Raw genomic sequence first — 125846 nt, 5'->3', positions numbered from 1 at the left:
GAGGATGTGTTTCTGTTAATCAACATTCTGTTGCCCACATTATTTCAGCAAAAATGTAATGACGGATAAATGTTGCATTTGGAGCCTATATGGAGGTGGACTGAGTACCAGCAAGCCTTGTGGTCTTGTGGGGTTTTCCCTGACATTTAATATTTTGACCCCGGTTCGATAACCCTCTCAGACGTTCTCTGAAATATTTATCCACTCTGTACTTTTCAGCCGTCACACAACAAAATATAACCACTCTGTAATCCCAAGAATCTCATATATTTAAGAGAAAAATTGTTTTACATGACCCTTTTATACTGTTATTGTTTCTAAAGTAACAATCCAGCCACGGAGTGATTGGAGTGATTGTTTTCATTATAGGTACAGTGTAGCTATTAGCTAGGCATCTACAGTAAACATTGTACAAGAGTACACTTCAATTCCGTTACTGAATGTTCTGTCCATGTTATTTCAGCAAAAATGTAATGGCTGAGATAAAAGTTGCATTCCTGCTGTTTAAATAGTGTAATGGTTAAAGAACACTGTCTGTTACATAGAGAACCAACCAGAGACAAAACATTCATGGGCTGGCTGAACTGGGCTTGCCTGCTTCCTATTCTGATTTAATATGCATGTTATATTTTTATGTTTGCCGTCACAACTCTGAGTCTAAACTATAAGGACAACTGACGTCAGCAGGAGTCAGAACTAAGAGAGCTTTTGATGTTCAAATAGAGTCATTGGGTTCTCATTCCGACCACTGACCAATGTGTACAACACTACCAGTTCCATCAAACTGTTCATCAGGTGCAATCCGGTTTCAGAAAAAAATATCAAAATTACTTTCATATCACCCCAGAACTATTTAGCAAATACAGACATCTGTACTGTGTGTCATTTTAGTGTTTAGGGGAGGGTACATTTCTGTACATTTCACCTCAGCTATATTATTTTCTTCCAGTGATGGATCTCCATATAAAAACATGCATTTTTTACATTGTTTTATTTCTCTTTTTGAATGGAATTCACATGTAAATTAAAATAATGTACATGAATATAAACAATATACAGGTGCTGGTCATAAAATTAGAATATCATCAAAAAATTTATTTATTTCAGTAATTCCATTCAAAAAGTGAAACTTGTATAATGTATACATTCATTCCACACAGACGGATATATTTCAAGTGTTTATTTCTTTTAATTTTGATGATTATAACAGACAACTAATGAAAAACCCAATATCAGTATCTCAGATAATTAGAATATTGTGAAAAGGTTCAATATTAAAGACACCTGGTGCCACACTCTAATCAGCTAACTAACCCAAAACACCTGCAAAGGCCTTTAAATAGTGTCTCAGTGTAGTTCTGTAGGCAACACAATCATGGGGAAGACTGCTGACTTGACAGCTATCCAAAAGATAACCATTGACACCTTGCACAAGGAGGGCAAGACACAAAAGGTCATAGTCAAAGAGGCTGGCTGTTCACAGAGCTCTGCGTCCAAGCACATTAATAGTGAAGGGAAGGAAAAGATGTGATAGAAAAAAGTGTACAAGTAATAGGGATAACCACACCCTGGAAAGGATTGTAAAACAAAACCCATTCAAAAACATGGGGGAGATTCACAAAGAGTGGACAGCAGCTGGAGTCAGTGCTTCAAGAACCACCACGCACAGACATATGCAAGACATGGGTTTCAGCTGTCGCATTCCTTGTGTCAAGCTACTCTTGAACAAGACACAGCGTCAGAAGCGTCTCACCTGGGCTAAAGACAAAAAGGACTGGACTGCTGCTGAGTTATGTTCTCTGATGAAAGTACATTTTGCTTTTCTTTTGGAAATCAAGGTCCCAGAGTCTGGAGGAAGAGAGGAGAGGCACAGAATCCATGTTGCTTGAAGTCCAGTGTAAAGGTTCCAGAGTAAGGGATGGTTTGGGGTGCCATGTCATCTGCTGGTGTTGGTCCACTGTGTTTTCTGAGGTCCAAGGTCAACGCAGCCGTCTACCAGGAAGTTTTAGAGCACTTAATGCGTCCTGCTGTTGTCCTACTTTATGGAGATGCAGATTTCATTTTCCAACAGGACTTGGCACCTGCACACGTGCCAAAGCTACCAGTATCTGGTTTAAGGACCATGGTTTCCCTGTTCTTAATTGGCCAGCAAACTCACCTGACCTTAACTCTATAGAAAATCTATGGGGTATTGTGAAGAGGAAGATGCGAAACGCCAGACCCAACAATGCAGAAGAGCTGACGGCCACTATCAGAGCAACCTGGGCTTTCATAACACCTGAGCAGTGCCACAGACTGATCGACTCCATGCCACGCCGCATTGCTGCAGTAATTCAGGCAAAAGGAGCCCCAACTAAGTATTGAGTGCTGTACATGCTCATACTTTTCATGTTCATACTTTTCAGTTGGCCAACATTTCTAAAAAATTACTGAAATAAATCAACTTTTTGATGATATTCTAATTTTATGACCAGCACCTGTACAGCTCTGGAAAAAATTAAGAGCACCTGTACAGCTCTGCAAAATTATCAGTTTCTCTGGTTTTTAATATTCATAGGTATGTGTTTGAGTTAAATGAACAGTTTTATTTTATAAACTACTGACAACATTACTCCCAAATTCCAAATAGAAATAGTCATTTAGAGTATTTATTCTGGTCAAAATAACCAAAACAATATGCAGTTTTCAGACCTCAAATGATACAAAGAAAACAAATTCATATTCATTTTTCCACAACAAAATACTAATGTTTTAACTTAGGAAGAGTTCACAAATCAATATTCGGTGGAATAACCCAGATTTTTTATCACAGCTTTCATGTGGCTTGGCATGCTCACCACCAGTCTGTCACATTGCTGTTGGGTGACTTTATGCCACTCCTGGCACAAAAATTCAAGTAGCTCGGCTTTGTTTGATGGCTTGTGACCATCCATCTTCCTCTTGATCAAATTCCAGAGGTTTTCAATGGGGTTCAGGTCTGGAGATTGGGCTGGCCATGACAGGGTCTTGATTTGGTTGTCCTTTGGTTGTCCTCCATCCAGAGTTGGGGAACATTGTCAGAGCAGAAGGAAGCAGGTGTTCTTCCAGGATAACCTTGTACTTGGCTTGATTCATGTGTCCTTCACAAAGACAAATCTGCCCGATTCCAGCCTTGCTGAAGCATCCCCAGATCATCACTGATCCGCCACCAAATTTCCCAGTGGGTGTGAGACACTGTGGCTTGTAGGCCTCTCCAGGTCTCCGTCTAACCATTAGACCATCAGGTGTTGGGCAAAGCTGAACATTTGACCTCTCAGAGAAGATGACCTTACTCCATTCCTCTACGGTCCAATCCTTATGGTCTTTTGCAAACTTCATCCTTTGGTTCTCATTGATGAAGGGCTTTTTTCTAGCTTTGCACGACTTCAGCCCTGCCCCTAGGAGCCAGTTTTGAACCGTCCTCGCCATGCTTCACCCTAGCTGCTGTTTGCCTGTCACAACAGGTGGTGTAGTGATGTGTTGCGAGAGCAAGGAACCAGATGCAGGCAGGGGTAGTCGGTGTGGATTCTTTAATATATAAGAAATAAACAAACACCGAGCACAAAACACACAAAAGCAAAGGGCTGACTAAAGCAGCAAAAACGACAATAAGAAATGGTACAAGTACTTACAATAACGGCAACACACACGACATCCAAACATGACAAGAACAATGAGCCACAATGTGGGGAGCAGAGGGGAAACATACATACACATACAAATTAGCTAGATTGGGACCTGGTGTGGAAGATTGGAAACATGTGACAGTCCGGGATGTGTTCGTGAGAATATGGGAACTTGTGAAAATATGGCACGGTGGCGCTGCTGCTCACCGCACCATGACATTGCCATTCTTTTTGTAGGTCACTTGATGTCATCTTACAGTTGTTGAGTGACATTCGAATAGGTTGACGTCATCTCGGTCAGTGGACAGTCCTTTAAGCCCTCTGCCAGTCTGTAGGTTTGTTGTCCCCACTAAATATCTGTCCCTGTGTTTTCACTGAGCAGGAACACCCTTGGGTCCGAACTGTTCATTACATAAATATCTCAAAAACAGATTCAGCAAAAAATGGGATTTCAGTTGTGCAAAGTCACATTCATGTTGGTGTACAGGTGTGTGGGGTTCGGGGTCACCTAGGTGTGGGGACAAGGGGTGTTGGATTGGGGGCAATGGCGGATACAGGACTGCTGAAAGGTCGTCTGGTACCACCACTGCTTTGCAGACAGGAGGTTCGTCTGCTATCACTGCTTCGTAGGAAGGTAAGATGTCCTCATGGTCCTGTGGGTTAAACTGCAATGCAGACAACACAGGTTCATGTCAGTCCCTAGTTAAAAGGTGTGGCCTTTAGTTTCCTTTACCTTTCAAAGGTGTGGCCTGTAGTAACTGATCCCTTTAAAAGGCGTGGCCTATAGTCACTGATCCCTTTTAAAAGGCATAGTCTACACTCACTGATACCTTTAAAAGGTGTGTGCTATATTCACTGATACTTTTGTGTGCACTTTTCGTTTCCTATTTAGTTAAAACGTGATCACTAGGCTGTTAAACACCCACACATTTTAACGTTTGTCTGACGTTTTTGTGCTTTATGGATAGAGACTGGTAAGAAATAAAAAGTCAGTTTTTCTGAAAGAGCAGTGGGCCGGATTCTGTCCCATGCTGCAGCTGTACATGCTCACCAAAGGTAGTGGTTCAGACCGCCAGACCACATTTGCCCATAAAAGAAAATACTTTTTTCCCAGTTTTGCAAGGCTGAGGATAATGTACTTTGATAGTTTGAGGTTAACCTGTCCGTGGAGTACTGTCCTACCAGAGTGTATGGTGGCAAATAGTTGATGGGGTCCACCGAGCAATATGGAGGTAGTTCTATATTGGGCGGCCTGTAGACAGTGGTGGGTAACGGTGGGAAGGCACTCGATGGCCCAGAAGGAGCTCTACGGTGGGGCCTTGAATCCTGTCTTGGTCCTCTCCTATCTTCTTCAGGCACAGGGATGACATAGATAGGGGAGTCATCTGAGCCGTCCTCACGGGTACATGGCCACTTGCTATGGCAACAAAGCAGATACAGCGCTATGGCCAGTAAAGGCGTGAAGATGAACCTGGAAATGCAGTTTGAGGAAACATAAATGATTTAGTCATGATTTATGGGCCAGCCACAACATTGCAATAAAGTGTGATGGTGGCTACGGATTATTATAGAGATTGACATGGATTATTACTTAATTTAGCTTTTTGTACATACTTGTTGAGCCAATCCCTGTGCCCTGTATAACTGTCCTTATTCTCCCTTCCCAATTATGTGACATATAATTTTTATCAATAGCCTTGTCTTATAACAATCCCTCATTTTAGGTTTGAGATTTAAGATTGGGCTACGTCTTCCTCCAAAGCATCTGTGCCAAGCCTCTCTAAGTCTGTCCACACTGCTTGTCCAACTAGGAAGTCACATGGGAAAACCAGTGCGAAGGCAGGCTCACTCATCAAAATAACTCAGAATTAGCAGGAATCGCCAGGATGTTGAAACCAGTTCATTCCTGCTGACAGATGCTAACCCCACCTGAGAGATGCTGGCGCATGGGGCCTCCCAGCCTTTTGTCAGCTAGCTACTCTATATTTTGTTATAATTATCAATAGTTTTAGGTTAAACTGTTTTAATACTTGGATATATATATTTTTAACCTAATCTTACTGCTCCCAATTAGATGTGACGTGTGCACAGAAGACAAATGTTTAATGGTTGACTGGCAGATCAATGATGGTATGCAAGAAATGGCAAGACTTACTTTAACGAACCAAGTAACACACTCTCATTGTCCATGACAGTCTGCTGGCCTGATGGCTATCTCTATGTAGAGACTACAAAAAAAAACATCCTTACAGAGAGCTCCTTGCGCAAAAGAGAAATTTAAATTCAGTAACATCATTATTAACTTCCAAACACCATGTGAACCATAAGTGCAAGTCAATCAGTCATGGTTAATCCCCATTCAATGCCAGTTATAATCCATCTCAACCTCTTTTTGTGACCAGTTGAGCTCTACTTACACAGCAATCTCAGAAATCATTTCATTTTCTAGGGGCGCCAGATAACTTAACATGTAGGTAAGAATCCCAACAGTCATTCTTATGTCTGAGTTGCCTTCACGAGCCAAACCCAGCAGACTGACAAGTAATCAGTGTGATGTGATATCTTAGACAACTGAAAAACCCATTTGTTACGGTGAGTCTGTTTTCTACAGATAAGAAGTGGATTATGAACTTGTACCCTTTCCTCCACACAAAGCCTTCATAGAACTTGGTAATATTACTAATCCTATGTTTAAAGAGGTGTTAAAAACATATTTCATGTAGTGTAGACAGGAAGAGTTTTATGGCATCCCCTCTATCAATGTACAGTAAGTTAGAGGTGAACACAAACCACACTAATCCTTATCATATTTCATACCTTGCAGAAGTTTTTTTGTTGTTGTTGAATTGATTGTCAAATTTTCAATACCTTGTTTTACTTTATTAATATATACATAATATACATTTTTCTGAACTCATCCCATCTGCAACTTCAAATCATTGCTGTTACTGAATGGTTATTCCAGTTAAGATAATTTAGGTAGTGTCATATCTAAATTTTACTCCTGAATAGATATTTGAAATGTTGAATATTCCCACTCTAATTCAAATGGATTCCAATAGGAGGTACACAACTTCTATCCCAGCATCACGTGACTTGCAGGCCTGAAAACTTCAATTTGCTCAAACACCAATGCCCTTTGGGAAATATGCTAATTAAGCTTTATTAGAAAATCATTTAACATTGAAAAGTGTGGACTCAAGTAGAAATTACATCAATTGAATTTCCAGTGGCTTTTAAAAATGTGTACACAGTGCCGTACACTGGATATATAGTCTACACACCCCTGATGTAAAAGAATGAGACAAAGATAAATCATGTAAGAACTTTTTCCACCTTTAATGTGACCTATAACGTGAACAATTCTATTGAAAAACAAACTGAAATCTTTGAGGGGGAAAAATAAAAAATAAAAAACACAATAACTTGGTTGCATAAGTGTGCACACCCTTAAATTAATACTTTGTTGAAGCACCTTCTTCTGGTGAAGCCATGCTTTTGTAGATTTGGATGAGTGCTTTGGGTTGTTGTCGTGCTGAAAGGTAAACTTCCTCTTCATCTTTCTAACAGACGCATGAAGGTTTTGTGCCAAAACTGCTTGGTATTTGGAACTGTTCATTATTCCCTCCACACTGACTAAGGCCCTGGTTCCAGCTGAAGAAATACAGCCCACTTGATGATGACTGTCTTCACGGTGTTCCATGGTATAACTAATGCTTTGGAAATAATTTTGTACCCTTCTCCTGACTGATATCTTTCAGCGAGATCCCTCTGATGCTTTGGACAATGGTTTTTGCTCTGAGATGCAACTAAGAAAATGTCAGGAAAATCCCACTAGAACAGCTACCCTTTATTTGTGATTAATCAATCACTTTAAATGATGGCAGGTGTGTAATGAATGTGATTGGTTAATTCTGAACACAGCAACATCCCCAGTTATAAGAGGGTGTGCACACTTACACAACCAGATTATTGTAAGGCTTTTATTTTTCATTTTTCCCCCTCGAAGATTTCAGTTTTTTTTTCAATTGAATTGTTCACATTATTGGTCACATTATTAAACGTGGAAAAAGTTCTGACATAATTTATCTTCGTCTCATTCTTTTACATTACAAAAACCTGGCATTTTAACATACTTTTTATATCCATTGTACATGCATAACTAAATTATGCTTTTAATATTCATAAACATTTTTTAAATAAACAATCAATACATCCCACCAAGACCTGTAAATGAACAGTAACATGTACATATGTCGACATGTGAGTTGATTTGGTAATTTGCCACAGGAAATACGCAAATGTAAGCACTTTTACAATCTCACTGACCTGTTCAAAGACCCATTTACTGTCAAATATTATCAGTGACGCACACTTTATCACACCACTCAGAACACTACTCCTAAGTCCTAAATGGCTAATTATTCCAGATTTAGTGCATTATATAGGGAATAGTGTGCTATTTGGAACACAAAGTATATCAGCCAATGGCTTTGAGGCACTGGGCAAGGTAACAAAAGATTTGCCTGACTGATGTTCAAAATATCAAACGGCGACTGAAGTAGATGTATTGCTAATAAAGATGCTGTAAAAGTGATGTGAAATAGAAGACACCATGACAAGGAGGAAATTAGGAATAACAACAGCTAGGATTCCACGTTACGGCACGCAGCCTAGGAATGTAGCCTGGGACATGTTGGGACAAGTTGGAATGAGTGAGACCCACAGCTGCTTTATATCTGAAGGAATGTGAACTTTTGGAGAGGACTTAGTCCCAGATCAGTTGTTAAATATAGAGTACCTATACAATACCTGAATAACTGTTTAACTGAATAATGTGTGAGGGCCCTAACATGACACCAGCTTCTGGTGGACATACATTTGCAAAACGCAACAATACGCACTATATAAAAAAATGGTTTAATGCAGAATTCTGTCAACAATCTACTTAAACATGGAAATCAATTCATTTTTGTTTCAACATCTTCATAAACACTTGTGAGCAGACCATTTCTATCGATAACAATATATCCAGTCCAATGTACATTGCATTTCTATCACAGGCCCCAGTTAAAGGATTCACCCTTGACATACACAGAAGAAGATATATCGGGCAGACATTTACCAATGTCATTCATGGAAGTGGAGGAGGCGGGGGTGGTGGGGGCACCTTAGTGGAGGCACCAGGGAGAGGTGGAGGAGGAGGGGGGGGAGGGGGAGCATTACCTGTTGTACCAGGTGGAGGTGGAGGAGGAGAGGGGAACCTATTTGAAGGGCTGGTAGGAGGAGGTGGAGGAGTAGGTGGTTCATCACCCATTGAAAAGGGTGGAGGTGGGAAGCTGTTTGAAGTACTGGGGGGAGGTGGAGGAGGACAAACACTATTCATTGAGCCAGGTGGAGGAGGAGGTGGAGGAGGTGGAGGAGGTGGAGCAGCCCCCATTGAGCCAGGTGGAGGAGGAGGTGGAGGAGGTGGAGCAGCCCCCATTGAGCCAGGTGGAGGAGGAGGCGGAGGGGGAGGGAGAACATTAGGGGATGTATGGTTGGGGGGAAGAGGAGGGGGGGGCGGGAGGTTGTTAGACATGGCCATGGAAGGTGAAGGAGGAGGAAGATCAGAGTCCATGGAGTCAGGTGGAGGAAGACTGGAATCAAACATGGATGAAGGACGGGGTGCTGGGACATCTTGGGTGAGGTTCGGGAAGGTGGGCACTAACGGTACAGCCACATTAAAGCCAAGATTTGACCTAGGTAGAATGAGAAGATTCAGCTGAATTCATATGTAGTACATTGATAGCAATGTTTCTACCCACTTCAGAATCCCCTTCTCTTTGAAACAGTTTAAGCCATGTGGTTCTCATATGTAGACATTACTTGTAAAGTTGTAATTAGGGCAATGGGTAGATTTACATTACTTGTAACTGAGGCTTCACTAGATTTAGATCACTTGTAATTGGGGCATAAATACATTTACATTTCTTGAAATTAGGACATTAGTAGTTTACATTACTTTTAATAAGGGAATTAGTAGATTTACATGAAATTAGGGGCATTAGTAGATTTACATTACTTGAAAATAGTGTGTTAATAGGTTTCATAATGAAAGGATGTTAACTGATCCTACCACTCTAGCCAACCAGTGCGTACCTATAGAGATCACTTTTGACATTGGTGAAAGTGGGTTCCCCGGGCTGCTCCACAGGGCCATTGCTTCCTGTAATCTGTGTGGTCTCTGAAGTCCCTGGTCTTGTCCCAGACTGCTTCTTATTGAATACAAGAAATTAAGAAAAACCAAAAAAACATATTTTTTAGGTGACCTTTCGTGCAATTTTGCCAGGGTTGAAAAAGATCAAATGTTGCAGTTTAAAGCAATTTTGTGGCAATTCTATGCATGCCATGTGGGGGAAAGAAATTGTTGGAGTTTCTAAACTGAATATTAGTGAGGCTGAAACTATAATAAACATTTGGTCAAGGCTTACAGGTCATTAATTCAAATACGTATGTTTAGACAGCTGGACACTAGTCTAACTGGACAAGATGGCCTTATGTTGGAAAGGTAGGATTTAATTACAGACAAATAAAAATGCTGATGAGATCGACTCGGTTTCAATCCCATAGGAATTATATATAATCCCATAGGCCAAAATACCGTGGCAATGTAGCACCTTCTTGCTTAATTATCTATGGACACTGTTTTGCTTCTTAACGTGCAGCTGGCATTTTCAAGTCATTAGCATATTCTTAAATATCTAAAATATGCATTTAATGGAACACATCTGTATGTAAGAGAAACATGGAAGGAAAGTCTGCCGCCTGTATACTTACATTAAAGTTGTGTCCCACCGTGTCCAGTTCGGTGAAGGATAGGGTTCTTCTGATGTAGCGGCCTTCCGGCTCCCGCCCGGCTTTGGGAGGGCACATCAATTTGGCGCAGGCCAACTTCCTAACTGTGGTGAGAACTCCGATCTCTCTGCGGGCCACTTTCTCCTGATGCATAGCCACAGCCTGGGAGACAGCAGAGTTATTTCAACACTGGTTCTGAGCACCAAATGGAAGCATAATATTCACTGAGATAATGCACTATGAATAGAATAGGGGACACAAAGTAGTGCATTGCAAGCCAATATATTTCTCTGCACTTCCTCTATTTAACAAAAGCCCCTTGCTGTGTAGTAACCTAATAAACTAAGTTGCCAAACAATACAATAATGCTCTCTCTGCTCTCTTTTGTTCCTCCACACAAACAACATCCTCTTTGGTAAACATAAAATCATATTATATGATGCATTTTATTGGTATGCAATTGACACTGAGCAGTAGGCCTCTACTGTACTACTTGAACAACGTTTCTCTTCCGGAATGGTACAGTACAGAATAGTATAGAATACATATTGGACTACAGTGATTCTACATGTCCCGAAGAAGTGGTTTCTTACCAGAGAGAGGAGGTTGATAGAGTTCTCCATGTATTTCAGCTGTTTGGCCTGGTTGTCTAACAGCCTTAGGACCGAACTGGCTAGGCTGTTGATCTGGTAGGTCACACTGGCTAAAGCCTGAGTGGTCAATGCCTTGGTCTCCTCCAAAGCCTTCCTCGTGTCCCCATCCTATATCGTGTTTCAAGCATACTTACTAGATAAGATAATTGGAATATCAAAAGTTGTTTAACAAACACTTTTTGAGTCACTTACAATAACATAATAAGAGGGTATGTCTTGCCATTTCATTTGTTAGGCCTACCCCGAAAAGCAGATGAACTTTAACTTAAAATAAAAATAAAATTGTTTACAACTAAACCAAGACTTTCTACCGTAAGACAGAGAAAGAAGAGAATAAGATCACCAAGCACCTAGAAGTTTCACAAGCAAACAAAATGTATTAAATAAACATATAAATAGAATAATATTTTGTCAAGGAGTAAATTATGTTATTAACTGTCTAAAATTCTTACCTGTACTAAGCCTAGATAATTGTTTTCACAGTAGTCGGCTACTTTGTGAAGGTTGGCGTAGTTGTCAATCAGCGCTTTTCTCGCAGTTGGAGCCTCTTGTAATATTTGTGAAACAAGTTCTGAACACTCCTGTTGTTCCGTCATTTTGGACTTAGTTTGTTCCGGGAAGAATGTGCAGACGTGTAGTACAAAAGTAGTCTGGTTTGTTCTTTTCAATAGTCGGTAAAGAAGATGAAGAAACGGTGCGGCCACTGAGCGACCCAGCCTAACTAGACTTCAGGTGAAGTGACAGGCGAGGCGTGTTGTTACAAGGAGTTGTTGCTGAATGCGGAATAACCGCAGGGTATGGGTTTTGACTCGTCTCCAGCTAGGGTGCCTAACCTACAGTATTCGTTTAGGTTGTATTAAACCAATGTGCATATTATTTAGAACGCGGTACCATCGTTAATTTAGGTAGCCAAGCTATACCACAGTCACATTTTCAAACTGTGAAATCTTAAATTATTGCAGCCCAATGTTTTATGTTTGTAACCAAACATTGTTTCGATAATTATCTTAGTTGTTGCTTAGGTATTCTTTTTAAATGATTGTTCTAACCTAGTCTTAGTTTAACCGATATAGACCTAATGAAAGAAAGGTAGTTACATGGACAGGATAAATCTGTAGCATACTACTGAGCCCCTACCCGACGGCAGTCACTAGAGGGCAGCCTGAGTGCATTTTCTAAAGTGCAAAAGTACATACGCACAGTTATTTTGAGCTTGTATATGAACTTGAGTGTTTTTTTTTTTACTTGTCAGTCTCTCTGTCTGCGCTATGTGAATCACGGTACTAAATGTAGCATAAGGACTCCATATTATGTTAAATCTACACACAGTTGCCAAGTTCTCATGTACACCACCCCGTTTATGACAACCCTACAGAATGGCTGTGGTAGCCATGTAGAACTCTGACAGGCATCAGGACATCCAGTTATAGTCTTACTCTCCATGAACTGCATGAATCAGTTTGGACCAACAGTCTCAATGTAGTTGGCACCTTATAGAATCAACTCAAGCTGTTCAAGAGGCAAAGTGTTCCGACCCGGTTTTAGATGGGTGTACCTAGTAAGCTAGTGAGTGTATGTTTTTAAATAAAAGCCCTTGTGCATTTGGAAATTGGGTACCCTGTCTGTTTTTCTGCATTAAATAGGTCCTTCCTGCCATGACCTTTTGAAATGCTATTAATCTTCCAGTAAAGATTGCAGATGGCAAACCGGTTATGACCCAAACTGAGTAAATAATTGAAGTGCCGCTAGGTATCATTGTCCCCTGATAATGTCCTGACATGGCAATAATTATCAACAACCCAATAAAAAATACCTGATAATTTGCAGAAAGCTATTTTGAGCATTTATGGTAACTTGCAGTCTTATTAAATTCATAAGAGATAGCGACATAGCTTTTGTTGTTGACAAAATCTTTCAATTTGAATTACCTAAATAAGATAAAGATAAGGCAACTTTTTCCTCTCCAGATAATAAACAACTCCTCCTTTGTCTCTGCATTGAACTTCACCTATTGGATGTTGTAGGGATGTCTACAGAGTAGTACATGAACTGTTGGTGAAGGTCACCTCACCTTTGGAATTTTGTTTGAATGCCACGGTCTCCTAAAAGGGGCTATATGTAAGACTTTCAGTATATTACTACCATAAATATCTGCATTAATGACCAGAAGACATCTGTAGTTAATGTTTTTATTTAATGTTTCAAATCCTTATCCATATTCCCCAATTCCATTTTCTCACCAGTCCGTCTGTCAGGTTGTCTCCTCATACTTGCTTTACACCACCCTGAAGCAGCCTGGACTTGGTAATACTATTCTGGTCTTGCTTGGTCAATAAGGTGGATGAAGGGGACAGAGAAGTAAATATGCTATTAGCCATGGCTTATCACAGGGATTAGGGTTCATATTAATTTAACAACTTAGTATTATCTCCATGTCCCGTTAATATCTAACAAGAGCTATATTTTTATGTCTTTATGTTCATTCTTGCTTACACTGGCCTGCCCTGTTCCAACAATCCTGATGAGTATGAGGCAGGGGTGTAAAAAGTACAAAGTAGAAGTACTCGGCTGTGTTCACCAGTTTTGGGAAGTTCCTAAAGAAGGGCTAAATGACCATGTAAACAGAGTTCATAACTCATCAGTGTCCTTAATTGATAATTTACACTCTTCCTTTTAATTTAATTGATCACTAGTTAGTTTTGAACTCCCTTTACCTGGTTATTTAGATCTTAATTAGATACTTCCCAAAAGTGGTGAACACCGCCGAACCCAGTTGAGTACTTTTACTTTGTACTTTTTACACCTCTGGTATGAGGTCAAAGGTCATATGAAGTGGCATTGATGTAAATGTATTGTATTTGTTGTTTAAGTTATTTGATCATTTATTATTATTATTAGTCAGACAATCACTATTCAATTGTTTCCTTTGCCAAACAGATGGCACTTTAATATTTTGGATTGTGTACATATGGATGTATTGAAATGGACTATAGATTTAATTTCAAACTGAATTATAATATTATAATTTCCTATCTTCTTTCAGTGATAATTGAATTTGGGTTACGTACAGTTATGATATTTTTCCTTTCTGGCAGTCTGTCGAGAAATAAATGTCTGCATTGCTAGATATTGTAAAGTATCTTCCTGTGGATGCATTCATCTGATACATCCTAATAGAATGTTCCCTCAGTCTGACTTTTAATAATATATGTTAGTTCATAGCTGTTTGCTGTTCTGCTCCGTTTAATAAGCCTTGTAATGGACACCCAGACAGTAGCTTGTTACAATATGATAACACTGACTACATTTATAATAACTCACCAGTTGAACCAATCATAATAATTCATATTGTGCCCCATTCAGAGATGAGATAAATGTACTTAGTATAGACTTACGGAAAAAAATTTACTCGTTACGTGTACTCACTTCAATGCTGAATTATGATGACCTTTTTACTCTCAGTATTATATTTTTGAACTGTCCCATTTTTGCCTGTTATTCTCCCCTACCAATTTCTTTATGTCCAATTTGAGAATAAGGCCTTGTTTCATCCCAACAACACCCAGCTGGCAGCGGACAGTCGAAGATCAAGATGTGTGTTTCTGTACACACCTTGCCATGCTGTTCCGCTTTCGTCACATTGCTCACCCAGGAAGTATTCAATGTAAAACGATGCATGTTGGAACCCCCAGGTACAGTCCAAATGTTGATTTAAATGATCTAATAGTCATAATACCAAGCTCACGTTATGCCTGAACAGTCCATACTAATAATAATCTACCATATATAGAGACACCACACTGATCTACCATAGAGACAACACACAGATCTACCATAGAGACAACACACTGATCTACCATAGAGACACCAAACTGATCTACCATAGAGACAACACACAGATCTACCATAGAGACAACACACTGATCTACTATAGAGACAACACACTGATCTACCATAGAGACAACACACTGATCTACTATAGAGACAACACACTGATCTACTATAGAGACAACACACTGATCTACCATAGAGACAACGCACTGATCTACCATAGAGACAACACACTGATCTACTATAGAGACAACACACAGATCTACCATAGAGACACCACACAGATCTACCATAGAGACAACACACTGATCTACCACAGAGACACCACACTGATCTAACACAGAGACCAAACTGATCTACCACAGAGACACCACACTGATCTGCCATAGAGAGACCACACTGATCTACCATAGAAAGTCCACACTGATCTACGACAGAGACACCACACTGATCTACCATAGAGAGACCACACTGATCTACCACAGAGTGACCACACTGATCTACCACAGAGACCACACTGATCTACCATAGAGAGACCACACTGATCTACCATAGAGAGACCACACTGATCTACCATAGAGAGACCACACTGATCTACCATGGAGACAACACACTGATCTACCATGGAGACAACACACTGATCTACCATGGAGACAACACACTGATCTACCATGGAGACAACACACAGATCTACTATAGAGACAACACACTGATCTACTATAGAGACAACACACTGATCTACCACAGAGAGACCACACTGATCTACCACAGAGAGACCACACTGATCTACAATAGAGACAACACACTGATCTACCACAGAGAGACCACACTGATCTACCATAGAGACACCACACTGATCTACTATAGAGACAACACACTGATCTACCATAGAGACACCACACTGATCTACCATAGAGACAACACACTGATCTACTATAGAGACAACACACTGATCTACTATAGAGACAACACACTGATCTACTATAGAGACAACACACTGATCTACCACAGAGAGACCACACTGATCTACCACAGAGAGACCACACTGATCTACCACAGAGAAACCACACTGATCTACTATAGAGACAACACACTGATCTACTATAGAGACAACACACTGATCTACTATAGAGACAACACACTGATCTACCATAGAGACAACACACTGATCTACTATAGAGACAACACACTGATCTACCATAGAGACCAAACTGATCTACCATAGAGACAACACACTGATCTACCATAGAGACAACACACTGATCTACCATAGAGACACCAAACTGATCTACCATAGAGACACCACACTGATCTACCATAGAGACACCACACTGATCTACCATAGAGACAACACACTGATCTACTATAGAGACAACACAGATCTACCATAGAGACACCACACTGATCTACTATAGAGACACCACACTGATCTACCATAGAGACACCACACTGATCTACCATAGAGACACAACACTGATCTACCATAGAGACAACACACTGATCTACCATAGAGACAACACACTGATCTACCATAGAGACAACACACTGATCTACCATAGAGACAACACACTGATCTACTATAGAGACAACACACTGATCTACCATAGAGACAACACACTGATCTACCATAGAGACAACACACTGATCTACCATAGAGACAACACACTGATCTACCATAGAGACAACACACTGATCTACTATAGAGACAACACACTGATCTACTATAGAGACAACACACTGATCTACCATAGAGACACCACACTGATCTACCATAGAGACAACACACTGATCTACCATAGAGACAACACACTGATCTACTATAGAGACAACACACTGATCTACTATAGAGACAACAAACTGATCTACCACATATACATATACTTGTAAACCATTTAGCATATTTGTTGACCAAGCACATGTTTGTAGTAACAGGGATTTACATGTGTTCTTTTCTGATTACATTGAAGAAACACTGGTCCAGAAGACCTTTTCAATGTGATGTTGTGTTTTTGGATTAAAAACTGGGAACCACTAACATAGAGAATCCAGAGAGATGTTGAGGTTTTTCCTCAAGTTTTATGCTTATACTGAACACTTATTATTTTAAAGCTCTCTTTATAGCAGTCATGTTGTGAAAATTTGCATTCTGTAGCAGTAGGGTTTCACATTTGATTTGACACAGTTTAACATTTGATTTAACAAAAATCACAAGGCTGTTTTTTGTTAGAGCTTTATAGAGGCCTGGGGAGGTTGAATGATATCCAGATGTTGTTGAGTAATTCCAGTGAAATGCAACCGATTCAAAATCCTCTTCCAGAATCTGTTACCCATTGTGTACACTCATTATCGAACCTGTAAATAATAATCCATCGAAATTCAGTCATCCACGGAAATCCACTAGTGCTTAACCTTAAATGAGAAGTACATCTCAAAATATTTCCAAACTTTCAACTTTCTCACAATAGAAAGCCTTTATCATGATCCCCATGGAGAAACTAAACTATGGAGAAACAAAACCGTCTCCTCTACTAACAGCATGTTGCAATGCAGTACTGTTTTATAGCCTTGTTTTGGTTACTGGAGCAAAGTGTGGAATTCAATTCAATTCAATACAAAATTGAATTTCAAAATACAAATTATCTAATGTAATGGGAAACATGACTGTATGTATCTGTGCTGATGTTTTGATTGTAGCAGGGGGATGTCACAGCATCTGTACTGAAGTCACGCTTCTATTTTCTGACATATTCTTCCATACCATTGTGGGGACCTTCATTGGATGACCTTTATGTTGATGCCAGAGGATATTGCTTAGGGTTTAAAGAGCAGGGGTTGTACTTCCTCCCCTTTCAGTTCCATACCTGACCTCAATAGTTTTCAGTCATGTGGTTGCCCTGACAGCCTGGCGGGCAAAACCTTGTTCAAACCTGGCGTCCAACACTGCGAATTCTATGGAGCTACTGCACAAGTTGGTCAAATGTTCTGCTTTTACAGTCCAGGGGTGTTTAGATCACCTCACAAAACATGAAAAACAAACTTATACAAACACACTGCAGGTCTTAGGCACTTGTGACCCATATGCAGCACCCGCTCCGTTATTAAATTCGTCAAAAACAGCGACATCCCTGGCGGAGCTGAACTTTGGGGATGTGTACATGTACCTTGTGGAGAATCCGTCCCCTTACACTGCTACCAAAGCGAAAGCGTACAAAAGTGCCCGTATTTTCAATCAGGGTGGGTTAATAATGCAATTGTTAGGGAAGTGAAGGAGAATCAATTCTTAATTGTCAAAGCAAAGTTGAGTGCTAAATTACCGTTGGTTCTATGGGTGGTCAGTGTAACGTAGTGCAGCCAGTATAACACAGAATCTGGTGACCGGTAATAATATAAACGTTTTCCTAAAGTCAGGTAAACCATTCCTACTGTTTGAAAACAGATGAAAACAGATGTGAACTCCCACATGTGAAGTGGTGCTCGCGGCGGTGTGTTTTGGGTCTTATGGTTGTTTCTCTCACATTTCTTGGTCAAATCGTCAGTCTTTTTATCAATCCTGGACCACCACACATAACTCATGTATGACTTTCCTGTTAACCACGCCTAGGTTCCCCCATGCAGTGCCTCTAATGCTGTGGTGCTTTATTTGGAAGCAACAACCACTCTTGATCCACACACTAGTGGTTCTTGGGATGTGGATGATAAATGATCACGTCTGCCTGAAAATCTGGGATAGAGTAACTCCCCATGATTTGGTCGTCCCCTTACGGTAATCTCATACACTTTTGATAGTGTTGGGTTGTTTTGTGTGTCTTTTTGAATCAGTGCATTTGTCACAGGTAGCTGTTTGTGCCGTATGAAACACTTCCAGAAGGTCTATTGATTTTGGTCTCCACTGTTGTCACCAATGGCAGGTGTGTTCCTATCTGTAGCACTGCATTCAATGGTCGCCACACTGTGGACGTTTGCTAAGAATTTGTGGTAATAGTAGCTTAAGTAAGACCGTAACTGCGACACGTTCTGAGGCTGTGGTGCGCTCAGCATGGGTTTAATTTTCTTTTATGACTTGATTTTCTCTTATGACTTTGTCGATCACATGTCCACAGAATCAAATTTTGGCTTTGGAGAACTCTCATTTTTCTTTGTTTGTTCTAAATCCATGCTCACATTATGGCTGAGTAAATAGGACTGGCCTTGTGGAATTTTGGAGTAGCCTTCTCACGTATCTCAGTACTGACCTTCATTCCCTTCAGTGTTCCGATTCCTTTTTCAAAAATGTCCTGCGAGCTGCTGTGCTAGCCTCTTAGCAGAAGTGCTGCGGCTTGATGATGACCCATTCAGTGCTTTCACGGTGTGCCAGTCTGGTTGAATTGTCCTCAACCACTCCTGTCCAGGCAATGCTGGTCTGCCATTTTGTAGCACATACAGGTCCAACTGCTGTGCTTCACCTGCGTGCGTGACATTGACGTTAATTTTTGCCTTAAGGCGAAATCTTTTCCACAGTGTACCTTTTAAGCATTAGTGTTGTCTTCTCAAATGGTATTGTGTAGCAGGGTACTGTGGGACCACCATTGGATGACCTTTATAATGATACCAGATGCTATTCCTTTTGGTATTAAGAGAAGGAATTATATATTTATTTTAGCTTTGACTTTGATGCCACAGGTGCTGTGCTCATATGAATTTGAATAGGTTACCGACATTCTGTTATTGTGTGATATGGCTGGTATTAGCCAATGAAAATCAATAGGAACAATAAAAATTAAACTGATTGGAGGCTGGAGATGAGGAGTGAAATAAACACAGCTACAATATCTCTGGATACACCAATCTCTGCTGTAGCCCTGTGGTATTAGAAGAGAAACATAAATCACCAGTCTTGATGACTGAACCATATACAGTAAAAATGGAACCCCCCCCCCCCCCCCCCACACACACACACACACACACACACATACGTAACACATATACACAGATATATAATCCATATCCAGTAAAACCTATGCCTCTTTTATCTGTGGTGATTGGCTGCTCAGGGCTATTGCGACTTCGCCACACTTCACCGACTTCCATTACAGTTTCTCAATTCAATTATAGTACTGGAGTCTGGAGGAAGGATTGTGTATCGTTGCCTTGCATAAAAGGTGGTACACAGACACTGGGCACACAGCAATGTTGCTGTCAAGCACTTTCATGTCCCTTGGTAAGACCGACCTTAGATTACAATGCTGATGACTCATCAGATTCAGGTTTATAGCACATATTTCTAAAGGTGTCATGGCTCTCTTTTTTTGCTCAGTTTTACGCAACCAATCTTCCATTATCATGAAGGGCATCGGTGGATACACGGTGCAAAGTTCCCTGTTGTATTCTGAATGCGCCAGCAAGCCTGACTTCTTTATCACACCACTCATATCAGGCCAGATGGATGTAGAAGATGGCCCTTAAGAGCAAAGCCCAGTGATTAGGGAGGTCAACTGTTGTATGTCCTCTATCAAAGAGTAACAAGTCAATAACTGTCAGTCAGTAACCAGTTACAAGTCAGCTTCTGCTATCCCACCAAACACGCACCTACTTTGCCCATATAAAAGCAGTCTGAAGACTGTAGTTGTTTACATTAAGAGTGGATGTGACATGGCATCCAATCTAAGTTGAATCTAAATGTATGTTTATATGTATGTATGTTTCTTTTCTTCCTGATATTCTGAATGTAGCACAGTTAAAGGGATGGTTTGTCAAAAAAAAAAAGAATATTTGGGTAAAATCCCCCTGACCTTGTGTTTTGTCATGGTGGCATAAGGGACATAAGCAATAAGGGACAAAGGGGTTGGTATATCTCCAAAATACCAAGGTCAAGAGCAATTGTTAGGCACAATAAATCTTTTTAGGTGCACTGCAGAGTGTCTTTCTACCGCCGCTGGGGTATATTAGCAATATATCACAAACCTCTGAGATGCCTTACTGCTATCATAAACCAGTTAAAAACTAAATTAGAACCTTGTGGTTTCATAACATGGTAGATGGGCTTGTATTACATTGTAAATGACACAAATGAAAACTTAGTTTGAAGTTTTTTAGAGGATGTTTCTGCTAACACTGCAGCTTTTGCTTTAGTGGTCAAAGTTTCAGCTTATGAACTTGACAGTGCTAACTATGCTAATGTTGAGCTGGATCAGAAGTCAAATTATTTAACTTGTAGTGAATTATAACACCATAACCCAAGGTAAAGGGAATTTCGCACTATTTCTTTGACTACCTATCTCTTTTAATTTGTCAATTTATTGTAGAACTTTATTAAAAGTTCATATCCTCTTCTTATCCCACACTCAGTTCATATTTCATACTCAAATTGTGTTGTTGTCCTACACTCATATTTGTGGCAAAAGCATACATGAGAGAAATTGTCAGTTATTATAGGTCATATGTAACATCAATCACGCCTCCATTTTATTTTCACACATTACAAAACACCTTGCAAAACATATGGATCAAATGTGCGGAGAAAAATAGGTGTCCAATAGCCAAGTTCAGTCAGACAGAGTTATCTGAATACTGTTATCTGGAAGCAGAGGAGGCAAAGACTAAGTGTTGAAAAGTACACCATGACTGTCATGTGTTTTTGCGTTGTTTGCATATGAACCTTGGCCTAAGGTCATACACTAAATACCGGGCCATTTGGTACAGGTATTATACCGGGCCAAGTTTAAATAAAGTGGTTGGGTTGTCAGAGGGGTGCACGTTTTCAGGCTTTTCACAGACTTTGATAGTTGTAGGAATAATCAACCAGCAGAAAGGACCTGTTAGAAAGTTCTTAAACCTCAGCCTGGTACGGCCATTAGTCCCTAGCAGCCTTAACACCACTTGATCATATAGTCTTTGACTCTACTAGCTCTTATGGGTCCAGCACTGATCTGCCCTACGACCCAAAACCCGGGTCAGCTACCCGGCTCCTGCCCCGCTAGGCTCAGAGCTACCAGGGGTTTCCGCAGGCCCAGAGCTTTCCAGAGCCTGTGTCCCTTTTGGGTTCAGAGTAATTTTCTTGTTCAAGCCCTGAGTTATCAGCACAAGCCTAGTCCTAAGCCCTGCTCGTCCTGCCGGATAGGACTATGCACACTTGGGCTAAGCCTGATTGCTTGTGCCTTTCAGGGAATTATAAAGCCTATGTAGTCACTATAAAACATATATCTCTTTTTATGGATGAATGCTAATATTTCCCATTAGAAGATGGTGTTCTGTTCCTTTCCTCTTTAACAAACATTCCCCCTAATTCTTTTTAGTCCTGTTAGTTCGGCTGTAGATCCTACCTCGGTTGTTGCACGACTCACACAGAATCACAATTGTTCAGTTGTCATAGAGTCAAGGTCCATCTTGTGGAACTAAATTACTTGTTTGTGCTTATTGTGTGGTGTTGAAGAAAGGGAGAATGAATACTCTGAAAAGAGAAGAATCCCTTTTCTTTGTTCAAGCAAAGTATGAATCAATATGTAACTGGAAGACGAGGGCGTTAACAGACAACTGCTCAAATTTCTTTTTGTTTTCTTTGTCTTTTTATCCCGTTTTTGGTCATTGTTATGCTTGTGAAAAGGAGGGGTTTCTTTTCTTTAAATAGAAGCACTAGATAACAATTTGGTATGAAAGGCCTATTTAGATATTCCCAAAATATTGTTGAGAATTATTTGATTAATGCTGCTTAATGGAAATCCCCTTCCTCCAGTTTGTTTTACTTTGATGAGTCAGACACCTAAGGAAACCCACATATGATAGCATCATCACTTGTTCAAACATTGACTGTCTTCAGGGATAACGGGTGAGATAGAGTGGGAGATAAAAATGGTTTGTCACACTAACAGAAACGCTACAAGCTTGTCATGGTTGTATAGTTTACAGTTTAGTAACTTGTTGCTGATAATGACGAGTTAATCACTGTTTAAGTCACAGCCAGCCACAAACAGTTCTTCCTGGACATTTAGACTATTTGATACAGAAAGTTTAAATGATCTGAAGAAAACATACCTTGTCACCATGTTTAGACAGCGACTGTATAAGAAAGCGAGGTCCATTCTTTATAAAAACAAAAATAATGATTAGCCTGTTTTTCTTGCTAAATTTTTTGATAAACAATTCTTAATTAAGGCCCGGCTTTTGAGGTGTAGATATGTGTCTTCTGAAGCACATGCAATGATGTTCTCATTGACATCACGATTCTTGCTCAATCACGTATACACAGGAATTCTTATGCCCAGCAAGGCTCTTTCTCAGAAACCCAAGATGGGCAGCACAATGTATTTTTTTTTTTTTATCAGAGCCTTTAGTTCAGAATAAAAGGATTCAACCTCTGCATACATAATGGGTAGAGATGAGACCATGACACACATAGTATAAGAAAATGGCCTCTGGGGTGACATAGCTAACAGGGATGAGGGGCAAACTGACAGATTATTATGTCCTATAAATCTCTTAATTATTTGTCCCTTTATGTGTTGTGGTAATTATACCCTCCAGAGATGGGCTCTTTTATTTTTAAAGAACAGGTCAAACTGTTTTTATTCTGATTCTGTAAAGAGGTGTCCATTTTCCCCATGATTTCCCCCAGAGCCAAGGTTTCTGATATGTTGGCTAGCCCCCATTACCTTCAATGTCCGTTGCCGTGCAACAGTGAGTGACAAAGTGTTCAGCTTGCTGTACAACAGCCTGGAGGACAACTACTGTATCTACAATATGGTGTTCAAAACAGAAGAAAAACTGTCTGCCTCTTCACGCTCTCCTCCTTTCTCTCTCTATGACAAGGAACTGACTGTTGCGCTCAGCTTTGATAAACTGCAGAGCAACACTGTCCCCTACTCTTGTATGGTATTGAGCAACTGTGTGTTTATTATTTGTTCCTCCAAGTACCCACACATGTAATTGTCACATATCTTTTCCCTTATATACAGTGCCTGACCAATTCTTTCGTTTTACTGAATAACAAATGGAATTTTGTTATTCAACATTGACATTTTGTTTTGAATGTTATTTAGTTTTTAACGTTACAAAATTATTTACTGTAAGGTTACATTACCACTGACATTACTGTTGGCCTCCATCTGTGAATCATTAAAGTTACTGTCACATTCACTGGATAAAAAATTTGCGATAATACAAACATTTGTTGTTTAGAAAATAAAGGGTATAAAATAGTGTGTATGGATATCAGTTAGCACAATGTTTGCACGATGGTTTATTCAATCATCACAATCTTTTGTTTTATTTCTTCCCTTCTAGTTGCATTAGCTAGTTATTTTTCGCATGAGGTAAGAAATAGGCAAGAAAAATGGTGTTGCCGGTTAGCCTGCCTGGCAATGCCACATGTACCATTATCTCGCGATGTGACACATGGGTATTGAAATAATTTTGGTCTTCCACTCAGTGAGAGTCAGTACAGCCTGCTTTACTACCTCAGTGTCTTCCACTCAGTGAGGGGAACCGCAAGAAACAACTAATGAAGGATTCCAGTACCAATAACACTGCATAAAACTAGTTTGTATTGGAGGGTGGCTAGAAAGTAGCAGATACTCCAAAAATCTATTTGAAAGCATGAGACAGACCTATATCAGATAAGGTATGTCAGAAGAGACCAAGATAGAGTTTTTTTTCCAAAACTCAAAGCGCTATGTGTAGCACAAATCTACCACTGCCCATGCCTCAAAACACAACATCCCTGCAATGAAGTATGGTGGTGACTGCGGCATGCTGTGGGGATGCTTCCCATTAGCAAGGACTGGGATGGTTTTTAAAATGGAACCTGCCTTAGTCTACTAAAAGAACTGAAACTTGGGAGGACATTCAGCAGTACAATGTTACCAAGTACAAGGCCAAAGCAACATTGGAGTGGCTTAAAAACAAAATGGTGAATGTCCTACGGTGGACCAGTCAAAGTCTTCTCAATCCATCTCAATACCATTGAGAAACTGTAGTCAGGAATACTTTTGCAAGGCACTGTATGTAGAACTGTTTTACAGCGTTCATTATATAGATCATGTTGCAATTTGATTTGGTATTTTAAAAACCCTGTAGGTGCTAATGAAAAATATTACAATATGTTCACAATTATAAATATATATAGAGAGAGATTTCACCCTATGCTTCCTGAAGCACCTCCCACAAGTTGGATTGGCTTGATGGGCACTTCTTATGAACCATACTGTCAAGCTGCTCCCACAACAGCTCAATAGGGCTGAGATCCAGTGACTGTGATATCCAAAATGGAGTGATAGCCTCTCTTCTTCAAGATCCCTTTTACCCCGTACAAATCTCCCAATTTACCACTACCCAAGTACACCCAGACCATCACATTTCCTCCATCACGCTTGACAGATGGCGTCAAGCACTCTTCCAATATCTTTTCATTTGGTCTGCGTCTCAAGAATGTTCTTCTTTATGATCTTGTAGTGTAATGTCAAATGTTTGTTGAGGAATAGTGGAAGTGTATGCAATGAAAAGGAGTGTCTGGCCACACCAAGTCTCTATCAGACCCTTGGTGATGTTAATCAGGTGTCCTGCATAACATTTATTTCTCTAAAGGTCTGGAACACCAGGTGTGGGCCATCAGCCCCCACCCTCCTCAGCTCGCCTGGACAACAACGCCCAATCCATTCGGTAATTTTGCATTGGTTAAGTGTCCTTTGTGTTAATTGTTTTTGCCAAGATAAAGTAATGCTAATGATTAGACACTTATGGTATCATTAGTAGATTTGAACACGATTTGTGAAGACGTTAAATATTGCTGGTATGTAACTACACTGCTCAAAGAAAAGGGAGGAAGCAATCATCACAGTATAACACCAAATCAATTAAACTTGAGGGATGTCAATCTGTCTAGCTAGGAAGCTTAAATGATTGTGAATCAGTGTCACTTGTTTTGGTGCAAATGAAAGTGACACCAGGTGCACTGGAGAGGCAAAAGCAAGACAACCCCCAAAAAGGGAATGGTTTTGCAGGTGTTGGCCACAGACAATTGCGCTCTCCTTTTCTTTCCTGACTGATTCTTCTCTAGTTTGGAGTTGTGCTAGTGCCCTTGTCACTACTGGTAGCATGAGGCTGTACCTGCAGCCCATTCAGGTTGCACAGGCAGTCCAGCTCCTCCAGGATGGCACATCCATATGTCCCATCGCAAGGTTTGCTGTGTCTCCCAGTACAGTCTCAAGAGCATGGAGGAGATACCTGGATGCAGGCTATTACAGAAGGAGAGCTGGACATGGCCATAGAAGAGAATCAACCCAGCAGCAGGTATATGCTCTTTTGTGTGAGTAGGAACAAGAGGAGCACTGCCAAAGCCCTACAAAATGACCTCCATCAGACTACTGGTCTGCATGTTTTTGACCAAACTCCATGAGGGTGGCATGAGGGCCCGACGTCCTCTAGTGGGACCTGTGCTCACAGCCCAGTACTGTACAGCTCGATTGGCATTCTCCAGAGAACACCAGAATTGGCAGGTCTGCCATTGGCACCCCGTTCTTTTCACAGATGAGAGCAGATTCACACTGATAACGTGACAGATGTGAAAGAGTCTGGATACACCGTGGTGAACATTATGCTGCCTGCAATATCATCCAGCATGACCGGTTTAATGGTGGGTCACACTACTGAGCAGTGGCGTTGTTAGGCCTGGGCGTCTGGGACTATAGCCCCAGATCTTTTATGAATAACCCCGGATCTCAAATTGACCCAAAAATTATAATAATACAAAAATATCCCCTGATCTATTTGTCTAAAAATCAGATTGCGCATTATGACATGTTGATGTGTAGAACGCTAGCGTGTACATCGACATTTTCCGCATGTACATTCAAAACCCTGTACTTTCTGTCCTGATGGTTAGGTTTTACCAACAATGTCATTGGATTGGCTTCCTGGAATCTCTGGAATCTCCATTGAAGAACTGCAATTTGTGATCTGTTCAATGCAATGTGTGAATGCCTTATTCTTATATACATTTTTACAGTGTGATGCTCACTGGTAAACCCCCCCCCCCCCAAAAAAAAGACACAAAGTCTCTATCATCAGCACAGAGCTCTGTACATGTTAATGACAATGTCAAATTAATGTTTTATTTATAAAAAATGTAGCCCATCTCTTAACTGTTCCCCCCTGATGACTCAGTTGGAGTCATGTCCTTCCTTAATCCATTGGAAGTAGACTCACTAGACTACATTACATGTGGGAGCTGTCCATGGTGTTGTTCATTATATTCAGCTTGAGTCATCCATTCATCTCTGTAGTAAGGATACAGACAAACACACTTGGAATCTGAAACCAGTACCTTGTCAACACCAACTTGCAACATCACGTGTTTCTGACTAAGCTAATACATTTCAAATGAACAAAAAAACTGTTGTATACAGAATTTTACAGGTACATATTTTACATGAGTCAAGTCTCGAAATATGACATGAACAAATGCACTTGATATAATTAGGGATGCCTATCCATTCTTGTGTGAAATTAAAAGTAGCTATCGAGGGCAGGGGGGATCAGTTGGGATTTAACCCACCCTGTCAGCAAACACTTCCACACTCCATCCCCCAGGTGGCAGCGCCAACTGAGGCTAGATGCTCGGCCAAGGCTTGATAATCACATCAGGTGCAGCCAATAATGTAGAGTCTGGGCCAAATATTTCAGAGTGAGCCTTTGTTTGTTTCCTTGTGTCGATTGACACCTTTAGTTCTGCAGTCATTCTTTGTTGTTTTCTTTTTGTCTAAATTGCTTTTGAAACAGAGGTCAAGGAGGTGGCCCTGGATCCATGCTAGGCTGCATGTGTGTCATGACTAGCCACTGTTGAAGCAATTGAGAGAATTTTCCATGTGTTACTAATCGCTGAAAAAACCTATTTAGTAGTGAAAAATGCTTGTTCTCTGCCGCATTCATGTTTTACCTACTGCTACAACAGTGTGATTGTATTGCTCTGAAAATTGAGATGCAGCCCCACCCACCCCCGGGAGAAACCTTCAGTCTCCTGTAGTTCAAAAACTAGCATGGAACCCATGGGTGTAAGTGCTTGTGGGTGTGTTTACACAGCCAGCTCAATTTGCCCCCCCCCCCCCCCACTAATTGGTCATTTGACAAATCAGATCAGCTCTTGGAAAGAGATAATTGGTCCAAAGTAGTGGAAAAATTTAGCAACATTGGGCTGTCTGTGTAATTGTAACCATAGTTTTGCCCCTCTACATCTCCCTTGCTATTCTCTCTCTCTGCATCTCTCTTGTCTGTTTTCCTATTTCTGTCTCCCCTCACTGTATCACCCTCTTTTCTCTCCCATTTTCTTTTGCCCCCACCTCTGGCCCCCTTCCCTCCGCAGCTTAGAATATTGAGAGAGGGTGGAGGAGAGAGCAAGAGTGCGTGGAGTGCATTACAGACTTGGCGCGTACTCTGCGGTTGGTTGTTGAAGTGCCTCCACTTCACTCGCTATGGTGTGTGAAGCCTATTTCTGATCCTGAACTGCGGCGTTTCAAGGCTTTGGGCAAAGGAGCAAGTGCCTGCAACTGCAATCAGTGTTACTGCTCAACAACCAGGAAGCTTTAAAGAAAGCAAGAGGCACACAGATACAGACCCGGTGGGAGAGAGAAAGATTAGGTTGGAAAGAAAGAGGTTAAAGGGAGACTGTTAGTAAGTGGGCAGGCAGGCACTGCTGTGGAAAGGGGGAGGCTGCAGAGAAAGTGTGGGCTGGGTTACACTGCTAGCTACTTAAAAGGAGCCGACGGTGGGGAGTCAAGATTCGAGGAACAGAAGCAGTAAGAGAAGCGAAAGAGTAGAATTGGATGAGACCAACCCAGGGAAGGTGTTACACTGCTCGCCTCTTGTCTGTCTATTCTTAGCCTCCCTTTCCTCCTTTTTTCATACTTTCTTAAAAAAAAATTCTGTCTTTGCTAACCTCTAGCTGAAAAGAATACTCCACGGCCAGAATGGCCAGAATGCTTTTGGCAGCGATGGGGCTGATACTGCCAATATCAGTACTCTGTGAGATTGTCCTGCCACCTGAGTGGATGCCGGGGAACTATTCTTCCACAGAAGAAGGTGCCATAAAGTTTGTTGACGCTTACAATACCTCCGCTGAGCAAGTCACCTACCTAAACCAAGAGGCAAGCTGGACTTACCAGACCAACATTACAACTCACAACTCGGATAAAAAGGTAAGAGGAAAAGTTTGACAGTTATTCAATTTCTTAGTAGGTAGTGTTGCTGGGTAACATTTTATGCATTCTCCCTTTACATATGTGTCCATGAAAGCTTTCTGAATGCTCCATAGCTGTTATAGAAGCTTTATGAATGCAGTAGGAGGTACTGCTGTCTTAGGGAGTTTGTGCCAGGGCTGGACTGGTTCCTTGCGTGACTTTAGCACCCATAAGGATTTGTGTGTTGGGTTTCATGGCTTTACAACCAACACTATTCATCCTCATCCAAAATGATATGCTCAGTTTCTCCCATTTCTGCCAACTCAGCTTGTGGGTTTTTCTAAAAAACAAATATCAAAAGGACCCAAACACATGTGGTTCGAGTGTCTCTGAGTCTTGAATGAAGCCGGAGGGGGCGGCGTGTGTGGAGAATGAGGGTAGTTTTTGATGCCTGATTATTTTCCAAATATTGCATGGGTAGCCTGCAATGGGAAAATGCAATTTCACAGGTGGATGTACTTGACGTTTGATAACACATTTCCTAGCATGAACATTTACGCCGTAGTGCAGTTTAAATGGGACTTTTCAAAATGGAGTAATAAGACATTTTCATGCCACTGCCGCCGGCTTCTCTTTTACTGCTCTTCCCGTCTTACAGTATGCTCGCGGGAGGACATTATCATAAGCAAATAAGCTGGGGATAGGTGTTTGCCATAGTGACAGCATCTAGAAAAAAAGGAAATACTGCGGCACCATCCAGTTGACGGGATCACTAAAATTGCAGAGGTGTGAGAAACTATTCTGCTGCTGTGAGAGAGGCAAACGCCATCAAAAACCCTGAACAAGTAGGCAAAAACACAGCAGGAGTTAAGTGCCTAAGCCTTGGAGGTTTCCTCAGACAGACCGCTGTCTCAACAGGATTCCCTTACACTCGCCCAGCTTGGGATGGAACAACGTCTCCACTATGTTGGCCACAACAGGTGCATCCTCTGCCCAATTCAGCCTGTCTCTCCCAGGTCAACCTATACCAGAAGTTCCCTATTATGTTCAGCCATTGGCCAGTTTTTCCTCAAGTGGACTGTCAAAATCCCGGAGCTTAGTAACAGAGCCGGTGCCGAAAATGGAATGCAATAATTCCAAACACATAGCTTTTGACAACAACAATTTTCAACATTTTTTGCAATGGGGTAGTATCAAATATGTATGTCTCTGTGTGAGAATACTCTGCACTCGGCGGTTGATTGTTTACTAGGTAGCTAATGTTTGCTGGCTAGCAGGCAATTTGACTATGCCAACTCTCTGGAGGTTGATGTAGAGAAAAGCCTGAGTCCAGAGATGACTAACTTATAAGCTACTGTAGCATTGCCCAAGTCTCTTCTCCGTGAAGAGAGGCTAGATATAGTAGCTGAGGCTTGTACTGACCTTTAACCTCTCCTGACAGAGCCCTACTACGAAACAACAGACTGCATAGATGGCAAGCCATCCTGATGACAGCATGCTTCCTGACGCTTACTCTTGATTTCCCCCTTTGAACTGTCCCAACTGTGTCTCTTTATTGAGCATCTATCGACTCACTGTCCTGGCTGTTTTTATTTAAATTCCTTAGAGGTTTCTTTATGCAATGAATGAACCAGTACAAGTGTTGTTTATATATTATTTAGATTTTGCATTTTGCCAAATAATATCACGTGGGATGAATTTGCCCAGTGGTCCATCTACTGAGGAGCCCTGACTGACACAATGCCAGCGTCTTTTCTCAATCCATCAGTAAGCTAAGGACATACGGTGAAAGAAAAGCAAGCTCCGGCCGGACCTGTGGGTTGTTAGTTATGAGCGCTATTGTGTCCTCTACATCAAAGATTGTATCAAAGGGAATCAGGGACTGAGTTCTATAAGACCTGGCAGGCGGAGGAGAACTTGCCTGGTCTCTGACTCTCTCTTCCCCACAGGCCTGACGCTGAATTAGCATGGCTGTTCGCCTTGACTGGATGGGATGTAGAGAGTTAATGCCAACATTCCAATCAAGTTGGCAGGGATTACCACATCACTGGTGTTCCTCTTTATCTCTGTCCTTGTTCTGGACATGAGCTGTGCTGTAGTGGATTAAACTGATGTGGAAAAAAACTGAGGCTAATTGATTTGTCAGATGTTACATAATGTGTGGTAAACAGTTAGGCTAGATGTATTCCACTCTGAATCTATGCATGCACCCCCCCCCCCCCCAAAAAAAACAGAATAATAATACCCCTTACACCCAAACTGTAAAATTTCTAACCCATGAGGCCTTTTCTTTCAAATAGCCCTTTTCCTTCAAATGTTCTTACATTTTCTTTATTTTACCATCCTTGCAGGGAAGTATTTCTTCACAGGTATAGTTACACCTGTACATACACACACTTCCAAACCTTGCAATCTCAGCACATTATCTCAGCATGGTATTTCATCTCTGTGCAAATGAACCCAGGGTGAACAGTGCAATGGATCAAACGGCCAATCAGTCTGGAGGGTTAATATCTATTCAACTCTAAAAAATAAAATGCTCAAAGTGCACCGCTCGTTGTAGGCAACCATCAGTTACTTTGAAATGCTGACAAAATCAACCAACCAAAAAATATGTTCACACCAGCGGCTGTCAAACCACGTCCTTGTATTGCTTTCAAAAAGGCTTCTTCCACTTTCCTAAAGCACGGCTGAATGAAGCATTGAAGTCTCTTCAGAAAACATGAGACATGCTGAAATTGCCACTTGAAATTGACTGCACTTCCAAGTTTTTCAAGAATTTCAATGTGAAGTTAGACTGGAACGTTTGACTGAAAACCTTTTCTCCCCCTTAATTAATCGCTTTACAAATGAACTGTTATATTGAGTATGGACCTTGAGCCCCTCGTATAATGTGAGATGAAACACAAATGCTACGCCATGGATGTTTGTTTCGTAAAGTAGTGGATGATTTCAGGAAGTTGAATGATTAGACAAGGCGTTTTCAGCTTATATTTATCTTAAAGAAAATGGAAGAAGGAAGAGTTAAACGTAATAACCGAATTTGGTGTGGGGCAGTTGACTTGAGGTTAATGAGGGAGAGGTTAGAGTTAATGCCTCAACACTGGTGCCCGTTTTCTGCCCGGTCCACTGTTTATCAGTCTTAAACACATCAGATAAGCTGGGTCTTAACGAAAACATGACAGCAACAGGAGCTAGCGTCCTGTCAACCCTAACAGGATGTCAATGTCCCTCAGTGACTCGACATTGTCTGTTGACGTTTCTGTAGTTAAGATAACCGCTTGATTGGAGGAACTATTGAAATGTCTTCAGCTCCCAGGGCTGTGGAGAATGCACCAGCAATTCCTAGTCGAAAACAAAAAGCAACAAAGGCCACTAGGTCACTAGTAGGTTAACAATGAGTGATGAGTTTTTAATAGTCTAGCGGAAAACTTTCTCTTTTTACCCAAATGGGTTAAATTTACAAAGGAAGGAAAGGCGTTGCTTTGTTCTCCCTAAACATAACTGTATGAAGAAACCCCAAACTACTGTGGCTTGGAGAATATTCATATCACAGCCACATTTAAGTACTACACACACGGGCGACACACTTTTTAATGATCATACGCCCTGTGTCATCTGTAGGCAATTCACTATGCTGTAAAACACCCAGAACTGATAACAAAACCCCTACAGTCTCTGTGTCAAGGTATTTACAGTACTGGTAAATTATTGATTGAATGATTGAAATATAACTGTCAGAAACAGGACGCTGACAAAAACCTGAAGCTAGAACTTGACGATTTGTATCTGCAGCGTGCTTCGGTCGGTTACAGAGTTGACAGGATGACATGTTTGATGTCTTTAGTGGCCTCGCCTTCCTATCCTCCATTTATATTCATTGTCATACAGCCCAATACAATGTCAATAAGACTTTTCTACCCAGTAGTGGCCTTTCATGATGATGTCGAGACATATCTGGGTTCCTATGGTGAGCTTGTGCTGTGAGTTTATGTGCACCATAAACATTCAGTCCCGTAGATCTTTACTTGGGATTAGCGCCATCAGTCTTACAACACAGCAGAAATATGGAATAATACCAAAAACCATTCCGTTGACATATCCAAATTGGATACCCTAGAAATCAATGAAGGGAGAATGTATACAGTTCCTTGAGGAAGTATATTTACCCTAAGTAAAGAATGTGAAGCAAGGGAGGTTGGGCAGCAACAACATTTATCTTATCACGTGTCTGTCTGAAGGTGGAATCTGACGGGCTGAAGCAAGCTTTCACAGAAGCCTGGGGTAAGAAGGCCAAAGTGACCTTTAACCCTGAGCTGCTGGCGACCTTCAACACTACCCTACAAAGGAGAATCCACAAGATCAACATTCTGGGTCCAGCTAACCTTCCTGCAGCAGAAAGAAATGAGGTCAGTCTGATATAGTTAACCTCAAGCCTTTAGTAAGAGCAATGCTGAGCAACATGTGATACTGATGTCATATATATAGAGAGAGGGATGGATTGATAGACAGATTCTCTTTCTATATCTCTCTCATTCATATGTGTATATTTGTTCAATTTGCAGTGGTCTCTTAATTTTAACCCTTCTGTTCCTCACTCAAAACCTAAGAGACCACTGCAAATTGAATGCTTCTGTTTCTCGCTCAAAACTTCCCTTTCCAACTTTTTTGGAAAGGAAAGAAAAAGGTGCAGTGGTCTCTTCATTTTTTCCAGTGCTGTATGTCTCCCTCGCTCTTTCTGTCCCTTCTTCAGGACAATAATTTGGTTTAGTAGTAAACTGAGGGATGGTTCTGAAGTATTGCAACAGCATTCCTGTAACCACATCATAGATCAAATTGTGTTTGACGAAGGCAAAGTATTTTTCTACATTTGTGTCGTTGGGAGTTAAACACATTACCTGTTTCTGATGGGGTAGGAAAGTCAGAATAAACTCATGAGAAAACAATGTTCTTCAAATATAAACATCTTTGGGTCATTTTCCATCTGTAAAATTAAGCACTGTCCAGTGCCATTGGAAGCCATGCATGCCCATGCCATCACACTGCCTCCACCGTGTTTTACAGATGTGGTATACTTCGGAAGAAGAGCCATTCTAAGCTTTCTGTCCAAAGAAGGCTGTTCCATAACTGGGTTGTCTTTTTTAGGCCAGATTTTGCCAAAAAATATCTATCTGTTCTTGAGGCTTATGAATAGGGTTGCACCTTGTGGTGAACTCTGTATTTGCTCTCGATAAGTCTTCTCTTTATGGTAGTCTTTGATAATAAAAGGCCTACCCCTGTAGAGTGTTCTTCACTTGGCTGGATGTTGTGAAGGGGTTTTTCTTTACTATGGAAAGGATCCTACGATCATCCTAAAATTCCTAAACCTTTCTTTCAATTTGGATGTCAATACCCTCAAATTAAAGCTGAGAGACTGCAATTTAAGCCCACATTCATTATTTAACTGTAACTTGAATATATTTGGGTACACAGCCAAATTAAAATATCCGGACCTAAGTCCATAAATGGCTGTAGCAACTAAGTATTCTAGATGATGTTTAACACCTGTTGCAAGGCAGCGTTAGCAACCACTGAACAGGCTCTGAGTAATTGTCTTTTTATCCTCCTTATTTTCCCAGTACAATCGCATCCTTAGTGAAATGTCTTCAATATACTCCACTGCCAAAGTGTGTCCAAAGCCTGAGGAATGCTGGTCTCTCGAGCCAGGTGAGTGTATGTCTGCCTTCTGTAAAAAAATAAATGAGGGAACATTTCGACATGGACCAACAAAGGAAAGAACAAGGAGGGTGGGAGGGAACAAAATGGTCAAGATTGTATTGAATTTGGAAAAGCAACAGGATGTGGACATTTATTTTAGAGGTCTCTGGAGAAAGCAATTCAGTCTTAGCTCTTTAGGAAGGCTGAAAAAACACACTGCAGTGCAGAGCACAGACTTCATCAGTCATTCCCAATTACCTATGTTGCTGCTGTGAACTTTAGCCTGTGCTTTATGAGCTATGCCCCTTCAGATACAAGTGAACTATTGTGAATGCCAAGTCACATTAAAGATGTTTTAGAATTTTGTCCTTGTCGCTTTTGTCCTTGGTAGCCATTCCCTGACGCGAAGCAGCTTAATGAAATCAAACACCAACCAAACCTAAACACTATTACAGACCAGCTATGGTGTATAAAAATGTTTACACCCTCTGTAGCACATTCTGTAGCACATTCAACATCCGAGTTATGGTTTAGCACACTCTGGATTTCAATCTAGATCATGGAAAAGTTAATGTTAATGTGTTTACCCTCCAAATTCCCTTAATTTCTTTTAACCATTAATTGTCCAGGGTAACTATGAAGTGTCGCTCCATCTGTAATGTGCCTGCCCCACTGACGGCAGAGCGTTATGTAACCTAATACGCCTCATTGATTTAGGGAAGTTAAAGCTACCATTGTTGTCTTTTCTTTGGGGTCGTGTGGAAATCTAGCCTGTGCACCGTTTCAGTGGTCTGAAATTTAGTCTGTCTTTAAATTTGCCTCCACAGAGCTGACAGAGATCATGGCCAGCTCACGAAGCTACAAGAGATTGCTTTATGCTTGGGAAGGCTGGCACAATGCATCGGGTGTGCCACTCAAGGGACTGTATCCAAAATTTGTGAAGCTTAGCAACCAAGCCTATGTAGCGGATGGTAAGAATTAGGTGTTGACCTTTGACTTGAGCGTTTGCTGAAACCCTGCAACTCTTTCACCTGGAGTGCAAACATATTTCAAACGTTGGAAGCTATGGCTAGTATGCAATGGAACCTGTGGATGGCGTCAAATGTCAATGTTAATAACTTACGGTCTCGTTCTCTAGGTTTCAATGACACCGGAGCATATTGGCGTTCGTGGTATGAGTCCAGTTCCTTTGAGAATGACCTGGAGGTTATTTACAAACAGGTGCAGCCACTCTACCAGAATCTTCATGCCTTTGTACGTCGTAAGCTCTACAACCACTACGGCCCAAAGTACATAAATCTGAAAGGACCTATCCCTGCTCACCTTCTAGGTGAGTTTACCTATAAATGTAATCCTTAAGCCAAAGCTAATTTCCAGTCACTGACCTACCAACCATTTTGTCAACTTTAGTTCAGTCCACCCCACTTTCTCGTGAGCTTTAGCTTGGACATTGTTTTTTCCTGACAGGACTCTGATCAGAGTCTTACTTGGTGTTAGTGCCAGCAACTGTCTGTAGGAAGAACAGGCTTCAAGGCTTCCTGGTCAAGTCACTTAGTCGAGAAACCTCAGGTGCTAGAACCCATTAGCAGTATTTGCTCTCTGTGAATAGGGAGGCTCAGTCAGCAGAATGATCAAGCCTCTGGCTAATGCTAAGTGTCTGTGCTTTATTTCCTCAGGAAACATGTGGGCGCAAACCTGGAACAACATCTATGACATGATGATCCCCTTCCCCGGAAAACCTAATGTGGATGTGACCAAAGAAATGGAGGCCAATGTAAGCTGGTGAAACTGGAGAATTTTGGTTTTAGATAGGTTTACTTGAATAACACTGGGTGGGAAGGTTAAGAAATGTGAATTAATCCAAAACTCTGCCTAAATAAATTACCAAATGCTTGTCTAGCCAAGCCTAAAATTATTTTAGCATATTACTCATCAACAGTAGCTAATACGGTTGGTCCCAGATTGAAAATCAGTTTGTCCATTGAAGGTCTGTTATTAACGTATGCTTGGTTGTGTATATATTCCTAACATTCAATGATTTCCTTTCTCCTAGAAATGGAACGCCACTCACATGTTCCGTGTGGCTGAGGAGTTCTTCACATCCCTGGGTCTCATCAAAATGCCTGATGAGTTCTGGAATAAGTCTATGCTGGAAAAACCAGACGACCGGGAGGTGGTGTGCCATGCATCTGCCTGGGACTTCTACAACAGAAAGGACTTCAGGTAAGCATGTGGAGACAGGAGGTATTAGAGTATCCCAAAGCTAAGAAGTTCACATGTATTAAAATGTGATGTTTCTTCATATTCAGGATCAAACAGTGTACCACCGTCAACATGCAACAGCTTTTCACGGTGCACCACGAGATGGGCCACATCGAATACTATCTGCAGTATAAGGACCAACCTATTAGCTTCCGCCGTGGCGCTAACCCAGGCTTCCATGAGGCCATTGGTGATGTCATGTCCCTGTCTGTGTCCACGCCTAAACATCTGGCCAGCATCGGCCTTTTGCCCAATGCGACCAATGATCCTGGTATGCAAAAATGTATCTTTGCTTTTATAAAACGTTATGAATGTAAATAGGTAAAAACGATTAGTTGTTTGATTTGTTAGTTATTTAATCACTGTGGTGGTTCTTTTGTGTATTTGTAACCTTTGATTGGCTTTTCGTTTTAGAGAGCGACATCAACTACCTACTGAAGATGGCTCTGGAGAAGATTGCCTTCCTTCCCTTTGGCTATCTTATAGACCAATGGCGATGGAACGTGTTTAGCGGTCACACTCCACCAGAGCGCTACAATGCAGACTGGTGGCACCTCAGGTGCACTGATTAATATTTTTGCACGAGATCCTGCCCAGGGTAGTGGAGCATGTTTATATTGTTGAAAATGTTTCTAAAAACAGTATTTTGTTCACTTCTCAAGGACAAAATACCAGGGTATCTGTCCTCCCACTAAACGTACAGAGGAACACATGGACGCCGGAGCAAAATACCACATTCCAGGAAATACTCCTTACATCAGGTAGGATTGCTTTTAATCCTTTGCACTCATTTCCTCACATGGTGTATCGGTATGGACCAGTATTCCCCACATGCATGGGTAGAAATAAACATTTAAAGAACAGAGCTGTGTTTGTGTAGAATGTATTCCCAGTGTCGAAGCTGCGGTGATTACAACCTGAGTGGAACACATTTTGTTTCACCTTGTCATGCCCTGGGATTTAATCCAGAATATTTCGCTTCAGAAATACTCTCAAAGCAGGCTGGGCTGAACTGACCAGGGTTTGTGCTATCATGAGTTAAAAGGAGAAGTAAATATTGTGGAGCAAACGGCCCTCCGTTTTAACGTATTGGAGAACACTGACATGGGTTTTTTGAAGCTAAGCAAACCTCTTTTCCATTACATTTCAGAGTGCAGATATCTTGATTTTGGGTTTCAGTTGAAGACTGCATACACGTTTATGTCACTTCTGAATCGAAAAGCCAATACCTAGATTCAAGCCAACCAATTAGCTGAAACTGTTATTCCTACAACTGCATTAATGGAAAAAAAGCATGTTTTGATGTCATCAGTTTCATATGAAAGGAGTGCCACTGATTGACAGTCTGCACATACACACAACACAACCACTTGACCACCTATAAAGAAGGCAAACAGTGAGACTAGTTCAACATGATAAACGGTTTAGCTACTGATGTCATCAGATTAATTTTAGATACAGTATAACGTTTACAAGCTAGTTAAAAATGAAGGATGAATATTAGCTAGCAAATGTTAGCATCACTAACTATTGACAGACTTTCCTTGCTAATAACAACATTGCCATCTGTCAGTGCACATTTTATAATATGATGATTGCAATGTTGTTGTTGCGTGACCAGCCTCCTCTCAAAATTCTATATGCAAATATGATCTCTCAATCTACGGCATCTGGGTAGTGACCATGCCACCGAGTAAAGTGCAATTCATGCATAGATAAAAAGATGGATAGATATGGTTTTATGTAGTTGGTAGAGGATTACGCACTCTTCAGGGTTGTGGGTAGATTTCACATGTTGTAAAATAAGGCACTAACTAATTTAAGTTCACCAAACATGTCCATTGCATACAAGTTAAATTTCAACCATGAACACTAGATCTGACTAGCTATGCTAATTGTTGTTCCTGTCTGATTATTCTTTTGTATGAATACATTTTATTTTTACATTTGGTCTTCTGCAGATACTTTGTGAGTTTCATTCTGCAGTTCCAGTTCCACAAGAAGCTGTGTGATGCGGCAGGACACCGTGGGCCCCTGCACACATGTGACATTTATCAGTCCAAAGAGGCAGGAAAGATTTTAGAGTAAGTATTCTCTTATTGGCTGGCCTTTATCACAGCCAAACCAATATAGTGTTACTTTATCAACTTAGAAGACACAAGATTGTCATTTCATCTTAAATGTCCTCAGGAAATTCTTTAGTGTTTCTATGCACCATTTGAGCTATTGTAGTTTGCCTAACCCACAATTGTCCCCAGATTTACTAAACCAATGAACCATAGAATTTTTTTGGTATATTAAGCATGTCACATTTCCCTGTGTGACCCATCTTGACTTTGACAGGACGGTCCTTAAATCAGGAGAATCCAAACCTTGGCAAAATGTGCTCCAGGAAGCCATTGGTACAGACAAGATGAGCGCCAGTGCACTGATGGAATACTTTAAACCAATCATCACATGGCTGGAGGAACAGAATAAAGCCACAAATGAAACCCTGGGCTGGCCTGACTTTAACTGGGTTCCCCCTGTACCAGAAGGCTACCCCGAGGATGTTGGTAAGCCAGTGAAGGGATTTAATCAAAGGAGGATATTTCCATTAAATAGATAGAAACTGGAAAGGAAATTAAACAAACTTTAAATATATAGGACAATTACTATCTTTCATCTGATCTGTTTGCTTATTTGACATAACTGATGAACGGTGTACTATCATTAGTTTTTTTGTATTAGAGAAATGGTAAATGGATTAAAAATAAACTTTCAAGTAACCAAATATAATATTTTACTTCTAAGCTTGTAGAACACATTCAGGAAAATCTGTTAATGTGTTTTAATATTTGAACTTTTGTTCTGTTTGAACGTTCCTAAATGTACCCTGCCTTTTAATGCTACTAATCTTTGTATATTGTCAACTGAATAAGTATTGGCATTTTTCATGAAAATGATCAAATGTTAATGCCAAAATTATAAAACACAAACAAAGTGATTTACTTTCATTTCAACACAATTTTGCAAACAAAACATTTTGAGTGGTATGATGTTATCTGCAAAAATAGGTTTGAAAAGTTTTGGCAGCCCTTAAAGTGAACCTGTAAATTAAAACCAAAGATACTAAATTATTTTTAGTTGGTCTCAGTCTCCAGGAACTATTTTGATGCTTTTTACCTGTTCCGATTTCCCCTCTGTATAAATGAGGTCACACGTAAAATCCCTTTTGCCATCAATCAAGATGAGTAAAACCAAGGTCCTTTCAGCTAAAAAGAGACAGATGGTTGTTGATTTAAAGAATATAAAAAATACATAGTTTAAAATATCGCTAAGGACAGTCAAAGCAATTATCAAAAAGTTTCAGGAGTCCAGAACCATTGTAAATTTGCCAAGCGCAGGATGCGTGTTTGCATATTACCTCCACGCACAGTGAGAAAGATGGTCAAGGAGGCAAAGACAAATCCAAAGATCAGTTCAAGAACTGCATCAAGTCAAAATCAGTGGTTACATGCCTCTATGTCAATAAGCTCTTTGGAAGGGTTGCATTAAATGAGCCCTTACAGAGCCCAACCCACACATTGAAGGGCCTGAGATTTGCCAAGCATTAATGGAAATGCAGGTTGAATCGTGCGTAACTATTTGGCCATGCGCACCTATCGGCATGTTTATTTACATAAGGACACTGCATGCAAGGAAATGCACCTGATACCCACAATAAAATATGATTGTAGATCATAGATGCATTGGGGTTGTTTTGTAACTAATGATCCATGGGCGGTTGTTAATATTGATGGCATTATAAATTCCACTATGTACCAGGATATTTTTAACCTAGTTGCTTTGACCAGAAAACAAATACTACTCAGTAAAATGTTGTTTGAGAAATGATTGTGTTGTAATGAAAGTATATGGCTCCCTCTTATGTTTGAACCCAAAATAAGTAATTTATTTGCATTTACTTTTGATAGATTTTATGAAGTGTGCCAATACTTGAGTTGACTGTACATACTATTTAAATGTGTGGTTTATAAAAGGTTATTGCACTATGCAACAAATGTAGTATTTATTATTCTAATAGCTGTTTTTATTGGTGTTACATTTCTTTGTTGATTGATTTAACTTCATGTTGATATTCTAGACAGCTGTTTTAATCATTCTATAATTTTTGCGATCGGTGGTGGGTATTATTCCCTTGTTGGGATGTATTTAATTTAAACTCCAATTGTTAATTTGTTACAATTGTTCACTTAAATCTGTCAAAATGAAAATCAATAAAAAAGATTCCTGTACCAAATTCGCTTCTCTCTAATCATGCATGGATGCTACTGAAAGATACATTTCAAACAAATTCTGTACCCTCCGAGCTCAGGTTAGAATTGGTCCACAGTGCGGTTGGGATGTGGGCTGTTCCACCTTACCTTTTCCCCACTTTCTCTGCTCAGACAAGGTTACAGATGAGCTGAAGGCTAAGGCATTCCTGGAAGAGTACAATAGAACTGCGGAGGTGGTCTGGAATGCATACACTGAGGCTTCGTGGGCCTACAACACCAATATTAATGAAGAGAACAAGCAGACGATGGTAAGATTTGTTACATTATGAGAATAGAGCGTTTCCCTGTAATGGTGTTTCCCAACGAGGGGTAATAGAACCCCTGGGGGTACTTGGTCTAAACACAGAGAGTACTTGAAGACTCATGAGACCATATGCTTTTAAATATAATGAACTGGGTGCTCCAGAGATACTCAGTGCCCTATATAATGGATAATATGAGTATGTTATACAAAGACAATAGGACAGGCCCGGTGCCAAGAGGGGGCTTAGCCCCCTCAGTAGAATCTTCTGCCCCCCCCCCCCCCTCTATTTTAAGTTTTAAATACTCTATAGAAAAATTGCCAAAAAAATTATTAGCCCCCTCTCCATTATTTTCTGCCCCCTTAGTTGCTTTGTCCTGGCACCGGGCCTGCGATAGGAGTTTACCCAATCTGCTCAAACCTGTTATGAACTCGGTCTAGGAGAAGCTATAGGGCGGGCAAATGTTGGTTCCAGCCCAGAATGAACACACTTGATTTTATTGCATGTCTTGTTGCTGTTCTGTCCCATTTAGTCTCCTGGTCAAATCAGTGGACGTTTGTGACAATGGTTTGCTTTCTTTCCAGCTGAAAAAAAACTTGGAAATGTCTAACCACACACTGACCTATGGAAAGAATGCACGCAAGTACGATACCACAGACTTCCAGGATAATTCCGTGAAGCGTATCCTCAAGAAACTCAGTGACATTGAAAGGGCTGGACTTCCAGACAATGAACTTGTAGAGGTAATAATCGGTTGAGTGATTTGATTTACCCAATGTTTTATCCCCCTAGTAATCCTGATTTACACACAAGAAGTCATTGGTAAAATCACTGCACATGGTACAATGAACCTCAAACCAAATCATTCTTCAGCTCTTTAAGCAGTTGGATAAAACCTGTTGCGTTCTTGGGCTTTGGGTCACTGTTTTTATCTTAGTACAACAATCTGCTGGCTAATATGGAGACCAAATACAGTGTGGCTAATGTGTGCAGAGACAATGGGACCTGCCATCCACTGGACCCAGGTAAGAGCCCACAATGCACATACCAATCCCATGCCTGGTTTAGGGTCCTAAACACTTACCTACTTGATTGTTGTTCCGCATATTGCCAGTTATTCAAAACCGATTTTACTATTACTCCATGTAATTTTGTAAGGTTGTGTTATACGAGATGGGAGACTTGAAATTCCACTTCCTCAGCCGATTGCTACAATACAAACAGGCACATTATGATTATGATTCTTTATAGAAGTGGGTGTCAGAGATGGAGTTTTAATATTGGGCTGGGTCTTGGTTTCAATTCAGTGGGTGTTGGACCTGATAACTTGGTCTTACATCAAAACATAGTTTGTATAGTTTTAACCCGTAGTCTAGATACGCTGATGGGTTTTACATGCTTGGTCTTCTTTTATTATTTATTTTATAGTTTTGATTTCTAGCTCTTTAAGAGTTTAGTTTTTGGTTTGGGATTCCATGGATTGAGTCTTGGTTTGGTTCAGAAAAGTTCAGGTCTTGTTGCTGTTTCAGACCTCCAGAAGATCATGGCTGAGTCAAGAGACTACAGTGAGCTTCTATTTGCCTGGCAGGGCTGGAGAAATGCCTCTGGCAGAGAACTTCGCCAGGACTACAAGAGATATGTGCAACTGGCCAATAAAGCTGCCACACTTAATGGTAAGGTCTTTTTAATTGAATAAACCCATTCATAAGAACATTTCAACAGAACCTAGAATTGAAAGAGGTGATTGGGGAAACCTTGTCATCTTCCACCAACTACTCATGTGCCATTCTGCCACTGAAATCCCCCTCAATCTAATGCAATCTCTCCATAGGACACTCTGACAATGGAGCATTTTGGCGCTCCCTGTATGAGACCCCCACCTTTGAAGAGGATCTTGAGTCTCTCTGGAAGGAGCTTGAACCCCTCTATCTCAATGTACACGCATATGTGCGCAGGTCCCTCTATAAGAAATACGGCGGAAAATACATTAACCTGAAGGGACCAATCCCTGCCCATCTTTTAGGTGAGATTCAGTCGTCAGAATCTATCTTAAAGGTGGGAAGTAGGGGTGCCGTAGGTGCTGCTGCTCCCCGTAGTAGCTTCAGTATCCCATTTGACATCTATCAAAATCTCCCTGCACCCCCTGATCAAAATCTCCCTGCTGCTATGGAATCTGCTTTGGATTCCGGCACCCGGGTCAAAGTTTTATGCATGTCCCCATTACTGGGGGGAAGATGTTGGTTTTCAGATGGGATGTTGAGTGACCGTTCCACTAAATAAGGTTTTCAGTGGATTTATATCAACTAGTTTTAGCTATCCCAGTGGTTGCGAGGCTGCAAAATAGCTAATCCAATTAAAAACGTATCTTACTGAAGGATAAGGCATGGACTTTTTTCCCTTGTCCTTCCAGGTAACATGTGGGCACAGACCTGGTCTGGCATCATGGACTTGGCCATTCCCTACCCCAATGCCACACAGGTTGATGCCACGCCGGCCATGATAGCCAAGGTAAAAATAACAACAAAAAACATAAAACAAATACATTTCAATTTGAAGGACTAGATATTGAGTTCCAACTGACCAAAAGCACCTACTTTGGTATTCATATTTTCCCCACAGGGCTGGAATGCCGTAAGGATGTTCAATGAGTCAGACCACTTCTTCACTTCTCTGGGGTTGCTGCCTATGCCTCCAGAGTTCTGGAGTAAATCCATGCTGGAGAAACCCACGGACGGCCGCAATGTGGTGTGTCATGCCTCCGCCTGGGACTTTTACAACCGCAAAGACTTCAGGTACCCTGGGGGGCTGGAGAGTCTATTACTTCTTTACTACAGCTTTTGTCAACGTTTATGGCATTTAACTTTTTGACTGACATTAGTGTTGAGGGCAAGGCCAAATCGGGTCTTTCCCCCCAATGGTAGTCACTATGTTTTAAATGTCGTTCTGTCTTCAAGCAAAGCATCCCAATTGCTCCAGGGTGCAGTCAGCAATGACGGACACCCTGGAGGTCGGCCCAATTTCAAGTTGTCTTAGGGAGATATCCCATTTTGCGCCATGGGATATCTCAAATTCCGATTTCCAACACAACCCTGTTCCCCATTAAAGATCTGTTTATGTTCTCCATGAAATTGAAATATGACGCCATTTCTTGGTCAACAAAGTGAATACTATGTTTCCTTCTTAGGATCAAACAGTGCACTGTGGTAACTATGGATGATCTTATCACTGTGCACCATGAGATGGGTCACGTGCAGTATTTCCTGCAGTACAAAGATCAGCCCATCTCCTTCCGTGACGGTGCCAACCCCGGCTTCCATGAGGCCATCGGTGATGTGCTGGCCCTGTCCGTTGCCACTCCCAGACATTTAAAGGAGATTGGTTTACTAGATGTGGTGGAAGCCAACAAGGGTGATTTCATTTAAACTATTCAGTTTTTTGGGGGATTTATGAATATGAGGAAATTTAAATAATTCTAAATTCAATATTTATCATTTTGGCCAAGTACATTTCACAGTGACAGTATAGATTCCAATGGAATCAACAGATAATATTTTCAGGACATCTGTGTGGGAAACCTAAACTAACTGCCCTTTTAATGAGCTATACCACTAATATTGAATTGCTTCTCAATAGAGAGTACAATCAATTACCTCATGAGTATTGCTCTGGACAAAATCGCCTTCCTGCCCTTCGGTTACCTGATGGACCAGTGGAGGTGGAAAGTGTTTGATGGGCGCATCTCTGAGTCCGAGTACAACAAGGAATGGTGGAACATGAGGTAAAAGACTACTCCTTCTACTGAATAACACCCATACTCCGTAAGTAAATGAAACGCACAGGAATTCTGTTTTTGTTCTCTCTCTACCCCTTTCCAGAATGAAGTACCAGGGCTTATGTCCACCTGTGGCCCGCACTGAGCAGGACTTTGACCCGGGTGCAAAGTTCCACATTCCTGCCAACGTGCCCTATGTCAGGTTTGACTTCTATCACATTTGTTCAGCTATGGTTGATGACTTTTAGATCAAAGAAAATAATATTAAATCTGTGGTGCTATTAGCAATTGAACATTCATATTAATTTGGTGATATTTAAAAAAAATGTGGTTCCTAAAGTGTAGCTTTAGATGTTATACAGATCTACTAACACTAATCCTGCCCTAACTTTAACGTTAACCTTTATTCTTGTTTATTAAATGTTTGTTTATAGTATTACTATCTATAGATAATTTACAGATAACCTAACCTAATTCAATAATTGTTTGTCATGCGGAAACCTCATGTGATGGTATATATGCTCCTAACAGGTACTTCGTGAGTTTCATCATTCAGTTTCAGTTCCACCAGGCTCTTTGTAAGGCTGCCAACCATAAAGGGCCTCTTCATGAATGCGATATCTACCGCTCTAAAGAGGCAGGGAAACTTCTAGGGTCAGTGCTTTAGACAAGCAAACCTTCAGTAGTATTTGAATACAACTCAATTTCATGCATGTTTGTATCTTTGTTTTTAAGTTGTGGTCAGGGATGTGAAAGTGCTGTTTTTGAACTGCAAAGCTTTATCATCGAAAATGTTTTAGTAAGACTGAAGTGGAATGGACAGTTTTGTAATACTTCAGGACTTACCGTTTCATCCATTTCCTGTGTTTTGCAGTGATGTAATGAAGCTCGGTTTCAGTAAGCCCTGGCCTGAAGCAATGGCCATGATCACTGGAGAGCCCGTCATGTCCGCCAAGCCACTGGTTGAGTACTTCAAACCCCTCACTGATTGGCTGGAGGCAGAGAACAACAAGAATGGCGAGGTCAGAGGTTGGCCTGAGTACGACTGGAAACCGCCAAGTAAGTCTAAAAGCTGACTATAAACTTTGTCTAACTACAATTTAACTTTATTCATTAAAGATAAACATGCACGGAATTCCTTAATTAGTACTTCAGTAGGGGAGCCTGGGGTTGGTAGTCATGTTTGAATAATAAATGTATTTCACTTTCCCATCTTCAAATAAAATATTAATAGAAAGGCCCAGGTCTTGGGTTGCAAAAATAATTTGTCCCAAAACGATGTGCCAGGATAGTTGCAGTTGGCTAGACATTATTTCTGTATCAATTCAAGTTGAAGACGCGACAACCTGACTAAACCTTGTTAGTTTTGTACCAGTGACTAATCCCCCCAACTACTCATCCCCTGCAGGTGTGCTTGAGGACATTGCACATTGTGTTTGCTGAGGTACAGTATTGGTAGTCATGTTGACTGGTCAGCAATCATTTGGTGGGTGAGGCAGAGGTTGTCCAACAGTGCCATACTGCGGTGCTTTAATAAGGACTGCGTGCATGCCTACACTTCACCTACCATCTCCGTAGGCTGTGTGGAGCGGAACCTTGCTGTCTAACACCACACTAACAAGGCTCAGATCTCCTGGTAGAGCTGTGCCGTTTCTAATCTCCAGTAGGTGGTGATGAAGTAGGCATGCTCCATCCTTTCATCTAAGAAGTACATTACAGGGTGCGGACCGGTTCAGTCAGGTGGCAGGAGGGCTGCCATGCATGTCGGTAACTGCATTCAGATGTATCTCACCCGTTACAGACTCAAGTTACAGGGTCTGTTCTGATTTTGGAACAGTAGGCCTACACTCTTATGCATGCCTTTTCCCGAGCATTTTTATAACAAACCCAAGCTGTTGTTTCCATTGGGAGGTTAGTGAATCCCAGTGGGCAGAACCAAGCACAAGCTAGCAAGATCCTTTAGGGCAATATTGTCTTTCTTGGACTTTTCTGTTAGCATTACAATATCAATTTGTCTGCACTCCTAAACTTTTTTTTAAGGATTGTCTTAGGATGAGGTAACATTTTCCATTTGTGACTTGGGCCCAGTTCCATCTCACTCCATAAGCTTCCATGCCCAGCTACTGGGCTTCCTCTCCTCTTCCACTGCCCAGCGACTGGGCTTCTTCTCCTCTTGGGGAGTAGAAATAATCTGAATCTTCAGATAAACACATTCGGTGGGCTGTCTGGTTTATTGCTCATTTGTGCTTTTCCTATGCATTTCTCTGCAGTCGGCAGACGCTGGTGCATAACAGGCTAATGTGTGCTTCTCTTGCACGTGCTGATTCATTTATTTAAACCACCGATAACCCTCCAACTTAGTGTCCACCAGATTTTCTTGTAGAGTTATCATTCAAAAAGGGTTTTTGGTATGTTTATCTAAAGTAATTCCTTTGAATTTGGTGTTTTATTTGTCAGACAGGTTCACTACAATAGAGAGTAGGAAGAGAATATGTTTAAAAAAATACCCAAGATCAATGAAAGAAAGCCAACTGAATAAACACATTGACAGCCCCCCCCCCCCATACATTAGTCACCAAATGGCCAATGTTCTACATTTGAAATAAGCTGTTTCTGCAAAGAAATGTCTGTCAAAGTTGAAGAATAGACGTAAGTGGCCTTTAAGAGACTCCTAGCAAAGAAATCAATCCCTTATGTACTGATGAGTTCCTGCTGAAAGAAGCCGTTTGAGATTAGATAAAGCGGGGACACAACTCGAATGAGAGAAATTCTATAGGTGGCAAGAACAATGAAGCGAGACTGGGATGTGAAAAAGGCAGAAAGAGAACATGATAGAGGGGAAACCTGATAGAGGACCATGATAGAGGGGAACATGGAATGGGGTCCAAACAGGGGGTGCGCAGGAGTCCTCTGTTCTCGGGATACACTGAGCGTATATTGAGGAGGAGGACAAGACTCCTTTTTGAATGATACTTATACCTTTTTTTTTTTTTAACACTTTGTCTCAGTTAGTTCACACGCAATCTTGAAGTAATAGGTTAAGTGAGTATAGATTTTCCCGTTTCTCTTTCCAGGTCCTGGCTCCGTAACACTTCCACTCACCACAGTCCCACATGATACCAGTCCAACAATTCCACCACATGCTGTGGACTTCCTGGGGATGAAACTGGACCATTCAGCGGCGTCTGCGGGCCAGTGGGTCCTTCTGGTCCTGGGCCTGGTGCTCTTAGTGGCCACCATTCTCCTGGGCTACAAGTACAAGAAATCCAAACGGAGAAGTCTGTCCTCATCTGAGGTGGAGCTTAAGTAAGGCCTCCGTTAACTAGCTTTATAGGAAGATCACCACTACCCGGCAACAGTGGTGTCATGATCAGTGTTTGTAATGTGCGCCTGATTTTGATTGGTCTATTCTTTCTGTATGCTTTTACCTTAAGTTGGACATCTTGTATATTTATTGTATACATTTGGAGTCAAAACTTGATTTGACTATGCAAAAGAAACAAAACTAGCAATTTTTGTAATTTATTTGTAATATGAAACACTGAGCCTGGTGAACACATTGTTCGACTGATTGTAAAGTCTTTAATTGTGTATGCATTATTTTTGGAATATTTTTGTCCGTGAATTATTTGCCTTTTTAGAATAAAGAGAGAAATGTCCACTGGCTCTGCTGTCGTTGGCCAATGAGGTTCTGTGTGAGACCACAACCATCAACAACATACTGTGGTCAATTATGCAGTAATGCAGTCATGTTTTCCATCAAATTTGGAGTAGTCATTTAAAAAAAAGTTTAATTGTATACAGTACATTGAAACCTCATGTTATAAAGGTACCGCGCCACACAAAGTGGCGTTTGGGCAGCATACATCCCCCTCTCCGACTGTCTCAGCCAATCCCCCTCCCTCCTGGACCACTGTGTCTGTCAATGGATCCTCTGTGATGACCAACACAGAATACTGGATTAAGAACTCCTCAGCGGAATACCTCCGTCTCGGGTGACGACTACTGAAGTTGTTACCCAACTGTCTGGCTGAATCCCAAATGGCACATAGGCCCCTATTAGTTACACGACGACACCGCACCAAAGAAGTGTGCTGTCGGAAATAGGGATCCCACAATGTCCACTCTGTCTAAATGAAATGCTCTTTGGGCATTAGTTCTGCCGGGTTGACCGGAATGAGAAATTCTCTGCAGCCTACGCCTGCACGCGCTATATAAAGCACATTAATGGGGAAGAAACAACGATGTACATGATTTGGGAGATTCTGTCATTCACACACGTGTAAATACGAGAATATGCATGCATGAAATGAAAAGCATACATCTAAACCTACAACTCATAATCTACACGTTTGTGCCTGCAACCTGCCAACATAACCATCATGTCCACATGGCAGGCGCACACACACCTACAGCATGCATTTAGTTCAGTGTTACGACTCTATGGCAGATTTCCCAAACCTGGGGCCTCCCAGTGGTCCACATTTTAATTCTCCCCTAACAATGTACAGCTGATTATAATAGTCATCATCAAGCTTAATTTGAATCCGCTATATAATGCTAGGGGCAAAAACTGAAGAAGCCTAAAGTGAAGAGGCCAGAGTTTGGGAAAACCCAGTGCTTATATTACAGCTAGAACACCCACAGTGGCTGTAACCTCACAGTGAAATAAGTAATAAGTAACTGAAGAGTTCATATTGTCTGTTGTCCAGAATTCAAATGCTCATCAACCATCCCAACCCACCACCATTTCATTCTGAATTCATAAAAACAAGCAATTACCAGGGTAGTCAAAGAGGTTACAGGATGGAGCCCACAGGGTCATCGACTGTACGTCCTATCATTTCAGACCAGTGCTTTTTCACGCTTTCCTGTAATGAGATTTTTGTCCATTCCTGATGTTTTGCAAATAACAGGGACATTAAACTCTTACCTCGAATCACAAACCCTACAACTGTAATCCTTGTCTAAAGCTCTGTAGGTAAAATCGGCCTGTGTGCAGCGCCCCCACGTCACACTGCTGGACACGCCCCCACGTCACACTGCTGGACACGCCCCCACGTCACACTGCTGGACACGCCCCCACGTCACACTGCTGGACACGCCCCCACGTCACACTGCTGGACACGCCCCCACGTCACACTGCTGGACACGCCCCCACGTCACACTGCTGGACACGGCCCTGAGGTGCACTGCGTGCACTCCGCTCATGTCCTGTGCAAGGGTCAAGGCAGAATCCATCTTTTAAGGCACTCTTGTTGTTCGCTCATAACAAAGTCCCAATGCCGACCGATAGAGATCTGCACAACCGCTGTTGTGGTGACATCATCGCTGAAGCACTGACGCTGTCCACCAAACAAACGCAGACAGATGAGAGAGGAACATGGACGGGTACATCTACAGCCACTGCGGCCTAGATCCAATCCGTAGCCCAGAAGTTCAGCATTATAGGGCAATGGACATTTAACAGTAACAGACGAATCAGTCGACATGCAACATTAACTGTAAATGCGGGAATGTTATGAATATTAACCAGGTTGCAATGCAGATCTTCAACAAATACATGGTAGAGGCGTATTCATCTGATCACAAACAGAAATAAAGACAAACGGTAAGTTTCCTCCACAATCTCATATGCAACAAAAATATACAGTTGCCTCCAGAATTATTGGTACCCTAGGTAAATATGGACAAAAAACATTGTTCGTCAGCTTGATCTTACACTCCAAATATCATATGAATCTAATTAAAACTGTTCAAAGAAAAAAAATACATTATTGGGATCCCTGCATTTTGCACTTTGTGCACCCTCCCATTCCCAAGATAAAAGCTCTTAGCCATCTCCTATAATGTTTGATGAGACAGAACAACACACTGGAAGGAATTTGAGACCAATCCTCAATATATAAACTCTCCAGATCCTTAAGAGTCCTTGGTCCTCGTCTGTGGGCACTGCTCTTTGGCTCACCCCGCAGGTTTTTAATGGGATTTAGGTCAGGGGACTGTGATGGCTATTGCAAAAGCTTGATTCTATTGTCAGTGAACAATTTTGGTGTTGATTTGGAGGTATGCTTTGGATCGCTGTCCTGTTGGAAGATCCAATGACAAACCTGTTTTAGGCTCCTTGTAGAGGCAGACAGGTTTTGGTCTTAAATCTGGTACTTAATGGAGTCCACGTTGACATGTGTCTTAATAAGGTTCCCAGTGCCTGTGGAAGTAAAACAGCCCCACAACATTACATACCCAATACCCTACACAGTTGGGATTATGTTATTTTCTTTTCTCACTGTGCGTGTGGGAAAAACATGTGTCCTCATCCAGGAAGATTCATCTTAGCTCCGGGTGTTTAACATTTCTAAATTATTGGCCTAATAGTGGGTATGGGTATTTTCAGGGGTGTATCCATGTTTTTATAGCCATTGCCTTATTTGTGATGGTCAGCAACCCTTAGACTTATTAACAATTGTGTGTTCTCTGGTCTTTCTCATGTTGATGATGACAATGGGAGTTTATTTTGTGTGTGTCACCTCATATTTGTTTCTCGGTGAAACAAAATGTAATGAATGACCACATAAGAGTTCCCAAAGACTCAGATAAACTGTAAAAAGTAAAATATTAATTAGAATATACATCAATTAGATTTTATTAATTAGATATTCAAGGGGTGCCAATAATTTTGGCACACATTTTTTAATACAGTTATTATTTCCTGATGCCAATTAATATCTTTTTTAATTAAAGTTTGTATTCATATGATAATGTTTAGTGTAAGTTCAAGCTGATAAACAAAAATCATGTATTTTTTTATACCCTTGTGTTCATATTTACCTTGTTTGCACTGTACATGCAAAGGTCTTTTACTTATATATATGCCCCGGTAGGAAAATAAGAATTACAACCAAAATGAGATTTTTTAAAACACCCCCTTTTCAATGTACATCACTGCTTTCATCAAAATGCTTAGGACATTGCTAAATCTAAAACCGTATATTTAGCATACTGCTCTAAAAAATATATATATATTTGTATGCAAGTTGACTGACTTGTACTCAGCCTTTTCTATACAGAAATGTTCAGAATCAAATTGGTCAGTATTTACAATTGGTCTTTGTGCTGTCACCTACAACTTGTGTGACCTCACAACAACCACTGTGTCCTCCCGTCACTATTGCTGAGTTCAAAACAAGTGTAACCTCCTACATCTCCAACATCCAACTGCAGCTCTTCCATGATTAGCATTAACTTAGAATAAAAAAATAAAAATAAAAAAAACTGCCTGGGAAAAATCACTTTCAACAGTCATTCAAGTCAGTAACCCAGGCAATATCTAAGAACATGTTCTTTTCCACCTTCCCAGTTGTGTTGACAACACCATATTCTCCTGGGATTTGGCAGGTTTCAAGAGATCAGTGTTTCAGGGTCAAAGGTCAGGGTTTCAGTAGTAGTAACGTTGCATCTCTGTCCAGTTGGTGATCCAGTATTTCTTGCCTGGATCCTCTGGCTGGAAGCCCATGTTGAACTGGTAGCGTTCCTCCTTACGGATTTTCACTCCGTGGTACTTTGGCATAATCCGGTAGTAGATGGTGCGCTTGAAGAAGCCAAGCTGTTGGGAAGGCAGAGACACTTATTAGGGAAAGTCATACTCCAATAGTGTCTTTTAACTGTGGATTTTAAATGTAGTGATTGGAAAAATCAAGAAGCTAAATTTAGGAATAAACACAAGTTAGACAAGTTAGTGATAAGGTTAATTGTAGAGGACAGAGATTAAAGTAATTCATCAGGAAAGTGAGTGATGCTGTAAAATACATAGATCTTCAGTTGAAAAGGAAAAATGTTAGTTACAGTACACTCCGTTAGCCTGAAAAGGAAAAGGGACACAAGCTAGTTATGTATGGAAGACATTCAACATCACCTTCAACACACTGAGCCCCCAATCTACAACACTTCACATCTACCAGGCTAGACACTGCCTGTGGCAGAGGCCGGAGGACTGCATTACCCATGAGCCCTAGTGGAGTGTTGCATAGCCCCTCAGTGGGGGCCTCTCCTGTCTCAGTAGTCCTCTGTCAAGCGCTCCGTCTCTGATGGCTGGGTCTTCATCTCAGCCTTCTGGCCTTTGGCCTCGTACATTTCCCTCCTGTTGGCCCTCCTGAAAAAGCCACACTGGGGGACCACCATGCGGTACAGTTATGGCTCAAATTATTCACATCCTGCGTTGTTCAAATTAATTCACAGAACCCCCTCACGGGCACACTTTTCACTTTTCAGGATTAGAAATGGACACAGTGAATATTGTAAGTAAAGACACTCCATTCACTGTTGAGTTTGAATAAATTCAAGCCTTAGTCTGAAGATAATGAACATGGAGAAGCAAGAGGCTAGCTAGCGGTTGTAAGCTAGTGTTCTTGGGGTTAATATATACAAACAGTAGTGTATTTGCAAGCAGGAGCATGCTAAAACTAGCTAGCTAGCACAGTTAACTTCAATGTAGTACCACTGATACAGTGTGTACAGTACAACCTACTTGATACAAACCCAGTACATATAAACAGTATACAATGGGTTGTACTTGTGCGGTAGATTAAACTGCATACTAATCCAAGCAGATAATGTACAAAATACATAATATCAGAACAGGTTTAGATTCAAACAAAATAAACACAGACCCAGTGTGGTTATGGATTTGAAATGCCATTAGGGGCTCACCTTCCATAATATGATGCTGATGACTCCTAACAGCAGGATCCCTGCTAATACGGCAACAATAATGATCCACAGAGGAACCTCGTAAGGCTGCTCCACCCCAAGGACAGGGTCAATATCTATCCGGAACTGAAGTATGGAAACAAAAGAGAGAAGAATGAGTGAGTGAGAAAAACAATGGGAGAATGGAGGACCCTTGGGGAGATGTGTAAGCGGAAAGGAGAAGTTGCAACCCGGTCTCATTGGAATACATAAACTATTTTACATAACTCTATTGCACCAGATATTGTATGATATGTTACATTACGTTAAGTTACATTACAATGTGCTACCAAAACGTAACATATGTTACTAATTCAATTTAAACGCATCATATGTTACAAACGGTACGAAAACGTAAGATGTTACAAAAGCAACTAAAACGTATCACATATTACGAATTTACACAAAACATCCAAGCAGTATTTCAAACGGGCGACATTCAGGATAACAGATGTAGAGGGATGAGTAATGGGCTTACCAAGGTTGCAACAATATGTAATAAATGCATTTTAACAATACAGTTAACATTAGGTATCACAGCACTGGGGTTAAGGTTTGGGTTATGGTTTGAAAATAAGTCCCTTGTAACATATTGCAGTGAATTTGGTAATACCGCAACTCGCCAACCTCTTCTAGTAACTTCCTGTTTGGGGTAGTAGGTAGTGCTCCTGTCAGTGGCGCTGAAGGACGTGGATCCAGAACACAGCCTGTAGGGTTCCTGTTTTTTTTTCTGGATTATTATTCTAACGTTACTTCGCCTAAAGTAATATATCTCATGAATTTGGCTGTCAAAGATTTTTGTAAAATAGTTTTTCACATATTCCAATGAGACCAGGTTGAACATTTAGAAACGGGTGAGCATTTTATGAATAGTTTATTTTTTGAAAAATAGTTAAACTATCAACCCCTCTCAAAAATCATCCTCATCATTACAACACCAACCTCTCTGGTCTCTCTTTCCATATTGATGTTGGAGGAGTCCGTCACCAGTTTCAGTGCGGCTCGACCTATGACCTCGATCCTTAAAGCATTTTTGTAGTCCTGCAAAAAACAAAAGTTACGTTCACGACAACCCTATTTGGATTGAGCAGTTTTTTGCTCCAAGAGTCTCACTATAACATCTGACCGCTCACCTCTAACAGAGTGCTGTTCCACACACGTGCCCTCACAATGATCTTGGCAGAGGAGGACATGTTGACCAAGGGGCAGGTGAAGGTCACACAGTGGGCAGTCCCCAATGAACACTCCTTCACAACACAGACAAGCCCAGAATTAGACCCAGACAACAGTAATGAATAATAATATACAGTGCTGCCTAAAATAATGTGTACCTGACAGGGATGGTCATTAGGTTTGTATAAACGTACAAAATATTATGAATATTACATTTTAATTGTTTGTGAAAGTGAACAACAATAAAAAAGAATAGTGTGTCCCAAAATATATGACCCCCATCATTTGCAGATTGCAGTGCAGAACTATGTGAACCCTTCCATTAAATAGCTAGTGGCACCTCAAATAGCAGCAATAACTTGGAGTAAGCATCTCCTATACCCAATACCCACTCACTGGCATATTTCATTTTGAGATTTTTGCCCACTCCTTACAGAACTCAGAATTAAATGGCATGTACTGCTTGCTTCTGGTCCTGTCACAGCATCTTGGTTCATTTTCCAGAGCAATTCTTTGGTAGATTTGCTTGAATGCTTTTGGTCATTGTCTTGTTGGAAGACCCATTTCCAACCCAGCTTTAGCTCCTTGACTGAAAGCCTGGCATTCTGTCCAAGAACCTCCTGGTATACCTTAGAATCCAGGGTTCCCTTAATGATGTGCAGTCAACTAGTTCAAAAAGAGGAAACCTAGCCCCGGATCTTAACATTCCCAATAGCATGCCTGATTGTTGGGATACGGTTCTTTTGATGGTAGACAGTTTTAGGTTTTTGCCAACTATAGTGGTTTTGATTACAACCAAAATGACAAATTTTGGACCTTTCTGTCCAGAAAATTGACTTACAAAAACCTTCAGGTTTGTCCAGTTTGTCGTTGGCAAAGTTAAGACAGAAAGTTTGGTTCTATTTTGACAGCAAAGGCTTCTTCCTAGCAACCCTCCCATGAATGCCATTTTGATTCAGCGTTCTTCTCATTGTTGAAGCACAGTAACCTGAGATGCAGCAAGGGAAGTCTGTAAATCTCCAGATGTTATGTTTGGGTTGGCATTAACCTGATTTATAATTTTTCTTGTGGCTCTTGGAGATAGTTTGGAAGGATGTCCAGTTCTAGGCCAAGTTGCTCTCATGTTAAATGCTCTATATTTGGAAATGATTTGCCTCACAGTGGACTGATGGAGCTCAAATCTTTTTGAGATGGTTGTATAGACTTCCCCAGACTGATGTGCTCTCACTACCCTCTTCCTGATACCATCAGAGATCTCCTATCCTCTCAGGATGGTGTGTTTTGCATTCACCTGTATGGGTAGCACCAAACTGACCAGGTTTCTTGTCACCATTTAGCAGAGTCCCACCCAAACTCCTTTCTACAGATCCTTCCTTTGACTTACATTTGGTTCCCATTTATATACCCACTTCATTCTACTTACCTACTTGAGTTAACCAATGCAATTTGTTGACTAGTTTTGCACCAGAACTAATTCCTTTATAATTGTGTTTTTCTTCTACATGAATGATTTCCTCTAAAACAACATGTGGAATTGGTAACCATTATGTCAGATAAAAACATTAGCTGTTATTATAATGGTCATATTAGCACATAGGTCTCTTTATCATAGAACAGATTTACAGAACAGAACATTCTAATGGCCTCACCAGTTTGTAGGTCTCTTTTCGAGGAGACAGCCCAGTACTGATTGCCTGCACCTCAATGATATTTGGCGGTTGGTCATCCACCCCTCGTCTGTGACGCTTGCTGCTTTTCTCTGGCATCTAGGGAGAGAAACGGAGAAAGAACCACATTACATCACCGCATGACAGTACTATAATTACTGGTGTGGAAATACAGAGAACTCCTACTACCTTCCTGAAATACTATTGACCTTTTTGGTCTATCCTTATTTAGACATAATGAATATTTAGCCTATTTTAGACCTGTGAGTCAGGTTCTGGTTTCTTTGAGTGTTTTCGAGTACTCCAAATAATGATGATTAACTGTGATTGTAAACTGAGACTGATGAGGGAATAATGTTTACGTAACACATTGAGATACATAATTATGGGATTATGGGGCTTGTGTACAGCCTGGGAAAGACTGCTAACTCACCGTGAGGTTGAGCAGATTGACAATCCCTGGAGGATTGCAGTTTGTCTCAGCCGTCCCCACGGTGACGATCTCAGTCAGGTAGAGAAGCCACTTCCCATTGGTCACTTCATGGGGCCACTCAAATTCTACCGCCAAGGTTCCCAGTGCACCTAATGGCTGTCCCTCCACTGACACCTAGTGGAAGGATGGTGGTATCACGGTCACCACAGGACACATACACACACACACACACACACACATATGCACACACAGCAACAAAAACACATACTGAAATACACTGCAGCCTATACAGAGCTGAACTAATTTGTTGTCAAAGCAAAGCATGTTTGTTCTACATAAAAAATCTCTAGCTACATTCTGTAATGTATTATTCCCAACCGCAGTGTGACATTTGTCGCAGGCTTTGTAGTAATATGACCCCCCCCCCCCCCCAAAGGTTTCTTTGTAGTTGCTGCCAACATCCACTGTAGCTACACCTAGCTCACCAATGCGACTCCGGAAAAAGGACATCATCTTTCCACCATGTTCCCTCACAAAAACTGTTAAGGTCATAAACTGGTTAGACTTTAAAGGGAAATATGACTCACAAGCCCAGGGATGACAACACAGCTGACATCATCCGTGTCGGTGACCCCTCACCTTGAAAGTGAATTCCACTGGACTGCCCACATCCCTGGTCGTTTTCATAGCGGACTCCCCCATCACCTCCCCGCTGAAGTGTGTCTGGACCAGGGAATTTTCTCTGTTTGGAGAGGGTGAAGACAAGGAAGCGGGAGGAGCAAGACACAATGACAGTGGACGTTAATCAGGTTGGTCTGTTTGTTTCAGCGCGGCGTCGGGGGCAACATGGCTGCGTGGGTCTGGGGTGACACTTACATTGAGAAGGAGGTCTGGATGGTGTTCTCCACCAGCAGGGGCACAGAGACAGGATACAGGTCATTTTGCTCACTCAACCTGGGGAAACGACACCAAACCCGACAGTTTATGAGACTCCTACATTCCCATAATCACACGGCCATTTTCCATCCAGACCCTGAAGACCCTAAAGATAGTGTGATAATGAGAGATGTGGAGCGATGACAAATTTCTCCTTACGTGGACAACAGCAACTGACACTCAATCTCTCTGGTTTGGAGACTGATACCTGCTGTCTCCAAGATGAGGGTCAGAGAAACCTGAAAACCAAGGCAGGGTTTAGATAGATAGAGATGTTAACTTCCACCACAAGTGAACTTCAAAATAAGGCGAAACCAATGCTGTCATGGCCTGTACAAATGTTACGGGTGAAAACAGACTGGCCTTACCTTCTTATTGCTTTTCAGTGGATTCCCCAGGTCACAAATAACAGTCTCCTCAGCACGGCACACTACCTCAGGATCCTACACGAAAATATGCGTGTCACATTACACATCAGCTGTTGCTGACCGTCAATGGTCAGAATTCACTTAACCCTCTGTCGCCCCCCGGTGGACTTACCGGGGAGCGCACACCAGAGTATCGAAGAGTGGAGGGTATGGTGATGTTGAGCATGGCCTGGTGGGCATCCTCCGCTACCTTCCTAGGGTTCGGCAAGTTAGTCACATAGACTAGTAGCATAATCTTCTTCACACTACTGATGTAATTCAACACCTGTTGGAACGCCTTCCTGTGTACAAACAGAGAGCAGACATCACAGAACCTTATGAACTGCAGTCAAACGGGATATTAACAAAACATGGTGTGTGATCGATTGGATTACAACGCATGGCTGATAGGGCGACCGAAATATTCCGACGTATTCACACCCCCGGCCCGACAGGCTTATGTATCGCACGGTCCTCGTTTTTTTCCACATACCTGGGGTATGGCCTGAGTTTGTCGTCGGCAAACTCAGCTGTGAGTTGAAGGTTACTGGTACACTTGTTGTCTGTGCCACACTGCTTCTTGAAGTTGATCTGAAAAGTGAGACAAGGGTTTTGGAAATGTAGACTCAGCACTACAATGTGTAATGGTCGGGTTGTTCTCGAATTCGTCAACGTACCACTGTCTTCTCAGTGACTTTCTGTTTCTGGCTCAGTACCGGGTAGGAGTCCAGGTTCTGCAAGACTTTTCGGACTTTGAACTTCTCCTCATTCAGGGACACATTGAGGAAGAAAACCACTGGCTCCAACTTGTCCCTCACATTATCCTGAAGAAGGAGATACAGATTAATGTGCCTGTGTTTACTTTCCCCTTTGACAACATTCACCAGTCCACACGTCCTGAAATTACATGAAAACATGAAACGTGGTGAAATGTCACCACTTTTGCAAATCCCGACATTTCAAAATGCTTTTTAGGGTGATTTTGTTTCTTTGGGGGGTGGGGGGTTGGGGTACGGACTAAAGTTTGGGTGAGGATGAAGAGTTACGGTCAGGCATAAAACTCAGGTTTAGTGATTTGAATAGGGTTAGGATAGGAGTTAGGTTTTGGATTAGTGTTTTGTTTAAGTGTCATAAAAACGCATGTCTGTGTATGTGTGGGTTATGTTTCTGCACAGTACTTACCTCCACTCTGAGCTCCAGCACCTCACACTCAATGTTGGGCGATGGTAAGGTAAGGACACCGGTGTATGTGTAAGGGTTATTGTCAAGGAAGCGAACTCGTGGGCTCCGCCGATCCTTGTCAGCTTCCACTGTGTACTTCACATCTACACACAGGAAGAAAAGACAAACACAGGCAGGTTAATATATATGCCCCTTGTGAAGGAACATTTGAGATGGATAAAATAGTTTATATTCATTGATGTAATTAGCGCATTCTACTATCTCTTCCTGTAATACATGATTGGGTTGACTGAAACGCTACAACTGAGCATTATGGACGGTTTTAGCTGTTGACGGTCTTTGCACCTGATTAACAGTGCCAGCTGAGGACACGCCGGTGATTCACAGCCTTGTTGAATGTCTTTTGTTATGTGTTTATGGTACATATGTGATTAGGATGGATGGCCTTGGGGTAAGACGGATCCTGTGTGGACATGTCGTAACTTGTGTTAAACCAGAGTGATTTTTCATTGACATTATCAATGACCACTCTTGTCTTCCATTCGCCTAGTCATTACCTGTTACACTTGCGCAATTAGACAGTGAAGCAACTACACAGTGGGGGTGGCATGGTGGCCTAGTGGTCAAGAGTGTTGAGCCAGTAGACTAAAGGTTGTTGGTTCCAACAAGGTGAGAGGCACAGTTAACCAGAATTGGTCCCATATGAACGTGCTCTAAGTATATTTGCTTGATAAAAGAAAACTTACGGGATAAAAGTTTAGCACAGTTTGCCAGCTTTCACATTTTCTTGGTGTAATCTTTTAGAAATAAAAACACTAAACTTGAACTGAACTACTTTAATGCACTATAAGCGAAATTGTCCAAATAGCTATAATTTACTCCCATGTGGGGACCAGAAAGCCATTTTCATTCTAAATGATTAAACATTACAGTACCAGTCAGAAGTTATGACAAACCAAGAGTGTAGAATGCTGTCAGCAAGGCAAAGGATGGCTGCGTTGAAGAATGGAAAATATAAATGTATTTTGATTTGTTAAGCACTTTTTTGGTTACTTCACGATTCTATAACTGTAACTTCAATGTCCTAATATCTTCTCTATTATTCCACAATGTGGAAAACAGTAAAAATAAAGACATACTCTTGAATGAGCAGGTGTGCCCAAACTTTTGACTGGCACTGTATGTATGGCCTTTAAATGTTACATTATTGGAGTTTTACTGGCCAAATATGAAGAGATTGCATTAGAAAGGAAATGCCACTCACTGATGTCTTTCTTAAAATTAGTTTTTCCATTGCTGAGTGTGTAGGAGAAACACACTGTCACGGTCACACTGTGAAAACATAGAGAAGTGTCAACGGTCAAAGAATCGCTGAAATGAATTTACACATTGAGTGTAAGCAGACAGAAATACTTCCCACCAGGGTTTGTTATTAGGTGGGCAAGCGTTAGGGTCCACAATCTTCGGCTGTACGGTGAAGTTCTTAAAGAGATGGATAACTGGACGAGCCCTGAAATGAAGTCAAAAGATTACACAAAGAATAAGAACACATACACAAGAGGAAACACAGTTTCAAGAGCGGATATTTTACAGGGTGAAAAAAAAAACAAGCCCATTATCCATACCCATGTTTGCAATGACAGTTTTAGTTGATCTAATTCAATCCCTATTGGTCGTCCACTAGTTACCTGAGCAGTGCGATGCGGTCGTCCAGTGAACCAACCAGGATGTCAGGGTAACTGTTTTCATCCATGTCCATTCCTCCACTGATGGAGTAGCCAAAGGTCTGGAACCCCCCACTTCCTACTGACTTTCCCTCAATCACCTGTAGGGGGCAGCAAATACTCATTGCTAGATAACCCAGACCAACTGCAGGTTACAAAACGGAATCTTTCCCCCATTTTTCTGCATTCACCTCATTCATGCATAACCTGGTGATTGTTAATGAACTATGGTCTATAAAATTAAACAAACTAGTGTAATTCCTTAACAGTTAATAGCACTCTACCTGACTGGGCTCTTTGGCGATTCCCTGCTTACTTCCCATCCAGATGTACAGCTTTCCCGACTCATGGAATGGGGCTCCTACTGCAAAGTCTATAGAGGGCATTGGAAGGATTGGAAATACATTACCATACAATTAGAAAATGACCAATTATGTTTGACCAAACGAAAATCGGCATACTTAAAACAGTAAGTAGTGTATAGAGGACACTTCCTCAAACTGACCCCTTCCCCTCCACCCTTGGTCCTCCATTTGTGTGTTAATGGGTAACTCTGCCATTTGCAGGAGTAAAAACAATCAAGCGCTTATCTGCAAATTAGACTCTGTCATCTGGCCACTAGATGGCAGCAGCATGGCGGCAGAAATCTGCTGACACCAATTCTTTTTTCCACGTAGAATATTGGTGAGATTGTAAAATTTTATGATGCACGGCCAACTAATGAATCACATGACAGGTTTTCCCTGGAAGTCAACCATCATTCTCTTCTTCATTGTCCACCTGGCCTTACTCTCCTGCACCCTTACTTATTTCACTCGCAAGAGTTTACTAGGCAGGAGAACTGCATTTTGGAGAACTGCATTCTTCTGCCCAGTAATGTCAAATCAGAGATTAGTTTAAGGAAAGAAGGACATGCACATTGACAAAATGCAAACAAATTGTTCATCTTTATTAATACCCAGTGAGACTGATACAGGCCTCTAGTTCCAAAAAGGCAGTTTTTGCATGAACATCCATAATAGGATGTGGCCACTAGGAGATGCCATTGTGAAAAACTATTACGGGCTTCCGCTAGTTAAATCAAGTCAACCGGGTGGGACTAACTGAGAACATTAAGTGTTTTTTATGTATTACGTATATCTCATTATGTATCTCCGTGGGCCTACCTTGGAATCCATCTTGGTTGACGTCCCCAATGGCTGCCACGGCGAATCCAAAACCAGATGCTGTGGGACCCTTCAGAACCATGCTAGGAGACGACTGGAACGATCCGTTCTCATTCATGAAGACGTACACCGCCCCGCCCACCTCCTCCTTGCGGTCGAAGTAGAACGGCGCACTTACAATCAAGTCGTTCCAGCTGGGACGGTGAAACGGAAACATCAACACACAAACTCACAGAGCAACAAGAAGCATACGCCAAATCAAATCGTGGTATCAGTGAAAGGTGTTACCAAACATTGGACCCTATATATTCTATACCTAACTGTAATTTACCGTAAAAAGATATATTTGTAGACACTTTTTAGTAAAACTAGATCATTTTTACGAATAAAAAAAAAGGTTTCGGCAAATGCAAGAGCTGTGGTAATACTGTGAACAGGGTGTTCTGTGATATGGGTGACAGTATTCAAATGAATATTATATACTGTTCTCAGTGTAAACGTTTCAGAAAAATTATGAAAGATGCACTAAGGCTAGGGACTTCTTATGGTCGATGACATACTCATCGTTGTTGAGGTCGGTGACAGCCAGGCTGTTCCCGAAGTATGAGCCCAATTGTTCTCCAAGGATGACAACCTCAGGCACCAGGTTTGTGTTGCCCTTCTTAGCCAGCGTCACTGAGCCAATGGACTCATTCCGCGGGGCCCCCGTCACCACTGTGATGTCATCCCGACTCAGCAACTTCCGGTCCTCAAAGACAGAGTAACCTGTGGTGTTAAAGACAAGGTTAGAAAGTATGGTAAAAAAAAAAAAAAAAAATATATATATATATATATATATATATATATATATATTATGCTAGGCAGGCCAAATCAGGGCCCTTAAATATTTCAACACAAGGGTGTAAGGTAACTTCCTGTGATACAGTTTGCTTTGCTCTGTTCTAAACATCTAGATAGCATCTGTAGTTCCTCTTCTTTGTTCTGTTTCATTTAAAGAGATGTGTATCTTTATAAATGCAGGAGGGGTTACGTTTGTAAGCCTTCTGAACTGAAGATTGGCTCCCAGCAAAATGTGATGAAAACATGTTAAAAAACAAATAAAGAGCAGGAAAATCCCCTGTACTGTACCATTCCTAGTCTTTGTTCAGAAATGGCTCTACTAGCCCGGAAAACGACGGAGCCATACCCATATAACTGTTTCTGCTGTCCAGTTGCCCAAAGTCTTTTTCACTGGAGTCCCATGTGTTTCCTGGATCAGGGTTTCTCCACACTACATGAACATTGCCTGGGTAACAAATAACAACAGGAAAAACATATATAGAACAAAGTTTCACACATTCGTTTTAGCTATGATCTTACAGAACAGCTCACAGGCTTTGGCTCAAGACTGCCACCTTCACCTCCTGACTCGTTGAACTCCTCGGGTGACCCACCTTGCCACAGGTAGCTGCCCACAGAGCCCAGGTAGACGTCCGTGTCGGTTATGCCCCCCGAGATGCCGATGTTGCAAAGCCCCTCCAGCTCCATGTCGTAGTTGGGGTTACACAGCTCGTAGCTATAGGCCTGCCACTCGTCGTTAGGGTCGTAGGTCAGGTCATTTCCCCTGACGTAGCATTTTCCCACCATCCGCCTCTGCTCCTCCGTGCCTCCCTGCAACACCTTCACGTAGCGATGCCCACATGCCTGAAGGAACCAAGCATTACAATGTTTTTCTGTTATACTGAGAAGCGTTTAAGTCGGATCAACGTCGACTTTTTGTTAAACATTTATATGTGAATGCTACCGGTCATAGGTTTTAGAACACTAAATGTAAGTCCATTGACCAGCCTAAAATGGTACAAAGGGAAGTGGTAAACAGACAGAGGTAAAAAGTTTAGGTTACCTAAAACTGAAAAATTATGTACATTTCAGAGTTATAAAAAAAGGTATGTTCAGGGAACAAGTAATGGGTTAAAAACTTACAACTGTTTCGCAGGAATAGAAGTAAATTGACCCTTGAAAGTGTCCCGACTTTTGTTAATTACTTAAAAAACCTCTTGTTTGTATAAAAGCAGTGTTTGAACAGACTGTGTTACTACACCCTCTTAAGCATTATTTAGACAGTATTGTACTGCAGGAAGTAGTATATTGCTACCATAATGGCGAGAAAAAGGCAATTAACAAAAGAAGACAGACAGACATTATAACCTTTTAAAGTGTAGGTCTTTCCTCTAGACAAATCAGTGACTACAGTTTCCTACACCACAAAGTTTCTGAGAAACTGATAGGCGGCTTAACACTGATCTCAGTATCAACAGTGAAGAGAAGACTTCACGCAGTTGGTTTGACAAGACAAGTGGCAGTGAGAAAGCCATTGGTAAGATGGCAAAATATGAACAAGAGGCTTGTCTGGCCCTTTTTTTCAGAATAAGTGGCACCCTGAAGCAAAAGGGCTACCACAGCATTTTGCAGCTCCGTAAAATGCTGTACGCGTCTGTTGTACGCCTAGTAGTTCAGAGGTTCATCCTAAAGCAAGATAATGACCCCAAACATACCTCCAAGCTATGTCAGAACTACCTTAGAAGAAAAGAAAAAGACAGTAGGCTTCAAATCATGGAATGGCCAACATAGTCCCCATCGACCTGGTTTTGGATGAACTGGGCAGAAGGGTGAAAGCAAAGCAACCTACAAGTGCAACACATCTGAGGGAACTTCTGCAAAAGTGTTAGGAACAACTTTCCGAACAATATTTGATTTCCGTTGTAGAAAGAATGCCACAAGTGCGTTCGGCAGTTATATCAAAAGGTGGCTATGCTGATGAGTCAAAAAAAGAGATAACTAATTTTCTCTTCTTTCAGAACACATTATGACATGAACTGTGTGAATTTCTATAAAAACTGGAAATGTTTAGATGTTGTAAAACTTTTGACCGATAGAATAGCAGCAGGTGTGATGAGAGTTTTCTGGATATTGCGAATCTTAAAATATGTCACTTAAAACTTTATACACAGTATTTATAATAAAATACCACATTTTCATCTGGTTTCATACTGTTGTTGTGGACATAACACTGCAGTAACTAATGAAATGTCAAGGATGTTTAATGTTTAGAAACAGGAAATATTATGATCCCCAATGCGATGACCCCCAGCTAAAAGTAACCTGCCAATAGGGCTCCTGAGAGCCCGACACAATTTAAGTTTCTCTGTCGTTTGCACTGTGGATTATTGCTTGCATCAGCTATGTGGTTTGTGTGTCTTGTTCGCCTTTCGCTTTGCTTTACTTCCAACAGTTTATCTAATCTTTTTAATGTTTTCTTTTTTCTTTTTTTGTGCTCACTCCCCCCCTCACGTTACAACAACCCCCCCAGTGCTCTTGGTACCACAGTTATATATATAGTGTATTATGTTTGTGTATTTGCATGGGGACTGTATTTGCATGGGGACATTTTAATGCATCATCTTGTGTATATTTATCTCTTTAAGAACAAACCTGATGTCCAAACTACGGCATAAATCGCAAACTGACGACAGTGCTAAAGATAAATGAGGGTGGAGCTTGTATTCTAAGAGCACTTGTTTCACACGATAGGAGGAGGCTGTTGTCTCACCAGCACTCGGCCCCCTGGCAGGTCTCTTTGGCTGGCCACTGTCACCCCAAGCCACATTCCCTCCACCATCTCTGTCGAGTCCGCTGTGTTGGGAGAAACACGTGTTCAAGGTGTAACATGCAACGCCACTTAATACTTCAACATCACAATATGCTTTAAAGGACAATTGTTCATGCTCGATAGTAACCAGAGGCGTGAAGCTGTGAACGTTTCTTTTCAATGACTGTTCATTCTGTATAGTCACATCAATTCATCAGCAAAGTTGCTGGTTACTTTAATGACAAAAGGACAGACAATGAATTCAAACTAAATGAAGATAATATTGGACGTAGGCCTAGATAGATCACTGTCTGGACCATTTCAGACGTAATATTCCAACTGAACGACACGTGTAAAGACATGAGCGTTCTGAAAAGACCTAGCATTAAAAACAGCTGCAGCCTCATCAAATGTGGATCAAGCCTGAACCAGTGTGAACCACTAAAATGTACAGAGACTAACATTAAATGTACATACCTCATTATCATTCTGAATTTCAGTGTCTGGAGTCTACAGTTCAAATTGTACAATAGGTGACTCAGTCTCATAACTTTTATCTGCGACTATGTTCCCTTTAAGATGTATTTCAGAGGCTAAGGCTCTGACTCCTCAGGAAATTGATTGGCCATTCATTTATCCAATAGACATTTTGGTAACATACATGGTTATTGTGGTTCCAAATGTTGAATAGGTAAAATGTTCTATGTGGTGAAACATTATTTACAAGAATGTGTTAAAAATTATAATATATACAGAAAAATTAAGAGACCACTGCACCATTTTCTGTCCTTTCCAAAGAAGTTGAAAAGGAAAGTTTTGAGTGTGGAACAGAAGCGTTCAATTTGCAGTGGTCTCTTAATTTTAACCCTTCTGTTCCTCGCTCAAAACCTTCCTTTTCGACCTTCTTTGGAAAGGAAAGAAAAAGGTGCAGTGGTCTCTTTATGTTTTATGGAGCTGTATATATATATGTAGAGAAAAAGTATGTTTACACAACAGTCATAATCCCCACCCCTCATATATGACTCTTCTGAGTAAATGGTTCATCATGTAGATATATTCCACTATAAACGTCACAAAAAACAAAAGACCTAGTCAACAAATAATTTTTAGGTTTACTTGATTTTTAGACATTTAATTCTACTATGTATTTGACACGGTTCAGGTGTCTTCATTGTTTTGAACATTGCGTGTGAGGTGTACAGTATACTTTTCCTTCAAACTAGACTTGAATAACCAAAAAACACATTGGCACATTTGCACATCCACATAGAAATAGATGGGGAATCCACACATTGAGTGAACCCAGTCTACACACTAACACATTACAAAGTATTCACTAGTTATAAAAAAACAGAACCTTAATAGGCTACTCAACAAAACTTCAACCCTGTCCCAACTAAGCCCCAAGTTACTCATTAAACTATCACAGCTCTTTCACAGGAACAGGTCACTGTAGTGACACAGTGCCAGTACTTACTGGAGCTGACCAGGTCCATCCTTGCACAGTCGTTGAGATCTGTGGTGATGGGACAAGAGTAAATGGCACCTGTCTCGTTGACGTTCCTCAGACTCACTGCTTTGTCCTTGGGTGCTCCAGCTAGAAGGCTGAGTAGGTCGACAAACATACATACATGCAAACACATACAAACAGAGACAAATGAACACAGACAGACAGTAGATAACCAATTAAATCACAGTAATTTCCTGTTTCCTGAGTCTATATAACAGTGCAACATGTCTTAAGGCTAGGATTATAAGATAGAGTACTTCATGACAGAACCTTTTATTCCAAGATATTCATTACAGGAACCATGACTCTATTAAGCAGGAACTGTTTGATGCAGGAACTACTTGATGCAGCAAAATTATTTTTATAAGGTGATGTCAATGTTTCACACAAGAACACTGACAGCGCCCCCTTTTGCCTCATCCAACGCACCCTGACCTTGTCTTCATGCCCAGAACACCCCGCAAAGCCACTGGGCTGGAATAGGGCAGCTACATGACTTCCAAAAACATCCACGGTAGACAGATGAGAGATGAGAGAGAGCAGGGGAGTCGGAGCATCAACGTTAACCAGGGTACAAGTCTGGACACAACACTGAGCTTATGTAGAGAACCCTGTCTTTTTCTTCAGTCACCCAGAGGCTGCAGCCAGACAGCCACAACATGAGCACCTCTTACCAGGGGAAAATAGCTTTGAAGCAGCCAGTTATCAACAAGGAAAAAGCCCTGTGGCTAGCCACATCATTATCAAGTCAGCACATGCTTTATTTCATTTGAATGACTTAATAAGGCCAGTATATTTAAGAAGTATGAGGTAAGCATTCTCATTCACAAGAAATATGATAAGCAATCAGCAAAGATGATAACAATGAATTGGCGTGGAGAGAACTTTGGGATTGTTGTAAATACTCTAGGCACAAGGGTCCTAATGCACTATGGGTGCAGTTAACCATCACAAAGTGTTTGCTATATATCTGTGACATTGGGTCATGTATTTGCACAGCACGCTGATACCAACAGGAAGACAAGTGTTTCTGGTGCCTAACAAGTAGCTAACATTGTCTGAACCAGGCGAGAAGAGACAGAGTGGCCCAGTAGGACAGAATTAAAACGGCACTCATCAGGCTGATACCTTATTGACGAATAAAAGAAAAGAGAGTGCAAAAAGTTGAGAGATCATAGTGGCCTAAGAAGAAATATAGCCTTCCTCAAAGGACAGTGCTTCCAATACAAGTACTATTCACTAGGGTCTGCGGAAGCTCTGAAACAAAATGGCTTAAGCTTTTCAGGGGTGTGCCAGAATTTCATTTTCAGAATACACATTTTAAGGGGAGGATGAGATTATCCAGATGAATATTTCAAAGATGTGCAGACCTGATAAATTATAACACACATTACTCCTGCCTTGTGAGCAACACTATGTGTCGAACTGTGCAAAACATTACGGGTGATGTGTTTATATAAAGGTTGCTGGCACCACCACCTTTACAAGGCTTTGATGTTTATTCACATAACACAGGGTGAATATCCAGCCTTCCCACAGAAAACGTATCAGGCCAACGTTTTGTTCAAATGTGAGCGATAACAGCCCTCCCAAAGCACTGTAGGTCTTCACTAGGTCATACGGAGGCCAACGGGTTTTCCCTCATCATGCCCATGGTCAGGGAAAACTCCCGTCCCTCATACATTTGGATCAACCAAGGAACACCACCGAGACCACTTCAGGCAGTTATAATGAACAGGTACAGTAATTCAGCCCTCAGTAAACTTGCACAGTAAATGCGTCCCTGAAAGAGAAATCAAAAGAGAGGCAACATGTCTTCACTGAGATTCTTAATATTACTAATCTACTCCCAGCCATTATAATAAGTAGGACTGGCCTCCCGTCTCCCAGGAGCAAGGCTCTGACACACTCCAGCCACGGCCTCGTCTGAAACAGAGACGAGAGACGATCCTCCCTCCTCACTCCTGATGTGCATTTCAGCCATTAATCGATGGCCTTCCCTGGGTGATGACAACCAGTAACATCTAATGGGACCCTGGCCTGCCAACTGTGCCTCACAAAGCACCACTTAATGGTGCTTACGACATGTGCTCCCACAGGCTCCTTCAAGAGTGATTACCACAGACATAAATTGGCTAATCTCTCAGTAGTTAGCCTTTATCTGAGACTCCACAGATGGTTTGAGAGCCAGGACCACTGACAGACATGTGGGGAATCAAGGTTGTACTAGGAACCAGAACTATGTCTCAGGGAAGCAGAGGACAGGCCCACATTGTAGTGACAGAAAGGTGTGTGTGTGTGTGTGTGTGTGTGGTGCATACTGTTGCTTATATGAGGGGTACACGTCTTTTGTGTTTTGTGTGAGCATGTCAGCGTGTAGGCCAGGCACCCATGTCTGTATTTGTGTATGTGTCCACACACTGGAGTGTACAGTAGCTTGTTTTAATGTCAGGCCATTTCCATAAAGGAGCTAACTTTGTTTGTGTGGCAATAGAGTTGGAAAACAGTATTAAAAACAAGCACACAAAAAAAATAAACAGACCTTTGCTCAAAACAAAACAGTATGCAAAAACCCTGAGTTGGTCATTGTTTTCCAGATCCATGTGGAATTGCAGGAAGAGTCTGCCAAGAGGTGTGAAACAAGGGCCCGTCAACCGCTAGTACAGAACCCTCCAGACCAATACTGGCTCAGATTCACCTGGTTCACAGACACACACGTCCACACAAGACCGTCCTCATTTCACCCAATGTCCCAACCGTCCCTCATCTCAAGCACTGCAGCACGCAGGTCACCTTTGGCTTATTTTGGCAATTCAACCTGCCAAACTACTGGCATACCACAGTGTTTCCCCCAGGATGCCTTTCAGTGGAGGTGGCGGATGGGAAGGATTACCGCTCCGAGACCAAGTTGTTGCTGCAACCTGGTAAAATAACAGTTCAAAAATGCTCTACAAGTTCCTTTGTACTGTAGATGAAAGCTGGAATCTAAAGTAAGAAATAACAAGAAAAGGAACCAGACAAGCCTAATTCCGCTGGCCCGCGATTTGAGGGGATGAATGGTGTTGCCCCTGGGTGGATTCGATACACGGTTTACTATGTGGCACTTTGTCTTAAACCACTACACTTTTTAAACAGCGGGTGTTGTTGCTCGTGATACGTGTGTAGAGATGTGGTGTCGGTTTACTTATGCTTTGTGAAACCAATTAGTCAAAACTCCACGGTTCTCAAAACTAGTTCCCTACACTAGCTAACATCCAAACCAACAACAGGTATAACAGGGTCGCTACACTACATTCAATACATTAAATTAGAAAGAGATAACTGTAAGCTAATAGCTATACAGTAATGAAAACAATGACTCCAATCACTCCATGGCTGGTTCCACTACGCTTTGTGAATTATGCTATGTACAGTAAATTGCAATTGAGAGGAATGTTTTTGTTTTAGAGATAGGGTGAGAAGCTCGGTCACCCGGGAGGAGCTCAGAGTAGAGCCGCTGCTCCTCCACATCGAGAGGGGTCAGCTGAGGTGGCTTGGGCATCTGTTTCGGATGCCTCCGGAACACCTTCCTGGGAAGGTGTTCCGGTCCCATCCCACCGGGAGGAGACCCTGGGGAAGACCTAGGACACGCTGGAGGGACTATGTCTCCCGGCTGGCCTGGGAACGCCTCAGTGTCCCCCCGGAAGAGCTGGAGGAAGTGTCTGGGGAGAGGGAAGTCTGGGCATCTCTGCTTAGACTGCTGCCCCCGCGACCCGGCCCCGGATAAGAAAATGATGATGATGTTTTTGTTTTAGGTACAGTTCACCCATCGCAATATAACCATGAACAGTTTGAATTTAGGCTTACTATAATATAGCTACACTGAAGCTTGTTGCCACTGAATTTTTAGTCTAACTATACAGTACCTATAATGAAGACAATGACTTCAATCACTCCATGGCTGGTTCGTTCTTTTAAAAAACAATGACAGTTGAATAGCCAACCACTACGCTATGTGAACTGCACTATCCAAATCAAAACTGAAAGCAATATGTTCCTTGTTGGTGCAGTTCATCCACTGCAATATAACTGTAAACAGTTTTATTTTAGGCTTCCAATAACTTAGCCACTGAAGCTTGTTATAGGGCCACATGTTCTCGCAAAACGGAAGCAGGCCTAGAGAAGCTAAATAACTTAATTGTGAAAATGCAGTTGCTAATCTACCGTGTTCTTTGTGATACAACAAGAAAATTACTTCAAACACTGTTATTTTTTAACTGACCATTATTAATCGTGACACAACAAGTTACAAGTTTCAGTTCTACTTTATAATTTGGCTACATTCCTACATTACACACTAAAGGTCTGTCAGATATTCAGTCATTCCAATTTATCCAATAAACCTTGATCTTCCAGAATCTGACTTTATTTGAACATGACCCAAAATCTAAGGATGTGTTGGCCTATTCTGTTATTTGTGTTTTATTCATGTTTTTATTGCTTCAAAACATTGTTGAAAAAAAAATGTACATTTCTCAAAAAGGGCATTAACAAGAAAAAAACATCAAGATATCTGAATCTTTTCGCACGTAGGCCTAGACTACATTTGCAGTAGTAGTCTGATGTTTTGCTCCACCACCACTTCATTGTCACTAATCTGGTTATGCGCACCCACCTTTGTGCATGTGATGATCACACACACAACAACTACGGAACGCCACTGTTATCTGGGTTCAAATAGTGATGTTCATGAAAGTTTCTTCAAAAGTAATCCGATTACAATATTTGATGTTTTTTTGTTACTCCCCAACTCTGCGATTGTGGATGTGGATGTCATGTATGTGCTAATTTGTGCCCAATGTCATCAAAACCACCCCTCATAAACTTGAAATGTCATGGCTAACTAAGGAATGATAGTGATTGTAATGATACATTATGCACGCATAAACAACATCCAGCCAATAACGGAGAGTAAAACTCACGGATTGCATCTTTAGATAATAGAAAAACTAAATGTGACCAAATCACACTAAATAAAGAGAAATAAATGGTGTCTTTGTGAGAATGCAGTAACATAATTGTGACTTGTAGCCATCCTTATCCATAATAAACTACATCAGACTGACTGCCTAGTAGCCGAACTTCACTCTGATATTCTTATTCAATATGAAACAACATGGCCGCCCATATCTCCCCCTCTGCTCATCACCTTTTAATGAACAGTCTCAACTCTCTCTGGATCAGAAAGGAGGAACTTGGAGCTGCATTCCAACTCAAAGGACATGTTGAAATGTGCCCCTCTATGGGTAATTTGTCTAAAATAAGCATTTTCTTGAGACCACACTCCAAAGGTGCATCACCTGTGGATTCCTGAGTCAAATCAAATGGTTGAATCAATTTTCCACAAACAGTTGCTGAGTCACAAATGGTGATTTTATGCCAGACATGCCTGATTCATCTTAGAACGGAGACAGAAAGTAAGAAAAAAGGAAAGAGACAGAGATTGATATAAAGAGAACAGAACAAAGGTCTGAGAGACAGAGAGAGGGAAATGTAGAAATGGGAAGACAGAGACAGAGAGAGAGACAAACGGAGAGATGGAAGGAGAAAGACAGACAGAGAGATGGAAGGAGAAAGACAGACAGATGGAAGGAGAAAGACAGACAGATGGAAGGGACATAGAGATGCAGAGGGAGAGAGAGGAAAACAGAGGTGGAGAGACAGAGAGAGAGAAAGACAGAGAGGTTGGGGGAGATATACAGACATTGGGTGGTGTTGTGGGGAGAGAAGAGGCACATAGCAGGAACAGAATCTGCATTGTATCACAAAGGGAGACTAAGTAGAAAGAGTAGGAAAAAGTGACACTACAAGCACAGTGTCTTTGTTCGTCATCTGTCTTCTGGACATCCAGGCCAACACACACACATCACATTGGATTGGCCAATATTCTCTTCTTCAATGTTCCAAACAACAAAGTCGTCCTCTTCAGTTTCAAATAAAACTTTTTATTTGGCTAACTGGGGAAAAATTATGATTTTTACAGACGAAATAGGTGTATATTAATTTTTTTCGGTTAAATGTTGCCGCAGGTATTTTTGGTAGATTATTTATATTTTGGCTCAGGCTTTGCACAGAGCCATTGAAGAGGGACTACAAAAGATATCCATTCATCTTCATCTCCAGTCAAAACAGCGGTGTGACGAGGCATGACACAGGTCTGCTGGAGATAGTCGACAGCCATCTGCCCAGCTGGACTGGCACCCAAATAGCCAGGACGAGATTGGGAGGAAACATATGCACGTGTCCGCGTCGGCATGTGTGTGTGTGTGTGTGTGGGCATGTATAAGCAGATGATTGATTACCTGTCCTGATAAGCACAGGGGACCTGTCCTTATCAGGTATGGCAGGCGGAAAACGGATCAAAAGCAGGTCTGAGATCAGGTTTACGGGACCTACATAGCACTTTAGGTCTTGATGATAGCATAAGAGCAGGTCTAAGTTCAGATTTATGGGACCTGCATAGCACTTTAGGTCCTGATGATAACAAAAGAGCACATCTAAGATCAAGTTTACAGGACCTACATAGCACTTTAGGTCCTGATGATAACATAAGAGCAGGTCTGCGCTGGGTCTTGCAGGGCCCACATACCATTGAGGTACAAATGATAACACCTTCATGGCCAACCTGGTTTATGGCCGGCCTTGTTCTGTAGCTCTTACTGAAGGACAATTAAGTGCCCGTAGACAGATACTGTCAACCAAGAGCAAAGTTCCTCACATGCATTGAAAGAGTTCCATCGGGCAGGCCTTAAAGAATAATGACATGACGTCGCAGACGACCAGGGCAACCAGATCGATTCCAGGAAAATGTCATTGTTCGACCTGCTAAGCTAATAAATGGTCGGTAATAGTGAATGCAGCTCGACTCAATTTGCAGATTGAATTTTGCATTAGGTACAAGGGGAACACGGTTTAAAATCGGTTTATCTCTCCAGTAATGACTGCTTTGGAAAAGCTACCTACAGGAATACAAATTTCCTCACTGCCTGGGAAGGGACATTTATGTGTGTGTGGGTGTGTGTGCGTGTGTGCATGTGTGTGGGTGTGTGTGTGTGTGTGCATGTGGGTGGGTGTGTGTGTGTGTGCATGTGTGTAAGAGTGGGTGGGTAAGAGAGAGGCAGTATTACTGTGGGTTCTGTGTCACTAGGCTTTTTTAAATGACCATTCCTTCAGCAAATAGCCATTTTCTTTGAATTCACACACCCTGGCATTCAGAAAGTCAGGGTCCACATTGCTAACGGAATATTCATGGTGTACACAGCTAGCCATTAGCAAATATTCAGTGTGCACACACATAGCTTTCAGCTGAGTCCTGACAAGGTAAACAGTTTGACGGGGGGCTGCATTGAAACCACCTGCTGCTGCAGAACTGTGCATGGCTGTAAAATGATCCAGTATACATCACTACTTACTTAACTAGACTCTTTCTAGATCCTAGTGAAACGACAGGTCAGAGCATCCTTGCTATTGACTCAAAATGTTCTTGAAAACCTCCACTGCCCATTGAAAGTACAACTCAAACTCAAACTTACTTAGAACTGTTATTGAAATTAAACAGCATAATGTTGATAGGAAACACTGATGTCATGCTACCTCATACAAATATGAACGTAAAAAAATGATGAACACAGTTATTGGAGGGTCTCTCTCCACAGTGTGTTTGTTCCGTGACTCTGTGAAGGCCCCCAGGATTATGAATGGTGGTTAGCTGTGAACCAGCGGAAACAGCCAATGGATTAGAAGGGACTGGGAGGTTTATACCTCTACCCTTTCATTAAGGGGTTATTGTGATAGCATGTGGTTGGAATGCATTTTGTCGATCAAGAGCAAGTCATAATGTGACTATAGCTACAGAATAACTCTAAGCACCAAAATTCTATAAAACACCAGATACAAATAGCACATTTAACAGGAGAATCATTGTTGGGTTAGAACCGAAAACCCGTCAAAAACCATTCTGAACTAATTTAACCCAATGAACCCAAGTAGTGGTTTAGACAAGACTCCCGCATAGATATCTCCAGACTAGCTGACTGCAACCGACACCAGGTTGCCAAGCCTTCCGTCTGTAGCCGTCCCCCACCCTGTCCGCTCCTTCTCTACCGTCTGTCGGAGGCACCTCCGCTGAGCAGACATCTCTGTGCACAGATAACAGGCATTTTACACAACATCACAGGAAACACTTGGTGACATGTACAAGGCGATGGATGGATCGCTGAAAGCGCCGCTTCCCTGCACTGTCGAGCGGAGCCCATTAAGACAATAAGAACTCACTACTGTAGGTAGGCGATGCAATGCAGTTTGGATGTATGGAATCCGGCGAAACAGGAAGTGAAGTCACGCATCCCTGCAATTTGTCATCTACGAGGCCATCTACTCAGCCAGGAAACTGACATGTTTAGAGTTCGGTGCCATACAAGACTTGAGGGAATTGCACCCCCAACAACCCCGCCCCGCCCCCACACAGAACACACGAAACAAAGATGCGTTTCAAGGAACTGTGTGAGGAACATTTAATGTAAGATCTCACATGACATCAGCTTTGGTTCCACTTCCACACAGCCACAGAAGTACATGCACCCACGCAAGCATGCACAATTTGTGGCCTATGCACACACACACACACACACACACACACACACACACACACACACACACACAGGGGTAGAAACACACTAACGTACAGATCTGTCAGCTAGACAAACATCCTGTTTGAGGACTAACATCTGCCGTGGTCAGAGAGTGACGGGGGAGCATGCTCTTGTTCAGAGCCGTGGAACAAACAGTGTAGGAGGACACTCTTTCATAATATACAAAATAAACTTTACTGCAATGGTCCAATTTGACAACAGTCTCACATCCAGCATTGACTATGGTCTAAGCAGGATTAAATTCAAATAAAAAAGCAAAAAAACATTTGGTCCCTTTATGAGAGGTAACTCCTCTATCTGTATAACTCATGTTCTTTACCAGAGGGAGAGATGTCACAGGCTAAATATCAGAGGTTCCCTATACCCTGCCCAAACTCTAGACGCAAAGCCATGACCTATTGACTTAGAACAATCTCATTGTTCCAAAGGGAACTCCAGAAAACATTTTCGGATCACACCAGAACTATGCACTGTGCCCTCTGACCCTAATTTGTACCTCCACCCAATCCTAATTAGAACACAAACTGTACCCAGGGAACCTGACTGGAACAGTAGGCCTCAAACTTGAGAACCTTGAGAACCAGCGGACTAGAAAACCCAATACACTCTGGAACCCTGACTTACAAGAGTCACTGCAATAAATCTCCAGTCTGGACACATGTTTCTGGGTTGACCTGGGAGATCTTTTGCCCAAGGGTCTCTAATCTATACAAGCCTGCAGATTCAGTGGCCCCCTTAGAGAAAACCATGAACAGCCACTTCCCCCTTGCTTACTGCCCACACAAGCCATAAAGCTCCACATTGTGGAATTTACAGCAGGTTAACTGTGTGTTTATCAAACCATCTTGACCCCAGTGTTTTTCTGTGTAAGAGGGGAGACAGGTGGGCCTGCTGAGGGGGCCTGTATAAAGACTTCCACAGTTGGCACTTGTTTGGCTCATTACGATTTAAGCGGTTAAAAGTGATCGTTTCCTTCTCGGCATTGCATTATTCGAGAACAACAAAAGTTCTTGTCACAGGAAACACGTCATTTATCCTACAGACCATTACCAACAGATACAGTTCAGTGCTCTGGTTAAGACCTGTTAAGTATATTGCGCTAAAACCTTTCTCAGGTAAGAAAAATGTAATAAAAAAGAATAGCAGAAAAGCATTGAAATAGAGACAGCATGCAGCCTATTCACTGTAAATCCAAGGAGACAAAACACAGCTTGATGTATTCATTAAAATACCAAACACCTGAACAGTCAGCTTATACATAGCCACGCTACAGTATCTCACAGCCGATCAATGTAGAGGGGTGCCCGAGAGACAAACCTTTACCTAATGTAAATGGATCTCTCCATCCATATCATATTACGCTTCCCGAGACGACAAATGACACATAGAATGAAAGGTAGCATGTTGCTCCCTTGGTCATTATACATCCTTAGGGGCCCAGGGCATACCGGCTGGTTTGAACTCCATGCTGTTTTAAGACGTTTGTACAAGCAGAGAGGACGGAAAGAATTGGTTCCTGTGTTTGTAAAAGCTGAGTCTTGTCTGTAGGTACTTCCCAGTGATGTGAGGTAGGTAACGGGAGACTAATTTCAGCTGGGATTCATTAATTTCCAAATGTTATTAGACTAACGTCTAGCCGGGATTAAACAATGACCATGTGTTATTAGAAGCCATAATCTATAAATGACATGGTATTTTGTGATTGCTTTTTCATGTCACCTATAGACAAACGATGCATGTGCTTACCATAATTCCCCGTTTATAACCTGCACCATGTACAAACCGCACCATTCATTTCATAGCTTTGTGTGTGGACAAACCCAAGTATTAACCTCACCCATATACAGTTGTGCTCAAAAGTTTGCATACAGTACCCTTGGAGAATTGATAATATATGTGCCATTTGTAAAGAAAACATTTATTTGTAAAGGTACATTTATGTCTTTTATTTCCTATGGGATTCACATTCAACTGTAGGTCAAAACAGAATGGCAGAATCATAAAATAAAACAGGGCAACAAAAAAATTATGAACTGACCCCTGTTCAAAAGTCTACATACCCTCAGTTCTTAATACTGTGTATTGTCCCTTTAGCATCAATGATAGCATGCAGTCTTTTGTAATAGTTGTCTATGGAATAGTTTGACAGTTATTTTCTGCTCGCCATGGCTCAGAATCTACCCTGCTCAGTACATCCACGTGAGAGCTAACAAACTCATTGACTATTTATACACAGACAGTAATTGCAATTTAAAAAGCCACAGGTGTGGAAATTCATCTTTAATTGCCTTGTGTCACCATATGTGTCTGTAACAAGGGCAAACATTCAAGGGTATGTAAACTTTTGATCAGGGCCATTTGGGGGATTTCTGCTATCATCATGATTTAAAAAGGAGCCAAACAACTATGTGATAATAAATGGCTTCATATGATCACAATCCTTAAATATTCTTAATTATTTTGCATGAGCAGTCATATTTTCAAAATCAATGCCAGAATTTCACAATTTCTGCCAGGGTATGCAAACTTATGAGCACAACTGTATAAACCGCATTTGCTTGGAGAATAACACAGTGCATGACTCGTTCATACATTGTTAATGAATATTAAACATCTGTCATAGGGACCTACCAAAATGAATTTGTTGAATAAAATATGTTTTTGAAAACCCTGTAACGCCAATTGTATCATATTTGCAACATGAGTTTCTGAGAACTCAACATGTTGAAATGTGTGAAAATGTATGCCGGGGGAAATGGTTTTAAAAATGAAACATTGTGTATTAGCCACACCCATGTATTAGCCTCTCCCATGTATTATGTTTTCAAAATCTGTGTATAAGCCGTGGTTTATAAATGGGAAATGACGGTAAACTACGGTGGTGGACCTATACACTGGTGTTTGAACTAACCCATTTACCCACCAGAACTCCTGGGAGTTTAGTGTAACTGTTGTTTCTGCATGCTTTCAATTTGTACAGTTATGGTTACATACTCTCCAACTCCCTATACTCAAATTTTTTGTGTAATTAATTTGCCAAAAGAGACAAAATGCACAATAAACAACAAGAAATGTATATTTGACTGATAGCATTATAATTATTTTCCCAACCAATCACTGCTTTACTGTAGTATAGGCCTATAAATAGGTCAAAGGTCAGATTACCCGTTTTGAACAATGGATACCAAATGGACAGAGAGCAAGAGGAGTAGGAGGGAGAGGCAGGGGACAACAACTAGGACATCAAAGACGAAGAGTTGGAAGTGGTGGAGGAGGAGTAGGAGGAAGAGGAAGAAGAGGACGACGGTGTAGAAGAGAAGGTAGGAGAGCCATCTCTGATGCTATTAGGGCAACACTTGTTGATCATGTGATCAACCACGGTTTGACCATGAAAGAGGCTGGACTGAGAGTCCAGCCCAACTTGAGTCGTTTTACAGTGGGGTCCATAATTCGAACCTTCAGAAATGAGAACAGGTATGCAATTATCTAATGACTATTTTAGCATTACAGCAATGTACTGTAAAATACGTATGACTGCATACTATTGCATAAACCTTTGACACTCTAAGCCAGAGGTGTCAAACCGGTTCCACGGAGGGCCGAGTGTCTGCTGGTTTTTGCTCTCTCCTTGTACTTGATTGGTTAATTAGGTCACTGATTGGTTAGTTTCTACCCTCACCTGGTTGTGTAGGTATGAACTAGGAACCAATTTATAGGAAAAACCAAAAACCTGCAGACACTCTGCCCTTTGTGGAACCGGTTTGACACCTGTGCTCTAAGCCATCCATTTACTGCACTGCATTGAATGAATGAGGTTGGTTATCATGCTGTACTAAACTTTTTTGGTAAATTGTTCCTATGCTGAACACATACTGTGTTTGAATTCTGTACAGAGTGGAAAAGCAAAGACATTATGGAGGACGAGGACGCTTGTTTACAGATGTACAAGAGACTGCAATTATAAATAGGGTTTTGGCCAACAATGCAATTAGGATTCGAGAGATAAGAGAGCATATCTTGAATAATGACACCATATTTAACAACATCATTGCTGTAAGCCTGTCGACCATACAACGACCATACAACGACCATACAACGACCATACAACACATCCTCCAACGGCACCAGGTGACGATGAAACAACTTTACAAGGTGCCATTTGAGAGAAACTGACAGTTTCAAGAATCTGCAACATGACTTTGTAGAGAGGTATGTATGCAACACTACTTCCAGTACTTCAGACACACCATATTTACTCACCTGCATATCCTTTTCTGTTACAGAGAGTATTGGAGATGGATGCCCATGTAATTCGCCATTCATTTATTTATGTGGATGAGGTTGGCCTCAACCTCACCAAAAACGGGGTGCTCCATCACAATGCCACACCGAGTTCGTGCCACACCGAGTTCGTGCCACACCGGCCATATGCTCACTTTTGTGGACGCAATTTACACAGTGCTTGTCCCTGATCCAGATAAGAAGCCTGATAGATTTCTGGTTATATGGGACAACGTTAGTTTTCACCGGGCTGTTCTGGTACAAAACAGGTTTGCCACCCATCCACAATTTGTAGTTTTGTACCTACCCCCATATTCACCTTTTCTATATCCCATAGAGGAATTGTTCTCAGCCTGGCGCTGGAAAGTGTATGATCGCCAACCCTATGCCCGCATGCCGCTTCTCCGGGCGTTGGAGGACGCATGTGGAGACCTAGAGGTTGCCTCTGTCCAAAGTTGGATACGCCATGCTAGAAATCTTGTGATGTGGATGAAGTATTGTGGCCAGACCTAGCCCGGAGAAGAGATGAAGCGTAGCTTATCACTGGTGACTGCACTCAAAGGGCTGGTATGGCAGACACTTATTATTCCCAGTCAGAAACTAAAAAGCCCAAAGACATACACATTTAGACAAGGTCCTAATACACTACAATGGCAGACCACAGACAAAGGCAAAGTTACAGAAGGCTACTGCCCTGACGAGATCTATTAACATGGATGAATTCCATTTAAACTGCATCAAAGACTAGTGTTCACACTTCACAGCTGCAGAAAACTAGGAATTAAGAGTCTCAGGAGACTACTTTGTGGATGAAGACTAGATAATCATGACTCAAAAATATGTTTCATGCAATTGTCATGATGAGCATAAAACATTGACTGTATAGGATGGCAAGTTACGGGGCCCTAATGGACACATATGAGAGCAGGTCTCAGTACTGGCACTTTGGCATGATACTACTACTTTGAAAGGCTAACTTCTGAATACAAAGCCTTCAGTAGAAACACTGAGATGAAATGTTGGAGCCTAGCCAAGTCCCACACACCCATCCTCCTCATTTCACCACTTTGTGATGCATTAGTTATTCACACTTTTGTCTTGTGGGACAATTACTCCATCCTAATCTTTTGTTAGTTCATGAGTTCTCAGGCAGTGGAAAAAATGGATGGGTTAGGCATTGGGAGGGAGTGGGTGGACATTGGGGAACTCAACATTATGCTGAGAGGTTTTATGGACGATTAAAGGAAAGGCTTTTTCCAACATAAAAACCTCTTACAGTGAACCTGTGACTGTAGGTCTGACAGAAATCAACATTGCATCCTCAGTGAATGGAGGATCAGGAGAAAGCCCAATATAATCAAAATGCAGAGTTTTAATGGTTAGGGATAAAGGCCCTACGACAGGCATGAGCTGGCTAAACAGAACCTCTTCCATGTAATTAGACGCAATGGAGACTTGAGGCATTAAGCCCATTGATTGGCCAATTTAGAGGTAACTGCACTCATTAACGTCTTCTAGGCTTGTTAGATGACAGACCAGATGAATGTTAGACAAGACAGAAGATTGAAGATGCATCCAAGCTTTGCTGAATTTTCCCAAATACTGAGTCCTGTCCCAACCTGCAACCTCGCAGGCTGGTGCGCAGGGATGGGCGATACATTCCAGGCATACCACAGGGTCAGAGGCCTGGAAGGAGCCAATCAGAGAACAGCTGAAAGCATTGCTCCCCTCTTCCAATAGAGAACAAAAAGACCCTCTGCAGAAAAATGTGCTGGTGGTGAATGTGATGGGGAGGGTGCAGGAAAGAATGCCGTATTAGGCTTCAGACAGGTGAACATACTGTGTGAGGAAGATGCTGCACAGGACACGATAATTTGGTTTGGAGGTGCTGCATTTTCTCTGCTGGCATTTCTCCACTGACACTTTCCATGATGGCCAGAGATACTCTTAAATGTTGTTGCTTCGCAATACAGCTGCGTCATTGCGACCCGTTCAAAACGTGGTCCCAGCTTACCAGCACACTTGGGGTGAAGCAAGTTGCATTATCTGATCGCACTCTAGCAACTCCTTATGGTAGGTAGCATGGCTGTAAGATCAATCATTGCGGTTGGTCTGTAAATTTGTATTCTCCAAGTACATAGGTGCTGGTAAGTACTTCCTGGTCGGTACTTCCTGGTGTGCGGTGTCATTTGAATCAAAATGGCTTGAGGAAATATATGCTTTAAGGTCATCTCCGATCTTGGACTCTCTCTCATCTGCACTTGAACTTGCAGAGTGTCTCAAATGTGCATTGAACTTCACCAAATTCGGTGTTGAGAAAATAATTGTAAAATATGAAATAACCTTGTTACTTGACCTGAGTCGGAATTACTTTCCTGGATGACAATCACTTGAATTGGATGCATCTTTAACTAAACTACCCAAACAAATTTCCATTGCGGGAGATAAACCGTTTAATCATACACATATAAATGGTCACTTTAAACAGTATAAATATTGTGACCGGGGGCTTAATTTACCCCTCATAAATGTTTCCCATACACCAAAACACATCAAATGTAAAACCGGAGCAGCGCAGACATTGACAGTATGATCCTACTCATTTAAACATTAGATCCAAATTCAGGACCGTCTGGTCTTCAGAGATCAAAATTGTTGCAAAAATCCTAAACCAGCCCCCAAAACACCCCAATTAAAAATATACAGAAGATTATATTTTAAGTAGAGAAAATGATGATGTATGATACACTATAACAAAGCAGAAAATAATGTCATATTTCATCTTATTAAATTTTTTTCAAATGTACTGATAAGTTATCTATAATTATTTCATAAAGATGGGTTCTTTGAAAGGAGTTACGACAGGAATTGATACAATATGAACATTAAGCTGATCATTTAGGGACATTATGTGACCCACTCCTATGGCCTCAAATGTCACAAATCTCCAGCAACGAACAAAGGCCTTGTCAATCTTCAAAGTCTCCATCTCGCACAGGTCTCAAGCCTCACTGCCATGGGCATGTTGGTCTCCTTCTTATGTAGCAACATCGGGAGGGGGACATCAGCCCCCAGGGGACAGAGCAAAGCCGCTCCATCGATCCAGTGTCAGCTGGACTATCCACTGCACTGACTGACTGAGAATTAACTCATCTTAATAAATCAATTCACTACTTAGAGCACATGAAACAAATATGGGGAGGACTAATCAGATCAGGGGAGCATTTATCAATTCCCAACTCTGCACATTCATAGGGTACCTCGCAGGAAGTTAAGGGCTTTGTTTACAATGATCTTTCCAGCGTTGCTCATGCACGCAATTACTAGCAATTCCATCGAGCACAATCCAAAAATCAGGGGGGGGGGGGATCAAAAGAACTAAACTACTTGTGGATGCTGCAGAATGATATATCCAGTTTAATTGGAAAGAGGAAGTCCTAAATAGAACTGAGGTAATCCTAGGGTCTTCAAAGAGTTTGTTTGGAGGGAGATCTATCAGAGCCTCAAATGGGTAGCTGCTTGAGTCCAAGTTAAGCATGTCTAGGGGGCTAGATGAAAATTAAATCTATAAGCAAAGGTCTGACAGGATTTAAATGTCTTATTTTTTTAAAATATAAATCCTTTCTTATTGCCTATACAAACAGAATAACATAAAGACGTGCCTGCTAATAAACAGAGTTATTGACCAAGGTCAATGAACATGGTATTGCAACACACAAACCAAGGTCTCAGTTGAGTGATTTGGCCAGGGGACATGTGAAAAGTAATTTGTCCCAACTATGTGTGTATTCTATGATGACGAACAGGTTCAAGACAAAGAAAGGCACATAAAACCTACATTTTGTGTGCAATAGAAATGCTATGTTATTCCCTCACAGAACAGTGGTTAATTTTTCCACCCATTAACCATAATAAGTAAATCCCCTGGGGATACAGATTCTTTGGCATTTGATCCCTTTTTACCTTCAGTTAAGTCACCACACAGACATGCTGCCGGCTGTAAAACAAGCCCACCTGTTTCACCTGCAGCTATGTGAAACAGCATATAAGGAACAAGCAATGACAACTGTTCTTATTATTGTTTATAGTTATCTCTTGCTGGATGAAGATAACAATAATCATTATCATGTTCATGAATATGACATTGTTATAAACATATTAAAGTCTTGTAATGGCCGTTGTGTAGAATGAAGGTGGTATGGATTTTGATGACATGAGGGACCACATAAATTGATTAACTATGCATGGCTGTGAACCAGAACCTCTCACTTGATTTCCATACACAACGAGACACGGCATTATTCGTTGAGCAGTGCGTTCTGCTTTTTACACTAGGCACCAAATAGTTAGTAGGCTAGTTCTCACATCTACTAAAAACATGGAGCAGTACAAGTAGAATAAATTAAGTAAACATTGGAAATAATGTTTCATATTGTGCGCGATAGTACGCTTGTAGTCTTCTCGAAATAGCGCACATTTCAACCAAATGTTCGGATACAGGTAGGCTATACACGTTATACGTACTATATTGGCGCACCTTATTTTATGAATTGCGTACACGCAGGCAAGGGCAACCTGTAGTAGGCTTCAGTATGGCCACTGTGTTATTCTGTATTTTTATTCGATACGAACATGAAGTGCATGACCACTGACAATTATGAAAAAGTAAGCGTTTAGTGCAATTTACAACGTTAGAATATATTGAATTAAATTATCGGAGAGTGTTGTGAGTAGACCGCACAGGTGTGTGACTTGCTGAAGTTGCTTTGAATCTAAAGACTGTAGCCATCCGAACATAAAAAGCTGCGCCGGTACAACTTATTTTAAACAGGTTTTCTGCACTATACATAAACAAACCGTATACACGAGAAGCTAAAACATTGTAACATTATTTGAAACATAAAAGACTTGCGTATTATTTTACACAAATCATTTTAAAGGGCAGGAACAAACTAGTTTTCATCTTCCATAGGGAAAACCTATCTATCGTATTGGAATCACCAGTGGAATACCAATTTAAAGCTCCTGAAGGGGATAGAACACTCGCAAACAAGTCAACCACGGGTACTTACAGGTATTTATTGGACCCGTCCGTCTGTTTGTGCAATGCAACAGAGAATCCAAAGAAACTGCCAATGGTTTTCCCATCTTTGACAACTGGAAATCGCGAGTCAATATTAAATCCATTGCAGGTCAAAGTCATACAACACACAGCCAATGCCAAACAGAGATATTCACTTGAGGCCATGTTTATGCCTTGCATATTAATGTGCTTTCCCGTGGCTCCGCGATCGACACGGGAATAAAATAGATCTCTCCAAAACTGAGGTCCCTGTAAAATATTTATTTCAAAATACGCACTCCACTGAGAAACGTCTATTCCCTCTGGACTTTGGAAATGACTGCCACTGCCTAGGTGTCAGTGTCTGCCTTTCTCCTCCCTCTCCCCTCCCTCCTGTCCACTCCTCTCCCCCTTCACCCCACAGCGGTTTGGACAAGTACACTGCACCGAGAATTCAACCTGTCTTCTGAGTAAGCACTTTCGCTGGTTCCTTCCGGTATTTTGGGAGGGTGGAACAGTAGGCTGGACAGTGGATGGATTTTTGTCTAAAGAGCTTAAACGAAATTATTGATATTGCACACCACTATGATAATGGCTGTGCACTTTATGCGATTAGTAAATTCACATCAGTGACTCTTTCACTTCCTGGTGCATGCTCATGCACACATATTGCTTTGTTCCAACAGTTTCATTTGACTAATTTTCAAACACAAACCTTCAGTAAGGTTGCTGCTATCAATTTAAATGGTGTAGCAACCCTGTTTGCCAATCACAAGTCAGACACATAACAGGAACCCCTTTAGATTTTTCTGGACAGGTATATGTGGAAGTATTTCTTGAGAAATAAACAAATGCATGGCATACTTCTTGGACAGTATGTTTCCCAGATCCCATTGCTCATTATTTCTCTAGAGTAGCCTTGGCTGAGTGCAGGTCATTCTGAGCTCAAGAGATCTCACGACTTGCTTCTAATGAATGTTAGTGGGAGCCAGCCTTGTAAAAGCCAAGATGCCCTCTAGACGGCCCTCCTCCAGGCTGACTGATTGGCACTGGGCCGCCCTTGCTTGAGTGCCCTGATAAGAGCCACCCTCCACATTCACTTCCCAGCCTGTCACCCAGGCCCATGACTTTCAATAGCCAGTTCATTAAAGGCTTTAATCCCCTACAGACTCCAGAGTAGAGGATTGTGATGTCAGAGCATACCCCCTGGTAACTTGTTTTCCCAAACCCCCCCCCCCCCCACACACACTTCTGTTGATCCTCACGAATCAGGAGACCACCCTCCCCTAAGACCATGCTCCGTCCCCCTATCTGACTTGTTTGATTGGGACCCCAAGGCAATTTGTGATCCTTCAGTATGTCTGTTGTGCTGGCAGATGACTTCTGATCCAGATCTCCTATCACTGACCCACCCAAACTGCTAAGCTCCACTTCTGCATTCTTGAGGTAGCAATCTAGAGTCTTTTCTTTCCTCCCCAATAAACTAATGACTTTTCTAGATAACGGTTTGCATTCCAAAGCAAACTATGTTTCCCTTTATTGTTAGATATGTTAGTTTTGCTAAGATGTGCTGATATTGCTTATTTCCCATGCAACTTGTGCTGTAGGTCCATACATGGACATTTGTTTGATGTTATTACAGTAAGATACAATACATTTTAAGGAAGTCTTGCAAGGCCAATTGGAAATTATTGTATAGTGTTACGATTTCTGTTAGATGTTACATTTCCAAAAACCTCCCCCCACAATCTTGCTGAAAGTGTGGTTTGTGTGTTTCAACAGTGTTTTCCCCCCAGATATAAAATAGTTGCTAGTTAAATAAGTTAACATCCAACATTCCATAAAATGGAAGAAAACTTGTAAAAGGAAAGTAAAAGAACAGTTTAAATCTTTTTTTGGGGGGGGGGGGGGGGGGGGGGGGTGTGTGCTATAGTAACAAAATCGAGTCAATGAAGCTGGCTCTGTACCGCAGAATACATTTATTTGTCTTTTTTTAATAATCTTTTTGGTAATGTTGACTGTAATTGTTTAAAAGGCTATGACTACACTACTGTAATGTTAGCTACCTCCCCACAGGTGCTTCTGGCAGCATTCCCCGCAAATGTACCCGAATGGAAAGCAAATCAATCTCAGCAAGCTTGCTACACTCAACAGTGGTGCTACGGTTATTCAATAACAGCATGTTGTTATGCAAGGGACTTCTACATGTTAGTTCATTGGCTGTCACTATAACATCCAGATGATGAGCAATATATTCCAAGTTATAGATCGTTCACCCACTGAAATAAACACAACTTTCTTTAACATACTCTAATCCCAAAAAGTTAGCCACCTTAGCTACAGCCAGCAAATTGATATATCTTAAGGCTTAAGATGTTGGTTGTCAGTGGAAATGAACTTATGCCTCATTTCCACTGGTGTCAAACACTGGTGTCCAGACATTTTTCAGTTTCCATTGACATGGGCAAGCGCCAGTCGGCCACTAGGCCGTGGCAAAGTAGCCCGGCTCTCACTTATTGCCAAGCCCCGGACTTTAGGACGTAGGGCTGGGTTTGAGGATTGACGCGTTACGTGCTGTGAAAACGCGACATGTTGTGCTATTTGAATATCGATGTGTATCGTTCGCATCAGGCTTCCCGTAATGGTTTTCATCCGTTATAACAACCAAATCCCTGATAAAATAGCTTAAAGAAAATAAAGCAACAGTACAGGGAACCATTGACTCAGAAGGGAAAGAGTTGGAATGACTTCCATTGACTCAATAGAAAAACAAGGAGCTGAGACCGAGACGTTGCCTGCAGAACCTATAACAAAACAACATGAATTCTCCCAAATCCTTCTATTAATATGTAGATAGTTTTGACAAAATACTTACCAAACTAAATAATGAATACATTGGCTTACAGTTGCAGTGCCACAAGTGTAGGTGGAGAAGGAGCCGGTCACAGGAGTTTGAGGAAGAAATTAGTTTTTTTTACTCAAGTTCAAACCTGGTATTATAAACAAATTGAGCATGGCATTATTGTTTACTTTATTTTACTACCAGAAAAATGTTGCCTTTTATTTTTCATAACCGGAAAACCAAATCGCGTTGATAGTTTACTCCTCCCTCCCTACCTGAACCCCTCATTAAGTCCTTGGTACCAAATGTTGAGTGGAAACAGTCTAGAGCCAACATTAGCATAAATCACCGGTGTAGCCCTGGTACCGGGATAAAGCACCAGTGGAAATGTGGCATTATTGTCAATACAGTAAGAACCATGAATGAACAGCAGTGCTTCTGTCATTAATACCGACATTTCGTTATACCAAGGACTAATGTCAGCTAATGGGCCTGTCAGTTGGGCATGTCACACATGTTCAACAGGTGAGGGATATGTAACTTGGAAATATTGGTCACCATTAAATAAGCTTGTGACTGGTCTTGTGAGCTGCAAAAGTTAGCTTAGCTGAGTGGAAAATCTGAGTTCAGAGTAGGAGTATAACGTTAACATGTATCTCTAGGAGACATGTTTTGGAGCTTTGTCCAAGCAAGGCATTTGATTGGATCTCTCATATAAGAGTTAAGTATAACGTAATATGGTTCCAATATTTATTATTTATTAATTTGAAAAGTAATTAAATTTTTTCCACAATCTTTACTTATTCTTGCGTTATTCTCAGGTTGTCTCACAAGGTCCAGTAGTTAGGTTTTAAACCAAAAGTTGGGTGCACAACATGCGTGTGTATGAAGTATCAACAACTGGCACTGTGCTATCACGGAGGCATCTTGAATAGCAGTGATGTAGAACAGAGCCACGAGATAACGCAAACAAAAACGACAGCGCTCGACCTCTGTGACTTGCTTCAAGACAGACGTCGGTTTGAGACCTGAGTTTATCTCCTACAAGGACACTGGGTAAAGGAATTTCAGATAACTGAACAAAAATACACAAGCAACACAACCTATCCTCACTAGCTTGTGCCGCGTGATTAATGACCATAGTTATGGGAGTGTGGCAGAAAATGTGTGCCACCAGAACTCCAAACCCCTCAAGGTCCTAGCCCCACCTGTGTTCTGATCCTGTACAGTTTCACCCCATCAGACTGACAGCTGATACTCCCAAACTGGCTCTCTCAGAATGGCTTTATCATCGACCAAAACAGGCAGTTTGGTGGGAATATGTTGTCTGTACAACGACACTGACTATACAACATGCTATTTCTGTCACATCTGTATAGTCACTTTAAGACATACGGAAACATTAAAGTTTCATCCAGTTCACCAAGCAGAGCCAACCTCTCATGTGCATGGACTACTGTAACAATGGGAACTGCCTTAAATGTTTGCTGCCCAGACCCAAATGAAAGGCAACACCAGTTTCTGTGAACTTCAGGACAAAGGCTCTAATGCAACCGCCACTAACCCTAGAGACCCCCCCCCCACCTACGCCAGACCACAACGGACAGATGGAATGCAATTAGCAATTTATCTCCCAGTTTCCTGTTTTGTCTCTCATTCCAATATTTTGGAAAAACAGAAAGTCCACTCTCTCATTATTATTTCAGATTTTCCTGCTTGCAATATCCTTCTAATTGAAGAGGTCATGTCCACGTTTACAGAGTTTTCTCTCTTTCATTTGGATAGTGCCACTACCTCGTGACCCCACTCTTTAGGACACATCATTTCCAGGGGAGCACTGGGTAGGTGGGAACTGTTTTTTCTCGGGTAGGTGGGAACACCACGTCCGGATGGGTGGCGCGCGTCCTCCACGCGCATCCTCGTTGCACTCGGCTGTAAACATAGATTGAATTAATACAATGTGTCTGCGAGTGGTTGGGCCTGGTCTAATGTCCGGACAGAGTGAAATGTACTTATCAACAAGGGAAGGCCTGCATCAAATATACTGAGCCTAAATTCCTTGGCTCCTGCCTTTCAATTCGATGAGCTCATAACTGGGTCAATGTTAAATAGATTGGAGACCATGAAAATGGTAACAAAACAAATAAACCAAACTGGCCTTGAAAATAAGAGGAAACAAGGAGTAAAAAAAACTTCCACCTGCAAAAGAAAACATCCTTTCAGCGAGCGGTAGCCTACAAAACGTCTGCCTCAGAGAACAGTAACAGTAGTTAGTTTGAGGACAATAATAATAGCCTTAGGCTACATCGAGGTAAGTTGTACAGTGAGTATGAATTCAGGCCAACTAGAGGCATGAACAGAGTGCTCGATGGTCATTAGTGGAATAGGAAACACTGCATGCTCTCCAGCCAAGTCCTCTCAGCACCTCCAGTGAGAGAGCCAGCCGTTGCCATGGAGCTCCTAGTTGCTATGTGGCCAGTATGTTGCATGCAGTGGCAGCATGGGGTGGAAGACACTGCCTTCCATTTAAACTCCAGCCAAGTCTCTCGCTGTGCTGAAACGACCTTTCAGGAGAAATACAGTCTTTTATATTAGAAGATTTGTCCAGAAGTCCCCTCTGACCCAGGCCATGAGGTCAACAGAACATGCAGCAGTCGTCATAGAAAGCCATGTATGAGTTCTGTAGTTGTCATGGCACATTAAGCACAGAAAACCACGTATGAGTTCTGTAGTTGTCATGGCGCATTAAGCACAGAAAGCCACGTATGAGTTCTGTAGTTGTCATGGCGCATTAAGCACAGAAAGCCACGTATGAGTTCTGTAGTTGTCATGGCGCATTAAGCACAGAATATGCACAGATCTCCTGGTGTTTTACAGATCTCTATTTGGTGTTTTTGAACCACGGTTAGCTTTTGTTCAAACAATTATTCGTTCAAATTAGAATTATTTTTGGTGGAGTTGAAGCTATGAAATCAAAAATCAAATCCTGTTAAAGCTATAGCACATTATTCAGGTGTCCAGATACTGAAGAACAGAAATTGTTTTCACTCACAAAGATATTTGAGTAGTTGTCTGAAGTGTGAGGAATAGGAGGTATAGTGACAGGAATATACAGTAGCAGTGTTGAGGAATAGGAGGTATAGTGACAGGAATATACAGTAGCAGTGTTGAGGAATAGGAGGTATAGTAACAGGAATATACAGTAGCAGTGTTGAGGAATAGGAGGTATAGTAACAGGAATATACAGTAGCAGTGTTGAGGAATAGGAGGTATAGTAACAGGAATATACAGTAGCAGTGTTGAGGAATAGGAGGTATAGTGACAGGAATATACAGTAGCAGTGTTGAGGAATAGGAGGTATAGTGACAGGAATATACAGTAGCAGTGTTGAGGAATAGGAGGTATAGTGACAGGAATATACAGTAGCAGTGTTGAGGAATAGGAGGTATAGTAACAGGAATATACAGTAGCAGTGTTGAGGAATAGGTGGTATAGTGACAGGAATATACAGTAGCAGTGTTGAGGAATAGGAGGTATAGTAACAGGAATATACAGTAGCAGTGTTGAGGAATAGGTGGTATAGTAACAGGAATATACAGTAGCAGTGTTGAGGAATAGGTGGTATAGTAACAGGAATATACAGTAGCAGTGTTGAGGAATTGGTGGTATAGTAACAGGAATATACAGTAGCAGTGTTGAGGAATAGGCCTTGTAGTAAGGACACCTTTGTACAGGTGTCCAGGACTGCTGAGGAGTTACCAAAGTGGGTGCCACAGAATTTACAGTTTTTTCCAATTACTAACACACAAAATGCAGAATTGGGCTCATCGTGTCAAAACTCTACACACAAGAAAACTAGACCCAACATTTGGAGATGAACATCTAACTGCCATGTCAAAATGACATTCTGCAATCAAAACTTAACACTTATAATAATTCAAAAGGTCATTTTTGGATCAATAGGAAACACACATGCAAATGGACATTACACATTCAAAACAGCAACAACACACTGGTCAGCTGTATTCAACACACTGGTCAGCTGTATTCAACACACTGGTCAACAGTATTCAACACACTGGTCAGCTGTATTCAACACACTGGTCAGCTGTATTCAACATACTGGTCAACTGTATTCAACACACTGGTCAGCTGTATTCAACATACTGGTCAACTGTATTCAACACACTGGTCAACTGTATTCAAAACACTGGTCAACTGTATTCAACACATTGGTCAACTGTATTCAACACACTGGTCAAATGTATTCAATACACTGGTCAGCTGTATTCAAAACAGTTGTCAGCTGTATTCAAAACACTGCTGTCGTTTTTACTTTCTAGACCTTTTTTATTTTCTCATATAGGCCTCTATGAAAAGTTGTTCAAGTGCAGTAAATCTACTCACAGTTCAAGCAACACAAAATTAGATTATTTGTTGCTCTTGCAGGTGTTTACAACAACACACAAAGAAAAGTAGAATTAGAGTACAGTCGTTTTAGGGATCACACCTTCTATTAGGGTCTGACCACATCACCTCATCTACATCACCTCATCCACATCACAAGCAATGTCCTCCCTGGCTGGGCAACGGGGAAAATATCGTCTTGCGTGTCGTATCCAACCATGGATCGACCCCACCTCAGTGTCTCCACATGCCTCCTCCATCGCTTGCAGAAGAGGCAGGAGGACATGTGATTGGTGGTCATATACTTTCCAACGCCAAGCCGAAAATAATTCCTCCATTGAATTGAGAAAAGGGGAATAAGGAGGCAGGTATAAAAATGTGAATTATTATTGTGCTCTGTGAACCAGTTCCTGGCCAGATCAGCCCGGTGGAGACTAACAAATGATGACAACAGACCTGGGCTGCTCTGGTCTGTCCTGTGTAACTACAGGATGTAATGCATCCAGAAAGGTTAGTATGACTGATTGGTGTTCAGTTACAGTTTAAGTGTTGTAATATGCGTGTGGGGGTGTTGCCAATTTCAAGTGTAATTTGCTTATTGAATGGAAGTGTTTTCCAAATGACTGCAAGGGGTTTCATTATTGAACAAAGTGTGTAATGTACAAAACTGTGTAGTGTTTTGCACAATGTGTGTTGCAGAATTGATTAGCAAGTGCAAAGCTGAAAATGTGTTTATACCTTTGGTCCCTGTGTGTAAGACAAGCTTGGAAAAGTTAGGTTTTCCATTCTTTGGTCTGAGCATTCACTTGTTGTGTGTTAGATATCGTGGGAAAACTGTAGGTGATGAAGCGGCTGATCAAATAAGGCTGGTTGTCAAACTTGCCCTCTTCAAGATCGTCAGCTGATTCAACCACCATCCTCTACCATCCTCTGACCTCCTCTGTCTTCTCATGTCATGAACTGACCCTGTGTTTTGGCATCAGGCACTTAAGTAAGTCTTGGCTACAGTTATGAATATCAGGTGGGTTTTTTCAACACATCAGATACTTTTTCAAGCAGAAATTTGACACTGAGGGCCCAAACAAGCAGAGGAAGGAAGGAAAAAAGAGGGCCTATTTACTGTATATCTGTATAGTGCTTTTTGCAGATCCTATTACTATTCAGCAATGTATCGTATTGTACTGAGCACTTGCCTAAACAACAAGCAAGGCTACTCCCTGTGTCTCCCTGCCCTTCACGTTGCTGAAAGATGGGCATTAGGTCTATGCTGTACAAACAGCACTGGCGGGAGCTGAGTTCAATCAAATGTTGGAAAGACAAATGAAGCAAGTTCAATGGGAATCATGTATTACATCTTGTTTATCATACAGCTTTTGATCTTAGTGTTTATTGCAGTCACATGTGCTTGTTGTAGCTGATAAAACATATTTGGGCTGCTCAACCCTGTTCCTGGAGATCTACTGTCCTGTAGGTTTTCTCTCCATCTCTAATTTAGCACACCTGATTCTAATCATTAGATGGATGAAAAGCTAAATAAGGTTAGTCACAGATGGTGTTGAAGAGAAAACCTACAGGACAGTAGATCTCTAGGAACAGGTTTGGGCAGCCCGGATATGTTTTATCAGCTACAACAAGTATATGTGACCATAATAAATACTAAGATCAGAAGTTGTATGATAAGGCCTACCCCAAAATCACTTTGTGCATGTGCATTTGTGTGTGTGTGTGTGCATTTGCTCATATGTGTGTGTGTGTGTGCATTTGCGCATATGTGTGTGTGTGTGTGTGTGTGCGAGAGCAGACAGGTATAAGCATTTCTGTCTGTTCTGTGATTGATGTTTGGCAGACCCAAATGACTACAGTGTATGTCCTAAGGTGGAGTCTATCATGGTTAAAGGGCACCTGTTTTGCGGCATATCTTTCTGGGAAGGATATGTGAAGGGGAGGGCACATCAACAGTACAAGGTTTTGGAAACAAAACATCTGTTACTTCATTTCATTCTTTACTTTAAATGCATAGTGTTTATCCATGAAGAAATGATTTACATTCCCATATTATTCGAAATGGCTTGGTTTCCTACTGTTATGGAATTGGAGAAGAAAATCAGCATACATTATTGACAAATTAATTTAGTACAGTGTTAACTTTTGCAGCATTTCCAATATTCAACAGGAAGCATATTCATGACTGGAACTCAGAGCAGATTTATTCAGTCACTATTCTCTGCCAATTTAACAACTCCGAGTGGGCTATTGGCTGCAAAGAAAATGTCACTCTTTTTTTGTCACTCTTTGACTAGTAAAATCTGTTAAGATCTTTTTTCAATTCGATTTTAAGTGTCTGTAATTCCGTCGAATTTTGCATTATTTCTGAAGGGGAAAATACAAAATGTGCTAGAAATATTCAACAGTACCTAATTCTTTCCACAAATTAGGGAGGATTTCCCAGTAAACATTATTTTTACCATCTATGCAAACTGTGTTTGAAAGGCAGCCGGCCCTGTGAATGTATTATTTCCTTAGGCGGACTGATAGAGATGAAAATACAGTGTGGAGGGAGTTACAATTGGCTGAATGCCCAGAGGTCTGATAACATAGGGCACAGTGAGGGCATCAGGCATTAAGAAATGTCGGGAATAAAAACGTTTAAGAACTTTCAAATACTCATATGTCATTGTGAAGAGTAATTCGTCAAGTTTTAACAGACCTATGTTAACTGAGCTGTAGACTTCACAGAGAGAGATTCAGTCATAATAGCGGACATGGTACCAGGCTATCTCACTCTTGGACTCTCAGATTTAACTCCAGCATGACATCTGCTTGACCTTCAGTCACAACTCTGTGGGACTTGACAATCCCCTAGTCACAGAGCCCTGAAACCACAATACAGTTTCCGAGGTGCCCTGTCCTCATACACTTGTCAGATAACAAAACAAACTTGTATGTATACACGTAAAACAATGTTTTTTTGCCTGGACAGTGAGCACCTGCCAGCAAGGAGAGGCTGGAATCCATCTCTCTAAGTCTAAACGTAAGCCTTCTCCTTCAGGGTCTTAGAGCTCCTTGAACGCGACGACGATTTGCATTTCATTTATGGTGTCTCACAGGTTAGACAGTAGGGCAAACGCAGAGATGTTTCTGGGACATGATGAGTCCCAGAAAGTCTTTCCCTCTCCAGGCTAACAACACTGTAAAAGGAGGTCTACCGCTGCACTGTACATGCTCCTCCACATCGTCCCCATATCTCACATTGTCATTTAAACACATCACTTGCCACCATATCGTTATTCTCGCATCAACCCCCCATTTAGCATCTCCATTGTTTTTCTTCGCCGGGCTCCAGGTTAAAATTATAGTGTAGTAAAAGTGATGGATGGCCGCTGTGATAAGGGCTAACATGATGTTACAGATGGGCCCGGTGAATGATGACACGATTAGAGGGGATGGGGCCGCAGTAAAGCCGGTCAGCAAGGACTGCCCAGGAACACATCCCAGGGGATTCGCTGGATCTCCTGACTCCAAAGACTCCTTCCTGTCTATTTACCTCCGGACCCCGGGCACAGTCAAACACGGTTCCATGGCCATCTCTTAGTACTCCACTAAACACACAGAGCACTTCCTGTTTCCTGTCCTGCTCTGATGGGGTGTGTTGAAAGACTCCTTGATGAGTGCATGGTGCCAGCAGAGTGTGTTTGTGTATGAACTCTCCGCAGATAAATACAGTGGGGAGAACAAGTATTTGATACACTGCTGATTTTGCAGGTTTTCCCACTTACAAAGCATGTAGACGTCTGTAATTTTTTATCATAGGTACTCTTCAACTGTAAGAGACGGAATCTAAAACAAAAATCCAGAAAATCACATTGTATGATTTTTAAGTAATTCATTTGCATTTTATTGCATTACATAAATATTTGATACAACAGAAAAGCAAAAATTAATATTTGGTACAGAAACCATTGTTTGCAATTACAGAGATCATATACGTTTCCTGTAGTTCTTGACCAGGTTTGCACACACTGCAGCAGGGATTTTGGCCCACTCCTCCATACAGACCTTCTCCAGATCCTTCAGGTTTCGGGGCTGTCGCTGGGCAATACGGACTTTCAGCTCCCTCCAAAGATTTTCTATTGGGTTCAGGTCTGGAGAGTGACTAGGCCACTCCAGGACCTTGAGATGCTTCTTATGGAGCCACTCCTTAGTTGCCCTGGCTGTGTGTTTTGGGTCGTTGTCATGCTGGAAAACCCAGCCACGACCTATCTTCAATGCTCTTATTGAGGGAAGGAGGTTGTTGGCCAAGATCTCGCGATACATGGCCCCATCCATCCTCCCCTCAATACGGTGCAGTCGTCTTGTCCCCTTTGCAGAAAAGCATCCCTAATGAATGATGTTTCCACCTCCATGATTCACGGTTGGGATGGTGTTCTTGGGGTTGTACTCATACTTCTTTTTCCACCAAACACGGCGAGTGGAGTTTAGACCAAAAAGCTCTATTTTTGTCTCATCAGACCACATGACCTTCTCCCATTCCTCCTCTGGATCATCCAGATGGTCATTGGCAAACTTCAGATGGGCCTGGACATGTGGTGGCTTGAGCAGGGGGACCTTGCGTGTGCTGTAAGATTTTAATCAATGACGGCATAATGTGTTACTAATGGTTTTCTTTGAGACTGTGGTCCCAGCTCTCTTCAGGTCATTAACCAGGTCCTGCCATGTAGTTCTGGGTTGATCCCTCACCTTCCTCATGATCATTGATGCCCCATGAGCTGAGATATTGCATGGAGCCCCAGACAGAGGGAGACTGACCGTCATTTTGAACTTCATCTATTTTCTAATAATTGTGCCAACAGTTGTTGCCTTCTCACCAAGCTGCTTGCCTATTGTCCTGTAGCCTTGTGCAGGTCTACAATTTTACCCCTGATGTCCATACACAGCTCTCTGGTCTTAGCCATTGTGGAGAGGTTGGAGTCTGTTTGATTGAGTGTGTGGACAGGTGTCTTTTATACAGGTAACGAGTTCAAACAGGTGCAGTTAATACATTTAATCAGTGGAGAAGATGAGGGCTTCTTAAAGAAAAACTAACAGGTCTGTGAGAGCCGGAATTCTTACTGGTTGGTAGGTGATCAAACACTCATGTAAAATGCAAATCAATTATTTAAAGATTTTTGTTTTAGATTCCGTCTCTCACAGTTGAAGAGTACCTATGATAAAAAATTACTGACTTCAACATGCTTTGTAAGTAGGAAAACCTGCAAAATCGGCAGTGTATCAAATACTTGTTCTCCCCACTGTAAATACACTGACGTAAAAGGGCGTTTTTTAAAAGAAGATGTGTGCCAGTGATTTGTTTGTCTTTGGATAACTGCCTGGGTTGGCGGAACCTCCAGCCCACGGTCTTTGTTTTTTGTAAAGAGGGAGGGATGAGCAGATGTTTCAGTGTTTTCCTAATGTTCATAAACGTTCATAGACTTCAGCAAGGCAAAACCATTTCGTGCTCTAAGTGGCTCGGGTACCGAATTGTTTCAAATCAATACTTCAAGGAGTGTGAGGTGACACATTTTCATGTTCACCAAACAGCTGCTCAATTCTTTTGTAATGTGTAATACAGTGATGTGTGGCGTTTTAGATCAGCCTGCTATTTCTTCTCAAATACTATCATTTTATTGTGTCATTATCACACTGTGTCAGGATAAAAGAAGCACTATTGAAAATAATGCAATATGAATCACTATTTGGTTTGAAATCCAATATGGCTAAATATTTTAAGAATAAACTCCATGTTACAGAGGAATGAAAAGGATAATGCTGACAGGGTCTGGAATGCGAAGTGTTGGAGTCATACTGTAGCCAATGCATCCTCTCCATTCTCCAGTGGTTCTCAACCTGCTCAACCTTGTTAGTATAAGCAATTGTAAATACTGACAATGCGTTTAGTTTATTACATATATACAGGGGTTGGACAAAACAACTGTAACACTACATGAAAATATTTAAGTAATTCAATCACAAATACAAACACAGCAGACAGAAGTCACATTATTGCCAGTTAGCAGTACATATATGTCAGCTAAAAAAGAGGTCTGACCATTACCAATTTGATATTATAATCATACGACATCCAACAAAGTTCCAAAAAGGTTCAACAACTGGAAAACGGTTGAACGTCTCAAGGGGAACAGCCTCAAAAATCATGACCCAAAAATGTAATCAACACTTCTGTGACACACAGGTGAGCCAACAGAGACCTAACCCTAACCCAACTCACGTTTGGAGATGGCCGAAGTCTATAAGGGCATTTTACAGGATCAGGTGTACCCTGGAGTGAAAACACTGGTACAACATGATGTCACAATATTCCAGGATGATAATGCCCCCATACACACTGCTGAACACATTCAAGAGGGGTTTTATGAACACCAGGATGATGTCAAACACCTTCTGTGGCCTCAGTCACCAGATCTGAACATCACTGAACCTTCATGGGAAGTTCTGATGCTCTGAGTGTGAAGTAGATTTCCACCTCCTTCATCCCTAAAAGAACTGGAGGCTTTTCTTCTTGAAGAATGGTGCAATATCCCACTACACACAGTTCAGGACTTGTGTGACAGCATTCCAAGAAGGATTTGAGTTATTCTCCACGCAATGGATGGCCCTACTGCTTATTAGGTCCTTGATATTAATGTACTGTTAGGCGTTTCTGTTATTTTGTCCCACCCTCGTTACTTTGGAGAAAAGAAAATCGAGCTGTAAGATAGGCAGTCAGAGAATGTGGGTCCTCAAGAGCTTTTAACTGGGTCTTGGTAGAGTTCAAGGACTTTTAAAAGAGATGTGATGGTTCCCGGAACAGAGAATGTTGGAAAACCACTGCTCTCTTCTGTCACCATATAGGTGTGTTCAGCCTCTTGACACACTGTGTGAATACACTCTCTCCCCTTGTGTGAATGGAGAGGGAGTCCTTTGTTATCCTGTGACAGGGGGAGCCGCGCTCCACAGAACTGCACATTTTCCACTCAACTGAATGGCTCTCCCAGATCATTAAATATCCATTCATTAGTGCTGGGGGGGGGGGTCTTAGGGACACAGGCAGGGACTAGGCAGCAAGACAAACACATGGAGGTCCATCTGGGGGGGGCACTTCCTGTCACAAACCACAAACTTTCATTTAAACAGTGTGTGCATTGGTCTGATTAGTTTATTCTGTAAAGTGCTAGTTTCAGCCATGGGCATGTTTCTAACATCATTATTAAGAAATATTTGAATGCTGCAATTTGACATATGTAAGCCTGAAAAATGGAGCACTTGAAAATAACGTTTATTTCACACCATGTCCCAATGTAGATCCACATTATGTATATACTATTTGCGAACAGATATTCTACGTCAGGGTGTTGTTCAGGGTCACGCCAATGCTTTTGAAAACTGGGACAGAGTCAACAAGGAGTTGTAAACCACAATGTATTTGGAGCGAACAGGCCCTCCCCTGGAAAAGCAGATACAGTAAACCTTTTGTCAACCTTTTGACATAGCCTAATCAAAGCTGAATATTCTATATGTTTGTGAGTGCAAAGTGGACTGGCCAGGGAGTCCCCATTCAAAGGCAAAGGCTGTATGGACAAAGGTCATTAACTTTTTTCACCCAAGTTCACTTTGAGAGGTTAGCTATCTGCAGGTGCTGGTCATAACATTTGAATATCATCAAAAAGTTTTGATTTATTTCAGTAATTCCATTCAAAAAGTGAAACTTGTATATTATATTCATTCATTACACACAGACTGATATATTTCAAATGTTTATTTCTTTTAATTGTGATGATTATAACTGACAACTAATGAAAATCCCAAATTCAGTATCTCAGAAAATTAGAATATTACTTAAGACCAATACAAAAAAAGGATTTTTAGAAATGTTGGCCAACTGAAAAGTATTAACATGAAAAGTATGAGCATGTATAGCACTCAATACTTAGTTGGGGCTCCTTTTGCCTGAATTACTACAGCAATGCTGTGTGGCATGGAGTCTATCAGTCTGTGGCACTGCTCAGGTGTTATGAGAGCCTGGGTTGCTCTGATAGTGGCCTTTAGCTCTTCTGCATTGTTGGGTCTGGCATATTGCATCTTCCTCTTCACAATGCCCCATAGATTTTCTATAGGGTTAAGGTCAGGCGAGTTTGCTGACCAATTAAGAACCGGGATACCATGGTCCTTAAACCAGGTACTGGTAGCTTTGGCACTGTGTGCCGGTGTCAAGTTCTGTTGGAAAATGAAATCTGCATCTCCGTAAAGTTGGTCAGCAGCAGGAAGCATGAAGTGCTCTAAAACTTCCTGGTAGACGGTTGCGTTGACCTTGGACCTCAGAAAACACAGTGGACCAACACCAGCAGATGACATGGCACCCCAAACCATCACTGACTGTGGAAACTTTACACTGGACTTCAAGCAACGTGGATTCTGTGCCTCTCCTCTCTTCCTCCAGACTTTGGGACCTTGATTTCCAAAGGAAATGCAAAATGTAATTTCATCAGAGAACACAACTCAGCAGAGATAATGAATTTGGGGTTTTCATTAGTTGTCAGTTATAATCATCAAAATTAAAAGAAATAAACACTTGAAATATATCAGTCTGTGTGGATTGAATGTATACATCATACAAGTTTCACTTTTTGAATGGAATTACTGAAATACATTTTTGATGATATTCTAATTTTATGACCAGCACCTGTATGTGTAAAAAAAAAAAAAAAAACTTAATTCCACTTTTTCTTTTAAATGAACTGATATGTGAGCAGACCCATGTGAGGGACTGGGACTGGATAGTCCATGACCATGCTGAGGAACACTGATCTATCATGGTCAATCATGGAGTCAGTTCCGCTGGATCGGTTTCTCGTCTCGCTGTTGAGGAGCAGAAGGGGATGAAGGTTAAACTCCCACAACCATGCTGAGACAAGCATGCTGAGACAAGCCCAGAGAAATGACACCTCAAGTGGCAAGAACAAAATCCATTCACACGACTGTGCCGTAATTTCACTCCTGCTGAACCAAACTCAGTCAAAGAGCTTGTTAATAACCGGGGTTGGGCGAGTAACTTTGACTCAGGTCTGTGATCGACAGCTACACAAAGACGCTGTGAGATTGAACACGTTGTCATGGTGCCTGTCATTATTCTCTGTCTGTCTCTGTCATTGAGGTGCGCTTAAGCGTGATGGTCTCGCTGAACGCTGAGTAAATCGTCCTCTGAATTAAATGCTTGGATGATTACTACTCTCTCGAATCCTTAAGTTTAATTTAAAATGGATTAAAACACAGCAGCGTTTTTTGATAGTCTGTTCACACAAAATTCCTAAGTGACAAAGGTCCAGAGGAATATTGACGTTTATCACTGTACTGGCAAAGCTGAACCCTACGACCCTTGTGACCCCGAACTGGTGAATTTGGATATAATTATTAGATTTAGATTTCTGGTTATACTAATATACTGCCTACCGTAGCTAATGTGCGTATGTTTCTTGATCAACTGGACATTTCTTCCAGTTACGTCCATAAACTACATGAGGGACACTGTCCAAACACATGTGACATATTCAGAAATGGCACCTAGCACATTATATGACTTCCGGTGCCTGACCTTTTCAGTTGGACTGTCAGGGAAGAGAACCAGCGGAAGCAGTCTCTTGTCTTGTCATGGGACGGGGTGGAACCTAACTCCCCTCCTGATCTGTGCTGTGAACCGATACCCAGCAGACTGATGTTGTGAAGATAAGCACCACATCGTCTGGTCCCGCTCAGTGTCTTAACCCCAGCCAAAACAAACCTGGACGGATCCGCCAGGGTGGAGCTTCCTGGTCCTTCACTGGAAGGAAGGAGTGGTGTGCACTCGGAGAGTGAGCACACCACATAGTAGCCAAGTCTACATGCTCGCAATTATCCAACAAGCTATAATAGCGGTGAACAACTTTTCAAGGTGAGAGGTCAAAGCCTATAGAAACAGAGTAGGGGTTTAAACTCCAAAGTACTAGGCTGGTCAGGGGAGTTGTGTTGAGACTGTTGTTTTATAGCCCCTACATAAACTTAACTGCTGCTGGAGAATTTTGGAATGCCATTAAGTTTGGACATCACTCCAAACAGACAAATCATCGCACCACTTCATCGACAGGCAGAGCGGTGAACCTTCCCATCACCTCCCACAGACGTCCCTTGGCAGGAAATCTCCATGTCAAAACTTGTAGGCTCTGAGGGAACAAATAGGTGCCGATGAAGTTCTCCTTTGATCACCTCCTCTACCACTGTCTCTGGCCTGTCAAAGCCATACTCATCAACTCTGGCATAAGCAAGGTTCACCTCAGAATAGACTATGCATTCTTGCATATGGGGCCAGAGTTGCCGGGATGTCGAAGGCCTCTGTGTGTGCATGAGTCTCATCTCTTCTTCTGAGGCAGTCTGTGGGCAGCTGGGACAGCTGATGGGCCACCTGACCATCTGGCGATATGGTAAAAGGATATGTATGAAGCGAGGGGAAGAAATAGCCTATGTGTGTCTGTGTCTTTTTGGGTTTCAGAAAGGAGAGAATGAAAAATGTCTATTCAACACAAGGGGAAACCACAGAGCCTATTCTTAGTGAGGAGAAAACCAGAGACAAAACCTTGCACAAATATGGAGGCTGGCAGCCAGTGAACAGATTGACAGACAGCCACAGGATGTGTTAGGTCTTTCAAAAAGAAATGCTCCACTTGGAGAAAGTAGACATTGTCCTGTTTGCAGGGGTGACACCTCTCTGGAAGTTGGCAGAGTTATGTCAATCAGCCCAAAACACAGTTACAATGTTATTGGAATGTTGAAGTGTTCCATTGTTTGAATTTTTACACCGGATGGCTGTTTGAAAATCCAATAGGTTTTTGAAAACATTCCTTTAAAGAAATCATGTTTATAAGGATAGTCACAGAATAATATTTTGGGTGGTAGAATTATTTTTTAAACCAATCAATGTGCATGCAAACAGATATTTGAACACATGAAAATCAAGAGTATTCTGGGAAATACGAGATGTGGTTCAATCTGGAACCCATATTGACTTCTAAAGAATCCTTCTTGGGTTCCAAATGGTTATTAATGTATCCTTTCTGACAAAAAGGTTCTCAGGATTTTGAATTTTTTAAGAAAAATGCTTCGCGTTTTTTCCCTGTGGGCCGTATTAACTTTTCAACAAAGTCTGGATGATAATATATTGCTTGCTTGCTGTAAACATTTCATAAATTGTTCCTCTTATCCATAATTCGATGCTCCCTGGCTATCTTTCATCTAGGTTATTTTGGAAAGCTGGACTCAGTCAAGAAACATTTTAATGTAGGTCCATCATCTTTCCTATCCAATTTTGATTTTGGTTTAGTCATTCAAGATGGATTGGAGCCCTTCCACGGCCTGTTCTGATCCATGGTCCAGGCCCTGTTCTGGTCCATAGGCCATGCCCTGTTCTGGTCCATGGGTCAAGCCCTGTTCTGGTCCATAGGCCACAGCCTGTTCTGGTCCATGGTCCAAGCCCTGTTCTGGTCCATAGGCCATGCCCTGTTCTGGTCCATGGGTCAAGCCCTGTTCTGGTCCATAGGCCATGCCCTGTTCTGGTCCATGGGCCATGTCCTGTTCTTGTCCATCCCCTGAAACTAGAGTGGACAAAAAATTCCATAATTATCGTATTTAACTTAAAGCTGCTCCTCAGGCGAACTGCTCTCACTCAATGTACAATATATCTCTCAAATAATAGTCAAATATACTGGGACTAATCTGTAGAGTGCCGATTCATATTAATTGATTGAAATCCAATATGGTTCTTTCATTCTCCAATGAAGCCAGTCCATTTAGTCACGGCCTTGCTTAAAATACACAGGGACAGGATGCTATGTACTGGTGGTCCCGGGGGATTACATGCACCTGTCTCAGGGACTGTGAGCACACACGCAAACACTCACACACACACACACATGCACATGCAAACGCACACACAAACGCAAACACTCAGACACACACACACACACACACATACAGACACTCACACACACATGCAAACTCCAAGGGTTACCTCATCTTAAATGGACTGGTCGGGGGGGAACCGGTTGGGTTGACATCGGGAGCGGAAGTCCATTAACTCTTGAGCACGAATTGAAAGAGGAATGTCATTAAATGCCTATTACAGCCAGCAGATGGCCAATACACAACCAGTGGGCTTTTGTTTGGCGATTTAGACAAAACGTGGGGGTTGTAGTTTGGGGGGTCAGACAGACATTTAGACATCCACTGTAGGGTTTGCATGTGTGTGTGCGCGCCCATGTGTACACACGTTCATGTCACATCTGGCTCCCATTAGGTCGTTGAATGCTCCAGCAGCTGTGTGCCCACGGGGAGGACGTTTCGCCTGGCTTTACCTGGGGTCTTTGCCCCCACTCCAACAACACTAGAGTTCAGGGCCCCCACGGACAGGACTGGGCGTGAAAGCACCTGTGAATGCTCTCATTACGTCCCCCACAGCTGAGGTGTAGCCAGGTTACTGGCCCAGTGGGACAACTTGATGCCTGTCGTAGACATATCCAACAGTAAAGCGATGGGAGTCAAGTGTTGGGAGTGTTGGATTTTTGTCCAGTTTTGGGAGTCAGGCCTACAAGTGTTGGGAGTGTTGGATTTTTGTCCAGTTTTGGGAGTCAGGCCTACAAGTGTTGGGAGTGTTGGATGTCAGGCCTACAAGTTTTGGGAGTGTTTGATTTTTAACCAGTTTTGGGAGTCAGGCCTACAAGTGTTGGGAGTGTTGGATTTTTGACCAGTTTTGGGAGTCAGGCCTACAAGTGTTGAAAGTGTTGGATTTTTGTCCAGTTTTGGGAGTCAGGCCTACAAGTGTTGGGAGTGTTGGATTTTTTTCCAGTTTTGGGAGTCAGGCCTACAAGTGTTGGGAGTGTTGGATTTTTTTCCAGTTTTGGGAGTCAGGCCTACACGTGTTGGGAGTGTTGGATTTTTTTCCAGTTTTGGGAGTCAGGCCTACAAGTGTTGGGAGTGTTGGATGTCAGGCCTACAAGTGTTGGGAGTGTTTGATTTTTAACCAGTTTTGGGAGTCAGGCCTACAAGTGTTGGGAGTGTTGGATTTTTGTCCAGTTTTGGGAGTCAGGCCTACAAGTGTTTTGGCTGTGTTGGATTTTTGACCAGTTTTGGGAGTCAGGCCTACAAGTGTTGGGAGTGTTGGATTTTTGTCCAGTTTTGGGAGTCAGGCCTACAAGTGTTGAGAGTGTTGGATTTTTGTCCAGTTTTGGGAGTCAGGCCTAGAACAATTATCAGCCTCCGCCGAGGTCTAGGCATTGGTGACCTAATTTGGACATTTCGTATACCGTCCCTAGAGAATCGGTAAGTATCAAATGTCCTTATAGCCAGATTCCAGCCTGATAGTCAATTTGCTCAAACCGACAATTGGAGAGGAAAAGCTCCTTTCGAATTTAGTAGCAGCTTCGATGAAGGAAAGTGTACCTATTATGATTGTCAGATGTTGGTTTTCCAAGACACCATAAGAGGAATGTACTTACGGTAAGATGCTCTGGATAAGAGCAAAACAACTGAAATGTAAATGTAGAACGTAGTGAAATATAGATTTATATGTAGACTACACTAGGCAAGCTTATGAGACGAGACTTTCGTCATGCTGATATACAGATTGTATGGGGTCTCCATGTCCTTGACTGGGTTCCAATTTTGGCTTTAAACACTGACCAGAGAGAGTTACAACTGGATCTCCCACTCTCAATAGACTTGACACCCTGACTCCCTCACACATCCATCCATCGGATCAGCACATTGTTGCCGGGAGATGTTTTCCAAAGTCTGATTGTGTCGACGCAAGGTGGACTATAGGAAACCACCACGGGCAAGATTGTTGTTGTAACACGGTCCTCTCTGAATTAAGTCCTAGACATCCTGTGTGTGTGTGTTTACAATAGCAAACGTTGGTTTGCTACAAGGCTGAGAGACGAATGTGGCCTTTTAAAGCACATTTCCTGTAAATGTTCAATATTTTGCCACGTCTTATGAGGAGTTACTATGTTCTGCGGGAGCCCCCGGTGGTTGGGGCGGGGGCATCCGTCGCCTCTCTTTGCGCTACTGTCTGTGCGTTTCTCCTCCTGGGTGATGTTTGCACGTTTGCACATGCCTGAAGAAACGGCCCTGTCACCATAATAATCTGTTGTACCATAATTCTAAAGCTCAACGTTGTGACCCCCCCCCCCCCCCGTATCATCAGAGGGAAATATTCCCTTAATTATCTGCTTAGTTTAAGGGATTTCCCTCAAATCTGAGAAGATGGGAGCGAAACGGTCTCCCCAGTTAAGGAGACAAACCGGAAAAATGTGCTTAAAGCGAAACAGGTAGTTTGTGCGGAACGAGAGATTAAGTAGATAGACAATTCAGAGACATTAAAAAAGTTCCAACTTCCCAGGTGTACTTTTCCCGTCTAGTTTAAAATAGTCACTACACTCCTGCAGCCATTGGCACCATTTTTTTTCAAAGTTTAAAGACATTAACTACTTTCCATTGACTTGTGATGAATTGGTCCACACTACCATATTCCAGGCTGCCAGTCGGAATGGTTTGCAGTGTGCAGGTTAGTCTGTGTGGTACTTTGCTTTTACACTGTTGCCCTGAAAGAACAACAGGACACAGCAATTTGAGAGGTTTGGCAGAAAACAACTCTCCTCCTGAGAAATTTCTCCCTTTAGAATGTTTCCCACAAAAGGTGAGCTCAATCGAATTTGCCATTAGACCAAACCCAGGTTAGCCAGTAATTGCCGGTTGACAATAAGATGCTCGGGCCTTTGTCCTTTTCTGGCAACCATCCAAAGGCTCCATTTTAACACTTTACTCATGGGTATATAAGTACTTTCTTTTTTAAGTAACTATGTTTTGCAGTTGAAGGGAGGTTCAGAACTTGAATTTCTTTCTGTTCTGTTACCATTCACCAATATCACCCATTTCATTGTTTTGAGTGTGTGTCACAGAGAATGAGAGGGTTGAATACTGATAAATTACGTGACATGTTCGCCACCTGTTGGATGATCTACAGCATTGCAGCATTGTTCTGTGATGTCAGTACCTGTAGATCATTTATGACCAGGGCCCGTTTTTCAACTCTTGCATTTCTAGAAAATTCCCATTTCAAAGGAGAATCATTTTTTCAAAAATCTGGAATACTAAACTAAGAAATGTATTTTACTTATTACCTCACCAGCTTTAAAAAACATTGAGCTAATTACACAAAAATATATATTCCACATTCATATTGTTATTCCCATGTTTCGTTAGTTGAGCACAAAAACAAACGTTTACATCCCTGTTAGTGAGCATTTCTCCTTTGCCAAGATAATCTGAACGCAGGAATGTCATACCAAGAGGCTGACTAAACATGATCATGTTGTTTGGTTAACTATGCTAAAGGTGCAGCTTGTGCTGGGGACCCAAAAGGGAGTTGAAGTAACAATTAAAAAAAAACATGTTTGACCATGGAAAAAAATGCCTTGCTCTAATTCGCTAATCTTTTCTTTTTTTTTTTTGATGATCAATTATTTGTTTTTGCATCTTTAAATATTTTGTGAAACCTCGCCAACTGCCTTGCTTGGGCAAATGCACTCGCAAGTACAACCAGACGTGACGGTTTAAAACCTCATAGAGGAATGAGGATGAGGGACCAATGAGCTGTCTACTTTGCATTTGAAATGCAGCCAGTGTCTCTCAGCTAGGAGGTTGGTATCAAAAAAGTGATATAAGGTACAATGATTGCATAATAATATAAGAGAATGTCGGTAAAATATCTGCAGTAACAGTGGAATGATAGTTTTACATTCACTCAGCACAAATTACTTTGGGTGCACACAAAAGTACATCCTAAAATACATGAGTTCTATTGGTCGACTGAAGACGAACCAAGTTCTGTTGTAAAATGGAAAAGCAGCACCATCCCTCTCTACCCTCGGTTTCACTAAGACACGCTCTCCTCAAACACTGCAACGGCAGACGGGGTATAGGAAAATCCCTCTGTTAATATTTGGTTGCAAAAGGTCTACGCAGTTCACTCAATTTATTTTCATGTGAGAAAACAAGCAGTGAATAGTGTAATCACTGTACCCATCTAAAATGCTTTTTTACATTTGTTGAATATTGTAAAATATAGGTTTTACAGCCTTTGTAAGTTCGTCAACCAAGAGTGAAAGTAAAACTTGAGTGAGTGGAGGTGAGAGTTGGTTTGAATGTGTCGTTGCTGTAATTTAGCTAACCTCAAAAGGTGTGGGCAAATTAAGAATGCATCCTTTAAGACCCGCTTCTCCTCTTGGAGACTCTCCTTCACAGAGTATATGTACTTCAAAAAGTTCAGTAAATGCTGTATTCTGTGCGAGACTTGTGCCGCTTCCTTTTTTAGCATGTTTAGTTCTAGCTCTGTGTCTCATATAATATCACTAAACACTGGAAATGGGTGGTTCCAATTAAGTGTCTTGCATTGTGTTTTGTTAGCAGACATGTAATTTCACAACTGATAGCCCACTGTCTTACACATGTTGAGGTCAAATGCTGAAGCTTTAAATAATGTTTTAGTTTAGCTTATGGCTCTTCCTAAAAAAGTGGAGTTGTGTGATTTATTGAATGTTGCTCTCCATTTTAAGAGTGTCTGCTCCAGTCAGTTTCCATCATTGATCACTTTTATGTTAACTGGCAAGCTAACCAATGTCATTCAATGCAGTTCAACAATACATGCAGTTTAACTGATAAACAAACAGCTCCTTTGAATCCATCCATAACTGTGACTTTTTTCTGTCAGTGGAGACATATCCCTGTCCATCTGTGTATCAATACATACACAGATTACAGCTATACAGCACTGGACTTGTCTCGGGTAGAGAACAGACTAAATGTCTTTTGCAATGTGCTTTTTAGTCTGTCAGTAAACTGAAAGTAAAAATTACTTGCTCCAGTGTTCCCCCATGTTGAGCTTTCCATACGCTACTAATAACTGTTACAAATAATGTCCACTCTCACATAACTAAATGGAGCTAGGTTGATGCTGATGTTCATTAAAAGCACAGCAATTGAAAACTAAAATGGACATATAACCATTTGTGATATACATCAATTTATTTCATGAATATAGGACCACTTTGAAAAATATTTTGTTCTATAGAATAAGCATGGCTTACCTTCATTGAGATGGCCTAGGTAAAAACACCATCATGCAACCATGTTGGTAATATCCTACTGGAAATCTTGGTGCCCCAGGAATTCCAAGGTGTATTTTTCCTTGGCTTCATTGTATTTTTTAACAGGGCTTCACTAGCCACTTCACTGTAAAACGAAGTCTAAATGCATAATATGGTAAAATAAAACAATTCCATATGTTCATAGAACTCCCAAAAGGAGCAGTTTACACATGTGCAAAATAAGTTAAAGCAAAACTGTAGCAGTGTCCATGATCGAGTTGCTATATAGGATCGAGTTGCCAACTTGCCTGAAATCATGGAAGTATACTACCACATACTGTGAAAGACAGCACATGATGGGCATTCGCCCGTTTCATCACTGGGCCGCCACTCAGTAGCACAAGTAACCAGTGTTTGAGAGTAGGCGACTATCAGCGTCCTTTGTCAACGTCTGCATTAAGGAATGCTATGTAGTAAACCGTATGTGTCTTGCTTTTGATATGCTGCTTAAACAGAACGCATGTCTACACACCTGTCATACCGTTGGGAAAAACAGCACGTCGCCCGATCATCGTCACAGTTTCCGAGAACTTCTGAGTAGTATGTATATTTACGTAAACTTCAGGATCTATAGATATGACAAGTAGACATGGAAAAAACTGAGCCTCGGCTACTCATCCACATGTTCTTCAGAAACAGACACGAACTGTCCTGTAAACCTGCCCCTACCGTCTCAGAAACGCAATTGCATTCACTACCTAGAATATCAGTAGACCACAGGGGGGTAGCATAACCTCATACTCCAAGTTACGTGGTCCCACCTCGCCACTTGCTGGGAAAAGAAATTGCGAATGAAATGTAATGCTGTACTTGAAATGCATTACGGGAAATATTTGTTTTACTATAATTTAATTAAGCGACAATGACGGTATACATGCTCAGATGCGGAAATGGTCAACCGTCTACTGCCCGGCAAATAATATATTTTATATCAACAGGTTAACGTTTGCAACAACCATAAAACCCAACACTAGGACGCAGTGTTGCCCATGCTTTCAACATTGTCCGGTATTGAGACCTTTTTTTATAAAATAAAAGCACAAAAAGAAACAAATAAGATATTTTTATATTTTTTACTTCATATTTATGTTTAAATTAACTCTTCAATAAATTTCAAGGCCGGAAGAGAGCCTTGAAATATAATAATTTATAGTTATTTGGCCGTTAGTTATTTGGAAACATTTTAATATTCAAAATGAATGTTTGGTTCCGAGGGCAGGTCAATCAAATAGGTTAACTTTCACATAATAACAATAGATGATGACAGTATGAGCAACAACAAAACATTTAAACAGAACCTGGACATAACGTCAGGTTATTCTTCTAGTACTTCATGTTTTTAGCCCAAACCAATGAGCCCTATATTCATTAGACATTGACAGTTTTTTGTTGTTGTTTTTTTGGAGATTAACATAGATTTCAAACACAAACGAAGACAAAAGAATTCCCCAAAGTTATTCAAAGTATTGGTTGCCATATCATTACAATCTCTTTCATTGCAAAGATAACTGTCCTACAAGGCACTTCTGCATTTTGAATTAGAATGGATAGGCTAGGGGCACAGTTCAACTTTGAATAAGTTGTTTTAACTCTGTATCTTAACTCTTCTTATGAATAAGCACAAGAAAGGAGACGTGCGTTCTTGCTACAGTGGTGATAAGTAGTAGGACACAAGTATCAGTAGGCTCTGAGCTCTATTTCAAACAAAGGACAGAATCACTCAAGAAGCGATGCAAAGTTTGTTTATAGTTTCTTGCTAGGCTTTTGAGTGATGCTGTCAACAGCGAAATAACTCTAAACTTGTCTCTGAAATCCAGACCTGACGCGCCAATAGGCATGCGTGTTTAGGCACTTTTGGCCAAAGGTAGGGCTTCACTGAGTGCAACCATTTCGCCTTGAGGGCAAGAAGGAGAATAAAAAGACTTGACTTGAGCCAATGAGAACGCGGCATCCACCCCATTGCTCTATAATTCAGTTTCACGGAGTAGGGCGCTGCCACAACCGAGTAACTACGGCAAGGAGAGTTTGGGAATGACTTGTTCTCAAAGGACTTGCATTTAGGGCGCACTACTGACTTCATATTTTCACTGCTATTTTTTTAACACTGAAGCACAAACGTCCAGTGTTTACGAATTATCGTGGACTTTCTTTTCTCTGGAGGGCTGCGACCCATGATGAGCGGACAGACCTATGAGAAGAAGATAGCGAGCTTTTTGACCGATCTCCCCGGATCTATGAGTTGCCATCCGAGCTCCAAGGACTCTCCGACTCTTCCTGAGTCATCAGTCACGGACATGGGCTACTACAGTGGACAAACGGCTCATAGCCATCACGAATATTACCAAAGTCAAACCTACGGTCAGCAAATGAATGCATACCATCACCAATTTAATTTGAATGGAATGGGTGGTGCGGGAGCTTTTCCCACAAAGTCTGAATACCCTTACACAAATTCTTACAGACAATATGGACATTACAACAGAGATCATCTGCAAGCTTCACCTCAAAGCTCAGGTAAATAAATAAAAAATGACATTGTTTCTGTCACATACTGTTTTGCCTCATTTACAAGTGTTCGCACTAAATGCATGTAAGCTTAGAGTGGGAGAGTAAAAAGAGTTACGCAGAATTTTTTTTTTCCTTAAAAAGAAGTAGCTTCTATAGGTTTTTTTAATTATTTTTTTAATACACCTGGTATAATACCTGAAAAACTTTTATATTGGTGTAGGCTTATCTTAACTTGCCGCAGGAAGAAATAGATCACACAGACAGGAAAACATTGAAACGGAAAGAAGTTATTTTTGTTTCAGTCATTTAATTAGTTTGATCTGCTAAAATATTTTTAACCGTGAGATGTATTACAGATTTCCAGAGTATGATTACTAGACCAATGCAAATGGCTAGACTTCGATTTGGAATAGCAAGCTATTAACAGCTTGTCACAAAATTATTGTTAATAACTGCGTTGATATGAAGCTACTCCGCGAAAAACTGGGCAGATATTTAGGGTTATCACACCAAAGGTTGAGCAATTATTAAGGATATTTTTACGTGTTGAGCAGTATCGAGATTTGTAAATCTATTTTCAGTTGTACCACTAATGCAAATATTGCTATTGTTACATCAACTAACCTTTAACAACATTATCAAGATAATATACACAATATATTACTTGTAAAAATACCAACCTTAATTATATAACTATGATCAATAATAATATGTATTAAATTGTTTTGGGATTGTTAGGCCTATGTGCTGTTCCGATACTGATAGGCTATTGAAAACGAATGATGCCATTGTTGCTTCTTTCTTTGTAGTGAAAGAAGAACCAGAACCCGAAGTTCGCATGGTTAATGGAAAACCCAAGAAAATCCGCAAGCCGAGAACTATTTACTCCAGCTACCAACTAGCAGCGTTGCAGAGACGTTTTCAGAAAGCGCAATACCTCGCCCTACCCGAGAGAGCCGAACTTGCTGCTCAACTTGGTCTGACTCAGACACAGGTAAATATATCCAGACGATTATACGCATTTTAAGGGTAGTTTTAATGACCCATAACTAGTTGCTTTGTTTTCTTTAGGAGGCCCTAAGTACCTCTCTCAGGCTGTGCATAGATGTGTCATATAGAGAAAAGGCCTAATATGCCAAATGATTCAAGACTAGCAGTTTTTTTCTGACATTTTTTTTCTTTCTGTAAAGAAGTATTGCTTTTAAATATTGTCCAGAGTAGTTCAAACAAAATTGTTGATGTTTGTGTTCTTGAGCTAAGTCCTTAGGGCTACCTATGGTTTTATGATGTTTTGTTGAAAATAAGATTCACCTATTTAGAAACAATAGATCTCACAGTTATTTTGGTTAATATCCAAATAAAGATTTCCAATATATTTGAAATGGCATTTAGACTAATAATATGAATATTTCACCTAACAGGTCAAGATTTGGTTCCAAAACCGGAGGTCCAAATTCAAGAAGCTCTACAAGAACGGCGAGGTTCCCCTTGATCACAGTCCAAACGCCAGCGACTCAATGGCGTGCAATTCTCCGCCATCCCCTGCGGTCTGGGACAATAACTCTCTCACTACCCCCGCCAGCAGGCCCCAGGTGCCGCAAACGCCCCTCAACTCTTCGCCCCCCTACCTGGAGGATTATAACAACCACTGGTACCAACAGGGATCGCATCTACAGCACCCGGGCGCAGTGCATCACCCAGTACCGCAGCAAAGCGTTGGGGCTGTTTATTAACAAAAACGAAAACGATCTTAATACAAGGCCCTTTGAAATAAACTGAACTTGATTGAGCTCCTAAAAGTATAAGCTGGCCTGTTTTGGACGTAGAACTGACAAAGGTCTTTTGGATAATATTGAGAGCATTAGGTAATTCCCTGAAACGTTGGGTAACCCAATTTTAAGCTGCCTACCGAGGGAATATTTCAAAACTCAGTTTCAAATTCACAAGCACATAAGGGATGTCAAATCACTTGTATTTAAAAGACGTCTGGCGTGCATGGTTTTCAATTATTTATCGCTTACGTTGTATTTCTTTTTTTTCTTTTTGTAAATGACTAGGCCTATGCAAAATCATATTTTAACAAGATCCAAACACAATAATGTCAAAACTGTGCAGTTGATCTTTATTCAATGATATATATGGGTTTGCAGAGTGCGCGTCAGAAACTCAGGTCATATTTATATCGATTTTTACTAAACGTCGAAGGCTGTACATAGGTGTTAATAGAAAGCAGAACCACTAAGATCATATTTGTTTGGAATTGAAAGACTGCACTGTGGTGCTGGAATCCTTTTTATATTCATGTTGTAATTAGTATGTTATTATTGTCTTTCTGTCAAAACGAATAAAAGATAGCCTATCAATTGAATATTGTAATTTTCCCTTGTGCCAGTTATTTTGCAACATTTTTACTCACTAGAGATTACTCATATAATATGTGTTTACTCTGCGTTTGGCTTGTCCAAAAGATTGGATAATAGAAACCATATATCGTATATGTTGTATTTATATATCCTGTCTGTTTCTTCATTACTGAGTGTTGCACTCAATATTTTATGGCCAGCAGGACGAAAGGGTTGCATCTGTCTGTGTGACGGCTTGCAAGCCTCCCTGTAGGTTAATACAACTAGTATCGGCCCAGGTTTGATTTTAAAAGTTGCGTGCAAAGAGGTTGTAGGAGGCGACAGGCAAGCAGACATGTTGGAGTCGCTTGATTTTATTAGTATTCTGTTGCCAGATAACAAGAAAGAATAGACTACAGCCAAGTAAGGGGAAAAATACTGAAGTAAGTCTGGTGCCTCAGGGAAACACACTCAAAACAAGAGCATCCGAGGGCAGAAAAGGAGCCAAAATGTTTTAACTCGTCTTTTGCTGGATCAGGCCTAATTTATTTAAGTCTTTAAAAGCCTCTCAGAAACATACTCTGAAATATATTACATTAAATGGAAAAATGCACACAACCAAAATACATAATTTTCATGCAATTGCCATAAACAAAAACAAGTTAAGCCTAATATTGCAATTATAAAAAGAAAAGGAACTCACCTTTCTTGTTATACTAGTTAGTAACTCATAGGATACTCACCTTTAAGGGCAGGTTCAATTGGCTCAAATGTAACACATTTTACAAATATATGAAATATGAAAGCTTTTATAAATGTTTCCCCTATTCAACAAATGTGGATGAATATGGATTGACATTATTATATATATATATATATTTTTTTTTTTTTTTTTAAATATACTATCAATTAAACTAAGTCTTACTATGAGAGTTCTTTGTTCTTATAACTGTAAGATAAATATTGTCATACTTAGTGACAGTATACAACTGGCACAATTTCACAGAACTAATGACAAAATATTGATCTGCACTGCATTCCAGGGCCCTCTGACTCTTCTCAAAATCCTATTCAATATAGAAATTACTGTGCACCTCTTTTACCAAGAAAAAGTGATCTTACTAAACTTTCTTTTTAGGTTTAGAGCTATGAATCCAGTTTGAGGAACATCACGCAACCACCATTGTGGCAAGTTCTAAGCTCTTTCACATCATTTACTTTAAGTGAGAAAATGCTTTCTTGCTCTGAGCCTGAGAGAATCAGTTCCTTATTCTGATAGGGCAAATAATCTGAGCTGGTACTCTATGCATATTCTTTCACAAATTTGACACACTTCATCAAAGCTCCTCATAGTCAGCATTAATGGGAAGATAGCGCTAAATATGCCTACATTGATTTTGGGCCAGTCACGGGTAATGCACTGAAATGTCGGTCAAACCCGTGCAGAGCAAAGTCCCCAAACCTGGAGACTTTAAACACTGAGGATGAGACATTTCCCCAGGCTGTGTGTGTTTATTTGTATTCAGATCAACACAACCAATTACAATGTTACATAGTTTGCAATAATATATATCATATAATTTCATATAACATCAACATGTAACATAATTTCCTAAATAGAACTGTCACCAATCTGATATATGGAGATGCCAGAGGCATTTTGAAATATACATGTTGTGCTTGAGGTGAGTTGGAAACATGATAATAATTTGACAATATTGCACGTAATTTAACATCTAAGTTAATATATTGTTAATACATCCCCTCATTTGTGTTACTGATTTTATTTTTTCACGTTTCTGTTTTGTTTTTCTTTTTAAACTGGACACAACATGTGTACCCCATACATAACCCAAAGAATATTAAGTATCTTGCTAAAATCTTGCTTTAAAGCCAAACTGCTAAAGCTGATATATATATGGGCACCACTGCACAACATTTTATACCCAGAGCAAACACACCTTATGGAATCAGAACAGAAGCATTTAATGTTTGATATAAGAAGACATTTAAATTATGTGACATTTAAATAATTTATTTTGCAAACGCATATTTCTTGGCTTGCTTGCACTGCCACTCCCTGATTTTTGGAGTACACAGCTTTGACTACCTTCTTCATGCACAATACCCCATAGTCACAAACCTCCTCTGGGTTGGAATGATGCTAGGGCCTACAGAGGGTCACATTTTTCGATTCATGGAGGCCCAAGACTGCAAATGGGGAGAAGAGGTAGATGAGGTAAGGTAAGTAAGACTACAGTTCGATTGCTAACAGCCAAAGTGAGAAGACTTAATTATTTCTTAGAACTTAAATATATTCAACACCAATCTTTTTCATTGTTTCTAATCTGGATATTTTGTTTACAAGCCAAAAATATTTTCTTTTACCTTGTAGCCTAACTACTGTAGCCTCCTAATATTGGACACTACAGTCAGTGTCTTTTTATTTGCCTGGGATATATTGTTTACATTCAAGACCCAGTTGTATTAAAGAATATCTGTTTTTTAATGTTGTGAATTGCAACAAATATTTGCCTTTTTGGTGCTATAAAACAAATCTGCATGGTGTAGGGGTCTGAACCGCAGCCTCCAGAACACATAGGGGTGAGTGCCTGGTTTCAAATTTGTCCCACTGCTAGCATATCTTCTCCCACCTTTGTTCACTGCAATTTGTGAAAAACAACATAATTGGACTACCCAACTAAGAATAAGAAAATGATTCTGCTAATTTCTTTGGTTGTATAAAATATGCTTTGCGTGTTATTCTTAATTTGGCCCTTAATCTTAAAGGTGATAGGAGCTCACGTTGTCCATGATGCCCCTCTTACACATTTAGCCACACAGAAAATTGGCCAGTGTTACTTCAAAAAGATTCATCCTTTTCATATTTATTGTGTTGAATTAGGTGTTAAATTAACTTTCATTGGTGTTGTTATTAGACCTATTCATCCCAGTGTTCAAATTTTGGTTTTAAAAACAGTGTTAAGTGTCTCAAAGTGTCTGTCCTACTATGAAACATTTAACATGATCAAAACCACAGCCCTCACTGTAATATTCTTGGCATGCTTTTTAGGTCTATTTATTTGAATTGTTTTGACATATATGTTTTTACACATTTTGCGATGGCTTAAAGACTATTTGGAGTATTGTAGAGAACACTATCAATTATAATGGACACTATTTCATTTAAATAACAATAACATAAAATGCAAATACAATGTTCTATTCACAGGTCGGTTATATTTGTTCAGAACACTGACCAGGAAGGAGTTTAAAATAACAGACAGTGTTGTTCATCTGGTAGAAAACAGCAATTTCTTTAGAACAAGTGCTGTTGCTGGTGATAATATTTTTAATGCCAGCATGAAATGTTTTTAATGCCAGCGTGTAATGAAATGTTTGTGACAAACAAAAAAATTTGGATTCTGTTCATAGAGCTGCTACGACATGAAGAACCAGACTTCCTACCTACTCATTCCACTCCAATACACTCTTTAGACCTCAGTTACGCAGTACATTTTTATTAATCTCAAAAGCAAATCTGGCATAATGTCTTGCTCGTCTAAATAAAGCTACTGTAGTGTAAATATGGCATGAGTAGTCCAATCTTCTCTTCAGGTTTGTGTTGTAGACCATGCTGTGTCAAATTTGTGTGGCTTTGACATCGCTTCCACAGATCCTCACGATATGATGCAGAGGGCTCCCAGTTACACCTGAGAGACAAGTTTAGTCTTTGCAAAGATTAAAGTCTGAAATGAATGACTCTGCTGTCCGATTAACCTCAGCTTTGTCCCAGTAAGGTAGAACATTTTCAGGCTTTCCAAGTCAAACAAGGGAGAATCAGAGGTTGGCTCAGGCCAACACAATGAAGATGTGGTCTTGTTGGAAGTGTTTGAATTAGATCCTTCCTGGGGAGCCTCCTTATATTTCTGTGGTCAAGGTGGAGAATTCACCTGCCAAATTCTATCAGTTCTTTGACCTTTGTTGAGCAAAAGATTGTCTAAGAGTGTAAAAGCGGACTCCGATTTATTTGGGTTTTCCTGCCAATGGTCTCTCCCATTTTCAGAATTTCATGGAAGAGCTAATAGCTATCTTGGTGCCTGAACATTACCCAAACTCTGTTATGTTATCTGGAGAGACATATCCCTTGGATCTAGATTCAAAGAATAATGCCCTCAGTGGTCTAGATGCTAAGCTAGCCAGCAACCTGGCTAGACACAACATTCCCCTTCCTTCCAAACCTTATCAGTTTTCTTCTAGATGTCAGTGCAAAAGTCCTCTGAAAATGTCTGGCTATGACTGGCTTTATTCTCCTTATTTGTCAAGGTGCAGTATAGGCATTTGGATAAAGCATGGCACCATAGTGAGACAGGTGCAGCAATTCTCTGCAAACTTCCTGCTTGGTTCTGCACTGGAATCATTGCAGGGAGAGAAGGGAGTGTGAGTTCTGTGCCTGTTTCTTCCAAGGCGACCTGTGGGCCAACTGGTTGACTTCAAAGAAAAATGCCACTCCTCATCGTAACTAAAGCAACATAATTTTGATGTCTTGACGTTTTAATTACAATCTGCGGTGCAGTCTATATATTTAAACATATGTTCCCATTTTAATTTTTGCCGACAGGACCATGTAGTGATATATTTTCCATCCGTCAGTCAGAACACACTTTGGTAAAACACAATTAGAAATTCCAAATTTGATATTCTGATTGGTTATTTTATTTCAACCTGTTTTAGATTCCCTCTGAATTTCATTAAGTGTTTGCACTTATGGCCTTGTCTCACTGCAGCATCTCCTAAAAATCTCAGGGAAATCAAAATGTCTTTCGAAGAACATCTCGCCGAGCCGTTCTGTTTCTTGTCACATTGCTTCCTTAACCACAAAGTACTCACCACCTACACACATGGAGAACGCACTCAATGGCCAACAACCACAATTGAACTTGCAGGCGTCTGTCCAACCACAAGAAGGCAATTCAGCCCTGGTCCAACACTAACCCCATCAATCCCAGACTGTAGAAAGTCAATAGGCACCACCACGAAGCCCCCAGGCATTGTTTGCTGGCCACAATGACACAACTGTTGAATGATAAGTCTTGCCATAGAGATCTGGCATTTACAAATGAGCAGATTAACCAATCTGCAAACTCTATGGGCAAAGATTTGTCAATGTAATATATTGTAAGTACCGTAAACAAAATGGGAAAATGACCAATAAACATTCATGAAACATAAATATGTATACAGTACATCAGATACATAGATAGCTGTTGCTAAAACTGTCAAAATTCTAAATATGCAAGAACATTCTACGCAAGAACATTCATATCCACATGGTGGCTCCATAACGAGCATGTGTTAATATCTGTTGACTAGTGTTGAAATTGGGCATGCCAGTTTAAGTACCGTATATGAGTCCTGCTAATACATGCACGTCTGAGACACCATTGGCACAATATAAAACATGGGTGAATGATGTCATGATCTTGTCAAAGGCATAATTTGAGGGGAGTATTTTTACTTCATCTCTATTGGGAAGCTCAGTTTCTCCTTTCCAGTGAGAAGCCTACAGAAATACTGATTTAAAGATATATAAGAGATATTTTGTTAACGATTTAAAGATTGGTTAAAGATACTTTGTTAATGTTCTGTAGTTCATAGATGTATAACAACAATGTTATGTTATTTGATTATTTGTATACTGAGTTCTTGTGCAATATAAGCTCCAATACAATTATTTACAGGATAACTCACTTTCTAATAAGAAAATACCTATTTTACAGTGGACTTGAACCAAGGTTACAAGGACCCCACAAGCTTACTGGGAAAATGCACATGAACTGGGAAACTTCCTTGATACTCCAGGCAGAGGAAAATGCAACAGGTGGTACAGCAAATGAAAAAGGTTGGGAATGACAAATTTAGGAGATGACTAAGAAATTCAACCGCATTCAAAATGCAACATAACAAACAGGACAACCTTTAAAACATTCAACACTTCAGGCATTACCATTTAGTATTATGGGATTTTGGAATCGCATACTGTATAGCAGTACCTTTAATTACATTTGGGTTCTGACCGCCTCATGATCTACATTTTTGCATTGCTTCCCAAACGTTCTTTTTCAGAGCGACTTCGACAGAAAAAATCAGCACCTTTTTCTTTACCACAGGGACTCACACTAAAAACCTTTCAGTTAATGGTCCTACACTCTTACCACCAGGCTATATGCAGCCCTATAGCTTTCATGTATCTCAGATATACATGCCCATATGACCTTCCCTGTGGGCCTCCCTCGCCGTGTGTGGCCGGGGTCATGGCTTACTGCTTATATGTCGTCAGGGGATCCTGCTATTTCTGCTGAGGACAAAAGCACTGGGTGGGTCTGGGCACGGTGTGAGTGTGTGTGGGCCGTAGAGGTCACAAAGGTCTCTTTATCATCTCCAAACTTTAGCAAATGTAAGTGCCTTGGCCGGTCATGAACAGTTGAACTTGAACATGATATGCCAGGACAACACATCAGAAAAGCCTGGAATAAAGACCGTGCCAGGGTTCCTGAGCTCTTCTGCTCCCCTACCAAAGAAACAGTCAACACGGTTCTGTCACTGAGGTCCCCATGGTTTTGGTGTACGGGTTGAACTGGGGGTTGACATGTAGTCAGGATGTCAAATGTAGCAATGGAAAGACCGTTTGCAGCTGTCCCACACATATTCAAAGCGCGATGTCTCCCCACTGCATTGGAATCACTCACCGGCACCGTTTTGCTGCATACGTAAATTAAATGAAATGAGAAAGGCATTCTTGACAGCTGTGGACTTGTGAACCCCGGGTGACCCCGGGTCTTGGGAAGGTGGTGGTGCCTTACTGCTGGTGGATTGGATAAACCACGATCATGGGATTTTTGGTAGGCTGCCTTCATCCACATTGATGTCATTGTGTTTTTCACTATTTACTGCATGCAAATATTTGGTGTGTTCGTGCTTGTGTGAAATTCTGCTGATTCGACCAGTTTGTGCAAAGTGGGATATGGGTGTGCTTCGTTGTACAGAAATAAACCATCCTCTTAATTGAAACTAAACTGTGACAATCTCCCTAAACGGGCGGTTCCACACATTACACTAAACGTCAGATCACTCAAGTTAATAACAATAATCACCATCAAGCGGCTTTGCTATTCGCCACCGCTAAAGCCACTGGGATTTAGACTACAGCATCCCCATGCTCCCTCTCACTGCTAGGCTGCAATTAAAACCAGCCAGACACCTCCAATCCTGATAAGCCAGGCAGTCCTCCATAGCATCGATCCATTAGAACTTATCATCACCCATCTTCCAGGCTTTGCCTTGTCTGTCACATGTATACAGTCTTTGGAGTTTCCCTTGAATCCGCCTGATAATTGCTCTGTTTGAAAGGCCTGAGTCTGTCCAACTTGAGCATCCATTATTCTAATCTTGAGATGGGAAATTGCTTGTAATTTTGTCTGATGTCCCATCACTTCATTCATCGACATTTGCCTAGGCGTCTTTTTCACAAGGCGTACATGTTGTTAATAAGGCCCATTATCACAGCAAATGGAGAAAGGGAAAGTGGGGTATATATACTGAACAAAAGTATAAACGCAACAATTTTGTTTTTGCCCACATTTATCATGAGCTGAACTCAAAGATGTACAGAAAAAGCCTATTCCTCTCAAATATTGTTCACAAATCTGTCTAAAACTGTGTTAGTGAGCACTTCTCCTTTGCCGAGGTAATCCATCCACCTCACAGGTGTGGCATATCAATATGCTGATTAGACAGCATGATTATTGCACAGGGTGGCCACTATAAAGGGCCACTCTAAAATGTGCAGTTTCACCTTATTGGGGGGGTCCGAAAACCAGTCAGTATCTTGTGTGACCACCATTTGCCTCACGCAGTGCAACACATCTCCTTCGCATAGAGTTGATCAGGTTGTTGATTGTGGCCTGTGGAATGTTGGTCCACTCCTATTCAATAGTTGTGCGAAGTTGCTGGATATTGGCAGGACCTGGAACACTCTGTCGTATACACCGATCCAGAGCCTCTCAAACATGCTCAATGGGTGACATGTCTTGTGAGTATGCTGGCCATGCAAGAACTGGGTTGTTTTCAGCTTCCAGGAATTGTGTACAGATCCTTGCAACATGGGGCCGTGCATTATCATGCTGCAACATGAGGTGATGGACGTGGATGAATGGAACAACAATGGGCCTCAGGATCTCGTCACGGTATCTCTGTGCATTCAAAATTCCATCAATAAAATGCACCTGTGTTTGTTGTCCATAACACACACCTGCCAAAACTATAACCCCACCGCCACCATGGCCCACTCAATCCACAACGTTGACATCAGCAAACCGCTCACACACACGACGCCATATTGTCTGCCATCTGTCCTGTACAGTGAAAACCGTGATTTATTGAATGTGACCAATTGCCCACTCAAGTCGGTTACGACGACAAACTGCAGTCAGGTTGAGACCCCGATGAGGACAACAAGCATACAGATGAGCTTTCTGACAGTTTGTGCAGAAATTCTTTGGTAATGCAAACCGATTGTTGCAGCAGCTGTCCGGGTGGCTGGTCTCAGACGATCTTGGAGATGAAGATGCTGTATGTGGAGGTCCTGGGCTGGTGTGGTTACACCTGGTCTGCGGTTGTGAGGCCGGTTGGATGTACTGCCAAATTCTCTGAAACACCTTTGGTGATGGCGTATGGTAGAGAAATTAACATTAAATTCACGGGCAACAGCTCTGGTGGACATTCCTGCAGTCAGCATGTCAACTGCACGCTCCCTCAAAACTTGCAACATCTGTGGCATTGTGCTGTGATGGAACTGCAAATTTTAGAGTGGCCTTTTATTGTGGCCAGCCTAAGGCACACCTGTGCAATAATCATGCTGTCTAATCAGCATCTTGATATGCCACACCTGTGAGGTGTATGGATTATCTCAGCAAAGGATAAGTGCTCACTAAAATAGATTTAGACAGATTTGTGAACAATATTTGAGAGAAATTGGCCTTTTGTGTACATTGAGAAAGTCTTAGATCTGAGTTCAGCTCATGATAAATGGGGGCAAAAACAAAAGGGTTGCGTTTATAATTTTGTTCACAATATATATATATAAAGATTTCATGCATGGCAAAGAAATGTAAATTTAGTAGTTCTCTTCATCTTGTTGAAAGAAAGGTTGAATATAATGTTCTTAAGCTCTTTCTCTTTTCACTTTTTCTGAAAGGCACCTAAACTTAAGTCTATGCACAGTATGTCTATGACAATGGCTTAGGTAAAGGTGTTATGGGTAACGGTGAATCAACAGCAGACGAGTTTTATCTTTTTGTATTATGTTTTTGTTATATTATGTTTTTCATGATGTACGTAAAGGATAGATACGGATAAAACTCCATCACTGCTAAATAAAAACAAAAAATCTTAATTAAGAAAAAGGATAAAAACGTCGTTAACATATATTCCTTCATCTTAAACGTATATTGTTGTGTTTAAACACATTTCGTATACATATTAACCATTTTGCATCTTACATTTCGCAAATTCCCTTTTCAAAAGCCTAGGATCTCAATTAAACTCGACTAGACTTGTTTTCTGGACTTAATCGAAAAGCAATTTGTGATGCAAGAAAAAGGTTATACTTACTTTTTTCCTTCTAAAACGCAAACATTCTGTCTTCAATCAATGCTCAACACGCAGTTTCCACCATATTGAACATCACGTTGCTCTAGTGGATACTGTTTAAAGTAATATAAATAGCTTGTTCACATGTTTAAACAGTTTGAATGCCAGAATGTGCAAATCTGTGCGAAGTACTATTAATCAGTCACTGCTTGGTGATCGAATGGGCCTAATACACTCATTTATCATTTTATGATGACAACAGACAGTTTTCTTCCTCGATTTACTCAGAGAATTTTGGGGGAAATGCTGTTAGGAATTTGGCAGTGCCCGTTCCCCTTTACACACGACGTGTTATTTCGATTTTTTTAAGTCAACGACGCAAATAAGTTAGGAAATCCCTAATTTCGGTGTATAGTGTTTGCGACGTCCCTGCAAAATACAAAACACAGTGCTCTTAAAAGTATGAAAACATAAATATTCATAAGAATGTGGCTATTGCAATACAATTACCAGTCTGTTTTCTCATAGACACAGCAACATGTGCAGTCCTAGTTGGAAATGTTTTATTTACCCGTTCCATAATGACTGTTAAAGTCAATGAAAAAAAAAACATGTAGCCGAACTACTGAACACCTGTGTCGAGCTGTGACAAATGTTCCATGTCACTTCAGTAGGACTAGTTTTCTCCTCTCGTGGACATTCGCAATTTTTTCCACTTATGGGGGGGTTAGGCAGACTTTGGTAGTTGGTAATTATCCCGGACGAATAAAAGCTTTCAAAACTTTTATATTTTTCACTAGCCCAGATGTGCTCACTCTTCCTAATCTTCT

General features: G+C 41.2%; 5 protein-coding genes across 6 annotated transcripts; 2 read left to right on the top strand and 3 right to left on the bottom strand.

Moving 5' to 3' along the window:
• Positions 1-9135: 9135 nt before the first annotated feature.
• abi3b (ABI family, member 3b) lies at positions 9136-12199 on the bottom strand (the record flags this gene model as incomplete). Its single annotated transcript, XM_010894542.4, has 5 exons — positions 11587-12199; positions 11075-11242; positions 10464-10643; positions 9786-9901; positions 9136-9385 (listed from the first exon to the last, which is right to left on the bottom strand). Coding segments are annotated over exons 1-5 (858 nt in total), but the record flags the coding sequence as incomplete, so codon positions are not given.
• A 15903-nt stretch (positions 12200-28102) lies between these two features.
• Positions 28103-49064, top strand: ace (angiotensin I converting enzyme (peptidyl-dipeptidase A) 1). 2 transcript variants are annotated; one of them, XM_010894495.5, is made up of 26 exons: positions 28103-29124; positions 33348-33515; positions 34725-34812; positions 35631-35774; positions 35942-36133; positions 36480-36577; positions 36857-37026; positions 37113-37336; positions 37480-37624; positions 37728-37826; positions 39027-39149; positions 39409-39620; positions 41496-41632; positions 42211-42369; positions 42564-42651; positions 43156-43299; positions 43458-43649; positions 44037-44134; positions 44246-44418; positions 44811-45034; positions 45260-45404; positions 45502-45600; positions 45930-46052; positions 46273-46457; positions 46807-46842; positions 48473-48558. In XM_010894495.5, the coding sequence occupies exons 1-25, from the start codon at positions 28897-28899 to the stop codon at positions 46839-46841; spliced, it is 3693 nt and encodes a 1230-aa protein (XP_010892797.3). In that variant the 5' UTR covers positions 28103-28896; the 3' UTR covers position 46842; positions 48473-48558. The 2 variants fall into 2 exon arrangements, with proteins under 2 accessions (XP_010892797.3, XP_010892796.3); XM_010894494.5 differs by lacking the exon at positions 46807-46842 and having other exon boundaries at positions 28106-28772; positions 28872-29124; positions 48473-49064.
• A 1422-nt stretch (positions 49065-50486) lies between these two features.
• itga3b (integrin, alpha 3b) lies at positions 50487-86365 on the bottom strand. The gene is made up of 26 exons (XM_010894496.4): positions 86013-86365; positions 67937-68064; positions 66421-66503; positions 64265-64514; positions 64018-64116; positions 63392-63596; positions 62832-63025; positions 61950-62038; positions 61630-61766; positions 61362-61451; positions 61206-61273; positions 59942-60084; positions 59437-59583; positions 59253-59350; positions 58893-59061; positions 58721-58795; positions 58512-58591; positions 58293-58370; positions 58056-58158; positions 57417-57590; positions 56966-57082; positions 55277-55390; positions 55086-55184; positions 54105-54230; positions 53398-53561; positions 50487-53001 (listed from the first exon to the last, which is right to left on the bottom strand). The coding sequence occupies exons 1-25, from the start codon at positions 86201-86203 to the stop codon at positions 53451-53453; spliced, it is 3168 nt and encodes a 1055-aa protein (XP_010892798.2). The 5' UTR covers positions 86204-86365; the 3' UTR covers positions 50487-53001; positions 53398-53450.
• Positions 86366-104206: 17841 nt separating this feature from the next.
• Positions 104207-111268, bottom strand: LOC117594534 (velvet complex subunit B-like). The gene is made up of 2 exons (XM_034292454.1): positions 110988-111268; positions 104207-104905 (listed from the first exon to the last, which is right to left on the bottom strand). The coding sequence occupies exons 1-2, from the start codon at positions 111025-111027 to the stop codon at positions 104631-104633; spliced, it is 315 nt and encodes a 104-aa protein (XP_034148345.1). The 5' UTR covers positions 111028-111268; the 3' UTR covers positions 104207-104630.
• Positions 111269-112508: 1240 nt separating this feature from the next.
• On the top strand, positions 112509-115258 carry dlx3b (distal-less homeobox 3b). The gene is made up of 3 exons (XM_010894491.3): positions 112509-113029; positions 113833-114017; positions 114445-115258. Exons 1-3 carry the CDS (start codon positions 112687-112689, stop codon positions 114754-114756), a joined length of 840 nt encoding a protein of 279 aa, XP_010892793.1. The 5' UTR covers positions 112509-112686; the 3' UTR covers positions 114757-115258.
• Positions 115259-125846: the final 10588 nt, after the last annotated feature.

Source organism: Esox lucius, chromosome 5 (genome assembly GCF_011004845.1).
Source record: "Esox lucius isolate fEsoLuc1 chromosome 5, fEsoLuc1.pri, whole genome shotgun sequence".
NCBI classification, from domain to species: Eukaryota; Metazoa; Chordata; class Actinopteri; order Esociformes; family Esocidae; genus Esox; species Esox lucius.
Note: the sequence above shows the minus strand (reverse complement) of the source record. Positions and strands in the feature narration are given on the sequence as shown.

Excerpts from the sequence above, each read along its gene's own strand:
- ace (XM_010894494.5), top strand. The coding sequence starts at position 28,897 with ATGGCCAGAATGCTTTTGGCAGCGATGGGGCTGATACTGCCAATATCA. Across the intron at positions 37,337-37,479 it reads CAATGCGACCAATGATCCTG|AGAGCGACATCAACTACCTA; the intron begins GTATGCAAAAAT and ends TTTTCGTTTTAG. Across the intron at positions 45,035-45,259 it reads TGTGGTGGAAGCCAACAAGG|AGAGTACAATCAATTACCTC; the intron begins GTGATTTCATTT and ends GCTTCTCAATAG.
- itga3b (XM_010894496.4), bottom strand. The coding sequence starts at position 86,203 with ATGCAAGGCATAAACATGGCCTCAAGTGAATATCTCTGTTTGGCATTG. Across the intron at positions 68,065-86,012 it reads GACGGGTCCAATAAATACCT|CCTTCTAGCTGGAGCACCCA; the intron begins GTAAGTACCCGT and ends CGACCTACTCAG. Across the intron at positions 58,159-58,292 it reads ATCCAGACCTCCTTCTCAAT|AGAAAATTCCCTGGTCCAGA; the intron begins GTAAGTGTCACC and ends CTCTCCAAACAG.
- LOC117594534 (XM_034292454.1), bottom strand. The coding sequence starts at position 111,027 with ATGATCGGGCGACGTGCTGTTTTTCCCAACGGTATGACAG. Across the intron at positions 104,906-110,987 it reads TTTTCCCAACGGTATGACAG|TTTCAGGGGATGGACAAGAA; the intron begins GTGTGTAGACAT and ends TGTCCACTCTAG.
- dlx3b (XM_010894491.3), top strand. The coding sequence starts at position 112,687 with ATGATGAGCGGACAGACCTATGAGAAGAAGATAGCGAGCTTTTTGACC. Across the intron at positions 113,030-113,832 it reads AGCTTCACCTCAAAGCTCAG|TGAAAGAAGAACCAGAACCC; the intron begins GTAAATAAATAA and ends CTTTCTTTGTAG. Across the intron at positions 114,018-114,444 it reads TTGGTCTGACTCAGACACAG|GTCAAGATTTGGTTCCAAAA; the intron begins GTAAATATATCC and ends TTCACCTAACAG.